The following is a 108,288-nucleotide window of genomic DNA, read 5'->3' as shown; positions in this document are numbered from 1 at the left end:
GAGCCTGTAGTACAGCAACCATGTGGCACATGGCTGAGTGTGCACACAGTTACCACGTGCCGTGGTGTCTACATGTAGAAGCATGTGCTGTGCAATGCAGGAGCAGCCAGCCTGGATAAGTGTGTGGCCCTGAGCACCACGCTGTCCCAGCAGGTCTGTGGTGTCATAGACTCAGAATCGTAGAATGGTTTCAGTTGGAAAGGACCTTAAAGATCATTTAGTTCCAGCTTCCCTGCCATGGGCAGGGACACCTTCTACTAGACCAGGTTGCCCCAAGCCCCATCCAACCCGGCCTTTAACACTTCCAGGCATGGGGCGTCCACGGCTTCTCTGGACAGCCTGCTCCAGTGCCTCACCACCCTCACAGTAAAGAATTTCTTCCCAATATCTGATCTAGATCTACTTTCTTTCAGTTTTAAGCCATTCCCCCTTGTCCTATCACTACATGCCCTTGTAAAAAGCCCCAGTCGAGCTTTCGTGTAGCTCCTTCTAGGTACTGGAAGGTGATATAAGGTCTCCCTGGAGCCTTCTCTTCTCCAGGCTGAACAGCCCCAACTCTCACCCTGTCTCCTAGGAGAGGTGCTCCAGCCCTCTGATCATTTTCATGTCCCTAGTTCTGTGGCAGGGCTGGGGTATTGCCCTCACTGTGCAGATGAAGGGCAGAGGCCCAGAGGTGCCAAGACCCTGGCTCTACAAGCAGTGGAAGCCAAACACTGAACAGCCTGTGTGTCACCATCCCTTTGCCCTGTGCCCACGCTGCCCACAGGCATGATCACTTTGCTGTGCATGGTGAAAGCAGCCAGGATGCTGGGTGTCAAGTGTCTCTGCCATGCTGAGGGACAGCCCTCAGGCACCTGGTTGGTGGGATGGAGTCCTGGGGCAGCAAGAGAGAGGCAAGATCTTCTCTGGACCTCTTGGCCTCTCTGGGGCAGTGCGATGTGCCAGGGGTCACTGTTTCACGACTCCTGGCATGACAGTACGTATCTTGGGTTCTCTGGTCTGTGGAAAAGCATGTTCCCCAGGTCCCATTGCCTTGCCAGATGCAGTGCTTGCTCCAACAGCACAGACCGAGCCATGCAGAAAGTATGGGGTGGACAGAGGGTCTGAGCCTGCCCGGCTGGTCTGAGCCAAACCGAGGGGAGATGCTTCCACCACTGGGGCCAGGGAGCGATCCCTTAAGGAGATCTGAGATGTGGCCTGTTCCCACCCTTGCCCCTTATTCCCCACAGCAGTACCAAAATGCCACCATCTCCTGAAAGCTCCCCTGGCATCCCCTTCCTGACAACAGAGTGGCTCTGGGGACCTGCTCAGCCAAGCATCGGTGCAGGAGGATGTACCCAGTCAGCAGTGTCTGCTGGGCGCTAAGTGCAGGGGCGGCAGGTACTTGCCAACCTGCTTCTGCAGCTCATGGTCTCTGTTCCCCCACATGCTCATCCAAATGTAAATTTTATGGACACCTTTATAAATCTTGTGGCTTTCCCCTTTCCATGGGCTACAGAGATTTCATCTTGTTGAGAGGTGGCACTTCTGGCCTTTGGTACCAGGCTATCAATTTAATACTCTGAGAATAATAAAAAACATGGGACCGTATTAACTCGCAATTATTCTGCCGCTCTATCCTGTAACTCTTTCTGTGCCATCTGAAATCCTAGGATGCTGAATAAGTGCCTCAGCTGCTGGCAGAGCCACAGGCTTGGGATAGCAACAGCCAGAGCCAGCCTCCCAGCTGGAACAACTATGTCGTTTCCAGATTGTGAGCTGCTCTTCTCCTGCTTGCCAAGACGATGGAGATTTGTGCCCACCTCTCTGTTAGACCTGGCAATCTGGAGAAATGCTGGTATCCCACCTCTGAGACCCTTCCATGTGTTCTGAGCGTGGGACACCTGCAAATCTGCCAGCCACACAGCGTATTGATTTGCCAGGCTGAAAGGAAAGGCATTTCTCTGCTCACTGTGAGACAGCCTTTCTGCCAACAAGCCTGGAAGAACATGTTTAGGTCATTCCATCAATGTAAAGGTTAAATGTTTAGCTGCAGCTATTGAAAACAAAGCAACAGCAGGAGCAGCAACAACAACAGTAGAAGAATTGGATGCCTTATCAATGTCTGGATTTAAAATCTGCATCTAAGCACCTACCAGGTATTGTGCGCTGAGGTCCTCACTGGACGGAGCCCAGTGTTGAGAGCCCTGTCTCTCGGCACTTTTTCACTTGTGGGCAGCTGTGCAACAGCTCAGCCCCACTTCACCCCAGTTGACGGCTTTGCAAAATAGATTTTTTAACTCAAATTTTTGCCTGGGGAATTTGGAGAAGCACCTGATGTTTCAAAACATGTCCATAAAATTTCTGCTTTCTCTGCTGATTAAGAGGGCCTCTTTAGGTTGTAGCCTTACTTTCAGCCACTCAACCTCTGTGAGAATGCCAGTGACCTACTCTTAAGAGTTATTTGAATATAGATCTTTTGTTGTGTAAATATGGATCTGGAAGGGACATTTTTTTCTACCCTGCACATGTTCTGTTTCAGTAAATCAGAGGATTTCTCATACACTTGTTTTGCAAAAACCACTTTGTAAGTTTATATTTTACCATCATGAAGCAAGTTGTGTTTTGGACCGCATGGCCCGCAGCTTGCATGACTTCATAACAACTTGCAATATGCATATTATTAAAAGAAATAACTAAAACCTCATCATGATGCAATACGTTTAACAGTCCCATCATGCCTGAATTCCCTGTTCCTGTCACGTTGGTGGGCATGTCAGCAGCTATCCTGCTGCCAGGCCACTGCCTCTGGAGCCCAGGCTCACCCTTTGCAGACCTGTGCCTAGAAGACCTGCAGAGTCCAAGGCAAGCAGCAGGAGACACTTCTTCCAAGACATGGGCAGAGGTCCTGCTGCATGTCTGTTCCTCCCTGCGCTCTGTGTCTCTGTGTGCCTTTTCTTGTCACCCTGTCTCCCCAGGGCTGGAGCTCTTCCAGGTGCTGGCTGGCACGGTAGGGCTCTCTGTGCTTCAGCTGTGCTCCAGTCACATGCTGCCAGATGAGCAGGCTGCAGGGGCCTTTGCCTGCTCAGGAGGGGTTGTTCAGTTTATAGTCCTGTCTGCAGCATCCAGAGAAAACCCAGGTGCTCGGAGCCCCCTCCTCCATGCCCAGCGCCAACTCTTTGCTCCATGCAGGATGCAATGGCTTCTGGCAGCACCTGTGCAAGTGCTGGCAAGGGGCTGTGCTGAACAGGTCTAGGGTGCTATGGCTGCCCTGCAGTGGCAGATGGCACCTCCTTGGGGACAGTGACAGGTGCTGTCACTGCGGTGCAGGGTGTTGGCATTAGGTGCTGGTCTGTGCAAACTGCTTTCTGTACCCTGTCACCTTTTTTCTGTTGGTCTCTGGTAGTTGCTGTTCCTGTAAGATGAGCGTATGATCCACTACAATCCACAGCCAGCTGGCCCCAGAGAAGCACAGCAGACTGATCCATTGGGGAGACTTCATCGAAAGGCTCAGTGGGGAGCGTGACTGCTGGCTCATAAACTGAGCTCCAGCATGGTGCCTTGCCCCCCCCACGCTGCGGTGCATCAGCCCAGCCACAGGGTGCAGCTGAATGAGGTGGCTCTGGGGTGCAGGCACCCAGTGAGCACCCAGGTCCCAGCTGAGCTGTCACTGCAGTAGCAGCAGCAGATAAATGTGGAATGCCTTTAAATTGAGCACATGATCAATACTAAACTGATCTTCTGGAGTATCTTACAAGATTACCCCAGCCTCATGCATCCAATTGTAAAAAAATCACTCAGCACACTAGGGAGATGTGAGAAACGCTGCAAATCCCATTTAGGATGCACAGAGCCAGAGTAAGTGACTTCACAGTTGTTTCTTGCAGTAAATAATTCATCCACTTTGCATTTAGTTTTATTGCTACCTCCATGCCCCTGCCTCAGTTCCTTTCTACCAGTTTCCCTCTCTTCTCCTGAAATTCCTGTGCTGGGTGGCTTCTGTCATCACGATTCCCTACCATACACACGTGTGTACTTGTATACACACGCAGACACAAGTCTGTCCCAGTGCAATTTTTACTGATTGTCGTAGCAGGGAGAGCAGTGCTGGGGTAGAGACAGTGCTGTTTTACTGGTCAGCGTTGGCAGAACTGAGCTGGGCTCAGTCTGGGCCCTGGCCTCACTTTGCCACCTTGGTCTCTGCCCCGGTGCTGCTTTCACATGGTGCCAACATGCAGGACTATTTGGAAAGCATTAACAATGCTAATAGTATTTCTATAGTAATTAGTAATGCCATTTGAACAAACTCTCTTTTTATGACAGAAATTACCAGTCAGTCAGGTGTGGAACAGAGGCTGCAGCTGGCACACAGAGTGGTAATGAAGGGGTGGAAAGCTCCTCTGGCACGGGACCAGGCTGGGGCAGGCCCCTGGGCTCAGGTGTCTGGTGGGCTTTGCCCTGACCACGCACACTTAGCAGTGTGGACTGTGGTGGGCTTGCTGACCCAGGCAGCTGGTGTGTCAGTGCAGGTTGCTACAGCTGCTGAAACAGCTTGATGGGAATCCCTGCCGTGGGATGAAGCTTTTCTGGCCCTGTCAGCTGAGGCAAGGCTGTTGTGTGCATCTCAGAAGCCCTTGGCAGCATGTGAGCTCCTAGGGCATCCTGCTTCTGGATGGTTTTGTGGACAAGGCTGAGTAAAAATTGGCATGCGTCTGAGAGGAAAATGGTTGGAGACTGGGAAAGTGTCAGGAAGAGCATCACGCCTGCTTGCCCTGTCCCTGTTCTGCTCCAGACAGTTGTTCCTAGCCACTTTGGAGATACAAGATGGGCTGGAAGGACTCTTGGGCCAGACTTCTGCTGCTCCCTGTAGAAACCATTTTGACTGTGTCTGGAGCCCTGCAGACACCTTCCTGGGAGCGCTCTTTTTTGCACAGGTGGGTGCTGTGAGGCTGTGAACCACCTCTGGTTCTGTCCATCTCTGATCACTGTGAAGTGCAGGAGAGTTGAGATCATGGTGGCTGTGGTTTGACCTGAACTGCATCTTCAGGAATAAATCCTCCTCTTCAGGTGTTGCCCAGCCATCTCCGCTGGGCTCTTTTAACAATCCTTCCAACAAAGCAGCAGGTGACCTTTTGGAGATAAACAGTCTCAGCATCAGCGTGGTATTTTGTGTGCTGTCCCTTTGGGATCTGTAATCAGAGTTATTCTGATCCTCTTCTTTGAGAGGTGCCAGCAAGATTCCACCATCTGGGAGGCAGTGGCTGCTCTGGGTGTTTTGGCTCCAGGCCAGAAACCTTGAAATGCCTCATGGGCATTTCTTGAAGTGCCCCTCAGGGGTACCTATTGTGCCCTGGCTGTTGAGGGCTACAGTGACTCAGGCACCAGCTGCTTTGCCAGTTTCTGACAGCTGCTGCTCCTTGCACAGTATCTGTCCACTACTGGGTTGCCCCTCCATGAGGTGTGAGTCCAAGGCCCCCAGTGCTTTGGGCCTGCAGAGCTTTATGCCTCCAGCAGCTCTGGGGAGGCACCTGCACATCATAGGCAGTGTCCCCAGGATTGACCTGAGCTGGGCGAAGGGAGTCTGCCTGACCTTGGACTGAGGTGGCCTGTTCTGTCACATCAGCAAAGCCTGGTCCCTAAACCTTGGATGCTAACGAGGCTGGGGAGGTTGAGGAGGTGCATGCACAGCTCTCCGGCCGCCCAGCTCTGCTGGCTGCCAGCCAGTGAAGGGGATGGAGGAGCACGGGGCAGGCACCTGGCAACTCTGCTGTCCCTGGGGCCAGTCTCTGGAGCCGAGCACTCTGGCTGCCCCTGCAGATGACAGCTGGTGGCACTCAGCACATCTGGAGCCATCCTCAAGGCTCTGAGTTTGCTTTCCCTTCAAGGCATGTGCCTTGGCTCGACCCCACACACGCCCCATGGGTTTAGGTGCACAGTGCCCATGGGACTGGCTGCTGATGGTCCCCTTGTGCCACCAGGCAGCCTGTGGGGCTGGGGCTGCACATGGCCACATAGCCTGTGGGGCTGGGGCTGCACATGGCCACATCAGGCTGAGCTGACAGGCCTGGTGTGAAATAAGATGAATGGGCTGAAGTTGGTGAAAACGATTCTAATTTATAATCTGCTGCTTTGTGGAGCTCCCCAATTAATTCTCTCTAGATACATAAGTAGGCCACATGTTTGCTTTGCTTCAAATGTAATAAACATTACACTCTGTCCCCGGCTTTTGGTGCTGGTTCCTGTCAGAGCGTTAGTCCCTATGGCTAATTCCTCACACCTGTCTCCCAGGCTCCTGGGACCTAGGCTGAGCATGGGGCGGAAACGCCAGGCTCCAGGAAACTTGTGGCATGAAGAGATAAATTGCTGATCAAAAGGCTAGTGCACAGTGCCTCTGAATATTTAGTCGCAGGCAAGGCAGCCCAGCCCACTCAGGAAAGGGCTTTGTTCTGACAAGCTCTCTGCCAGGCTCCACTCTGTGGCAGTGAGCAGCTGGGGTGGGGAGGCAGCCGGGATCTGCGCACCCTCAGGCCACAGAACTGGCAAAGCATGGGGTCAGTGCCGTGTAACGCCCGTGGGAAGGCTGTTCTTTGTAGCTCTGCTGGGGTCTGGATGCCAGCGTGGGGCTGCTGCAGAACAGTCACTGGCCTGGTGCAGGAAGAAAAGTCTCTCTGTGGTGCATAAGTGGCACCCACAGCCATCTTCAGGGTAAGGGTGCTACCTGCCTCAGCGTCGTGCACTCTTGCTGCTGCTCCTGCCCTCCCCTGGTGCTGCAGGGCAGGAGTTGAGCATAATTTCTGTTATGGAGCCGGGCCAGGAGCTGCAGCCCTGTTGCCCAGATCTCCTGGAAAAGCCAGGAAGATGTGGGGAGGGTCACAGCAGGTAGTGGGGAGCCTGTTGGGACGTTCATGGCCCTAAAGTGTCAAGACACCCAAAGAAAGGCTTGTGAAGGACAGTACCTGCCAATGGTGGGCACTGCTGGCCCAGGAGGTGCTAGTACCTTTGTCCAGTGGAAGTAGAGGTGTTGGGCAGTCCCTTGTTGTTTCAAAGGCCTCCTGTGCATGTAAAAATAGAACAAATTTTGCAATGCCTTACTGATGCTGCTCACCTCCTTCCTCGCCTGCAGGGGATGGAGGTTGATTCCAGATTTGCTGATAACAAGTATGTGGAGAGGTTTGCATAAGAAAAAGTGCTGGACCTACAGCTTCAGTTTTTGTTTTGATTGTTTTGTGACTGATCACAATCTTTACTCCTTCTGTCTCATTTTCTACCTCCTTCCCTGGTACAATCATTGTAGTCTCTTCACCTGCCTAACAAGTCAAGCCCATCTCACAGGCACTGGGTGTGAAAATCAGTTGAAAAGCCCAAGTTTTGTCTTTGCCATCACATCTATCCTCCGTCTAAATTCCAAGATTGCTAGGACTGAGGCAGCAAGTTCTGATGCAGAAGCATGCATAAACTTTCACTGAACTGGTGACCCTCCTGCTTGTCCTGTTGCATATGGCTTCCATGCTCCCTAGGCATCAGGAGACCTTTCCTGGGCCTTCCTCTCCTTTCCACACCCAGGAAACATCCTCCATCCTTGCTTATTTGCCCCAGCCTGCTCAGCACCCTGGCCTTGCTCTGGTGCTGTGTTGGTTCAGCAGGTGAAGAAGCATAGGGCTGCTTTCCTTGTTGAGATGCCTTTGATGGAGGGTGAATGAATCGGAATCGGTGTGTGCCAGGTGAAGGTCCTCACTTCCATCTGGTTTGATGCAACGATGGGTTGTTGAGTGCTGTGCAGAAAAGTGGGGGCAGCTTACTTGGCAGTGTGTTTTCAGCATCTCCAGAGGAAAGAGAACTTTAAAAGTTAGTTTCAACTGTAGCTTAATAGTGAATTTCAGCACTCCTGCCACTAACAGCCAGGTCTTGCTCTTCTTTCTCACTGGGCTTTACCCCTTGCATCCACAGCTTTTCTGCTGGCATCTTAGTGCAAGCAAAGCACTTGCCTGGCTGGCCCTGGGTGGTCCAGAGCCAGCCACTCCATGCCCTTTAGTCTGTCTTAGGGCAGGGACAAATTCCTTGAGCCCTGGTGGGAAAGAGGTGCTGGCTTCTCCCTCTGTGCTACAGCACCCAGTTGTGCGCTTGCCCTAGGCACAGGGAGCGTGGCTCAGCGTATGCAAAGTGTCTGGCCGCACCAAGGGTACGCATTTCCCACCTGCCCTCACACTGTGGGGGTGAGCATTCACTCTGCACTCCCTGGGGAGCTTCTGGCAGAAGGAGCTGTGTTGGGGGCTTTCAAGGACAGAGATGCCAGTCTGGCCTCAGGGCACATCCCCCCCCCCCCCCCCCCCCCCCCCCCCCCCCCGCTTTTCCTGGAGCCCAAACGCTGGCACTTGCGTGCCCCAGGCAGGCCTGCCAGGGAGAGAAGCCAAGCAGCAGCTTTATCAGGCTCACACAGACCTTCCCATCTGGCTGCTCTTCTGAGGAGTGATCCATGCTCCCTGCAGGTGCTGGTCAGCCATCATGGGGAGGTGCAGCCAAGGTGGGAGGTGCAGCTGCTCTCTCTGCAGTCTTGGTGAGTAACAGTCTCAGCCGGCCCCCTCCAAGCCAGGCTGGTGCAACCCCAGCAGTGCCTGCAGCCCCCTTTCTCATCTCAGATACACAGATGGGATCTGATATGGAGCCCCAGGATTTGGGTCGGCTCAGGCAGCTTGAGCCATATTGATTGCAAGGGGCTAGAAATGCAAAGCTCAGCCTGGGTCTGAACATTGGGGATGGAGAGCTGGTGGGCTGCAACAAGAGGGTACACAAGGCCCCTGAGACTCTAAAACCACCACTTCTCTCAACTGCTGTGAGGCTCAGTCCTCTCTGAGTCTGCCCTGTGGAGGTCTGCCAGGGCACTGCACACCTGGATCAGGGATCTGCTGGCAGACACGGTCAGTGCACCGCTGTTCTGTGTCCTGCCCACAGCCGTTTGCAGTGTGCCACTGGCAGCCAGTGAAGGTGGAGAGCTGCCCACCTGCCTGGATGGAGCTCAGGCTGAAGTCTTTCCCTCTGGTGCTGTCAAGCTCTTTGACTGCAGAGCCACTGAGACTGAGCCAGGACATCTCTCCTGTGTCTCCTGAGGCTATCCCCAGAGCTTCTGAGAAAGGCTGAGTTAGTGGGTGTCCACCACACTGTTGTCAGACCCTCTTGCTTTTGTGCAGCTGGCCTGAGGCAGAGGTGTGGGACTTGGGCTTGCTGTGCTGTGGCTGCAGCTGCGCTACTGGCTGCAGGAGCTTATGCATGGCGCGGAGCAAAGCAGCAGTACCCTCAGGTGCCTACTGCTTGCCCTGTCCCTTGCAGATGAGGAGGGGTGCTGGCTCCTGGGAGCTGTGCCGCAACGTGTTTCCAGGCCTGAGATGGGAGTGTTTCTCCCTGATGGACACAGTTTGTTTCAGAGGTGATGGAGCACTCACTGCAGGAACAGACCAAAGCTGGTGGACACAGAGGCAGCCAGGCTGGTGAAGCAAGACATTTTAAGTGCTTTTCATTGCAGCTTTCTGTGGCCCATGCCTTGCCAGGAGCTGCTCTCTGTTTTCAGTTAGCTTTTTGACTACGTTAGGTCTCAGTAAACAAGAGCTTTCCAAGTACGTTGCAGGAGCCAAGGCAGCTCTAGACATCTTGGTTGTGTCCCTGGGGATAGGGCTGCTGGGTGCTGCTGGTACCATGACCGACCCAGCTGCTCTGCACCTTGGCTTTGGGGATCCCCAACACCTTCTCTGAGGAGACTGAGCCAGGGGTCTGGCTGTGGAAGGGGAGAGGGCAGTCCCTCCCCTGGCTGCCGCCTGGGAGAGGAGGACTCTGCTCACAGCCTGGTTGGACACAGCACAGCTCTGCTCCCTCTGCCATGTCTCCTGCTCTTTTCTCTCTCCACCTAGGTCAGAGGACAAAGGACCACGAGAAGTTAGATGAGGTAACAGAGCTGAGCACCCACCAATCCCCACCAGCCTTCTCAACCTTAGATTCCCTCATCTTTTGTGGTATCCCCTCATGCTCAGAGTCAGACCCTGCTTGCACCCAGTTTCCTTATCGTGGCCTGGCTCCTGGCCTGAATATATTTTTTGCATGTTATGACTTTCAGAGGTATTTAAAAGTAATGGGTTCTTTTTTTTTTTTTTTTTCTTCCTTATTGGGCCAGATCCTCTTGAGCTACTTTCAGCTCCAGGGATTACAGGTGAATAATTTAGGTCTGATGGTGCATTGGAAGTTTAAGAGAAGGAAGTGGCATGTGTGGGCTGCTCCTCATCCCTGCCCCAGGGCCTGGTGCAGGCTGCTGCTGTTTCTCCAAAGGCGGTTTCGAGGAGTCCCTAAGGAACCAGGCTCTGAACTTTGCATGGCCCTACTTGGTCATGGCCTTCCAGGCTCTGGCAGCCCGGAGGCCAGGGTGCCCAGGGCAGTGCAGGGGCCCTGGGCTTATTTCCACCCGGCTGCTCTTGCAGGCTGCTCTGCAGCGAGGCAGCCCACCAGCAGAGCCACCGGAGCATTGCTGCACGTCCATGGACCAACCCGCAGCACCGGGCCTGTGCGAGGCACTCAGGGCCTTGCTTGCCAGCCCAGGGCCAGGAGGAGTTAAATGCCAAACCACCATGTGTGTCTAGGCAGCTCTGAAGCACCACAAAGGTGGCAATGGGCAAACGTGACCTACTTGACCTACAGGAGAGCTGACCTGGGCTAGCTGCTGCTGGGTGAAAGGAGGTGCCTCTGGGGTCACCAGCCTGTCATCTCCAGATACTGTGGGGAGGAAGGAAGGACTTGCAGTGTGCCAAACAATGGCAATGCAGAGCTTTTGGCTGGCTTGCTCATCTTTGCTGAGTGCAGAGCACGCTGCTGCTTGGCTTTCCCAGGGTCCAGAAGCAGATGAGATGTCCCCCACAATGTTCCAGGGCGGTGGGGGTGCTGCCATCAGTGGTCTTTGTGGTCTGTGCCTGCACAATGTTGAGTGTTGCCAGTTCTCAGGACAGAGGGCACAGGAAGATACTCTGGGGAATTATTTTTAACCCCCTCTGACTCACTTTTCAGAAAGCTATGTCAGTTGTGTCACAGCTGGTTCAGTAGCAGCCCCAACAGAAGCAATCTTTTCCTCATACATACACTTCTCTTTGCAAGGTGGCTCTGACAAAATTTAAGTATGAACTTTGGTGGTTTTCAGGAGCTTTTGGAAGAGCTAACAAGCATATCACAGGGTCCAGTGTTAAATCCTTCCCTGCTGGGATGCAGTAGAGAACGGAAACTGTCAGGCAATTTGAGATCCACTTAACAGCAATTAGTGCAAATGAAAGAAGCCCTAAGGCAAAAGCCCCAGTCTCTGTGCTTTGAGTGGGAGGAGGAAAGGAATGTGTAAGAGAAAATGTAAACATGACAAAATGTGGCTGTGTATCACACAAAGCAATGAATCATTTTAACATTTCCAATCCTTTTCATGCAAGCAGAAACAGCCGATCAATATGTGACAGAATTAAAGATCCGCAGTAAAACCTTGGAGCTGAGGATCTGTGAGAACTGTGAACACAGACTAATCTGTAGGATTCTGCATACAGCACAAAAGGAAAGGCAAGTGTATGTACAAGAGCCAGAAGCTGCAACAGCAGAAATCTGCTGGGCAGGAGGACTCCTGCGCTCACCCAGAGGAGCACCCACTGGAGAGGAGAAACCACCACTGGCAACGGATATGGAGCACCTACAGAAAGTAGTATTTCACAGAAAACTCGCAAGTTACACCAAATGTGGCCCTAAACCATATCCTTGTAAAAACCTGCAAAAGGTGATTGAGAATGTGTGTTCATAAAAGCTGCAGCCACAGCCGTGGCTCTGGAGGACTTTCAGCCAATAAAAGCATCTCATAGACTTTACCTTGTGAAGTGGTGAGAACAGTCAAGAGATGCCACTCTGATTCTGTGCCACAGCAAACTTGAAGACAAAGACATCTGCAAGGTAGGTTAGTAGGACAGTGTGCCTGGAAAAAGGGAAAGCAGGCATACAGCAGCTAAACTGGTGAATACTTAGTTACATGCATAAAGGGCATGATGAACTATGTTTGAATCTGTTCTAAAAATACTGGGCCATTTGAAAAGTAGTAGGGAAGACAGGGTTGCACAGTTTGGAAATGCTAACGTTTTTAGAAAGGTAGGATCATTCTCTGGATCCTGGTAGCTGAGTGAGAAGAGGAGCTCAACACAAGGCACTTACAACGTGTCTTTTGGGAAACTAAGATTCCTGCAGTTGCACTTTGGAAAAGCTGTAGAAGCTGATTGTGTACACAGAGAAGCCTACTACTGGCAACAGCAGAACAATAAATGGCACAAGGAAATCATAACTTTAAAGAGAACTAAGTACAATGGTGGCTGCCAGTGGGGTAAAGGAAGCCAGGGGGACTGACTGGTTATGCACATATATTGTCCGTTAAGAGCAGTGGATTTAATAGTTGTGGTGGCTAAGCAGGATTTGGGTCAGAGGGGACATGGAAATGATGAAAGATAAGCAGAGCTGGGTCTGATGCTGCACCTGCCAGATGTGGGCACTGGATAGGGCTTCCTTCCCTTCAGTGTAGGAGGGTTTTGCTGGTCCCTCACAACCACATTATGGTGGTCTTCCCAATCCAGAATGTGTATCCTTCAGCGTACTGGCCTCAGCACTAGTGTACTCCAGAAATGGTCAGAGCACTGTGCCTTTCTGGAATATGAGTCCAAAGACCATCCTAGTACCAGAAATTAGCAATTATTTTCCAGCTTATATCCTCTCCACAGCTTTTTGCAGCCAGACTGTATCTTTCACTACACCACAGTTCTCCTACCATTGTTATGGGAAGATGGCGATTGCTTTGAGCTGTTTTTCTCTCTGCTCTTGGCTGGTGTAAGGGCCACAGAAGAGTGTGTATGAGTGCATGAGCGTGCATGCATGTGTGTTTACTAGGGAGAGAATGACAAAAGGAGGCTGTATCATGCTCCTGCTGCCAGTCAGCTGTGTCCTAAACTTCCCATCTAGCTGGGACTCTTGGATGCAGCCCAGACCCGGTACTCCAAACCTCTCCTCCATGTTCTTTGCTCTGATTTGTTATATTGCATATCTGGGGCATAGCTTCAGTTAGCCTCTCTCTTGCAACACCTAGGTGGTGAGCCATGCATCTAACTCTAGGCCTGGGGAGCAAACAACTTGAAACAACTTGGAATAATTGCTTGTGCCACTGATGGAAGGGCATTGTGCAAACACATCCCACAGCAGGTGGTCGTTCTCCCTGGCTCACCTCAGTCACACTGCCTGCCTGCCTGCCCACTACCAGAACCAGGCTCTTGCCATTGGGCTTTTTTCAGGCCATAGTCTGGGGCTGGAGCAGCAAGGCAGATGCTGAATGACTGCTACAGATAACTGCCCCCACCATTATTTTTTATGGGCTGAGTGGCAGCGTTTCACGCTGGGCACAGCTAGCAGTGGAGATGAAAGCTCCAAGCCAAATAGACATCACAGAGCCAGTAGAAATGGCATTTATTAAAGAAATGCCTGGACTGCAGAGGAAGCAGAAAGGTGCATCTTGAAAGGAACCTTTAGCACCTGTGAATGAAAAGCAACAAGGTCTAGGAAGCAAGGAGAGCTGCCAGAGGCAACAGCTTGGTCCCGGAGTGAGCTGGCAGCAGGGAGCATGTGGCTGGGAGTCAAAGGGTAAGTTGCACGGCTCCATCTGGAGCCATAAAAGCAAGAGCTGAGCGAAAGGGCTGCCCAAGCTGAGCTGAGAGGCAAGAAGGTGCTTCTGGGGAATGGGTATCCCCAGGCTCCCACAGGGAACTGCTGTTCTTTACTAAGTTCTGTGTGGATAAACTAGTGACCATGCACTCCCATCAACAGGGTACGTTGCACTTCTGCACCCTTCAGCACTAGAGCAGGGACTCCAGCTCCCACTCTGTCGTCCAGACCCAGTGCCTCAGCTGCTGAGCTCAGCTGAGCAGACTCCCCATCCACCCCTTCCCACAGGCACAGCCACTCCAGATTAGGCTTCAAGCTATTCTTCCCCCATCACTGCAAACAGGCCTGCCCCATGCAAGGACAAGTTTCCACGTTCCAACAGCTAACCAGGCCCTTTCTTCCACATGTACGTACCCGGGCTAGGCTTAGCATACTTACAGGGGTGAGCACCACACAGGCCATCCTTCTCCCACAGGTTGCCTTCTTCCACAACACCTCCCTGTCCTCAGCCTTGCATTTTCCCTTGCTAGCCCCACAAGTGCACAGCAACCTGTCCTGTCATGCCAGCCTCTCAGCTGGGGGCACTGCACGCGCATGCCTGTCCCCAGCCCCAGAATCAGTCTGAGCAGCAGAATCTGCTGCATTAGGTCGATTTCAAGAGCCCCTCCAGGTCAGTTAGCAATTACCTGCACCAGATATATGCTCGGAAAAGAGCTTCTGATCTCTTCAATGCACTCGTTTTCGTCTTTCAATTTCAAGTTTGCCTCACTGGAAATAGGCACTTCAGCCTCTTTTACAGACCATGGTAAATTAGGATTTCATCCAGTTCTGTTGGTTTTGCTGATATAGATGTTTTTCCCTACAGAGGCAATGCCATGGCCAGTCTGAGGTGTGTCCAGACTCCCTCCATTCAGACTCTTCCAGCTGAGCCTGCAGGTGATGTCATGGTACATGGGGTATTTCTGCACAGACCACTGGGCCTAATGTGTGCCAAGACCCTCTCCCAGGATGGGCACCCTGGTGCCAAAGCTCTTTGTTACGGCTTCAGACTGGTGCCCTGTGCTGTTGAGACGTGGCCAGCGAGCAAAGGCACCCCTCCCTTAAAGAGTCAGCTGCAGTGCAAGTTTCCCACCTGCATAATCCAGTCCTGTCCTGGAAGGAAAAGGACTGGGAAGAAGGAAAGCCAATGTCTACATCTGTCCTTATGCTTGTGCTGAAACCTGACTGCCCACAACTTATCACAAAGGTATTTTCTACAGTGACATACTTCACGCTGGGCTCTTCCAGCATAGCGCTGGTCACGCTGTGGGAATGCTCCAGCTGGTTTGTTCTGCTCAGCTGAGGAAGAAACGTCTCCTGCTAGTGCCTGAGGACACGCTCCCAAGGGAAGGGAGCTGCAGTGTAATCCTGCAGCTGGTGCATCTGCGGCAGTGCCGACCCCCAGCACGCCTCTCCACTGGCTCTGCTGGGAGCAGCGGGGGGGCAGCTGCCTGCACACAGGCCACCGGCTGCTGGGCAGGGGTCTGGCAGTTTGCTCTTCATGGGTCTCCTGGGGCCCAGTGTGGTCACACAATGCCCTATCCCAAACCAGTGTTCAGTGCTCAGAGGCAGAAGCAATTTTACATGAAGTTCAATTAAATATTTGCTTTATAATTGCATGACAAATTATTCATAAAGGCATTGAAACCTAATCACAAGGCTGACACCGTGGAGTCTGCAAATGACACAGTACTTGGGGAGAATAAAAATGGGGGGGAGCTGCCAGGCTCTGGTGAGAGGCTGTGCTTGAATGTGTGGGACAGTGGGAATGTCCCAGGAAAGGACTGGAAGCAGCACCAGAGAGCCTCGGCAAGGCAGGGCCGCTTGCCTGGCAGGAGTACGTGGGGTGGCATGTGATTAATGGCTCCAGGTGACAGACTGGGGGTTTTGGCCCACCGGTGCCCAGCACACTTAGGGCAGTGCTGGGCTGTGCCCCTCCCAACCATGTTGTGACAGCTCTGGCTTCATGTGGGCATGCTCTGTGGTGTGTTACGGGGCACCTCCAACTCTGCGGGACCTGTGTAAGCACAGGATTGCTGCCTTCAGCTCTTGCCCCTGTCTCCAGCAGGAATCACAGTGCCTGGCCTTTTAGGGGGTGCGGAGGCCTCTCCCTAGCTGTGGGGTATGAAGAAAGCCATGTGGTGCCACCAGCCTGTGGGGTCTGTCTAGACCTGTGCCAGAGCAGCATCCAGGAAAAGGCAGTAGGCAATTTGGGCACATAACATGGCAGAGCGAGGCAAGGACATGCAGCTTGCAGGAGGTGGCTGCTAGGCACAGCAGGAGCAGATGTGACCACGCAGGGACCCCCTGCAGGGAGTTTGGCAGGGGGACTTGCTTCCACGCAGCCTTCATGGCATCCTGAGCCGCAGCTCTGGGAGCAAAGCCCTCTCTGGCAGTCCTAACACCCAGCGTTCAGCTCCTTTCAGGGTGAGCTTGTAGAGCAGCAGACTGAATCCTGCACCCCGTGGAGAACGAGAGTGATGGGACTGAGCTACGTGAATCTCTGCCCTGCTGAGCTGAGGCAGGGTGAGGTCAGGGGATGAAAACGGATCTGCTGGGCAGATGCCGAGCCCGGCTGCCACTGCAGCCAGGTCTTGCTTTGCCTAGCAAGTGCCCATCCATCCCAGATTCTGTCCGCTGCCGCCATCCTGGGCAGTGGGCTGCAGACTGCTCCTGTCCCAGCAGGGAGAAGTCCTGCAGGGTACCCAGCATTAGGTAGGCACTGACTGACAGGGGAGCTGGATCCTGGACAGAGAGCTGGACTGCAGATGGATTGCCTGCCAGCCATATGTAGACATTAGACAGGGAGTTAGATTAATGGGAGCTGGCTCTGCCAACAGAGAGGTGAGTCACAGAGCTTGTCCTGTGCTGAATCTGTTTCTCCAATAGGGAAGACGTAGGAGGATTTAGCGAGATTAATCTCTCATAGAGTTGTTAGAATAGCCAGGATTCGTGTGCTTCTCAGCAACATATTTCCAGGTAAGCAGACAGCACTTTGACTTGCTCCATGTGGCACAGCACAGATTTGTACTGGTAACTCTGGAATTCCCAGCCACTGGTCACAGGTAAGATCGACCATACTCACACATGAGCCCTGCAAAGCACAGGCTGCACAGAAGCAGTATAAGAAAGCAGTGGCCTGAAAGCACTTCTTTCCTTAAATTTTCATGAAGTTGTCATCTGCAACTACTTTGCCTCAAACAGTGCAGGACCCTCCACAGAACGCGTGAGAAAGCGATAAGAACTTTTGGCAGCTGAGAGGGGTTGGTGACACATCAGCTGGGAGAGTTTGCCAGGGCTCTGTCATCTTTGCATGAAGGAGGAGCAGGTCGCAGGACTGATCAAGAGGCAGGTGGGATCAACTCTTCCCTCTGGCTTGCAGTTTGTGGTACGGCATGAATGACAAACCTGGCAGAAGCCGCTGGCAAGAGGGGAGGGAGAGCAGGTTGGTCACGGATACTTTTTGTCAGGAGGTGATAGGGAGCTCTCGGGCAGCCCTGTGCCAATCCCCCCCCGCCCCCGCCCGGATTTCACCGGGGAGGAGGAGGAGGCCAGGAAGAGGACATCTTGGTAAGCGTGTTTTATGTTGTGTTTACAGGAACTGTGGAGAGAGAACCTCAGTGCTAGTGAACCAGGGAGATTTTTTCTTGGAAAAGGCAAATTTCCATCCCATGTTGAGAGTCCTATTTCTTTCTGATATTTCTTTTAGTTGTTCATGTCAAGGCTCTTCAGTCTGAGCAGTTTTACAAATGTGTTGTAGAGATGAAAGCACCAGGGAAAGCTGCTCAGGATCAAGTTGGAAAAGCTTTTAACTTTCAACTCCTTACAGACAACGGCACACAGAGGAAGGGGGGGCAGGGGAGTGCAAAGACTGGGAAAAGGAAGAGGAAGGAGCAAAAAGCGATAAGGGGAATAGATGAGTGAAAGGGACAGAACAGAGAAGACAAATCACAAGAAGAAAAGGAACAAGGCACCAGCAGAAAGAATGGGAGAGATAGGGAGAGAACAAAGCAAAGAGGCCTGGAGCTCAATGAGATGGGGAGAGTATATCAGAATAAGGGAAGAGTGCTGTGAGTAGAGGAGATCTAAGAAATACAAAAGAGCTATTTGAATTCAAGGATAAAGCAAGGATGGGAATAAGAGGAAAGAAGAAGCCAGATGAGGACTAAATTCCCATGGAGATAAAGGGGATGGCAGCAAAGTCAAAGGATAACCCATCCATCCTTCTGTCACTGAGAATACAAGACATGACATGAAAGTGACACGTTGACTTCTGCAAGAGGCTGCAGAACAGAGCTGTGGAAGTTGTGTTCAGTGTTTGTGCATGTGGGGAGCCACGCTCACAAAGGGAGTGACCATGTCACAGGTGGTCCTTGTTCTGCTTTGCATCCTCCCTCATCCCTTCCCCACAGTGCGTGGGGCAGCTCCCGGCCTGTGCTGTTGTGTGACCTGGGCATACTCTGAAGCATTGCTGATCTCATGGAAGGACTGTCATCATGCCTTGTTGCAGTGCTCTCTGAGCTCGTTTGGGAGCTGGGCTTAGGGCAGGCCTGGCTGGCCTTACCAGCACCCTGCAGGGCAGCAGCAAGAGGGCACAGAATCATAGGACAGTGTGGAGGAAGAGACCTTTAAAGGTCAGATAGCCCAACCCACCCTGCAATGAGCAGGGGCATCTTCAACAGGTTAAGGCATGGAGCAGCTGTGGCACAGAGGAGGAGGTGATGGCAGGAGCGACAAACCTTCCTCCCTGGCTCCAGGGTAAGGGGGTCTTAGCAAAAACCAAAAAAAAAAAGATTGGACAAGGGTACCACAGCTACAGGCAAGTGCTGGAGCCATCTCTACCCAGTATCACTTACTTACTCCAAAGCTTACTGGATGCTTTGTGCCAGGTGGGCTCAGCGCCATCTGCACTGCCACCACACTGATGAGAGGCACCCTCTTGGCTGTCCCGGGGAGAAGATCTGGGTGTTCCCAGTGCCGGTGTCAATGTGGGCACAAGAGCCTAGCAGCTGTCCTAGGGCTAGACTGGCACTGAGCAAGGTCTCCATTTGCAGACAGTGTTAGCGGTGGAGCAGCTGTGCTCCAGGCTTTAGTTCTTTTCCTACAAGAGCATCAGGCACAAGTGGGATCTACCCTGGCAGCAGTGCTTGCATCTGGGAGGTTTCTCACTCTCACACTGGTATTGAGGACATTTCTAGATGTGTCTGTGTCTGAAGGGGCTGGTATGGAGCATTTCTTCTTCAGGCCCCACTGGCCTCTGAGGGTGGGAGTCATGCAGTAGTAGTAGTGTGAGGGTGGGAAGTCTTGCACCAGGCAGTGCAGAGGTAGGGAGGATAGTTGCCTGAGCTTGCTGCTGGATCTGTGCCCTTCTCGTCTCTTGGTCCTGGGAAGGAGGAGTCACTCCTCCTGGTTTCACACTGTGGTTATAAGACCACTCACTTTTGCATTCTGTCCGTCTCTCTGTGACCTGCAGGCCACCTGCCCGTGCAGGAAACACCAGACCTAGGTGGTTTGTGGATAACCTGCTGCTGGGTTACTGCTGTTTCTTGGCCCATACTGGCCAAGCAGATTTGTTTGCCTTGTGCAAGGCATTGCACACATGGAGCAACAGGGCATTCCCTTCTCTGGTGTTCCCTCATGTTCCTTCAAGGGCCAAACTCCAAGGCTCAATACCGGAGATTGCTGTGGAAGCAAGAGAGCGTCTTCTCCAGGTAAGATGTGAGAATGTGGACAGTGGAGACTGGAAAATGTCTCGCTGCGGGCTGTTTGCCTGAGTTGTGGCTAAACCCTGACTTGCATGATCACACTTATCTGTCCCAGAATGATACTGCAGCCTCACCAAGCCTTGAGCTTCTTCCCTGTTTCCACCTTCCACCTGTCCTGATCATGCCCAAGGTGGCCTATAAACTTGGCACCCTGCTGCGGGTCCTGCTGCTGTGTGACTCCCCACTGCGGGCAGCAAGCTGTGCAGCCGCCCCTGCCCCTGCGACCCCAGGGTGCTGCTGAGCCCACATGGTACCTGCCATGCTGCGAGCAGGGCTCTGGAGGAGGCACCGGAGACCTGAGGTGGGTGCCGAGGATGCCAGCTGCTACGGCTGCCCCGACGCACCGGTGGTCTGCCAGCCCCAGCCCCAGCAGCACCCAGAGCCCCTGCCCAGCCCTCCTGCCCAGCTGGCACTGAGCCTCGGGGATCTGGCCCCATTCAGGGGCTGAGGAAGGGTGGGCTGGGGTCGTCCCGGCCCAGAGCTGCGCTGCCATGCACGGAGCGTGTGCGTTCTCAGCCCGGCGTCGGCGCTTGGAGGGGCCAGGCCTGAGGCCGGGGGGGCTCGCTGTGCCGCCGGCACGGGGGCTCGCTCCCTGCCTCCGGGGTGGCCCCGGCCGTTCCCATCGGTCCCGGGGCGGGCACGGCAGCGGGGCCAGCGGTGGCGCGGGGCGGGGGCGCCGTAGGGCTGGCTGGCACGGCCGGGCGGGGGAGAGGGCCCGCGCTGGGGGTCCCGGGGGTGGGGGGGCAGGCCCCGGAGCCGGGGCCCGAGGCAGGGAGCGGGCTGGTTCCCGCGCCGGGATCCCCGCGGCCGGTTTCTCGGGGAGGCCCCCAGGGCGGGCTGCCCGGGGCCGGTCCCGGGCGGGGACCCGGCGCTGCATTCTCAGAGTCTCCAGCAGAGGCTGGGCTGGGCTGGGCTGGGCTGGCGGGGAAGGAGGGAAGGAAGGGAGCGAGGGGGAGGAAGGCGGCTCTCGCCGCACATGCATCCCCAGCCACACACCCGCCGCCCGCGCCCCGCCTCGCGCCGTGCCCGCCCGGTGCCAGCAGCCGGCTCCGCTCGCCGCCGCCGGTCGGGGCTGCCGGGGCTGCGGGCCGGGCTGGCGGGGCGCTCCGCCGCGCCGCGCAGGATGCCGCGGGAGGCCAAGCGCCCGGCGCGGGGGAGCCGCCGCGGCCGCCGCCCCAGGTAAGAACCGGCGCGGGCGGCGGGCACGGCTGGGCTCGGCACGGCACGGCTCGGCACGGCAGGGCTGGGCTCGGCTCGGCACGGCTCGCCGGGCGCAGCTCGTTTCGGCGGGCGGCGGGCGGGCACCGCGGGGGAGCCCAACTTCGCCGTCTCTCGCCGCTCCACAAACTTTGCGGCCGCTCGGCGGGGCTGCGGCGGGCGCTCCCCGCAGGTGAGTGCGGGCTCGGCTCTGCCCCCGCCGCCCCGGCACCGCGGGCTCCGGCCGCGGCCGCACCACGCCGGCACCCCGGGGCGCCCCGGGATCGGGGTGGCGGCGCTGGGCCGCCCCAGCGTGGGAGGGCGGGCGGGACCGGGGAGCTGGCGGCCCTCTGGGGGGGCTGCCGGGGCGCTCCGCCCGCGGACCCCGGGCTCCAGCGCCGGCTCTGTCAGCAGCGGGGTTCGGCATACCCTTCAACGAAAGCGCTTGGGTGCTTGAGGAGCTGCAGTTCTTTTTTAAACCGATGGTATCTTAAAACGTCCTCTTTGGGCTCCTTCCTACCCAGGAGCTACCTTCCCCCGTTTTTCTAACTGAGACCGTAGCCCTGCGTGCCGGTTCCCACAGGGGCTTTGCCTGGGGATGTGTATGGACGTGCAGCCGAGATGCCTGAGGAGTGCTCTCCGGGTCCTCTCAGCAGGCAGGGGGACATTTCTCTTTACAGAGCCATATTTTTCTAACAACAAACTAAAAATAACTGGGCTAAAACTAGCACTTTCCTCATTTAAAATGTGGTTCCCAAACGGCTGCGCACAGGCCTTCTGGGAGCAAGTGCTGCAGCCACCTCTGCTCCTCCTGCGTGCCCGGCTCCAGCCGCTCGCCCAGGCCCCGGGCTGCCGCGCCAGGTGTGCCCGGCTGAGCCTCTTGGGAGCGCATCCTGTGGCAGCCGGGCTCCGGCGGTCGCTCGCAGTGCCAGCAGAGGAAGGAGGGATGCAGTAGACGCCTGTGGTCTCTTTTTTTTGTTCGGTTTCTGACAGTTGTGCCATCCCTTACAATCTGGGGAGATCTGTTGCGTTTTCCTCTTGTTTTGTGCCTGAACAAGACCGGTTACAGGGATGAAGGTGTAGATAGCAGCAAGGGGAGGCAGGCTCAAGAGTTCAGACGTTACTACCTAAGGCAGTGCAGTGCATCTCGGGGAAGCCTCTGGACCAAAGACGGCTTAGAAGGATGGCTCCACCAGAGCTTTGGTTCTTCAGAGCTTGCTTGCATGGCCTGAGGAAATAAATGGGGAGATGTCCCTCTCTGTCCTTGCTACTAGGCAGGTACTGTGCCCTTATAATACCACACGTTGCAACAACAGCCAATACCATTGTCTTGCATGCCTCCATGGAAAGCTCAGATGATGGCTGTTTCTTTGGGACCTGTTTCTACCTCTTCAGGGTACCTAACGTCCAGAGAATGGCTGAAGTCTGCAGTCTCTGTACTTTGAGGTCTTGTGCCTGGCTTGGAGCGTGGGGTCTGCCAGGTTTTCCCTTTTGAGACTGGTGGATGCTCTCCACCTCTTTCAGGAGCACTGGGTAAGGAGTATTTGCAGCAAACAGTTATCGGGGTTGGAGATTATGATTCGGATACATCAGTTTTCAAATGCTGAAAATAGCTAGCTTCTGTGGCTTTGGGTATCACATAGCAGGGGGAAATAGAAACAAGAATCTGAAACTGTTTTCCTGTAGTGATTGTGTGTTTGTGTTCAAGGCCAAAGGCTGGTTTTGCTGCTCCTTGATGAAATCTCTGAAAATGTTGGCAGTACTCTGAGTGTAGCACAGGGTAGAGCCCACTGAAATCTGAATAAGCCAGCCCAGATTCTGTACTGACTTTTGTATCATGTACATCTCTCTGCTCCAGTGAGGTAGGGGTCAGAGCAAGTGAGGTTTGGTCTCTGTATGAAATGCTGGTTGCTGAATAATACAATGTTGAAATTGATGGGCTTATGAAAGAAAAGGTATGTGCTGTTTCATAGGTAAAAGAGCCAGCTTTGTTCCTGCCAAAAAAAAAAAAAAAAAAGAAGAAAAAAAAGAAAGAAAATGCCCTTTGCTTTTTTGGTGCATTGACACTTCATAATACGATATGGTGATTTCATACCTAGGACAGAGAAGTGGCTACTGAAACAAGGTCAATTTTAAAACTCCTCAAAAGAAGCTGGCAGGTCTCAAAAAAAAAAAAAAAAGACTGTTGGTAGGTTAAAAATAACAGTCAAAATCCTGTTTTTCCTAGCTCTGTATCAAATAATATTTTCATGATTGAAAATGCAATACCATATTTGAAAAATCCATAGTTCCTTGCTTGTGTGTAAGGAGTCTCAGAATAGGGTCATAATTTACTGTTTGTTGTGTATTTTTTGCACTTTGAAAATGTTATTGAGCTAGCAGGCTTTTTTCCTAGCAAATTTTACTTTTGTGCTCCTAATCTCTAGCCCACCCACGATAGTAAAATTTGGTTGCAAATATTGTGAGGAATGTTTGTTTGTTTGTTTGTTTGTTTGTTTGAAACCCCTTTTGCTACCCATGGACTTTATTTCTTTTGAAGGATTAGATTGCTCACAGAAGCTTTGAAACAAAACTGGACTTTACGTGGGATTTGAAAGTACAAGTACATATTTTTCAAATAATTATTTTTTTATATTTTGAAAGCCTGTATTTGAAAAGTAAAGAAAAACAGATTGAAGAAGAAATAGTGTGGTCATACTTGTGTTCTTTTGACGTCATGTCGCTAAATAGCATTTGTGTGTAAGAATACAACCATGCATGAATTTGTGTTGGTATCTGTTAACCATGTGGTTATGCAACTGTGTTTGGGTTTCCAAGCAATGACACTGCTCTGCAGATAAATCCATATATATCCTGAGGCACAGGCCATTTTGAGGGATCTGCTTTTTTGAAAAATTACATGTAAAGATTAGGTGGGTATGAGTCCCAACAACATTCCTTGCCTGAGCTGGTAGGTGGTCACGGTGTACAATGCCTTCCTGTTCACTTTTGTCTCTACCACCAGTCTATTCCATGGCATTTCTTTGCAGGGAAAGGTGGCTGAAGGGGAGGGATGTGCCTCAGACCATTTGTAGCCCTGTGAGCATCCTGCCCTGCACCCTTGGCACCTTTGCTGTCCACAGCTGGCAGGGCTGCCCCCATTTTACCTTGTCTTTGGGTGATGCGTGTGTGTGGTTGTGCCCTGGGCTGCGAGTGAGGGTGCAGAGCTCTGCCGCTTGGATTTGGTTGCTCTAGCATGTGCAGGGCTCATGCCTGAGTGTTCCTGTGAGCCATGCTGCTTGTGAAGCACAGTCCCTGCTCCACCCCTGCAGAAAAGCTGGGTCTTCGTGGCTGGGTTTGGGCAGCAACTTTCTGCCTGTCCACCTTCCCGGCCCCCATGCAGCCCTGGTATATGGGGAGCTCATTTCAGCGGTTTAGACTGGGACTCACCCATTCACCTAGCATGGGTCGAGTGCCCACTAACTGCTCAGCATCATCTGTATATGCAGTTGCATCCAGTTTGTGGGTTAGTTTCTGCTTCAGAAAGCTGAGGAGGGGTCAGTGGAGGGGGGTCTCTATTCCTGCCAGTAGCTGCCGCAGAGACCCATCCTCCCAGTTCACAATTTCTTTTTCATTTAATGATCACTTTTTATTATTTTCAAAGTCCATAAAAGGAATACAGCACATTACAGTAATTTTCAGTCTTACCCTTTGCAACAACCCTGTTTTCAGAGACTAGCCCAGACTTTACTTTAGTCTGGCTCTGTGCCTCCTTCATTTTTCTTTCTTGTCATTGTCTTTGTGCCACAGCTGAGTGGAGCTAGATCTGTGTTATCCTGTTGGGGAAGGGTTGTTGGATGGTACTTTAGTGCTGATTCTACAGTGCAATGTCTGGGCTGTGAAAGTGGACATCTTCTTCAGCAGTCTCTGCTTTACACAATCCCACAAGGCTGGCCGGGGTGCCTGCAGAGGGTGTAGGTTCTTTCTTTTCCTACAGAAGCTGTGGGTCATCTTCTTGGTGGTGCTGTTCCTCTGATCCTCTTGCAGCATGGTGTGAGTTCTCCCTACAAATGGATGTCTCCAGCTCTTTGACACCGTTACGGTACCTTCTCTTTTTCCCTTTGAGGGCCTGTGGGACACTGTGGGCACTGGCATGTGGTAGCTGGCAGCGGGGTGTGGAGCCTGCTGCACCTGCAGAGCTCCCTTTGCTCTTAACATTACCTGGTGCAGGTAAAGCAAACAGGGATACAGGACACTACTAGGAGGTGGGAGCATGAGGAGGGGCCGTTGACAGTACATGGGTTGGTCTGGGGCTGCCTCTGCCTTGGCGGGCTGGGCATGGCTGTTACCTTCAAACTTTGGGTTTCAGGGTGCCTGCTCTGCCACCTCCTCACTGAGCTGCCCTAGCCACGCCGCCGCTGCCCCAGTGCAGGAAGCGTGGGCACTGGTACCCGCTGGGGATAGAGGCAGCCCTGGTGCCACCAGGCACTTCTCCCCAGAGGTTCTGTAAGACCTCTTTGAGCAAAAGGTGGAGGACAGACCCTGCTAAACTGAGACCCCTGCCTTGCTCTTCTGGAGAGCAGGGATAAGTGCGCCCTTGGGCATAGGCAAGGCAGCGAGCAAGAGCCGGGTTTGTGCTGGATCATCCACTGCTGCTAAATGTACAAGCAGCACTGAAAATCAAGGTGCTTTTCAGAAAGTGTCTCCTTTCTGCTGAGTGCCCCATCTCACTAAACACAGGACAGATCACTAAACGCAAGTCAAGGTTATAATACTTATTTAAACATAATGACAATTTTTCACCAAATGGTAGCACTTCTCTGGATTTTCAGTCCTGCCCTTCTCTTGCCTGTGGGAGATCTGCACTACCTCCTCTCTGCGTGCTGTGCCCCAGGCTGCTGCCCCTGCTTTTACTCACTTCCTTGCCCCTTACTCTGGCTCTGGCAGTGCCATCAACGAGCCTGGAAGAATAAGCCCAGCAGAGTTCATTCACTTTTGACTCGGAGCTACGCTTCGTAATTTCGGATCTGTCGTGAGAGAGCTGTGCCTTAGCTCCTGCATTGCAGGACTGAGACTCTGGGCAAAGTGCCTGTTAACACTACTATCAAACTGTTGTGCGCAGGGCCTGCTCCACAAACAGAGCAACCATGCCCGTCTCACGTGTCCTGTCACTGCTGTCACCTGTGCTGAATTTGGCCCTGACTAGCTGATGACGGGAGCTGTGGGTGCAATGGAGGTGATGCTGGGCCTGGTGTTTGACAGCAGCAGCCGCAGATCCATGGCTGCCCTGTAGAAGTGTTTAGCCAGGCACTTACCAAGCAGAGCTGAGAGCATCCTGCCCCCTGGCTTGGAAAGCAGTGTGTCAGGGCGAGCCACTGCACAGGGTGAAGTGGTCCTGTGCTCTGGCTACAACAGATGTGTGAGCCTTGCTGGCTGGGAAGCCCTTCCAGGGTACCACGAAAGCAGAACTGTTTGTCCAGCACCCTTTTGCATATACTCCCTACCCCTCTTTGTTGCTCCTCCCTGCTACAGTACTCCTGAGAACACCAAAGGAAAGGAAACAGGGAATCACTCCTCTTGCTGACATTGCCTCACTCACCGCGGCCGCTTCACGTGGGGTTTTGTTAATCTCTTCTTAACTGCAGCTGGTGGCATTAACAACTGCAGGTGACTTGAAGCTTGAGGACCTCAACTCACCTGAAGCTGTGGATGGCCAGAAGCTTTTTGCAGCCCACGACAGGATGTGAAGGGAGTCGCCATAGAAACATCTTGGGCAATAAATGGGGCCTCAAGAGCTTGGAACTCCTTCTAGCTCTGCCTTCTAGCCTATGTATGAGTGTGGGTACAGGCAGGCAGGGGCGTGCACGTGGATGGGGAAAGGTGTCCGCACCTAGCAGAGCAAGGACGTGAGACATTTGGAAACAGTAGCTCCCACAGGATTTAAACACTGCTTTAGTAAGCTAACATTTCCCTGAGGTTTTGACTGCAAAACGGAGTCAGAGCAGGAGTGCGTGATACAGTCCTGACACTGATCTGGCAGGAGAGAACTCATTCTTACAGATGAGCTGTATCCAGTACCTTACGGCACACAGTCCTTCCCATGCATTGCAGCCACATGCTTGTGGGGCCAGCGAGGGAAGCCTTTCCCCTCTGCTGTGCACAGCAACACCTGGGGACTCAGCACAGCTTCTGCATGTGGCACCTGTCTGTCACTGATCCTCCTTGACCACTGCTGCCCTTACCTGTGGTTTGGCACTTGGGAGCTTATGGAGGGTGTGAGGCCCCATGCCCACCCGAGAGGCATGGGAGTTGGATACCCTGAGGCACATACCCTCTGCCCCCAGACCTGGGTCTGCTCCCCTCAGTGCCCTGTTGCTGCCTGCTCTGGCAGACCCTGGCTTCCCCTTGCTGGCTGCTTGCCCACAGGTGGCTTGGGAGAACCTGGGCTTCCTGATGGCGGGCTGCAGTGCAGAGCATTCCTCTGGGTCTGAGTCCCCACACGGGCCAGAGCCAGGAATGACAGATGAGGATTGGCTACTCCAGAGGCTTAGAAGCCCTCATGTTCTGGCCATCCCAGAACAGAAGGGTGCTGGGGGGGCCTGGGCCAGGCCCTTGTTCTGTTAGCCTCTTTCTGCTGTGGGATGGCTGTTCCCCTGTACAGGATGCCTTGTGCAAAGACGGTAGCTTTTGTGTGTGCCTGGGGGTGCTGTGCTCCCTTCTCCAGTCCAGCTTCCTCACATCTCTGTCTGTCACACTGGGATTATCTCCCTCTGCTCCTTACTGCAGCTGCTTCCTGGAATCCCAAATCCCCAAAATGCTGTTTCTCCAGTAATCCTTGTCATTAAAAGTGGCTCTAAGCTCAGAGCACCTCCTCCTTTCCACAGCCAGCACCCTGTGACTCTAGAGAGGAGCAGTTTGAGATGAGTACACAATAAAAGTGAGCAAATGAGCTTGTTAACCTGCAATGGGGTACTGCCCCCCCCCCCCCCCCCCCAGTCACCTTTGGCCTTGGATCTTTTGGATTTTCACTATTCCATTTTTTAACAATGTGAAAAATGCTTTTTCTCCCCTGTTATGGCTCTGAAAAGGCACATGGCTGTTGGTGACAGTATTGTACATGTGTGGGAGGGGGATCTGTTTCCCCTATCACTGTAGTCTAGAAGGTCGAGGACGTAGAGGTGAGGGATTCCTTCAGCGGCTGGACTTTACCAGCTTTCCGAGCTTGGCTGCCTTCCCACGTACAAAATACAGTTGAACCTTTTGATAGCAGGCAGGTTGGAATAAGCTGAGTGTCAGCAGAGTCCTTAAGAAATTACATTCCTGTTTAAACTTTTAAAAGTCGGCTGAACACCCGCTTGCTGCAGCCCCCCCCCGGGCCGTTCCCCAAGGCCACGGTACTTTCTTGCCATAAAGCCCGCTCCGGTGATGCGGTCCGAAGGCAGCTTCGTTGGGCACGCTCACCCGCGCTGCAGCGGGAGCCGGCGCCCCTTCCCCCGGCGGCCCCGGGCCGGCTCCGGCTTCCCCCGGCTGCGGGGGCGGGCGGGGGGCTCCGCTGGGGCCGCGTGCCGGCAGAGGGAGCCACGCAGCCTCCTTCGTATGCACAGCCTGGCACGCCAATTAGCGGATTAATTTGAAAGGTGTTGTGAGAGATGAGATGAGAACCAGGATCCTCCACCGGGCAATGGTTCAGCTGGTCTCACTGAGGCTGAGAAGTGACCGTGTCCTTCCCAAACCCCTCCTCTCTGCATTGCCACCCGAGTTCATCTCTCGAGCAGACCCTGGGGGGTGTGTGTGTGTGTGTGTGATCTGGCCCAGCTTCTTCTGGTGGCCGCGCGACATGTTAACAGCCTCTGTAGTGGGTTGATGCCCATGCCTTGGCCAGCTGGGTGTGTGGGCAGTGGGCAAGCTACAGGCACACAATGGACCGGGGCTGCGACTGTGAGCCTCCACGGACTGTGGGATGGGAGACCAGGGACTGTGGCTCACCCTGCAGATGTAGACGTGGCCTTGCTTTGCCTTGCCTAGGACTTGGTAATGGATTAGCTAAGGCAGACAAGAGCTTGTGAGCAGGAGCTGTGGTTGTGAAGTCTGACATCGTTAGTCCTGCCCAGAGGACTGACTGTTGTGCTGGCAGACGGTGCTGCTCCTTTCCTTGGTACCACAAAGCAATTGAGGCATGAAGTGAAATGCAAGTACTGAACCTTCCCCCCAGCTGGAGTAGCAACCACAGGTGAGCGTTTATGGATTTTTGTCTGAAAAAGCTGTTTACATTTTTGTGCAAAGGGGAGACTCATGTTTGGCTGGGAAGGATGCTGGAACCATCAGTTCAGGCTTGAATTGGTTTTGCACCTAGGGTGCAGAAGTGCTTTGGTAGTTGTGGGGGGCGGGGAGGCATGGTTCACTGGGAGGTGATGGCAGCCGGGTGAGCTGGTGGTGCTGGGCTGCTCCAGGACAGGAGCTGTGAGCTCACATCACAGGACTGAGAGGCTTGAAGCGTTGGGTTGCGCAAGGAGAGCAGCAGCTTCTCACTGTGCCATGGCTGGTGCTTCTTGGGGAATGCATGGGGACAGGGTCAGTCTGCCTTCCCCTGCGCAGCAGGAGTGCGGCTGGCAGCAGCGCTGCCCTGCGTTTGGGGACTGCCGTGGGTTAACCCTGGTAAGCAGCTGAGTACCACACAGCTGCTTGCTTACTCCCTCTCTCCCAAGTGGGGCGGGGAAGAGGAAAGGAAGAGTAAAAGCAAGAAAACTTGGGGTCAAGATAAAAATGTTTTCATATGTGAAGAAGTGGAAGAAGACAGAAAGAAAACAAAAGGGGTACAATGGCAAACACACAGTGCATTCCTTGGGTAGATTGATGCCCAGCCAGTTCTGAGCAAAAGGTGGCTAACCTACCTGAGCTCCCTCCTGTCCCTTTTTATTGCTGAGCATGATGTTAGACGGCATGGGATATCTCTCCGGTTAATTTGGGTCTTCTGCCTCGTTGTGTCCCCTCCCAACCTCTTGTGCACCCCCAATTTAGTTACTGGGGCATCGCATAGTGGAAAAAAGAAAGCCTTGATACTGTGCAAACACTGTTTGGCAACAGCTAAAACATTAGTGTTATCAGCATTGTTTTGGTCACAAATCTAAAACACGGCACTGTCTAAGCTGCCATGAAGCAAATTAACTCCGTCCCAGCCAGACTCAGTACAGGGACTGTTAAACACCTTTTATTGCATGCCCCTTTGGGGTGCCTGGTGCCCTTTGCAAAAGGACCCTTGTTAGACCTGGGCAGTGCAGTGAGAGATGTGGCCTCTGTCCTGTTGATCTGATGGCAAAGGCACACTTAAAGGCATGCCACTGCCTGTGATGCTGCCAGGCATGTGTTTTTTCTGTTGTGAGAAGCTGGAGAGATAACTGAGTGCTGGAAAGCAAGCCTCATGGAGCAGGGCTGCATGTGTGCAGCGAGTTGGTAGCTCATCTGGTGTAAATTAGCCTCAGTCCACCACAGTGGTGGAGCTGGCAGGACAGGATCTGACCTGTGACTGCTCTGTGGCTGCTGCTGAGTATCTCCCTTCAGCTCCTGGGTACAGACACCAGGCAGGTTTGGTGCTTCTAGGGAGGCCTTTTCCAAACCTTAGGCTGTCCCAGAACATCCTGCAGCTGAGTCTGTTGCATACACCAAGCGCCGTCCTGGTTGTGAAAAGCTGCTGTGAAGTAGAAATGAGAGGGAGGGACCATGAAGCACCAGGCTGGAAGGCCTTTTCTTTAAACCACAGCTGAGCTGGGCTTGGGCAGAGGTAGGACACAATGTCTGGCCCTGGCTTCCACAAGGCAGCACGTGCGTTTCCCTTGTGAGCAATCAAAGGCTGGTACTGAGACTCATCTCTATCTTTTTTATATCTAGTCCATCACTGTGCTATCTGGTGCCTCCCAAGTATATTTAGAAATAGCAATGACAATTTTTCTTTCTCCTTTTCTAGCTGGTGCGTCAAGCATTTGATAAGTTTATATGTTTTATATGGTATTGTGTGTAAGATCTGTCTGTGCCTCTGCACTAAGATGAGGAGAAGCTGTCTCATGAGCTAATGCTTTCGGTGCACCCCACCGTGGGCTGAGGAGTGCACAGATGCAGTGCTTGTGTCTGGCTCAGTCCTGAACCTCTCAAAAGTTTGCTATCAGCCCTGCTCGGGGCAGCTGTGTGTTGTTATTCTGATTTTGAATCATGACACAGTGCACAGTGACTGCATGTTCAGGTGTGAGTTTTGGTGTCGGTTCACTGTGGGGTCTGATGGGAGTGGTGAGTGGCAAGAGATGTGTACAGCTCCGAGCCCAGCATGGGCGAGAATGGCTTTTTGGCTGGAGACTGCTTGGCTTTGGAGGCCCAGACTCTGCCTGAGGCTGCTGCCAGCCCAGCAGCCTGAGAAAGGTGGTTATTTGGAGGACAGGACACAAAAGAGTGTGTGTGTTTGCATTGCAGCAGTGCTCCCAGTTGACAGCCAGTTCAATATTTACCTCCTGTGGTGTTAGAAGTGGTGGGAGCCTGGAGACTGGTCTGGCAACACCCAGGGGAATAGCACAGCATGGCTGGAGTAAGGGTGCATGTGCAATTCAGGATTTCAGCACTTCTGCATCTGGCTGCTTGGTTAGGGGTGGTGGGCTCTGGATGGACCTGCTTGGGCACACACAAGGGACTTTGGGGCCATGTATGTGAATTCTAATGTGATTGTCATCAAATGAGCAAGAGGGGAGCATCAAGAGGGAAGAGGAAGCAGAACAGCCCAGGGAATAAGGGGAGAGACAGCAAGGGTCTGCAGCGTAGTGGCAGAGAGAGCAGGATGCAAATGAACGAGGTGTGAGGATGACAAAGCAAGCCATGTTTGCATGTGGGAACATGGGAGTGTGTGTGTGTGTGCTGCCAGTTCTTCTCCTCTCAAGCACTGGGGAAGGGGTGGCCACTCCTGATGAGAGTACTCAGAGCCAGCTTCTTGCCATTTGTTTTGGTTGTGAAGATCTTTCACTGTCACCAGCGCCGAGTGGCTGTTGGGCTGTGTGCTGGATGGAGAGAATTAGGTCACAGGAGTTCTGCATGTGCGCTGGGGCTTTCTAGGGGGAGCCCCTTGCTGAAGCAGAGCAAGGCTGCAAACATGCAGTGGGTCTGAAGGACTTGGAGCTGCAAATTACTGCACCTGCCCATGTGGGTTTCCATGCCCCCTCCTGTATGCATGCATACTCACGTGTTCCAGCACGTTCCTGCTTGCTCACGTGTATGCATATCTCTCCTTGGCTCTATTCTTTCACATGCACTTTGTCCATTTGCTTTTCTGTCCTCCCTGTTGCTACTGTAAGCTTGCTCTCTTTCTCCCTTTGTTCCCTGGGCTGCTTTGCTGCCTCTTACTTCGCCATATCCCTCTTTATTTCTTTTGATAATAACAGTAGAACCTACATACAAGGCCCCAAGGTCCCTACTTTGTGCAGTTACGTCAGGAAAGACCCTTCAAAGCTTGTGTGCCGGAGAGAGAAGATTCTCAGTTTCACTATTGCCAGGAGTGGCAGAAGCAAAGGGGTTGTCTGTGAAATGTGACCTGTACAAAACCCCACAGTGTGCCTTGTGTCCATCCTGGAATGTCAGCGTGAACATGCCCATCTTGTTTGATGAAGTTGTACACCAAAGCCCTGAACCTTTACACCTGATTGAGGATTTGGCCAATTAGTCTCCCTTTATCACTTGTGCTGAGCAGAGTGGTTGTTCCCAGAGCTCCTAGTCTGTTCCTTCCTCATTGTGCCACTGGTTTGGTAGTGATATTAAAGCGAAGCTACTTGTGGATTCTGTTCTAGTCTGCTGTGCTCACGTGCTTCAAGCTTTCTGAAATGTTCTCCTTTTCAACTGCAATTTGCACATTTGGCCTCTGCTGAGAGCTGATGCTTCAATGGGATGCTGAAGTCTGGTGGTTGGAAAGCAGTGTTTCTAGTGACACACTGAGGCTGTCTTGTTTTGCATTTGTGGTGCCCACTGTATCTCCCTTGCTTGGAGGTCCTATGTGGCTGCTGGGTGCCTGTCCACATACTGCAAATACAATGCAGGAGGGGGCAGAGGAGGCATCAAGATATTTTATTTTACCTGACAAAGTGGTCGGAGTTTCTTGCAGAGGGAAGGCAGTACCATATCTGGCTTGCAGAATCATATGCAGAAACCTAGGGTGTTCTTGTTGATTTGCCATAAGGACATGGCTCTGCAGTGCTAGTCTATCAGGATATCAGTGATTCAGACTCTAGCTAAGGAAGGGCTCTGAAATCAGGAGACAGATTTAAGACTTTAATTTTTTCCTCTTAAAGTCCTCCAAGAAATGTGTATCCTGTCTGTAGTGGTCTCTCTCAGCTTTGTTTAGCCATACAGTTTTCTGATGGTTGCTTCCAATTTGGCGCTCTCATAGGAGAACCTTTTGTTTTGCCTGTGTTGATGCTTGTATCCTGAATCTTCTTGCTGAGAACTGGATTTGGGAAAGAGCGAGCAGCAGGCAGTAAAACCGGAAGCCATCACCTGTTCCTGGAGTTTGCTGCTGTCTGCAGCCCTTTGGATTTATACACAGCAAAGACCATTTCGACATACTTGCTTACCCTGTGTGTTCTCTTTGAGCAGCATGACCCATATGTGGTGTCGTTGCTCAAGAACAGTAAAATGAAACTGGGGGTTGGGTGTAGCTGCAGGACCCTCAGTTCTTGTGTCTTTGCAGTAAAGGGCAGGAGCAGGGAGGCTGGAAAGCCCACCCTGGGCACTGCTGGCCACTGGGGAGCCTTTTTGCTTGTATTAATGTTAGTAGCTGTATTGGGACTGGCTGCCAGCTGGACCAGCTCCTCCTCTCTTTGGGCAAGGTGTCTCAGAGAGCCTGAACACCCTTTACAAGAAGCTTTGTGTCTCCTGAGCCACAGATCTGGGGGTTGATGTCATTTGCTGACACAGCAGCAGCATTGGCAACTCTCTTTGGGTCCTAGGCATGAAGATTTTGGGAATACAGACTGGGAGTGCCTGCCTGTCCGTGCTGGCAGCAGACAGCAAAGCAGGGGGCTCCCAGAGCTGGTGGCCAGGATCCCTCTCAATGAAGTGTCTAGCCCCATCCCAGGCTCATCACCCTGCATAAGGGGAATGGGTGGTTTGCCAGTGTTAGCTGTTGCTGCCCTTAGATCTGCCCATGGCATTTAGAGCTCTCATCTGCTCAGGGCTGCTACACACATGCCTGCAGCTCTCAGGAGAGACCCTGATAGCCAAGGTGGAGGAGGAGAGCGATTCCTCCCTGGACAAGGCACGCTAGCGAAAAATAAACCAGATCTGGTCAGGTGAAGTCTTTGAACAGCACCTGTAAGTACTAACAGGGCTGGTCTGTGGTGGCTGCCTCTCCAAGGGTCCGTGTCCCTGGGACGGGAGCTGTTTGCAATGCAGAGAGTGGCAGGCGTGCTTGCGGGGGTGGGGTGGGGGGTAAGCAGTTTGATGGAGCTGGCAGGGCAGGGAAGGCCTGTGTCTAGCCGGTACACGGCACACTCCCTGGGCAGACAGAACAGAAATGCGTCAGGGCCCTGTTGTAGCCTTTACCGGTGTGTGCTGGAAGAGCCAGGATCTGCCCTTCCTTAAGGGGAGGTGAGACGACCAGCACTCCTCACCTCTGTGCACAGGGCAAGGGCTGGCCTGCCTCTCCTCGAACTGCCCCATTGCTCCTGGTCTACAAACTCTTCTCCTCTTGCTAGTGAATATTAGTATTCAGTTTGTGGAACGGGCTATGCAATTAACACAAAGGTACAGTCATTCATTCTGACTGGAGGACTCATGGGATCAGATGTACTGGGGATAGGAAGCGGAGGCTTTCTGCTGGGAAAGAATGTCACAGCACAGCGGACACAGAAATGAAAAGCTATTAATAATGATCCCGGAACTTCACTTCCATCAGCTGTTTATTTAAAGGTGCTCAGTATTCAAAGCCTCCTGATTTATGTGGGCAATAACACTCACAGTCCTGGGATCACTTTTTTAAGCAAGGCTAATGGGGTGAAACCATCATACTGCGACAGTAGAGATCAAGCTGGGAAAATGATACTGGAGAGAAAAATAAACTATTGCTTAGATTATCCAGGAGCTACACAGGGCTGGGAGTTGGTGTGGGCTCCCTGCTCTTCCAGCATTTATTAAGGCTTTTACTTCCTTTTTTCTTGTTCTTTGTGAACAGGATTTACTGGGCATGGAAGGATATAAAAATTTGATTCTACCAGACAGGATGCTAAAAGCTTCTGGTTTTGCATTCAAGTGAAGTTTTTTCCGTAGTGCAGCCATGTGTAGCTGTGCTGCCAGCAAAGCCCTGGGGGAGACAGCTTCCCCATCCTTCTCTCCAGGGGTTCCCGTCCTCACTGGGGTGGTTCCTGAGGGACTGGTCCCTTCAGGCAAAGGGAATGCTGGCCTCTTCTGTCTGTTGCTTGGGGCTTGCTTGCATGGCTGTGTTATCAGGGCAGCTCTGCCCTTGGTGTGTGTGGGGAGGAGCAGTGGTGAAATGTTCAGGGCTGTGGCAAGGAGAGGGAGAAGGGGCCGCTCTGCTCTGGGGGGAGGCCAGTTCCATGCAGATTCTCTTATCCGGGCTGTTTGCCCTGGTAGTGTCAGTGGGCATGGCTTGGTGGGGCCATGGGTGCTGGGCCAGCACTGATGGATTTGGCCCAAACTCGTGACGTTTACCTCCTGCAGCGGGGAGGCTGGGGTGTGAGCACTAGAAGGGCTTGGGGCAGGAGGAACAAGAGAGCGCTGAGCCACTTCCCTCTGAGTCAGCCAAGCAAGCCCTTGGGGGACGATAGTTGGATTCACCAGCACCCTCTGGATACCTGGCAATGCACGGGAGGAATGCGGAATGTTGGCCATCCAGAATACACATGACCTCATGGTATCTGCAAGACAGTGAGCAGCTTTCGGCAAGAGCTGCCTGTTTGTACTGGGGCAGTCACTGTGCTGTGGTGCCGACCGTTGTGGTTTGTGTTGCTCTGGACAGGGTCTGACTCCTGGGACATGATTCAAAGTGCTGTGCATCATCAGAAGCTATCAATGGTGATATAATTAGTAGAATGAAGTAAATAATTCCAAATAAATAATGCATCTGTCATTAACGATCAAATACAAAATTTAGCCTATTGCAGTTGTCTGCAGGTTGCCTACAAGGGGGTTTAATCTTTTAACCTGTTACAGGCTGGAGAAAGCCTTTATCTACAGGTTGCTGGTGAACGGTGTGCTGTGAGGATTGCTCGCTCAGAGACCTGACCCATCTGTTCCAGCACGTAGGGCCCTGGCCCAGCAAGAGGGTCAAATTCCTCCTCATTGTGCTTTATGAGGGGCAGGTGGGCTTTGCTTCAAATGAATCTTTACCTGGTGACCATCCAGAGACCCTTTTGGGTCTGTGAAGCTCTGGTGCCTTTTCTCAAGAATACCTGCTCCTTACTGGCCTGTTTCTGCTCAAAGTGCAGCCTGAGGGACCTAGCAGGGCTCTGATTGTCTGGGGCAGCCCTGAGGGGTGTGCAGTGGTTCACTTTTTGCTGTGCAAGAAGATGCAGACTTTCAAATAGACTTGGCCAAAATGTGCTACCAAAATGTGTAGGTGACTCAGCTACCCGGGATTTCTGCCAACTGTGGTGGATTTTATTTTCTCTGAGCAATGCTGCATCTTAGCAAAGCATATTTGCTTCCTGCTTGAGGATTGAGGCTGTGCAGCATTCAGCTTCAGGTTCCCAAATTTTTGTGCTATTCCTTCCTTTCTCCACAGTGTGTTTGCTTAGGAATTTCTGGAGAGCAGGAAGGTTTGAGGCTGGAGCCTCTTCTCCCACATGCCAGAAAACCCTGTGTTTAGGCAGGACAGTATTGCTGGGGTGGTGGTGGCTGGTGGTGATAACAGGGCATTTGGCAGTGAGGTGCTGGCATGGTGCTTTACCTGCTGTGTGGATGCTGCAGGGTCAAATCTGGTTAGTCTGGGTGGCTGAGGAGTACAGGTGCAGAGCAGTGGATTTTGGCAGGATATAGCTGCAGAAATAATTTTCTTATCTGTTATACTATCTTGTTTCTAATTCTTATTTAATGAGCTCCTCTGAAAATAAGAAAATCATTGTAACAGTTTTCTTAAGTGTGAAAGATCAGGCTGAAACTGGCATTTATTAATAACTAATTAATCTCATTCTTCTGCCTTTCTGACAGCTGTTTATTGCTGCAGACCTTGTCCTGAGGTGCTGAGGAAGCCACTTGCCTCTTCAGGCTGCTGTCGGCATAAGGTTCCTGCCACAGAAAGTTGGAGCCTGCTTCTAATCGGAGCTGTGCACAACTCGGTCGTCCTGTTACACCGGAAAAAAGCACTGCTGAAGCTGCAGGTATGAGACCTGTGGTGCAGCTCTCCCGGGTCTTGTCCTGCTTTTCTCTGCTCTTGTCCTCCCTCATGACCTCCCCACTTCAGTGTGGGTGATCCTATGCTGACTTGGTCCTAGTCTCAAAATGATGGTGTGCTGCCACAGGGAGAGACTTCCTTGGGCTCATGCATTCTGTAAAGAGGGGTCACATGTCTCCTATCGTGAGGACTGATTTTTCCAGGGAGAAAATAGCCAAGAGAATTAAAATGCATAGGGAAGAAGAATGAGTAGCAGCAAGACCTTTCTGAAAGCAACATGTCCCTGCTACAGTACTTATTTCACCAGAGGACTGAGTCTAAGCCTGAGCCTGAGCAGCAAACCGAAGGAAGTTTCTTTGAACCCTTCTGGCTCAGTATAATACCCACTTGTTATTCTCTGTAGGAATTTGGGCAGACTTTCATGAGAGGTAGAAAGTTGCAAACAAAGCTGTGAACGTCTTCAATTTTTCATTTAATCACACAATATTGAATAATAAATAATTCATGCATCTGCCAAACATTTGCTTAAAAGAACCCCACTCCCTCCATGTTTGTCAAAGTGTATGAATTCCACTTTGTGGTTGTGTGTTGTTTTTTTTTTATTTCAGTCTGTCCTTTAACTCCTATCCAGGTGCCCACTTGTCCAGGCTATCAGCTTTGGTTCCACTTGCCCTGTTTTGGGCAGTCTGGTGCTCGTGCCATGCCTCTCTTGTCACTTCTGCTGGCCTCCAGGGCCCAAAGAAGTGGCAGCAGGAGGCAAGGAGCGGAACGGTGCTGGTTCCTGTGTCCTTGGGCTGTGCCATGGCAATCAGCTCTGGTGGTGGAGGCTTGTGCAGGTTCTCTACCCTGCTGTATGGGAGCTTTTCTGCCTCCTCATGAGGTAACGGGGCATAAAAGATGTGAGGCTGTTGGAAATGCAACTTCTGACTTTGTACAGGGCATTTGTAAAGGGCATGACTTTGAGATGCAGCTGTCCATTCAGATCCTAAAATTAATTACCTGTCTGAGCTCTGGAGCAGGAGGAACTCTGTCCACCCCAGCAGCTGTGGCAGAGATGCTGCAATGGGTGTAGGCATCTTCCCCATAACCAGCACCACTCACCCTTGGCCTGTGGGAGCAAAGGAACTCTGATGTTTTCTCTGCTGGTGGTGCCAAGCCTAGGGAAAGGTTATGCAGGAAGTGTGGTGGCTGGGTCAGTGTCATTGCTGCAGGCAGGCACTGGAGGAGCAGCAATGTCACCTTGTCTTCCTCCCCAGCTAGAGATAGGCTCTCCTTCACATGCTCTCTTTCAGCTTCATCTGGGTGTTAATGCCAGTTTGGCACTGACTTTCAGTTCCTGTTTGGCCAGTCCCCTGGCTCAATCCAGTTCTTCAACTCAGTCCAAGTTTCTTGCAATAGCCTTGACTAAGTTAATCTCCTGTCTCATGGATTTTGCTTCATACATGGGTTCCCTTGTCATTTTCTGCCAGGCCATGACTGAACTCATTGCTTGTTTTTTCCCTTTCAGCTTTTATACCAGATTTGGGCTTGTGGCAATGGGGCTTCTCTTTTTTGTTTGGGGTTTTTTTGGGGTCTACCCCTAGCTGTTGAGAACTCTGATTCTTCTGCCTCTAATAATGATTCTGTTCACAAGCCTTTGAGAGGTTAGACAGATACGTTGCTTTTTGTCTCTGCTGAAGCAGTTGGTGGGTCCTAGGATGTGCAGTGCTTAGCAGTGTACAACTTTCAGTTTACAACATGGCAAAGGAAAGACTAGCCATGCCTTAGCAGATCCATGTGCTCAAGTGCTTTGTTTTGCTTTTTTGCTAGCACATCAGGCAGTTTGTCAGGTTCACAGGAAAGAGTGACTTGCCTGTGATCCCTTGAATCATCCATCCCGTGGTATCAGCCTTCTCTCTCCATTGGGTCAGGTGCCAGCACTCCTGATGCGTGGGGCTTGGTGGGGTGGCAGCAGGAGTTTGCGCTGCAGATGTTCACTCTGTGCTAATATCTGTGTGTCTGGTTGTGCTGGTGATGATGGGTGTGCCCTGAGCTGCTGGGTACCCAGGCTGTAGCACTGCACTGAATCGGCAGAGAGGGATGGAGAGGCCGGTGCCTGCTGGTGCTGTGTTGTTGCTCAGGTGTCAGAGGCTTCTGCTTCTAGAGCTGACTAGGGATTTGTGATTTGTGATTCCCTCCAGGAAGCAGGAGGGAAACACCCGCTACTGCTCCTCGGAAGCTGTGCTGAGTGGTGCATGAGTAACTGCAGCAAGCAGGGTCCTGAGGGGAGCAAAAGGAGCATCCAAATAGCAGGAGGGACTGGCATGGGGCTAGCAGGGCTGATGTGTAACAGATGGGCTATGCAGGCACTTGTGGTCCCAGTGCTGAATGGCAGGAAGGGACCTGCTGCGCTCAAGGGCTTGGAGGGTGCAATTCAGAACGGGGAAACCACAAACGACCTAGCAGAGCGGTGGCTGCTGTCTCTGGGGTCAAGCAGCTCCTGGGCTCTGGAGACGGACAGCCATCCTCTCTGGGGCTGCAGTTTCTTCCATTTACCTGACTTGCCTCTTTGGCACTCGGAGACAGAGCTTTTGCGTGCTCATCTGGGACAGCAGTTTGTCCCGGAGGCTGGTTGCTCTGCCTGGTTAGTCAGAGCCTCCTGAAAGCTGTGGTCAGCTGGCTCCTTGTGTAGGGACTGGTGTGGATGTGCTGGTGCAGCTTGCCCTGCCCGACGCAGCCAGCTGTGCACCAGCCTGCAGGTGTGGGGTGCCAAGCAGCTCCGTGCTTCTCTTCCCTCTCTGCTTGGAGGTGGTTTCTCCCAGGCCTGGGCAGAGGGAATCACGTATGTACTTGGGGCCACAGGAGGATGCCCTTGCTTCCACCTCCTCTCAGAGATTATTTTTTAAAGCGAATTAAAAGTATTGTATTCACGTAGACTAGGCATGAAAATTCCATATTTGGGAAAGAATTGCTGCAGAGCGAGACCGTTATGGCTGTAAAAACCTCTTCCCCAAGGCAGACTCTGAGATTTTCTTTGCAATTAAAATTTCTTTGAAACTTGGACCAAAGAAGACTTGGAGGAAAAAAATATGAACTTAGAAAATACTTTTTTTCCAAACAATGCTTTTGTGAGAGCTTTAACAAACACTGTTCCTCCCAGTGTGTCTGATAGCAGAAAGTGACTGAACATGAGAAGTCAAAAGGTGGTGAGTAGCTCCAGTTGCTGCACTCTTCTATCAGAATTTCTCAAGGCAGCATCAAAGAGGACAATAATTAAACTTAAAGCAACTTAAAAAGAAGGTAGAAAATGGATGTTTAGTCATACAGTTCTGAGCATTGTGCAGGTAGAAATTTCTCTGGAAGAGCAACTTTACCTGGACTGTGCACAAATTTATCTGAGAAGAAAAGCAGAGGAAGAAGTCCCCTGCTGGGAGAGTAATTTCAAGGAAACAGAAAGAGGAAACCCAGAGTTTTACTTCAAGAACAAGCATGACTAAACTTTTACTAATTATGATGGACTTTCTGCCCATTTTTCAAAGCTGAGACTAGGGTGATATTACTGAGAAAACTTGTTTTTATCATTACTTGCCTGTCTTCTGTGCTCTGTATTGGGGCAGAAGACTTGCTGAAAGCCAGATTGCTATCAAGCATTGCTTTGCACAGTCTGGACCTGCACTTGGGTATGTTCATCCAGTAACTGGTTACACAAGCCTTTCACTACAGAAGTAAAAGTAATTTAAATAGCCTTTTTCAAAAGCCCCTACAGTTTTGAATCCCTTGGCCACTTACCTCCAGCATTTGTACACGCTGTGATGCCATGTGCTATCCAGATAGCTATCTCTAGCCATCTCTCGCTTGACTGGCAAAATGCATTGAGATTCTGTAAAGGATGCTGAATTAGAGTTATGCCTTCTGCAGAATGTATTTCAGCAGAGGGATGCTATGGGGCTTCCAGAGCTTGCAGTGGCAACAGCCTGTCTAGCTGGCACCACGGTATTCTGACACATTGTCCAGCTTTGGTTTATCCAAACTTTGGGCCTTAAATGCCATATCACTAGTGGGATCTGCTATGGAATGGGGATTTGCAGTGCAGCAGCTGTGATCGTGATCAGCCTTGACATGAGTGGGCATCCCACACCTTTGCTCTCACACGTGCTGATGTCCCTCACAGAATTAGCAGTGTGTGTTAATGTATTCTAGCCAAAGATGCTTGTGGCTGTGGTACTGCAGTGGTGCAGAGGGAACTGAAGCAGCAGCAGTCAGGTTGTGGTGCTCATCCCTAGTGTTTTAAATCTGCAGAGCCCTCCCTGTAGGACTGAGGGCTGTGGATGCCCTGACTATTCCATTGTCCAGCCCAAAGGGGTAAGCGTAAAATGCTGCTTGGATGCTCGGAAGGAGCTGTGGGAAGTCAAGGGGAATATAGGTGGGTGCTTGGCCATGGTGCAGTGGTTGGGGTTGGTGTGGTACTGATGAGGTACGTTGTCAGAGGCAGCATATGGGATGCGGAATGCTTGCATGTGATATGCCTGCTGTGTGTCCTTGTCTGGAGTTGATAGTATCTTGTGTCTGGCAGGATTGCCTTCTCCCTCATCTCTAAATTTTGAGAAGTTCGTAAAAGAAAAGAAGTATCTCTGCCTCATCTTGTCTTACAATATCCAGTAGAGAAAGTGAGCTCCAGAGAGCCTGAGTTCGTTCATGTTTTAGCCCTAGGCCTGGAGATTATGAACCAACTTAGAACTTTGTAGCAGCCTTGCCATGCTTGTATCACCTCCATAGAACAGATACTGGAAGGATGCTCTAGCCAGCCTGCTCCTTTCCCAGGAAGGGGAGCATTAAGCACATTTGAATTCTGTTTAACAGGAGGAGAGATGTGGTTACACACTGTGTGCTGCACTGTAGGCAGTACTAGAGAAGAATTGCTGTTGAAGTAATTGCAGGCTTTTTGCTGTCCCGTCTCCCAGCAAGATCTGTCCGAGGCTGGGCTGTTGTGCCACCCACACTTTCAAGTGTGAGGCAGGGCGGGCTCCCTGTGGATGCAGACTCTGAGCTGGTGCTAGCGTGGTCCCCAGAGCTGCTGCTGTGCTTGCACGTGGCCTCAGCTGTTCCCTCGCACCTGACACAGCTAGCGTGTGTGAATAGTGCTGGAGCCAGGGCTCACCCTCTGAGCTCTCGGGTAAAGGCACACTGGGGTCAGGAGGTGCTGGGCAGAGAATGGAGGGGACTGGTTGGTGCTGAAGATCTGCCCTGCTATTTGGAGAGAGTCTCCAGACAGACTTGCATGTTTGGGGAAGGAGCTGGTATGAAGCTGTGCTCTTCTTGCAGCTCCAACAGCAAGGCACATATGGCTGCTGCAGGAGCTTTTGTCCATCCAGCCCCTGTCCTGGGTCATCTCCAAAGATGCTGTAGTACTGCCTGTTGGAAGCAGTGCTGCAAACTGCTGACAAAGCTGTGTCTGTGCTCTACATATATCTCAGACCTGCCTCTTGCATCTTTCAGTGCTATTCTCTCTGTCCTTCCTGTGTAGTAGATATGCTTAGTGCCAAAGCTGACAGAACAGTGCTGGACCAATGCGGCTTCCTCATGTCTGTGGTGAATGATACCAGTTCTAGACCAACAAGGCAGACCTTGGGATGCAGGCATGCCACAGCTCCTCCCCAGCTCCCCCTGTCATTGCATGCCCTGCCCTTGGGAACCCAGTGGAGAGCACAGTGTGAGGAGCAACTGTCCAGCAGCATGGGAGTCCACAAGCTCCCAGTTTTCAGCTGTCAGGTTGGGCTTCTGCGTGCAAGTGCTGGAAGCAACTGCTAGCCCCCACGCCACCCTGGAGATCATCCCTGCTGCGCTGCTGTCCGCTCCTTCCTTGTCTTTGTTGGGTAAGGGGGCTGGAGCCGGGTGACTGATACTCCCAGTCTGAACTCATTCTACAGATAGCAGTGAGGGCCATGCCCAGGGCCATAGGGGTCAGGACTCAGCTATTGTCTCTGACCAGCAACCTTCCTGCTGCAGCCTTCATTTCCTTGTGTCCTTTGGGGCCTGGGCATGCCATGGAAAAGCAGGGAAAAGCTCAAGTTTTAGGGAGCTCCTGTCTTGTGCTTGTTATTTGTTCTGTGGCTCTGCATTCCCACGGGTAGCACAAGCTGTGCTTTACTCAGCAGCTTTTATAGCATTCTTGTGGCTACTCCAAACAGATGGAGTGGTTTGATGCTTGTGCAGGCAGTTCATGCAACTCTGCCAGGAGATGCCAAGGAGCCAAAGCAACGCATCCAAGCCTATGTTAGCTCAGGGAGCAAGCTGGGGTCGAGGAGGGAGGGCTTTCCTTCTGCTCTGTTGCATCTGTTGTAGGTGATGGGGGAGCTCTGCGTTTTCTTGCTGGTTTTAAAGGCTTGTCTCAGAAGAATAGTACCAGTGTGGCAGTCTTTCCAACGGAGCTGTGGGCACAGGGAGCACTGCAGGAGCTGCCAGGATGCTTACCTGGCCTTTGGTTGGGATCACCCCTCCCTGGGCTCCTGGGGCACTACTGCCCTGACTCTGGGACTGCAGTTGTGTTGGGCAACAGTGTGGTTTGTAGGTGTAGGACTGTAATGTATTGGGCAGTGCTATCTTTGTGTGCTGTGGCCTGCCTGTGTTTTCCCCTTCCCTTGCCTGCTTTCCCCTGCATCAGCATGCATTTGTAAAATGAAATAAATATTGACATGGACGGGATGCTATTCAATTTGTCCTGATCACTGGGCTGCGGTGAGTTTTGACAGAGCACAGTGTAAAACATAAGCTCAGGATGTAATTTCTACTGTCAACATGATGTACAGTATGGCTGTGCCAAATACATACCGATAAACTGCATACGCTCTTGTGGGGAGGGGAGGGGGAGAGTTGTGCTGATGACTGGGAAGCGGGCACGATGGAGCAGGAGGAGAGGGGGCATGACCCTGGGACCAAGGCAGTGTGAGTCTGGTGCTTCATTGCATGCATGAAAACCTGCCTGGCACAGCCGTGCCTGGGCTCACTGCCATGTGCGTGCATGTGTGCTGCACACCTGCAGCCGCATGCTGCTGCCTGCTTGGGATGCTGTGCTGCAGGCTGGTTCTGGCTGCAAGAGCAGCAGCTCCCACTGGTTATTTATGGCTCCGCTGCTCATGTGTGGCAGAGAGAAGTGGCACTTCCAGCTGTTGGTGAAAGGTCTTCAATAATATGGGGAAATAAAACTGCTAGTCTTGGTTCCTGTGCACAGAACCTTCTGTAGTGCTTTGCAGCCCTGGGGTACTTTAAATCCTGCTGCTGCATGTGCAGGCCACTGCAAGGGCACAGGCAGCATTTGGGGCCCTTGGATCTGCTGCCTCTGGAGGAGGTCTGTGATGTGACAGACAGAAAGGTGTGCATGCTGAGGAGCAATGTGACACTGACCCTAGCTGTGGCCTGAAGCTGTGACAGAAGACAAACAGGCTGAGAATTTACGGGTGGAGAAGAATCCAGTTGTGTATCTCTGGGTCAGTGTTCCTAGTGGCTCTGAGTCCTCAGGGCTGGAGCTGGCAATAGGTTGCATATAGATGGGCTCTGTAGCCTGGGACCCGAGTGTCTTGGAGGTACATCAAGGCAAATTGGGTTGCACCGCCTCTGCCGCTGCCCATAGGAAGAGCACACCAACAGCTCAGCTGAGCGTAGCTGAACTTCGGACAGGAGACAGCCACTAGCAAACCAGGTTAGTTCAGACGTAGCAGTAAGATGAGAAATCTCTTAAATGTAAAAAGCAGCATAATGGCTGAGATCTTAAAAACAAGGTTGTGGTTCCCACAGCAACGGCAGCCCAGCCCATGCGTGCTCAGCGGGACTCTCCTCTCCATGGCAGTAGCTGCTCTGTGGAGTGCTCAGATGCAACAGGGCTGAGCAAGTTGCCTTGGGAACTGTGTGCCAGCTTGTCCGCCAGCCAGAGAGCAGCTCTGCTGGAGCTGTGCTTGCCCGCTGCGGCATCTTCTGCCCCTTGCTTTGTCTGCTCTGCCTTGCTTTAGTGTGTGCATTTAAATTGTTGCTTTTACCGGTTTATTGATACCGTTTAGGACTTAGCCACTTCCATTTATGCGCTGTAACTCTGGCAAGGCTGAAAGAAAAGGCACGGTGCCTGTTCCCGAGAGAGCAGCAGTGCCATCCCTGCATGCACACGGGGCTGCCTCCAGCATGTGGCTGGGGTAGTCAGGTCATGGAGGAAATCGGCTGCTTGCAGCTGCCACTCAGGTGTGAAATGGTGCAATGAGGGGAACAAGGATGGCTCCTGCTGCCCGCACAGAGCCAGTGTGGATGGTGTCTGCCAGATGTGCGCCCTGAGCTCTGCATGCTGGAGACAGCTGGGGCAACGTGCTGCCTTCATGCCAGCTTGGTCAAGATGCTGCTGCTGCTGGTGTTGCCTGGATTTGCACCATTGGGCTGGCTTTCTTTCAGCCTCCCTACGTGTTCAGGAGGTCTTCAGTGATTGCAGACCTGCTCTCTGGCAGTGGCATTGCTGCCTTGTCAGGCTTCTGGCAGGGCTTTATGAACCAGTGTTGGAGAAGCCTGGATGGCAGGGAGAGGGTGTCAGGGTAGGCAGGGTAGGGAGAGATTTCAGCAGCTGGTGACTGCCTCTCCCCAAGACTCTGCTTATGTAGTAGTCCTTGGGAGTGTGTGAATGGACTATTCATTAAGTTCTCTTTCTGGCAGTGGCATTTACCAAGTACAACCCATTTGTACTTGAACTTTGGACACATCTGGAAGCTTTGCCTGCAAAAGTGCTGCAGAGTGGCAAGGCAGAGATGTTGGATAGGGTATTCCTCCCACACTTACTGTTTGCCCTGGGTGCTGGCCTGGAGCTCTTGCTGTGGTACAGCTTGTGCTGTTCAGTTTATTGACATCTCCTGGTGTCTGGGGATCTAACTCCAAAATAGCCACGAGTTTTCCAGATGTGAGAAATTGGAGAGATACTGTTTGTGGCAGTGATGTGCTGTATCTTGTTGTGTGTATCTTCTGTACATCCACATAAGTGTGATAAAACAGGTTTGTACATGTCCTATTACTGTCATTGTGTCTTGCTCTGAAATCTGCTGCAGGTGGGGCAGCCTCAGCTGCATTGCTCCCAAGCAGGAACCTTTATACCTGTGTTTGATCGATAAAGGCTGCAGTTACTTTGCTCTGTGAGACTTTGAACAGTGGGAAGGAGCGACTCAGTCTGTCACCCATCTACAAGTCATCTTGTTCACCTAGGCATAGCCTCCGATGTTACATATTTTGATGTTTGATGACAGGGGTTCTCACCAGATTGGCAAGAGTAGCTGGCCCTTCAGGAGCAGTGGCATGAGTGGCTTCTGCGTGGGGAGGCCTGACGGCAAGAGGGACTCGTGCTATTTCCAACAACCTGACATGGCTGGTGTGGACAAGTCTTAATAACAAATGGTCTGGCAGGGAAGAGGGGTGGGGAGGACTCTTAGTGCTTCTGTACCGTGATTGATAACATAATAATACACAGAAGACCCTGCGCTCCTTCAAGCATGAAGTACACAGGTCTTGCACATGTGACAGCTAACACACGCATGCACATGAAATATAGCATGTGTACATGGCAGGGAAAATATATGTGTACACCCAAATGAGTCACAAATGTGGACAAAGGAGTGCCAGTGTGTGTGAGTGCTCTTAGCTGTGCATGAGATGGATAGAATATGAGTGTGAGCCCTTGTGTGTGAACAGATTTGTGCACATTGCATGAAACACCACTTGTGAACCATGAACAGGCAGTGTGGAGTGGTGCCTGGGACTAGTATGTCCCGTGCTTCTCACAAAGTGTGTATCCAGACAGGCAAATGCAGAAATGACAGTGCAGCTCACTGGATGCTTTGGGAAACTGCCCCGCTGGTGCAGCCGCACTAGAGGAATGACAAGTGTGAGGAAGAGCCAGGGAAATATTTGTGAGTTGCCCCTGGTCTGAACTGCTGGGGCTGTTTAGAATCATGCAGAGGGCTGTGCAGAGCTCAGTCCAGTTCACCCTCTGTGGGGAGTAGGTGGAGATCTAGTCCAGGATCGCCCTCTTTCCATTCATCCTCTTTCACCCTTCTGTTTAGAGTAACCGATGACAGCAGATTAATTCTGTGAACCAGTAAATATGCGCATGTTTCATGAGTAGTTCTGGCTGTGGCTGGTGTCGCAGAGCTCTGGTGGAAGTTTGGGGTGTTGGTGCAGGGAGAGGTGGATGCTGCATACCCCTCCCCATCTCCTGATCAGGCCTCTCCTCCCCAGGTGCTCACCAAATGCAATCTACCCTTGGCTACAGGTCTCATCTCTTTGTCCATAACGCCTTGCCGGATGGCTTGAAGCTTACTCCAGAGGCCTTCTTTAAGCTGTTAGCTTTAAAGTCAGCCAGGTGATGAGTCCTTGAACAGATGCTTTTCTCCTAGCCCATGGCTGCAGAAGTGAGATGACGGGAAAACTTCTGCTAGGAAGACTAGCAGCAGTGGCCGAACAGCCAGCAGCTCCTGCTGTCAATTGCTGGCATCCTCCAGCATGAGCATTGTCTGTGCAGGACTGGTGTGGTCTGGCCCTGTGCAGGCAGCAGCAGCTGTGCAGTGCTGGGGGTGCTGCCTACACGTCTGCCACCAGTGTGGGCAGCGGTAGCACCCTGCCAGAAGAAGACCTCACTCCCCTCGGCAACCAGGGCAGTGTGGGGAAGAGGTGCCCTCAACAGTGGGGCTTCTTGGTCTGGGAGTCCCTGTTGGAGCAGCTGTCTGTAGTCATGGCAGACCTGCAGCTCTCTGCCCTCCCTTCCAGGGTACCTGCTCTAGCAGGACCTGTGGGACTGGGCTCTGCTGAGGGGCACCTGGGGCAGGGCAGGGTGGGAGATACTGACCAGGGCTGCAGGGGCAGCTGGGGGGGCATGGAGCCCCGTGCTCACACCAGCACTGACACCTTGGCCTTTTCCAGGCTCCTGGGGATGCTGCCGGCTGCCCTGCACCTCCCTGCATGAGCCAGCAGAGGATGGAAGTGACCGGCATCAGCTGGGCAAAGGACCCTTCGCCAGGTGCTGGGATGTCACCCCCCTGAAGATGGGAGTTACAAATGGGCTTGTGAACTGCATGTGTGGCCCAGGCACCTGCGCTGCCAGACCCATCGCACAGTAGTCCAGGGCCACCGCAGGACAGGCAGTCGCTGGCTGCAGCAGCTCATCCTGTTAACTCCTCTGTGAAACCGTACGTGAAGAAGTTTCCCTTTGCTTCGTGTGAACGACTGTGGCGGCTGCCTGTGCCCCGTGTGCTGCTGCAGAGCCCCCCGCCCACTGCTGGGCTGGGCAGCGGGCTGTACGTGACCCCACTCCCCAGCAAGACCGGCAGCAGCCGAGCACGGAGCTGTGCAGCTCTGTCCTCGGGGACAAATGCCAGCTGCCAGACTCTTCTCTGGAGACCCAGGAGCAACTTGCAAGGCACCAGCACTGATTGCTCCTGCGATAGCAGCGGCCGGTCCAGGACGCCTGTTGTCACAGATGTGACTCCAGCCTGCTGGGACAGGAGTGCTCCAGCTACAAACACAGCATGTGGGAGGGATGGGGATGCTCTGCATTAACTGGTGAGCCCCATGCTGCTAGTGTGGACTTTCCTCCTCCTCTTCCCTAAAGGATGCTAGTTGTCTGCCCAAAAGCTACTGCTCATGCAGCCTCATAGAGCGCAATGGCAAGGGGTCTGCAGGGCTTCTTGTGGACCATGCTGCTGCTGTTCTGCGCCATCCAGGAGCTGGGGGCCTGGGCCATGCACACTGCGGTGGAGGGCCCGGCCCTTGGGCAGCCGGGGGACCCTGCACTGCTGGCCAGCGGGCGCGTGAAGCGTGGCTGGGTCTGGAATCAATTCTTTGTGGTGGAGGAGTACACAGGCACGGAGCCGCTGTATGTGGGGAAGGTAAGGTAACCCTATGTCTCCATGGGGCTGACCAAGCCAGTGGTAGAGCAGGGCATGCTGGCAGCAGCGTTGAGCCTAGCAGGGGAGAGAGGGCCTGCATGAGGGTTGCTCATGGGGGCCTGGCTAGGGAAGTACTGCATGGACTGGGATAGCAGGAGCCCAGTCCCTGCTGAGGGTGGTGAGGTTAATGTGCTCCCACAGACTCTGGGGCAGAAGCACATTGAAATTCAGATTGATGTTCTTCTAGTTGTGTGCTGGGTTCCCATGGTGTTCAGGTTGGGTGCAAGAGGGGGTGCAGCTCTGGGTGTTGTACTGGGGAAGGCTCAGCCCCATCTCTGGGAGGACCTGCTGGGCAGCAGCAGGTGTGCAGGCTGGGCTGGCAGGGCAGGCATCTGTTCGTGCTGGTCCCTGCCACATCTGAGGAGCCAAAGTGCTGCCATAGCACCAAGGTGCAACCCTGAATTCCTGAAGATGGTCCATCCCTGGCCCTATGGCCCTCTCAACATGGGGATAATATGCTGGGTTTTGGTTTGGGGCCCCTCCCTGTGGCTCCCTCCTGGTCCTGGAAGGACTGTGCTCTGTCCTGCAGGTTGCAGTGGCTCTTTCCTAGCTAGTTACCTCTGCAGGCTGGGGCTGGCAGAGGAGAATGTCCCACTCTAGCTGTGGTACAGAAACCCTGCTCATTTGTGGCCAGAGCAAGATTGTTGCAGGATTTATGTATCTCAGGCGGGCCTGCACAGCATGGTGTAGAAGGTGCTTGGGGTGAGCAGGCAAGGCTTGGAGGGACCCTGAGGGCCAGCACTGGTGATAGAGCTTTCCTGAGCCTTGCCAGGAGCTATGCCCATCAGGCCTGTATTGTGGGCACTCCTGAGTGCCCGCTGGGAGCTGCACTGTGTTGCTGTGCTGCTCCCAGGGATGGATCCATGCTGGGCTTTGCACAGGCAGTGGCATCAATGAGCTTCTAGGGAGAGGCGCTGGGAGGTTTTGGGCTTGCTGTGACCACTGTGTCCTTCTGTGCTGTGAGAAGATGCAATAGTGCGCACGGGAGCGCTGGTCCACCGGTGCTGGAAAAGCCCTGATCTCCCTCGGGCAGTCTCCCTTCTCTGCAAGGGGGTGGCTGCTTGTGCTGTCCTAGCTCTTGCCATTGCTCGTGTCCCCTTCGGAGAGGAGCGCTGGCAAACCTGGAGCTGCTGCAGAGAACAGTGCCTTGCTGGGCAGGGCTGCGCCTGTCCTCGGGAACCTGCTGGTGTGTGACACCCACCCACCCCCGGCGAGAGGAGGGGGCACAGGGGCCTCTGCTCCCTCCACTCCCGGTGTCCTGCGGCCGAAGGAGCATTTGGCCTTGGGGCTGCTGGGCTTTGTCTTTTTCTGGGAGCTGTGGAGAAGCTGCCCTGTGGCTCCCACGTGTTGGAAGGATGTTCCCGGTACACCGATGAAGGGAGTGCGGGCTGTTAGGACCAGTCAGCGGAGCATTGCTGCAAGCCCGCTGGAGCTGCCCCTGTGGGGGCACGGGCTCTCCCCAAAGGAAAATGCCCAAGAGCTCATGCAGCAGGGCTGTCTGATGGCCTCGGCTGTCTGGTCATGAGTCTGGAGGAGACTTGAAAATGGGCTTCTTGGCTAGGGGCCAGCTGGGATTTCAGTGGTGATTTGTGTCCATTTCAGCAGACACTCAAAAGCTGCACTCCTCTGCCACGGCACTCGATGCAGTTACAGCTAATTCACAGCTCCCCTGGGAAGCGACTCGAAGCATCAGGCCCTGTCAGACTCCCGAGGTAGCCTAGCAACTGCCTCATCTCCAAAACGAACCCGGGAACCTACAACTAACCCGTTTTACAGCCCCTTTCCACATCATTCACTGCATCACCCACCCCGCTCAAAATAAGCAGCCAGCCTGCACTGAAATCCCTTCCCGGTGAATATTGCTCCCCGGGGCTGGGAGAAGGTGGGGTGCCTGCCTGGAGTGGCCAGGGCTGGGGTGGCCCGTGGCCCACCAGGAGCGTGTGCCAGCCCTCCCAGCACGGCTGTGGGTCCAGGAGCCTTACTGTGCCGGGGCCGCGGCTCCCTGCAGCGTAGCCAGGGCCTGCCCCTCGCCTCTTGCACACCTACGTCTGCTTTTCAAAGGGCTGATACCATTTCCATAAAGTCTGGGTTCTCTAGCTAATCCTTCTTCTGAACTGTAATTTCCCCTGAGGCTGCTGTCAGTTTGATGTGGATTTCTTTGGGTTTTTTAAATAGAATTATGGGGTCAGCACTAGTTACAAACTTCTGCATGTGGACAGATCTATTTTAGATAGAGGAGAGGATTAAAGGGAAAAAAGCAGATTTAATTAAGTTGCTAATATTTAAAGAAAATTGATGAACTCAGGCTTGGAGCAAACAGTGCGCCTTTATTATGGGCTAGTTTTTATTTGATTTTCTTTATTTCCCAGCCTCAGAGTCATTTTTTATTTGTGTATCTGTGCTTTCTGTTTAATTGCTTTTAATAAGGAATGTGCACCTCTGTTCACATTTAATTTTGATTTAATTATTAGTAAGTAATTAATGGCTTTGTAAAATTCCTGGTTGTAGACTTTTAGGACAAGGAAACTATTTTCCTGTTTAGCAAATCAAACAGATCAGCCTTTCGTCCACATTCCAGGCGGCCCTGGCTCCTGCGGACACCCTTGTCCCTGGCTGGCAGGGCTGAGTGGCGGGCGCGGGTCCCCTCTGCTCCTGGGGCACAGGGCTGCGGGCAGCCCCTGTTCTGGAGGGAGCTTGGGGGGAGGCACAGTGGGTCCCAGGGCCAGCACGGGACTGACCATGCTGGGGCTGCCCAGCTTCACTGGCCTGCCGTGCCTGGCGGTGATGCAGGTCCCTGGCTGCGTGGGAGCGTGGTGCTCCCTGAGCCTGCCGCTGCAGTGGTGAGACTGGGCAGGAGGGAGCATCCCTGGGATGTGCTCTGGGCCTGTGGCATCTCCCCTCAGATGTCTGTAGCCTGTTAACTGGCCCTCCCCCATTAGTTGTTGTTTAGCCAAGCAGCACAGATTTAGTTCTTTTAATCTTCCCTTGTAAATCAATCTGTACAGCCCCTTGAGCCCAGGCTCCATTTTTCTTCCTAGCATTCCAGTTTGCAAGGATGCTGGTGGCTGCTCTGAGCAGGCAGCGATGAGCAAATATGTAAAGAGGATGTGCTGAGAGCTCAGCGTGGTTCTGGGAAGAGGTGCTGGGTGGTTTATCTCTGGCCTAATTATGAATCATGAACCTGGTGTTCAGCAGAAAACCACAGATTTCTGTTACCTGCGCTGTACAGATGAGGTGCACCTTTTCCATTTTGAAAAGCTTGATCTGTAGGGGAGCAGTAGTGAACATCAGGGAGAGGACTATGAAGTGGAGGGGGCAGCAAGCTCCCCAGCAGGCAGCAGGGAGAGCTGGGGCGGGATGGTCCTGCAGACCATCCCTGCAGGGCTCTCCGAGAGGTGCTGCCCCAGCAGGTCTGTGGCCAAGCCACTGTGGCGGTCCCACAGCACTGCTGGGCTCGCAGTCCTGTTTGCTAGCTGATTGAAGGTCTCCTTCCCAGGCAAGCCTTGGGAGATGTTTCAACATGGGCAGTAATATGTGAATGTCATGTAAAATGCATTGAATTGTCTAATGCATGGGCCCCTCACTCATGAAATAAATACATAAACTGTATCTAACAAGACAAATATAATGAAGGCATCATAAAAAAGAGGCAGCTCTGGTATAAATTCTTGCTGGTAGAGCTGTGTGTCTGAAAGGTGGATTATAGAACTGTAGTTTGGAAGATTGAATGGCCCATAAACATTTTCATATTTCATTAGGCAATTAATGGATGGCACTTTTCTTTTTCTTGGGGAGCGGGGGGGGATGATGACATGATTTTGCTGATTCTAAGCAGAAATTGTAGGAAGCAAATGAAAGCAGCTGATGAAACCTTTCCGGGGGCCTGTCCTGTTATGGATTGCCCCAATTAATGCCCATGCTGCTCTCTGTCAAGATGCATTCTGCCTGTCCAGTTACTGTTAATAGATTTCTCATAAGTGGCTGGATTGTAAAAACCTCATAACTCAGTTTAATGCCACCAATAAAATTATCTCTGGACATCTGGCCTGGATTCCAGTCAGCTTCTTGTCCGTGGGGAGCTGCTGTTTACCCTTTCTTTTCCTAACTTCAAACATTGTCTTAATTAGAAAATGGAGCAGAGATTGCCTACAAAAGCATCTTCCACAGGCTCTGTTTTTCATCCTCAACATAGGCATGACTTGCCACATTCTCCTGCAGGCTTTGCTCAGGTGAGGGCTCTGGGTGTGATGTTGTGATGGGTTGACCACCCACCACCACCACCCACCCCCATCACCTTGTCATGTAAACACAATACAGATGTGCAGCAAGTGTTTTGAACTCTCGGGCAGGGAGACTTGCTAGCACCAACTGCCCAGAGAACAGAGGGTGGCTGTGGCTGGGCAGAGCAGGCAGATGAGGATGGGCTTTGGGCAGCCGGCTGGGTGGATGAGGACAGATGCTGCCTTTACACCCTGATCTGCTGTGCAGCTTGGGAGATGTGATCCCAGACTGCCAGGGTCCTGGATCCTTGCCCACAGGGAAGCCTCTTCTGGAGTGGTGTTGAGTTGTTCTTCCCTTTTCCATCATCTCCTAACTGCACAGTGGTGGGGTTTGTGCCCTGTGGTGTGGGTGGGTACTGGCAGGATTTGCGATCGGCTGAGCATATGGTGGCATAGGCAGGACCAAAGTTCCAGTTTACTGGGACTTCCTCCACACACAGGCATCATTTGGTGCTCTGTGCCGCTCTCCTATCCAGCAGTAGCAGAAGGAGTAGATGGGGCATCACACAGGGACCATGGGCACCTTGTGCAGGGGTTTTACACCCATGCGGTCTCATCGAGGGGGCACAAGCAGGGCCCCAGCCTGCTCCCACCCTCTCCCTCTTTCCCTGGCAGATCCACTCGGACTCGGATGAGGGGGACGGCTCCATCAAGTACACTATCTCCGGGGAGGGCGCAGGGACTATCTTCCTCATCGATGAGATCACAGGTGACATCCATGCCACCGAGCGCCTGGACCGAGAGCAGAAAACCTTCTATACCCTGAGGGCTCAGGCCCGTGACCGGCAGACGGACCAGCTGCTGGAGCCTGAGTCAGAGTTCATCATCAAGGTGCAGGACATCAACGACAGTGAGCCACGCTTCCTGGAGGGGCCCTACATCGGCAGTGTGGCTGAGCTGTCCCCCATCGGTAGGTCTTCTGGGTGGGAGGAGGTGGGTTGGGAAACCTGCACCTCTCTCCTGTCAAACCTTGAGCCTGCTGTACCCTGCAAAACCGCCTGCAAATCCCAGGGATTCCAGCTGAGACCAGAGCTAGGGAGCCAGAAGAGAAAAATAAGGTGGCTTAAGGAAAACAAGTGAATAAATCCTCTGAGCTGATTGCCAGCCTGTGGCAGTCTCAGCTCTAAGCTGTGCCCTGGAGACAGGTCATGGTGGTGCCAGATGCCTGCTGTGCACTTACCCTGGTTTCACACAGCTCCCTGGCTCCCAAACACAGGGGGCAGGGGTGGGGGGCACAGCCCCTGGCATGCCAAGGGGCTCGCGGCTGCCTGTGGGTCAGATTAGCCTGAGTGATGTTTCTCCCTCCCTGGCTGCCTGTGCCCCAGCCCCTCCTCAGGCCATCCTCTGTGTGCTGCTCTCCAGAGCCCCTTGGCTGCCCAGCCGTCCCCTTTGCATCCCCATGCAGCCATGTCCGCAGTGCTGCCAAGCCCCTCTCACCCAGCTCCCAACCTTCCTCTGAGGGGCCAGGCATTTTTGGTGGAGATAAGGAAATTCATGTCCCCTGTGACAGCAGCGTGGCTTCCCCATGTTACTGTTAGCCTGCCCATCCTCTTGCCACCAGGCATCCCTTAAGTCCATTGGTGATGAGCCTCACTGAAGTGCTGAGGGCCAGGCTGGGATGTGTGCTGCCGAGCTGCATGAGTCCATCCCCGCAGGGGTGGCAGAGCAGGGCAGTGAGCTTCACACTCACCTGAGTGTCAGGAGGGGTACAGGGAGGTGATGCATGAGCTGCAGTATTGCTGCCCTTCCTGCGCTGGCCCGATGATGGGTTCCCATGGTGCTGAGCACAGCTTTGAGTCCAGAGAGAGCGACTGCCTTGCTTGCACTGCCCAGAATGCCACACTGTTCCCATCCACGTCAGGCTATCTGTTATCCCCCATTGACTAGCCAGAGCGCAGAGCAGGCTGCGCATGTTGGCAAGCACTGCAGACGGGGCACTATAAATCACTGTTCTCCAAAGGCTGCATCAAGATAGAAGACAGCCTGCGAAAGACTGACTGACATCAAAGATAAGGCAGGTACCCAACACTGTCAGCAAGGGATGAGTCAGCAAGGGGGAGAGCGACAGTGCCAGAAAGGCAGAGAGTGTCGGGAGGGAGGGCGCCGGCGGGGGGGGGCAGGGCTGGGGGAGCGCACGAGGGGCTCAGCAGGTCGGGAGAACTGCCGTGTCCTGCTGTGCTCATGCAGGAAGGTCTGCCTGAAGAGGCATCCCGGAAACAGAGCACAGGGGATGGTGCTTGGGTCTGTGCTGCCTCAGGACAGAGCTCTGGCTCTCCACGGTAACGCGCAGCTATCACGAGGCTGGTGCATGGCCTGCAGCAGGTACAGATGTGCAGGAAGCACCCACACCAGAGGAGCTGCTGCTGCCTGGATTTCTGTTGGGTGGAGAACCAAGCTCTCCTGAGGCATCCCAGGCTCTCCTTCCTCTTCCATTTACCTGCACAAATACTTCCCTGAGTCAGAGAGTGACCCCTTGAACTACAGCCATGTGCTCCTGGAGAAATAAAAGACAGCATGTAGGCAGCAAAGCAGGAGGCATCCTGTTCCCAAAGGGAAGAAAGAAATTAAATTAATCTATCTTGCTTGAACAAGATTTAAAAAGGAAGGAATTCTCGACTCTAAGTATTAGACAAGTATCCCAGTTCTTTGAAAATCACTAACAATTATGGAGCTGCCTGATCAGACTGATGTGAACAAGACATATCAAAGGAGACAGTTTCTATGCGAAATTGGAGATCAGAGGGAGAAAGAAACACGGTTTCACAACATGAAAGGAGGCGATTCCTGCAAATTAAAATACTCAAAAGTTAAAAGCACAGAGAAGTGCTGTGAACGGTGTGGGCTGTGCTTCCAAGCTGCATGCTCCAAGATGTTCTGCTTACCAGGTTGAGGTCTGTCTGCCTGCGACAACCTTGGAGCTTTCTGTAGCCTGGCCAACCCAGGGAGCACAAGGGCTCCTCAGTAGCAGCCCAGCCCTGGAGATGGCCCAGCTAACAGGGCAAGGAGAGCTTCACACTGTGTCTTCAAGTGGTGCTGCCACATGGTCCCCTGCAGTATGAATGCAGCGCTGCAAGGCCCCAGCTCCCCCCGCCGAGTTCTTCCTCATTGTACCAGTGCTTTGCCCAGGAACAGGCAGCATGAAGGAGACGATGGACACATCCTGTGAAAGCATGAACAAGCCAGCCTGAGAAGCAGCTTTTCTGCTCAACCCTCTGGGGTTCAGCAGCTGCCCTGCTCCTCCACTGTGGCCCTGGTGTGGACACAGAGGGAGATGGGGGCTGGTTCATGGACCTGGTGTGTGTGAAGTTATGCTCCAGCAGCTGTAGGAAGGGCTGAGGATGAAGGACACAGGATGCTGCCTGGGCCAGGCAGGTAATGTTCAGGAGTTTCTTATGGGAAATGCCCTGCCAGGACCTGTTTGTGTGGGAGTGCTCCTTTTGTGCTCAGGTACAGCTGTGATTGTGGCTTTTTCACGGTTGGTATCAGTAGCGATGTTTGCTGTCTCTGAGCCGGACAGACAATCTCCCCTAGACCTGATGAGTATTTTCATAAGAGTGAATGGGGAGCATGCCTTGCTGCCTTCCTGAATGTGAATGGAGGTGATCCTCTTACTGGCCAAGCAGAGGCAGGAAGGCTGGGCAGCTTGGGGAGAGCTCAGATTGCCTACTAATACATCAAGTTCAAGGTCAAACCCTGGGACCTGCTGGAGAATATGCCTACTCTTGGCTCCGTTTGGGTGCAGACATTTTCCCTATCACCAGTGGTTTTGGTTCGGCTGTGCTCTCTGCTGGGGAAGGGGCTGGGATGGGGCCACCCCAGGGACAGGGCTATTCCTTGGCCTGGAGCTTGTTTACAGGGAGTTGCTCATTCCCTGTGTCTGCTGCTCTGACAGCCTTTGCTCTGTGGCCCAGCCTGAAAAGTCAAGGGTGACCCCCTTCTTCCTTTTCTCACACTCCTGCCTTCCCAGACCTCGCTGAGGTTTGTGCTTGGGGCTGCCCAAGTGTGTGGTTTTTCTTCTCACTCACAGCAGCTCTCGGCCACAGCTCTCTCTGCTCCCTGCCAAAAGCATAGTCCCAGCTCCCAAAGGTGGGTACCTTCCTGGGGCATAAAGAGGAATAAAACAAATACGGTCAGATCCGCTCCATGACAGCAGGAGCAGATCAAAGGACATTATTTGCATAATGAAGGAGTACTAATTGGGAGGGAAAGTAATTTGATTTCCTAGCGTCTGAGAGGGAATAACAAATGAGAACAGCACAAACTCTCACAGAGTAGTTGGGAGTGCTTTGCAGTGCACTGGCCCCTTGCTCTGTGCTGGGGCCAGGGCAGCACGTTTTGGCAGTGACAGCATATGTGCTGCTTGAGACTAAGAATAAGTCAGGGAGGACTAAAGGTGTCTCTGTTCCAGGATCTTGTCTTGAACAGTGGGCAAAGTGGATGCTTACAGAGGAACGGCGCACACACAGTATGTGTGATGCTCTTCTTAATACTTTCCCAGCCAGCGACCAGTTTCAGCTGGGGAATTTCTTCAGCTGTGTATGGTTTCTGTGGGTTTAGTCAACTTCAGTGTCTGTCTTCCATGAACTCATCCGGACTCAATGTAAACCTCTGCAAAGGGAAAGTGAGTTGCTATTGCTATCTGGTGGATCAAAAATGGCAGATGCAAGATGGTCAGGAAAGTGAGGCCAGAGTCTGGGATTTGTAAGGGGCAGAGGTGGTGCTTTGAGCTAACCCCAGCCCATGGAGCTAGGCTGAGCATGTGTTATGCCCATGGAGAGGTCAGCGGTTTCCACCTAAGGCTGGCACTGAGCTCCTGCACTTGGAAGAAGCACATTCAAAATGGAAACTGACCCAACAGTTTTGCCTGGCCCCCCTTGGCGTGGCAGGACTAGCTGCAAGAGCGGGCTTCAAATGATTTATCTTTAGAAACCTCATCTGGCCTGAGGCTGCTGGGGCATCAGGAGAAACGGGGCAGCTGCTAAGGGCTGTTTTGGAGGCGGCAGGGCACAGAGCCATTGAATGCCGCTGTCGGGGTGTGGAGGAGCCAGGTTTGACCTGGTGCTGTGTGAGTCTGGCAGGGGGGCAGCAGTGGGGCCGAGGGCTCTTCCTGCTGAGCCTCCCCAGAAGGAGCAGGGCCTCACCCTGCCTCAGGGCTGGCAGCAGCTGCTGGAGACAAGGCACTGGGTCCACCTGGGCTGAGGAAGGCAGGGGCTAGTGGTGCTGCCTGGCAGCGTTGTCACTAACACCCCCTCTGCCTACTGCCAGGTCAGGACAGCCAGCTGCCACGCACGCACATGGGCCAGCCAAGGAGCAATCTGTCTGTAGGATGGGGTCCGAGCAGCAAACCCTCGTGCAGCCCTACTGCTGTCTTGTCACCTCAAGAAGAAACTGTGGGCTCAGAGCTCGCAGGGTGCTCTGTGCTGTCGCCTGATGCTTGGCCTCTGTGTGGGCACCCCAGTGCAGATCACTCCAAAATGCCCAAGCTGAGTACCTAGTACCAAAGGAAGAGACCTGCAGCTGCAGAAGGAGGTAGGATGGGACCCAGCCAACAGCCTGGGAACTGCAGGAGCTTCACCTTGTAACAGGAGATGCTAAAATTAGCTGTATTTTAGGCTCCCTTCCTGAGTATCCTGGGGTGTGCTTAACAGCTGTCTGTCACACACAAGCACGAGCCCAAATCCAGCACACCATGAGTGCCTCCTGCAAGACAACTCTGGTGGTTGCACAGAGTGGGTGCTGCAGCCTAGTGCGTGCTTCTGGGCAGTTTGGGGTGCATGCAGAGCCTGGAGTGAGGGACATGCTAGGAAATGTGCACCCTTTCATCAGAGCATCACTCCTCCCTTGGTGCATTTTACTGTCCTTATTTCTGCGAGGCACCAAATCCAGATTTGAGACGATTTGGCTATACAGACAGAAACTTGGGGTCAAGCCCTAACTCTAGCACAAAGCTGGCTGAAGGCAGAAGTGATTATTGTAAAGAGAAATTGCTTAATCTCCATGCTGGAAGCAGAGAAAAATACTTTGTTTAACATACAGCTAGAACATTTGTAGGCAGGGTTTGTTGTTTTGGTTTTTTTTCTTTCCCTTGATAGAAAGTGCTCAAAACACTTGTGTGCATCTGGAAGCTGCTGGGGCAGCAAGTAGCTGGGGTGTGCCTTGTCTGTTTGCCCTCAGAGACACTACTCCTTCCCCTTCCAGTGCTGCACTCCTGGTCATGGTGCAAGCTCTGAGCCCTCTGCCCTGCGCATCGAGCACCTGCTACACCCTCTCATCCCGTCTGCATGTGCTAAGCCCCTCAGGGAACCTGTGCCCCCTAAATTTAATGCTTTGGCTTGCTCCCCAAGACAGCACATTTGCCTGCTTGGCATCTGGGCTGGGGTGCCTTGTGCAATGGGTTTTTCTGGCCAGACACCCCAAAGGATGTTTCCCTAATTGTATATTTGAGCAATTGCACCACAGCCAGGTTGGCTCCCTCGGGCTTTTCTTGCGGGGCGTTAGGGCTCTGCAGTGAATCTCCTCTGGGTTGGATTTGGCTTTCTACCAAGTCGGGATGTTCCTGAGATTGCAAGAAACTCACTTCTGCTCCAGTAATTTTTAAGCTCCTCCTGGTTTATTTTCTTCCCTGCTGTCCTGTCTGCTTGTTTCTGGGGTGCTTTGGCCCCTGCATGTGCTGGGGCAAGACAAAAGCTGCAAACGGCGCTGTTTATAAAATCCCACCCCCACAGCAACCAGGTCCCCGAGACAGGAGTGCTGCACGCTGGCATCAGTCCAGGGCATGTGGCTTTGCATGACAAAGCTCTCCTCTCGGGGTCCTTTCCAGTCTGCAGAGCTGGAAGAGCCGCGGTCCCCGCACCGAGGGCGCCCCGCCGGGCAGGGAGCTGGCCGCCGCCGGGGGGAGCGGCTGGGGGCTTCAGCCGGGGCCGGGGCTGGGGGGGGGCTGCCGGGGGGGGGCCGCGCAGATGTAGCGGCGCTGGCTTTGCCTGCCCGTGTGCAGGCCTGTCGCCTGGCTGTGCTGCCGTCGCCGGCGAAGGGACGGGTCCTGGCGGCTCGCTTGGGGATCCAGCGCCGTCCCGCATCACTCGGCGGTGCGTCCGCCGTTTTGCCGGCCGACACGTCTTTTAGCCGAACGTGTTCGCAGCAACTCGCCCAGCCGGTGGTCTGGGGCCACAAGCCTTCCGTGTGCGAGTGCGTGGCACCCCCAGGGCGGCCGAGACGGGCCCCGGAGGCTCAGGGTCCCGCGGGGAAGGCGGCGCCGAGCGCCAGGACGGCTCCGCGGCCTCTCGGCGGGGCTCCGCGGGGCGCGGAACTGCCCGGGGCTGCGGGATGGGCCCGGCTGGGGGCTGGCAGCCCCTCTCCGCTGCTGGCTCCGGCGCTCCGCTGCGTGAAGCAGGGAAGGGATGAAGCTGCCGGGCCCCGGAGGCAGGGGCTGGCCGCCCTCCCTGGCAGCTCTGCGGGACTGCCCGGGGGAAGCGCAGCCTGTCCCATCTGCTGTGCCAGGTTGCACGTTTGCAGCAGGAGAGTAAGAGATGGACTCCGACTCGTTAATTTTTATATAAAATTGTTGGTTTCCGTTGGTTCTGTGGGGTGACTGCCCAGGGGAGAAACTGAGGTCTTTATCTGGTTTTACATGTCCAATTATCTCTCTGGATACGAGTTCAGGCTTCCTGGTTATGGGAGGTGGGTTATACAGTACATGATGGATATTTAGGTTTTATTTATCCTGTCTTTTATGGCTGAGGCACTGCCAGAAAACTAAATAAAACTCGTACATGCGGTACTTGCTGTGGGCAGTGCTGTGCTCGGAGAGCGGGGACTGCTGTCAGCGCAGGGGCGGGAGCGGCGCTCCTGGGCTTGGCTCTGCGGGGAGGAGGGGATCGGGTGTAACGGGAATTCAAGACCTTTGTTCTTTACAGTGAGAGGGAGGGGTGGGAAAGGGAGAAGTAGGGGTTAAGAGAGGATGCCGGACAGTTGGACTGCTAGATTCCTGATATCCTATAGGTGACCTTGAGCAGGCTGCATTGCATCTTTGCAGACTAGAAGTCAAAGCACAAAGTGGTGTTTACGTTCCCTACCTGCTTGTTTTGCTCATCTGTTAATGAGATGCCATGAGAGCAGGTGGGGAAGGGAAGAGCCTTCACCACCTTCAGGGCTGCTACCATCAGCCTAAGGGCAGCGTGCTGTGACCCTGCTGCCTCCAAGCTGAGGGTGTCCTGCTGCAGTGCTCCTCATGCTGCTTGGTTTTCCCTCACACTGGAATGGAAAACACTGCTCCCAAACATGAGTCTCACGCCTGGGACCTGGCAGCCTGCATCTGCAGCCCTGTGGGCCAGGAGCTTTCTGTGCTGGCATGGGAAAACCAAGAGCAGCAACCCGCCTGGCTTGTCCAGGGCATAGCTTAAAATGGAAAAACAAACCCCCACCTCTGGATGGGTGTAGGTCCTGCCTTCCCGTTGGACTGTGGCACTGATGCAGCTTTGCAATGTTCAGGTAAATACTGGAACACCAGGAGTGTAGCTCTCAGATAGGGGTGAATTAGTAGGTGTATAGTGCAAGTGGGTGAATGCATCTGTGGAGAAGCAGCATGAGGGTGGAGAGCCTGATGCAGACTTTTGGTGTTGAGCCTCCTCCCCCCCCCCCCTTTTAGTGATCACTGACCGGCCCCTGTGGGGTGACAGCACTGAGATGGCTGGGATAGAGGGTTGTGGCATAGTCCTTGGGGCACTTGCTCTGCCTGCATGTATGTGGTTCTGATGCAAGCTATACTGTATACAGGGCGAGTGCAGGCAAATAACTCTTGATGGGCTCATGTGCGTGTGGGTGAGTTCTGGATCCCCCAACACTTTGCCTCTGAGGTGCCTAGGCAAGAGCAATGGTTCTTGGAGTGTGGGGTGTTTATGCAAGATCAGCAGGTTCTGCCTGTGGTGGTGGTGGGTGCAGGTGCGGGGGCAGGTGCTGCTGTGAGTACTGGGCACGGACTCTCAGCTGGTTGCTGCTGGGCTGGGCACAGAAGGAGCCCTACCTGCTGCTAGGGCAGGTGGTGCTTTTTGTGATTCTCAGACTTTGGCAGCTACAGCATCCCTAGCCGGGCTTCTCTGCTGCACCTGGGAGAGGGGTACTTGGAGACCCTGGTGCCACATACTTTGCCTTCCCTGATCCCTTCCTCTGCTTTCTGATCAGAAACCTCCCAATGGAACATGTCAGGGTTCCCAAAGGGATATGCAGTGGGGATCATCTGCCTTAGCTTAGAACTGGTGAAAGAGTTGCATGATGGCAGGCAGCGGGAGGAGGTGGGACAGACCTTTTCAAGGAAATGCAGCAACAGTATTTCTTAAACAGTTGTTTGCAAGGCAGGGAGCTAGTGTTGCTGTAGTGTAATTTGGATGTGCCTGGCAGGGATGCACCATAACTTCGCTGGAGACAGCAAAGCATAAATAAGTTGACTTGAACTAGCTTGTTGCTGAAGACTGATGAGGGGGATTCTTGTGCTATCAGCAGAGCTGCAGCTCTGAGAAGACAGCCAGAGAGAATGAAAAGCAACCATGGTAACTGCTTATTTTCTTCAGTGAACACGCTTTCCAGAAGATCAGAAGCAAACTGTACTGGGGGAGCATGTGCATTGCAGCAGCATTGCTATCTCTGCTGTCTCGTCTCCTGCCCGAGTCCAGGCTGGGCTGGTGCAGAAATGCCCTGGCTGCCTGGCTTGCCTGCAGGCTGTGGCTTGTGGTCTCCTGACAGGGGAGGAGGAAAGCACCAGGAACTGGAGCTCCTCATCCTCCATTCTGGATGGTTCCAGCTCTATTTCTGCCCACTGTGATGTGGGAACAGGCTGCTTCTGACTGTATTGCACCTTTGGTGTTTCAGAATGTAATGGATCTGGACTCAGATGCTGACAGCTAGTAGTAAGCCTGGCTCTGGGTTAGTTGTGACGCAGGTGTAGCCAAGACCTGCCTGTGAGATTGTCTTTGCAGCTTATGGATGAATGAACTGCAGAACAGAAGGGTTTCTGGACCAGTGTGGCACCTCTGCTCCTCAGCCTGTGGCACAGCAGCCCTGAGAGATGCATGAGGCAGATCAGCACTGCTGGATGCAGCAGTGTGAGCTGTGAAATGCTCTTGTGGCCCCTTCAGTTTGGGCTGGTCTTGTGCCCTGGAATGATCTCTGAAGCAAAACGTACCTTTTAACTGCAATCATTGCTGGGGAATCTTGTCCGTTATAAATTACTGGCTTCACTGCCAGCGTTGTCAGTTCTTGGCCCTGGCAGTACTTTGCAGCAGGGAGTTTCCCAGTTGATTTGATCTCTCCTATGGGCAGCTCAGGGCTCTTCTCCCCATCCTGCACCTCATCCCACCAGAAGAGTGACTGGTGCCAGCAGTTTGCCTCTGGGGCAGAGATGCCCTAAGTCTGGTGCTAGGGGTAGAACTGGGTAGCCTGTCCTTATGGGTGTTTCGCCACACCATCTCCTTTCTCAGAGGTGTCTGTAAGTAGGATTAGGCTTCCCTTCCTTCTCTCTTTTGTTGTCTCTGTAGATCTCAGCCCCTTTGCTCCTGGTCCTGTTCTCATGTGCTGGATCCTGCTTTTGTCAAATTGAACATGATGTCAAATTAAAGCCATCACAGGGACAGTTGGAGTGAAGCACCCAGTTTAATGAGGCAGCGCTGAAAATCAATAACTTAATTGCAGACATTTGATGGACTTTTATCCAATTTATAGTCCTCCTGCCCTCCTACGTGTAGAGCATGAGGACGTGGGATTGTGTCTGGCTCTGGGCAAGCAAAAGCCTTTCTTCTCCCATGGCTGTTGTCCCTTTGCAGGTTTGTCTGCTGCAGAGATCTGGTGCTGCAGAGTGGATCAGGCTCTGGCTGGGAAGTCCCTCTACATGCGGGAGAATTGCTTGGTGTTGCTCAGTGCTGACAGGAAAGGGGCAGCTGTGGTGATAACATCTCATCCCTAGCTCTTTTCCAGATGGTCCAGCAGAAGTCTCTGGGAGAAAAGCTCCAAGCTGTTCAGACCAGTGATGTCCTGGAGAGCAGTCCTGCCTAGACAGCAGCCCCAAGGTGGCCCAAGGTCCAGTCCCTCCTGCCACTCTGCAGGACAAAAGGGCATTTGCAGCAGTATTTGGAGTCCTGGCTCTCAGGCTTTTGGGGGGAGGCAGTGCCTCAGCTGTTCTTGTTTCCCTCAGCGTGTGCAAATGATCAGTGTTGACCCCTGCTTTCCTGTTCTGCCAGCCGCTGGCCCTGAGGTTCGCGTTGGTCTTCTCTCCTCCTCCCTGACTTTCTGTTTTCCTCCTTGTCCCTGCTGCAGGCACCTCTGTGATGCAGGTGATGGCATCTGATGCTGATGACCCCACATATGGGAGCAGCGCCCGGGTAGTCTACAGTGTGCTTGAGGGCGAGCAGCACTTTACTGTGGACAGTAAAACAGGTGAGCAGCAGCTAGCTGGGCTGGGGCAGTCCGTGTGGGATGTCTGGAGAACAGACCGTGGCCACGTGTTCGGTGCACGGCTGTGTGCCAGCAGGCCTGTGCCCCCATGCTGGCTGTTGGTGCTGGGGTACCCATGCGGCGGCGTTACTGGGTGTGGAGAGGAAGCTCAGCAGCCCTGCAGGCTGCTGCCTGGCTCCAAGCAGTGCCTGCAGCAGGCAGCACCGCAGAGGAGGACCTGCAGCTGCCAACCCAGAGCGCCCTGCCTGTGCCTGCACCAGCCAGAGCTCCTCTGTGTGCTCTGTGCCCAGAGCAAGAGTGCACCTGCAGGTGTATAAAATCTCAGTGTGAAAGGTTTAAGTAATACCAGAGGGGCCTTACCAAAGGCTGCATTGTTATCACCAGGGCTTTGATTAAAGGTAACACTTTAAATTAAGGATCGGTTTATAAATGTTCTATTAATATTTAATGAAAGAACAGTAGAAGCTGCTCCATTCCTTAATAACTTATAATAGAGCCTGTTGTAAAATGCCTCTGTAATAAATCCCGAGCAGATGATGCTCTGACTTACTGGTTAGAGTAGACCATAACCAGGAGGTGCTGGGGTATATATTCTCCTTGCCTCCCAGGAGTGTGACTCACATTACCCTTAATGGCAGCCTTGCAGCTTTCTAAGGAGGGAAGACACTCAAATGCTAATAAGAGGTATTTAAGGCACAAAGCATGCAGTAAAGTACCCACAGTTTAATGAAAAATTGTCAAAGGACAAGCACGATGGGTAGCTGCAGCTCTTGCTGGAAAGCTGGGTGTCCTGTCCCGCCGCCGCCCCCCCCCCCCATTGCTGAACCACAAACCACAGTGACACAGGTTGGGAGCGACCCTTGAAGTGCCAAGTCTTTGTCAGGGTGACCTGTGTTTGTTCTAATAGATGTTTTCTAAGGCTGTTTTTATGTAAGAGTGAAATTTGTTCGGAGGCTTTGGTATGGGGAGAGTGTAAGGAAGGTATGTGTGCCTGAGCCTCTGCATCTGTGTCAAACTACATGCCTCCTGAAAACTGGTCTGGTGCACATGGGCAAGCCAGTCCCAGCCCTGGCTGTGACACTGGCCCTGGCTGCCGTCACAGGAGAGCTCCAGTTTGGTAGCTCCTAAGCACACCTGACAGCAGAGCTGGGGTAAGTGGTGGAAAATGCCATTGTCTGGGCAGAGCCTGGTGCATTGGGGAAAGTGCATAAGCAGCGGCTTGGGGCTGTACCCGCTCCTGGTCCAGAAGCTGCTGCACCTGGGTTTTCTTCTCTCCCAGATTTGCTTTGTTTTATTCAGGGCTGGGGCCGGGAGGTGGGGGGACACACAACCGGGGAGGGGGTGGTGAGGAATGGATGAACAGTGGGCTAAACATTGAAAATTCTGGTGTGTGTGAGATCCTGTTAATCTGAGACAGCTTTTTGTGAGTAGAAGCCTGGCTGCTAGAATGAAGAGGGACCACTGGGAGCAAAATGCACAAGCCAAGACGTGCAGAGGCTCAGCTTTCTGCAAAAACATTAATGCTCTGTATTAAGGCATAAACTAAAATGTGCCCTGTGGGACTGTGGTGAGAATTAATGTCACTCTGGGAATCCAAGCTTCTTGATTCCTTGACTTTTTGTGTCTGAATTCTCAAGCTGGCTGTTTCCTACGCAGGGGGGTGTTGTTGTTGTTGATTTACTGTTCTACTTGCTTGTGATTCATAAAAGCAAAACTGCTGACAGTGTGCAGAAGAGTCCTCGGCCCCTTTTGAGCACATCTGTTTCCAGAATATCTGACCGCTAAAACAGGTATGGGGGCTGACTCTTCAGTGGCATCTGGGTTGCAGTTAGCCTTTTGCAGCTGCCTTACCTGGGCACCAGGAATGCAGTGGGCAGCTCTGCCCGTCAGCCACTTAAGATGCAGCTGCAGCCTGTCCTGTACCACCTGTGGCCTCGTGCCTGGCATGAGCTGTGTGCCCTGCTGTCAGTGCCAGCCTGGGTGGGTGCGGAGCTGGGGGCAGCAAGTACAGGACTCGTGGTGCCGAGGGGGGACATTGTTTTGTTGAGTCTCTGGTAGTGGCAAGGAGCCAGCACGTCCACCCAAGCAAATCCCATCCCGCTCCTACTCTGCACTTGGACCAGTTCTTGGTGCTCCACATGGGAGTCCTGGTCTGACTGCCCTGGGGGGCCTGGCTTGTGCCCTGAGCATGAGTTTTAATTACCTGTAGCAGCATAACTCTCAAGAGCCACCATTGTTATTAATGGCCATAAAAAGAACCGTAAAAACCTGGCATGTTACATTTCTTATAATACATAGTAATGAAGAACAATTTGTTTTCCCTTTTTGGTTTTGACTTTCTTCTCCACCTTTTCTTGTAGGTCCATACATGCAGTGCTCCCTTGCACACCGCCTAAGCCCGTGACACCTTCCAGCGTGTGTGCTTTCTTCCTTCCTTGCCTTTACAACCAGCTCTTTTCGCACTGTCCTTCATAGCATCAGTTTTGCACGTACAAGTGTGGTTTGCACAGTTGCCTATAGGATATGAACAGCGTGTATGTTGTTAAGCTTGTCTCCTGTTCTTGGATGTTACTAGCTGTAGTATTCAGCTGGAATTTTGGATTTGATGGACCTGTCAAAGGCAGACCCAAACCATCTTGATGCCATGCTATGCTGAATCCTAACACTCAATAAGCCTTGAATTCATGTACTGTCACAAACATCTTTTTAGAGGGAGACTAACAACTAAATGGCCCCACTGGAACAGTGGGAGCTGCAGCACGGCACTTGCTGGTGTCCGCAAAGCTGTGGAGAATGATTTCAGTTTCCACAGTGTTGAATGATGGTGAAGAAAAAGCACAGCTGATCCATATGGGCTTTTCTTTCGTATACACCGGCTACTACCTCTTGTACTTTGAGAACTGAGTTTCAGGAACTGAAACTGTGTGTGCATTTGTGTTGTGTACCCCAAGCCAGGTCCCAGAACTTACCCTGCATATGCTGAGGGTCTAGGCTGGCTTTTTCGGTGTATGAATCGGGAGCTTTGTATGCACAAACTCTGGAGGCATGACTTTCTTGCTAGCTGTGATAATATCCCCTAGGTTTCTTGCAAGAGCCCGCAGGCGTTAGTCACATTGAGGCTTTGTGCTGACCATTCATCCTCAGTTTGCAGGTGGGGTGCAGCTGATCTTTGACTGCTCTTTCTAGCAAGGGAGCTACATTGTGCCGTTTCGTGGCTGCTGAAGGAGGGAGGCTGTGCTCCTACAGTAGTCAGCCCCTGTGTGTGCTTTGCTGCTTCTGTTGGAAAACAGCCGCATGTGTTGGTGGTGGGTGTTGCTTCTGCGTGAGAGCACTTCAGCCTGGCTGTAGAGCCTCTCTCCTGCCCTGGGGCTGCTGGCTGGCTGCGGGGCCGTGTCCGTCCGTCCGTCCCCCCCACTTTGCGCAGCAGGACGTGGAGCAGGAGGCTTAGTGCTAGTTCCTGTTCTAGCTCCAGGAAGCCCCTCCTCACCAGGATCCTTCTAACTTAGACTTTTCAATTGCTGAGATAGGCATAGAGTGTATGTGACTCCCAGTGCGTTTACATGAGAGGAGAAATCAGTGTGCATTTAAATTTACAGGCCATACTTTCATGTTGCTTTGTGTCATCCTGCACTCTGTACCTCTGCAGATCATTCACCTTTGTAGGGGCAGATTGCTTCTTTCACAGGCAGCTTGCCTGCCTGCTCATGTGTGTTCCTGTGTTCTTTGCAATGCCCGTCCTCATCTGTGGCCAGCACGGCAGAGACTTGCTGTTGCCAGCAACAGCTTGCTACCCACAACCTCGGGAGGAAACCTGAAAATAATGGACACCCAGAAGGAGGGCACAACCTGGTGCCCTTGGCTCCAGCAGCCTAGTTCATCCCTTTGCAGGGACATTGACTGCTACAGAGCAATCACAACAGGTAATACTGCAGGCCTTGTGATACTTGGTGCTTTCCTTAAAAGCCCAGTTGTTGGTTCAGGAGTGTACGTGGGAATCTTGCCTTTTACTGAAAGGAAGAGTTTCTTAAAATCTGACGTTCTGCTGTGCGCAGGGAAAAGGCAGAAGGACTGAGAAGGCTAATTGAAATGCAGTCTGACATTTATGATTACTTAAAAAGTTCCTGAGTTCTAGAGCCTGTCTCCTGATTTGGAGACTTAGCTGGTGAGGGCTTAGAGGTACTTGTGCCAGGGAGAGCAGGAAAAGAAATACTGGCCAGTTGAGGTGAAGCTGATGGTTGGTTGTGTGCAGCCATTAATTGTTTCACCCTTACTTACAGACCCTTACAGAGCCAGCCTTGCCCTGTTTGGAGACTGATTACAGCCCTAGTCCTGGGGTGGTGAGGGTGGACTGGGAGAGGAGTTGTGGCTGAGATCATGCCACATGCTGAACTGGGCTGATGAACTGTTGGGTTTGTGTGATGCAGTGGTGGGAGGCAGAACATGTTTCTCTGCTGCTCTCGCCAGTTTGTTAAAAATGCTCCTTGGTGCCTGGAAACACAAATCGGTATGCGTGTGCGCGCGCGCTCTCTTGGGTTTACACAGATCTGTGCCCCATCCCAGAAGCTTATTTACCAGAGCTGTGCACAGGGACAGGGGGTCTGAGCATGGGTGATGAGGGTCTGCAGAGAATGCATGCTTATTTAAGGTGATTGCTCTTATTAGCAAGATCGAATGTTAACAGTCCTCTTCAGAGACTGGTGCAAGAACTTCAGCTGGTTTGGGATCAAACTGTGTGTTTAGTCATCTTGAGGAAATTATAACTACTAATGTGCAGTGGGAATTAATATGAAGTGACGAGGGATTTAGCTGCTAAAAGAAGGGACAAAGGGAGGGTAAGTGTGCTGGCCCATCTGCCAGAGCTGACTGCAGGTGCCTCCCTCCAGGGCACTGGTGCCTCAGTGCTGGCGTGGGGAAGGCTGATTCCAGCCTGTAGGTTCTCCTCTCTGAGCAGTGGCAGTTGCTCTGTCTCTGCGGGTGCTGCCCTAGGAGCTATGGGGCAGCTGGTTTGACAAAGACTTGGCCACCTGCTGTGAAAGATACTGTGTTAGAAATCCGCAGGCTGCAGCATCCCTCAGTCACAATAGTTGGGTGATTCTGCTCCCTTCCAATTAGCTTTGCTGGTTAGCTTGGTTATGCTGATGCAACCGTGCTGTTTCCATTTCTGGATCTCACTCTGTACCTTATTTGCTGAAGAGACATGAACCTCCTGAGCCTTGTGCCTAGTACCTTGCTTAGACCACCTGTAGTTTCTGCCTTCCAAATTGCCCTAAGGATGGGAAGGGTGGCTCTGCACGTAGTGGGGATGAAGTGCTGGTTCCTGGGGCTAAGACCCCATCTGCAGTTGGCTAACCTCCTCCTCGAGGCAGAGATCTATTTGCTTCGACTGGCCAAGCTGCTGGGGAGGAGTGAATCTGGTTTTGTCCAGCTAAATAGGAGAGAAGATAGAGAAGACTCTTCTCAGGCATACACAGTAAAAAGAGACAAATGGCAGGAAGAGAAAACTTGTCACCATGAAGGTGGCATTTCTGTCCTTGGAGATACTCAAAACCTGACTGGGCATGGCCCTGAGTAATCTCATCTGCCTTTGAAGACTGCCTGCTCTGAGCTGTAGTTGGACCAGGGACCTCCTGAGGATGCCTCCATGATACATTACTTTCTGGCTTTGTGGCAGGGAGCATGTTGTTCCTGACTGCCCTCAGCTGGAAGGTGACCTGTCCAGAGGGTCTCAGAGGATGTGGACATCTGAGCTAGAAGTATCCAAGAGCAGAGCAAAGCCCATAGTAATTGGGATTCCTGGAAGGCGGTTACCTGCTGAGTACTTTGTCCTGCTTTGTTTTTTATCACCCAAAGAGTGTCTGCTGGTTGAGCAGATTTGATGGTATATATGTGATGCTGTAAGTGTCCCCTTGCCTGGTAATTTTACTGATTAATCTGGATCATGCTGGAAGGCCACATGTGCCTTGTACCAGAGGGTATGCCACCATGCATCTGGATTATTCAGCTATAACAGATGCTGACAAGAACTAGGGAGATGAGTCTGAGCTGGAGGTGGTTCTTGCTTTATTAGCAGTGTCTGGGAAGGACAAAGTTTGGTAGTTTGGCTGGAAAGAATGTGAATCTTGGGAGATGACAGCAAGGACTTTTCAACATACAGCAGCAGAGGTCCCTGCCTCTTCTGTCTCTGTGCCCTGAGAGCAGGTCTGCCACCATCACTTGCTGCTGCTTTGCAGAGTTCCTGGGGGTCGGGGAGCAGAGGCTTTCCTGCCTCTTAGGAGATGGGACCATGCATGTTTGCTGCTGGTGGCTCTCTATGGCAGCACTCATAGAGCCATATTCAAGGAATTGGTGTGGAATATGTTTGGAGACCCTGGTTTGTCAAGGCCACTAGTAAATGGGAAGCGGTACCTCAGCCTAAGAGACAAAATCAGCCTGACAGTTGGGGTAGCAGCCTGGTGTGGCCTGAGCAAGTTTAGGGGGAACAGGTCTCTTGGTGAGAGTGCTGCTGGAGCTCTTGGAGGCCTGGGGCATGGGGCACTACATCTGCATCAGACCCCCACTCTCCTAGGATGAACTGGACAAACAACATCTTGGTAGGAGATGGTTTCTGCTCGGTGTGCACCCTCACCAAAGACAAGGATTTTGTCTGCCTCCTGCCACTAGAATAACCAGAGCGAGCTGGGGCTGTTTGGCCTGTTCTGCACATGCCAAATGGCCTGGGCTTGCTCCCTGTCGGGATGGATGACCTTGGAGGTGTTCTGGGAAGCGCCTGAGCACTTTCCTCCCATCTTGCGTCGCGTATTATGAGCTATATTATTACAGGCAGCTCAGTTAAGTCATTACAGCCTTGGTGAATGCATGAGCTTTTTCCCTCTCATCCCAATTCATCACTATTGTGCTGACATGAATCATTTTCATTATAAAATGCTTCAGACACCTTTAATTAACAGAATTGCTTAAATTTCAATGAGATGGTGCTTGCCCAGAAATAGTGGGTTTGTATTCGTAGTGGAGTGGCAGGAGAAGGCCTGTAAGCACGACCAGCTGAGGCCAGTCCCGTGCAGCCCTGGGTGCTTGTGCAGGGCCAGTGCCTGCTCTCAGAGGGGAGATTGCAGTTCTCCCTGGGGTGCGTGTGTGGGGGCGCGTGCATCACTCTCTCAACCCCATTTGGACGAGGTGGGGTGGGACCCCTGGTCAAGTGCCTTCCTCTGAACAGGTCCAGGGTCGAGGAGGGAGCCGGTGTGGACCCTAGGCCCCATCACAGGGTCAGCACCTGCTGCCTTCCCATGGAGAGGTTGGCATGCTCCCTAGCAGAAGTTTGGCAGCGCTCTGTGCCGCATCTCACCTGCGTGATGGCCGGGAGTGTGGAGCGATAGGAGGGCTGAGAGTTACAAGTGTGTAAACAGGCAGATGCTGGAAGTGCAGAAGAGATGGTTAGTGAGACAGAGCCCCCTCCACATTCCTGGGGCTGAAGGTGGTGGGAGTCCAGGTAATTACAGAACTGAAATGACAGTAGAACAAGGGAAGGTGGGTGATATTGTGCCTGTCCACAAGAGCTGGGGAACTGCAAGGAACTGAAACGCTGGTTATCTCTTTATAATAGATCCTAACTATGATAATCGTTGGAATAATTGCTAGTTCCAGAAAGCAAGGAGAGAGAGCTCTCCAGAACAGTGTTGCCAGCTCCTGCTGCACCTGTAATATCATGCAAAGGGGTGAATTTCATCCTCTCAGCTTAGGGACGTTTCTGACTGCCTTTGGGCCACAGCCCCAGTGGCTCCTGGGTGTGAGCCATCCACCCATAGCCTTTGTCAGGAGGTGCACAAGGTCACATCAGACACATGAACGGGGAAATGGTGGCAACCAGCTGGCTGTAGAGGGCTGATACCTGGGGTGCACCCGCTAAGCCATGTCTTGTCTCCTTGCAGCTCTCCACTGTGCTCAGGTTGTGCTGCCCAGAAGTATCTGCTTTGGGCCCGGTGGCATGGATGGCTGCGATGCTCTGTTATTGCTCACTTTGCATGTCAGCAAATTGTCTTGCAAGTTGCTGAAAGCAACTGGATGATTCTGCTGTCACTTGGCAAGGGGAGAGCCTCTTGTTCCCTCCAGGTCGGACCCCCTCACTGGAGACCACAGCCAAGCAACACCCCCACCCCCACTCCCCAGCATTTTCTCTAACTCCAGGCAGGATTACAGGTTAAAAAAAAGCAAAGATCTTGCAGTTCACAGTAGGAGGAGGTAAAACTAACAGTTAAACAGAAAAGCCTGGAAGAGGGAGCAATTACAGAAACAGAAAACAATGTCTTTATCTATGGGAATGTTAAGGAGCTGAGCTGGAGGGGGTTTTAAGCTGATTCGTGGCTGTTCTGTGGTGGTGTTGGTACAGTGGGACTGGGAATGTGCCGCTAATGACCTTGTATCCCTGTATGTACTCATGCGTGCTCCTGGTGCCACCTCAGGGCAGAATCACTGCTTGCTTCCATTCTTAGAGTATTTCTTCTCTGCTTTATTTCCATGTAAATTAAACACTCCTGGGTGACATAGGAAGTAGTAATTCTGCCTTTCACAGTGTTCTCTGGGTTTTACTACTCTTTGTTTCATGGTTTACATTCCTTTATATTTTAGCCCAGGTCATTTCCCCCAAGCCCAGGTGGCTACTGAATACCTGGAAACACTTCTTTTTAAGAGACTTCATTTCATAAAAAGTACTAATACACCATACATTTTGTTAGGTTTTACAGTCTTTAGTGCATTCTCAGCCCCTGACACAGAGCTTGTATATCATCTCTGGCCTCCTTAACTTAGAGGGGCACTTGAAAATGAGGGGGTTTGTGCAAACGGACTTTGGGAAATGTGCTGCCCCCCTCCCATTTTCCAAATCAAACAGGGGGGCCCTCCAGGCGTGCTTGAGCCATGAGGCACCTGTGAAATGGAGCCTGGGCTCAGAGTGCCCGTGTTCTGTTAGGAATGCTGCAGCAAGCCTGGCTCCTGCTTGAGCAGATAGAGATAAGTGGGCTGTTGCAGATTTGTGCCAAAGGGGGTTTGTGACTCAGCCGGGGCTCTCATGCTGCCTTTCTGTGCAAACCTGGAGGCTGGCCCCAGCACAGCCCCAGCATCTGAGCGAGTCCTCTGGCTCCTGTGCCTCTGGCCCCCAGCAGTCCTTCACCCGGCTCCTGGCCTTCCTGGAGAGGAGCAGAGAGCTCTGAGATGGGGTTCAAGCCTGTCAGAGCTACTGGCAGCCCACGGTAGCAGCAGCAGTCAGAAATGTTTCATGCAACATGCCTGTGAGTTGGCTGTGGAGACTTGCTGGGATCAGGCTGGGCCTGTGGCTATTCCTGGGCTCCGTGGCAGGGGTTCGGGATGTTTCTGCCTGGCTGACAACCCCCTGGGCTCAGCTTTGGCTTATATGATCTCTGTGCAGGGCTTGCTCCCCTCTGCAGCAGAGCCCAGCAGATGTTGCCAGCAGCGTGCTCCTGTGGCAAAGGTGGCCCACAGCACCCCAGGCTGCTGTCGCCTGTAGTCAAGGGAGGTAGCCCATCCCTTTTCAGCACTGGCAAGATGGTGCAAGTGCCGTATGTGGTTCTGAGCTGCCACATATGAGACAGAACTGGGCATGGGCTGAGAACAGGGAAGGGCCGTGAAGATGGGTGAAGTAGGAGCATCTACCGTATGTGGAGAGGCTGGGAGATCTAGCTGATCCTGTTTAGACTTGGGGCTTAGAAGAGGTAATCTCCAGCGGCCCCTTCCAGCCTCACCCTGTCTGTGACTGCGGATGCTCTGTGACCTGCCCGTGTTCACGCTGTCATGCTGGTTTCCAGGTGTGATCCGGACGGCCGTGGCTGACCTGGACCGTGAGACGCAGGACCGGTATGAGGTGGTGATCCGTGCAACGGACATGGCAGGACAGCTGGGTGGCCTGTCTGGATCCACCACAGTCACCATTGTAGTCACTGATGTCAATGACAACCCACCACGCTTTCCTCAGAGTAAGTCCTGACAGCAGTGAGGGGGGTGAGCACTGGCCCTTATCCTGGTCCTGGCCCCTTGTGGGCGGTGGGACAGAAGCTCAGCTTCCAGCACAGCCTGGCACGTGTCTGCAGGGTGAGCCAGCCCGTCTGCTCGTGCCACTTGCAGGGCAGCAGCACCAAGGTACCGTGGCACGCACAGCTCCTTGCCTGGGTCTGAGTGTGTCCCTGCCTGGCAGCGTGATGGAGGGGCAGCTGCCTTGGCTGAGACTGTCTGGGGCCCCGGACAAGAGCCCTGCTCCCGTTGCTAGTCCTGAGGGTGAGCAGGGCTGTGTGGTGGGGACAGCAGAGCTAGCCCTTTCCTGACCCCTCTCTGAGCGGTGCTGGGGGAGAGGACAGCCCGGCCCGTGCTGCTGTTTCCTGGGAGCTCGGGCGGGCACTCAGCTGCTGGCCTGGCCGCTCCTGGCTGCTGCGTCAGAGCTTGGTAGGCTCTGCCCCATCGTGAGGCATGGTGACACTGCCCAGCTCAGACGGTAGCCTTGTCACAAGACAGCTCTGTTTTCCACATTGCTGCTAGTGGCCTGTGGCTCATGCTTGTGTCTAACCCGGGAGCCTTCCCAGATGAGGAGGGTGGGTGATCCTGCTGCACAGAGTGGGCTGTTCAGTGCACGCCAGCTGCAGGCACCAGCAGCTTGTGGCTGGCAGGCCAGAAAAGGTGCTGCAGCCAGAGGAGTCTCAGCTCTTCACCTGCATCTCCTAGAAATTAGAAATAGTAAAGTTTGCAAAGAATCGGAGAATGCTGATTGCAGAGCAATGTCCATGCAGAGAAATCAGCCCTTACTTCACCCAGCACCTTGAAACATCAGTGCTCCCCAGTTATCTTCCCTCAGCCCTTATTTTTGGCTGGGGTATGTATTTCCCCTGGTTGGGCTTTCTGGGCTATAGACACCGGTAGAGGTTGGGCAGCCCTCGTAGTCCAAGGGCACCCACAGGGAGGTACACAAAGGGCTGCATCGACCTGGAGGGAGTTCAAAGGCAGAAGCAGTGACCCTGGTACCTTTTCCTCCTCCAGAGATGTATCAGTTCAGCATTGTTGAAACTGCCCCTGTGGGCACTGCCATTGGGAGGGTGAAGGCAGAGGACTCTGACGTTGGGGAGAACACGGATATGACATATCAGGTGAAGGATGAGGAGGGTGTTGAGATGTTCAAAGTCACCACGGACAGCAATACCCAAGAGGCTGTCATCATGGTACAGAAGGTGAGAGATGATGAAGGCTGGTTGGGTAGGGAGGGCACAGCTCTCTAGGAGAGCCCTTTCCTTTGGGGATCCCTGCTGCTGCATTTGAGTTGAACTAAATGCTTCTCCGAGTGTTACGCTAGCAGTAGCGTTTTTGTGCCTGCAGGTGCAGGGAGAGACCTACCTCCATTCTGGCTGGACGGCAAAACACAGACCTGTGTCTGTGAGGAAAGGCTGAAAAGGAGCAGCAGCACAGTGCCTGCTGGAGCCTGTGCAGGGCAGCTCCCAGTGTGGCAGAGAAGCGAGCCATGCATAGGGCCATGGAAGCGAGTGCTTATAACTGTTATTGATAGCACCTGTTAGGGTAGAAATATGCCCACATAACTCCTGTACCTGACCAGCAGCACTTTTTACTGTATCTGCTTTTGGTGGCAAAAACAATCAAGCAAACGCTTGATGCAGGCAAGAAAGAATGATTGTTCACCAAGGCCACTGTATTCAGCTTGCCTCCCCTGTAGAAATAATAGCAGGGTGATTAATGATCAGAACCTGCTCATTTGCAACACACAGTGTGCTATCTTCCCAGGGAATCCTTGCAGCCTGGTCGCCCTGTCGGGGGTCCTGGGGTAGCGGGCCAGAGGCTGCCAGTTCCTCCAGCCCCCCTCAGTGTGGGGGGTGCTGGTGGGAGGGCAGAGCATGAGCTCCCAGCCTCCCATGCCTGGAGGGCAGGTGGCTTTAGTGCTGTCCCCTGTGTCTCCAGTGAAGGGAGGGGCAGCCAGGGGGCTTCTGGGGCTGGGTACAGCTAACCCTCTCCTGTTGTCCCAGCCTCTTGACTACGAGTCGAAGAAAGTGCACACTGTCGTGGTAGAGGCCCTCAACAAGTTTGTAGACCCACGGTTCGTTGACCTGGGCACCTTCCGGGACCAGACCATCGTGCGGGTCTCGGTGCTGGATGTCGACGAGCCCCCCGAGTTCCGGCCCCCCTCCAACCTGATGGAGGTCCAGGAGGATGCGCATGTTGGCTCTGTTGTGGGGGTGGTCACCGCCCTGGACCCGGACACAGCGAACCATCCTGTCCGGTAAAGTAGCCGCCTAAACCTTGCATCATCTTCCTTCCAGCGGTGGGCATGGGTTCACCTGCAAGGGATGCACGTGGCTGAGGGGGGCTTGTGGCCATGGCTGGGGCAGAGGGGAGGTTGTGGCAGAGAAGGAGGGGCAGTGCAGGTGACAAGTCCTGCACACGTGGCCAAGCACGTGAGTGTGTCCTATGGGACAGGCAGCCGGGGGGTGAGTGGCAGCCTGTGCACAAGCAACAGGCAAACAAGAGCAGCTGTCTCACAGGTGACAGATTCGTTGCTGGCAAGTGATTGCGTTTGAGAGTGCCAGCAGAGTCTTGGGGAAGGTGGCTGGGTGACACTTGCGTGTCCTTGCTGCTGACAGGGAGGTGCCTGCAGTGGTGCCTGACACAGGCCAGACAAGTGACCAGGAATGACAGGAGAGCAGTGATGAAGGATGGCAGATGAGGTGAGGCTTGGGAGGCGCAGAGCCACAGCTTGGCCGTGTGTGCGTGCATGTGTGCACAGGGATCAAAGATCAGAGGAGTTTGTATTTGGGCAGGAGGCATAATCCAGGCAGCAGCTTATCTACACAGGACATTTCCCATTTCCATTTAATTTGTGGCTAAAGAGATTGTTACCTTGTTAAATTGTTATTACCTAAGGCACAAAGCAGCCTTCTGGCTCTGCCAACTGGCCTGAGTCACAAGCACTTGGGTTGGAAAGCAGGTGTTCAGAAAACATCCCCAATGTGTGGAAAATTTCCTTGAAATGTGTGTTCTCGTGGTGACGGCAGGGCTGCGGGCACCTTGTGCACAGCCGCTTCAAATGCTCAGCAGTGGCTTTGCATTTGAGAGCTCTGTAGGGAGCCCATCCCAGGCAGCGATAAACTGGGACACAGCAGGGACAGGGGCACAGGATGGAGGAGGACGTGGCCAGGGAGATGATGTCCCCGCATGGCTGCTTGGGGTGCTGAGCTCCAGCGCTGTGCAGCCATGGGGAGCACAGTGGTTCAGGGTGGGGTGAGGGGCATCTCCTGATCTTCCTGGAAATGAAAATTGAGATGTTAAGAAAGGTCAGGAAAGAATTTACACATGAAAAGCTGCCATCTATGGATGTCTGGCAGCTAGCAGAGAGTATTGTGTCACAAAGCTGGATGCTGAAATTTGTCTTGGGGGTGAATGTGAATGAAATCAGCCTTGGCTTGCCAGGAACTATGTATGTGCACCACTTGCCGTAGTCGGTGCTGTCTGTTGGACGTGTTCTCAAAGTACCTCTCTCTGCTCACCTTGTCGTGTGACTACCCTCTCCATTCAGGCTACACATCTGATTTCTTTCTTTGTAGCCCAACCTGAGCATGTGGCTGTTAGTCCACACACACATCTGTGCGTGCTTTTTCACTTGACTGTTTCTAGCAGTGCTACAGAACACCATTTTTATTTTCTGATCTGTAATTGTAGGAAAGGGGCCTTGGGGACAGAACTATTCTTATTCTCATTTTTTCTTGTTCTTTGTGCTGCTTCCCTGTGGAGCTTGTTGCATTGTTTGCAAACAGAACAAAAGAAAGCAGAGGGAGGCTTGCTACCACTGTGCAGAAGGTGATGGGGACTTGGAGCAGAGAGGAGCAGATTTAGGTACTTGCAGGAGCAAGAGGGTTAGAGCCCAAACTTTGCTATGCGAGTGTCTGTCTTACAGTGAGCTTAGTGCCAGACAAGGCAATGCCTCGTGCTCAGGCACTGAGGGTCCAGCCAACAGAACTCTCAGGCATCTGCTGCAGCTTGGGAGTTGCAGTGTGTTTTTCCTTTGTCAGGCTTGATGCATTCAAATACGTGTCCTCCCTCCAGCTATCCCCAGGCAGGTAGCTTATCCTGCATCCCCCCTGCTCCCCTGTGGCATTTGGTCTCCATCCATCCATCTCTTCACTCCCCTCTGTTCTTGCACTGCCTGCTGTCATGAGCAGTGGCAGCTCTGTGCACTCGGGATGCTCCCTTGGTGCTTGCCTGGGGAGTACGGGTGGGTGAGCCCTCCCTGCCACGTTAACATGCACCAAGTGGAGACGAACGTTTATACTGATCACACCAGTGTGGCACCAATGCAGGTGGAAGGTGCTGTTGGATCTCTTGTGCTTTCCCATACTCTGGCTAAGCCAGGTAATTTAATAAAAGACTTTGCTGCGTGGGCAGCTGTTCACAGCTTCAAAGTGGTGCACAAACATTAATGCAAGCATCCCGCAGTACCCTGCAAGGATGTGACACTAACCTGTCAGCAGGAGACAGCAGTAAGTCACCTTGCATTTCAAGTGTGCTACTCCCAAAGTACAGTCACAAGAAGCCAGCACTTGTGCTTCACCTCTGATGCATTAGAGAGCAACTGGTCCTGACAGCATGACCGGTATTTGATCCTTGACTCCTTGAAGTTGGTATGAACTCTTTCAAGTTGCTGCAGTTCAGTGGATCCCTTTAACTTCCTGATTCTTGTCTGCTAGAGGTAGGAGCGAAGGCATGGCTGTGTTTCTGCAGTGCCTGCTGCCTTCTGGACCTTGGGTCTGTGTGTTGGCTCTGCCCTGTAAATAGGGGAGAGCCACAACCTTCTGTCATGATGAGATGCTCTCTTCTCCTGAGGCAGGAAAAGAACAAGGGATGCCAGAGACAGCAGAGCAAAAATCAGCTCTGTCAGTGTTTCCAGGTCCTGCTGACACCAGGCTGCCAATAACGAGGTTTGGGAAGTATTTTTAGCCAAAAGGGAACGGAGGTGCCTTTGGCTCCTTGTTTTCATCCCTAGGCCAGCACAAACGGCTGTGTGGCTTCTGCACCATCCAGCCTGAAGCAGCTGCTGGAGGCATGTTTCACCCTGGCGCTCCCCTGCCCTCCTGGGTGGATGTAAGGACACAAGGACATAGCCATTTGCTGTGAGAACAAATCCCTCCCAGACAAGCCAGGCTGGGTTGCAAAGTGAGCTGTTATGAAGACACGAGGGTTGGAGGGGTGTCCAGCTCCCCTGCTCTTAGGAGGCATCCCTGAGGCACGGCTTGCTGCCCCTCTCCCGGCTGCCTGTGGATGTACAGCCCTTGGCAGCCACTTGCCCGGGTGGGAGGAAAGCTGGGGCTTGGGGTGCCCAAAGAGCACCCATCTCTGGGTGAGCAGCCCCAGCTTGTGCTGCTCAGGAGGGGCACCCTCCCTCCGGTGGGATGCAGTGAGGCAGGGAGTCATGCTCAAGTTCAGCATGCCCTCAGGGGGCAATGCTAAGCCCCACCGCGGCACAGGCAGGAAATGCCTTTCTAAAGAACTGGTGCTTTTTGTTTTATTCCATCCTTGTTTGTTGCCTAACAAAAGCTGGAAGCACTCTTTTTCAGAAAGAATTTAGCTTTCAGTTGGCTTTTTGGCTTTAGCTGTACGTTTCCTGGGCGTAGTGCAATTTTTCTCAGCTGAGCCATTGTATGAGGTAATACAGTGATAGACTGACTGTGTATGTGAGGCTGTTTGTATGGGAGCCTTTTGTTTTTCTCTCTGCAGTGGGAGCCTGTGCTCTGGTTGTGTGTGTTCCAGGCTTTATCAGCGCTGGGAAGATGTTGCTTGGGATTTAAGGTTCTCAGAGATATTCTTGTTTGGTATTCACCAAATCTGGAGACACGTGTTGGACATGGGCATTTTATAGACTGCAACAGCACAGCAAGAACTACAACCTGCTTCAGCACAAAAGGGAGAGCAGGAAAAAACAAACACAACAAAAAGCTTTTCACAGTGTTTGAAAAGCTCCCTATTAACAAAACACGTGGCATAAAATGTGCTCCTTGTTACATTCAGGGGGAGAAGTGAAACAAACTGCTTGAGAAATGCATTCAGGAGAAAGATGAGCACCAAGAAAGCTGTCTAAATTAAACAGTCACTTGTAACATGCAAACCAACAGGCAGTGCCAGCAGAAAGAGAGGAAAACGGATTACAAGGTCCGCATCCCAATCAGAGCTGGGGACTGCAGTTCCAGATACAGAGCGCCAGCCAGCTTTAGGAGGAATGAGCATATGTCCTGTCTCTGAGTACCTGGAGGACCCAGGGATTAATTGCTGCCTCTTCCCAGGTCAGAAGCACTGTTTGGCTTCAGTGGCCCAGATGAATATGAAGCTGCACTACTGGAGGTGGAGGGGCTTGTGCTGGTCAGCACAGACATTGGTCGGTGAAGGTTGTACTGCACAAAGTGGCGTAAACTGAGCGTCATGGATAGCTTCTCATCCTCGCTGCTCTAGCATGGGGGTAGCCGTAACCTCCTGGAGGGGAGCTCTGTCGTGTAGAGCAGTGTGGAGTGGTCTGATCCGCAGCTCTGAGCCGGTTATGGCTGTAGCTTTGCGGGGGGCGGATGGCCATCCCTGTGCCCCCCTCTGCCCCCAGCCCCAATGCTAGCCTAGAACTCCAGAGCCTCCACAGCGCTTTGCACAGTTGGAGAGCTACAGAACCACCTGGACCGGCCACCTCCAAACCCATAGTGCGTAGAAGCAGGCTCAGCCCTGCTTTCATGGCAAGCGCAGGCAAGGCTCAGAGCTCTCTCCTTCCCCTGACACAGTGTTGAGAAGGTGGCAGCTCTGTGAGTAGCACAGGTGACAAAGGGATCAGATCTCTGGTCTGGTTTGTGCCCTGCTACAGGGTATAGGCAGGCAGTCCTCCATACAATTCAGAAGTGACAGATGACAACCTTAACAGCAAAACAATTGGAAGCATAAGAAAAGGTTACCAGTGGCGTGACACAGGGTGCTCCCCTATCAGCCTCCTGCCCTCCGGCCATGCAAGCCGCTGGTGTCAGATGTTTCCAGGCTCAGTGATGCCTCCCATCAGTAAGTGGGTTTTTCTGTGTAGCTATTTTTTGCAGGTATCTCTGTTTATGCAGCAATGACATGAGTGTGAACAAAACAGGCATGTGCTTACCTGAGAAACAGGGAAGGCATATGGAGAGTTAAGTACCATTTTGAACTGTAACAGTATTAAAAAGTGGATATGTTTGAGGTCAGGTGATGTGGTAGAACAATGGAAGCAGTTGTGCAAATGCATGAATTATGCCATTGGAAAGATGCTAGGTGTTGTCATCCCAGCTTCTGTTCCTCCTTCTAGCAGTACATTGGACTGATGGGTACAAGTCAGAGCGGCCAGACCTTTCCTTTCCCTTTGCAGTGAGCAAGCACAGGGTGGATGAGAGGCTGCAGAATGTGCCAGCACAGTGTCACTGTTCCTCCTGGAGCTGGCTGTGTGCCTGTAGAGGCTGTTTCCAGCTAGGAGTTAGGGCAGAAAATGCAGGATGGCTAGAAAGTCCCTGGCAGTTGCTTCAGAGATGCCTGGGCTTGTACCTGGCTTTGTGTGGCAGATCCCCATTGCCTCTAAGTGCAAGGATGGGGGTGGAAGCCAGCCACATAGGTGCAGAACATGCTAGACCGTGCATGTGCACAGATGCTATTTAAATGATTTTTTTTACATTTTTTCTTAACTGCAGGCAAGTGCTGTTGTATTTTCTCTCTCATCCCCCTGTCTGTCTGAAAGGGAGAAAGCTAGGGAATGTAATCTGGTACTGTAAAACACCTTAAACAGTGTAGAAATGCCTTTGTATGTGCCTCCATCAGAGGCGGAGCTGTCTGATTGTGTGGATAGGTGCCCCACAAGAGGCACTCATCTGCAGCTGGTTCCCCCACCCAGGGCATGGGACAGAAAGGCATGGACACCATTGATGCCTCTGTGTACAGTGGTCATCCTTGCATGCAGAAAGTGAACTGGTGTTCCTCCGCTGTGAGCCACATGGATGAGGCACCCACAGAGCACAGCTGGGCTGTGCCAGGCAAGACACAAGCACCTGGGAAAGCCACCCTGCAGCGTAGGATGCCTCCGCCATCCTGAGCATGCTTCTAGCCTAGAGTCTGTCCTGCTCAGCTCATCGTCTGACACAGCCTCTCAGTACTGTCCTGTCTCATCAGCTTTCCAGCTTGCTTTGTCTCTACATTTATCTTCCTTCTGTTGTTGGACATGTGACTGAAGGCTTTAATTTCTTCACAGCCCTCCTTTTGGTAATTCATCCAATTTATCCTTTGTACTCTTTGCTGTCTTGTATTATTTAATTCTGTAGAGCACTCTGGGATGCAGTGTGTATGAAGGATGCTGTACACAATAACATTGTGCTGTATTGTTTGTGATTTGTAGGCCTTCTGGATTTCTAATTCCGATTGCAGTGGTGGTGTTTTTTATTTGTGTTATGGCTGTGCTTGAGGTCCTCAGCTGGATTGGGCTTCCCTTCCAATCTCTTCCCCGAGGAGCACACATCTACTTGTGCCCTGGTTTAATGTTAGCTTGCTTTATTCCGTGTGTAATGTCTCTGCTGGTTGGAGATCCAGGCAGTCCCAGTGGTGTGTCCTGCGGTTGTGGTGTCATGGCTAAGGTGCAGGGCTAAACCCCCGGTGTGTGATCCTTCTCGTGATCTGTGAGGTTGCTCTTTGGGAAGAGGTGACACAGGGAGTGGGTGGACTGTTGGTGTGGTGCTCCTTGTGCTGTTTGGGGCAGCGCTGGAGCAGCTGAAGGAGAAGAATGATAGCTGTGTGTGAAGGGTCTCTGCTGAGCAGCTGGAGCCAGTCAGAGCTGGAGGAGCTCTGCAGCCTGTTCCTGTGAAACTGGGAAGCCCAAACTGTGGCAAATCTCAGGGGTGCTGGGGATGATGTGCTGTGTTGGCTGTGAGGATGCTGGCTGTTGCCCACTGCTCTGTGCCAGGGTTCTTGCTCCAGTTGCACAGGTTCGGTCTGGATTTGGAGGAGACCTTGCCATTTGTAACTGCTGTAGCTGCAGGTCTGGCTCACAGCCCGCCCACGTGTTGCTCTGTGGTCCTTCAGGTCTCTCACTTGGGTGGGTGCTGTGGCAGGATCAGGAGAGGGGGTTGGGGGGGGTGATGGGCTTCTCAAGCAGGGGTGCCTTCCTCCACTTTCGGTTGGTGTTTTTCCTGAACTTAAAGCTCAGAAGCTTTTCAGGGTCATGAGTGGAGTTACAGCCCGTGATTTCTGTATCGCTCTGTCTGTCCTGAGCATAAGGTTCCCATCAGAGCAGGTTTTTCCCCTTGTCCACAGCCTGTGCTTAGTTCCGCTTTATGCACCAAAAGCCACACTTGAGTTTTACTTGAGGGCCCTGCACTTGCGGCCTGGTAGAAGCGTGGCCTTCGTGTGCAGCAGAGGAAAAGTGAGAGTGGTGATACAGGGCCGGTTGCGTTACATTCCTATATTTTTGGGGCTGGTGGCAAGGTTGGGTTTGGCACATCCAGCTGTTGACTGTTTCCCCTTTTGCCTGATCTCAGGTATGCCATCGACCGCAGCACAGATGCTGAGAGGATCTTTGATATCGATGCCAACACAGGTGCCATTGTGACAGGAAAGGTCCTAGACCGGGAGACAGCAGGGTGGCACAACATCACTGTCCTGGCAATGGAAGCAGGTGAGATGGAAGAATGCTGTGTGGAGCGAACAGTCTGTGCTGGGGCAGAGGGGGAAATATGGGTGCATTCACTGCAGAGGTGACCAAGAGGCAAGTGTTAACACTGAATTAAAAAAAAATAACGCAGCAGCACTAAGTCTGACATCTCCCTAGACAACCTAAAAATACTCTTCCAGACTTGAGCATTAATAAGGGAGCATGGTTGAATAGTATATTTGATGAACACTAATCAAATTTGTTATCTATGCACCAGCTCTGCCTGTCATCCCTGTGCAGCTCACTCCCTACATTCACACCTGCTGAGCGGTTCTGGGGGTTCCCAGGGGTCTGCGTTCACATCACCTGCATCCCCCCTGTTCAGCCATGTGCTGTGGGTGGATGCCCATCAACTGTGGCACAGATAACTGCCAGCACTTGCTTCTGCTGCAGACTCATGGTGGTTGGGACTTGCCGGCTGTACCTGCACACAGGGTTTGTGGCTCTGGATGCCTCCCATGCCCTTGCTCCTTGGTCTCCCTGCCCCTGGTGTGGCTGCAGGCTTGGCAAGGCACGGCAAGGAGAGGCCGGGAGGTCCCTGCACTGCAGCAGTGGGAAGGGGCTGTGGGGGCAGAGTGTCCCCAAGCCCCTGTGCTGGGCACGGGGAGCAGCACTGCTGCCAGGGTTGGTGCTGCTGGGCTGCTCCAGCTCTGGCCGCAGCACTTGGCCTCGCCCTGCAGCCCACCAGGAAAAGCCTCAGGCAGAGGATGAGGGGAAGCTCTTTTGTCCTCTTCCAAAATTGAGCTCCTTTCTGACCCTCCCACGAGAGCCGTGGTGATGGTCTTTTCCTTCCCCTATGGCTGTGCTATCCTTTAGCCTGTATTTACAGTAACTGCCAAAACTTCTCACACCCAACTGGGATTGCCCAGGGAGGGAACAGCTTAGTGGCTTTGCATGTTTTGTTGGTTTATCTTCTCTCCATGTGGTGGGGGCAACGGAGCCTGGCGTAGGTGCTTCCAGCACAGTTCTGTTTGTCTCTTCTTCTCCATTTAAGAAAGAATAGAGCAAACCTGGGTCCTGCTGCTCAGAGGAGCTGTGAATAAACTCCTCTTGATGAATGAAAAGAAAATAATAGCAGCAAAGGGTAAGCTTCACTTCCCTGTGGGTGTTCTGCTGCAGGTAGGAAGCTGCCCTTGGGGCATCCTGCTGCCCTCCATCATGTTTGCACAGTGCCTTGGCTCATGGGCTCTGCATATTCCCATGTGTGGTGGTGGATCGGGCCCTCTGGGCCCCAGGGAGTGCTCTGCGTTCCTCTGTGAAGATGGAGCAGGGGCTTTAATTCCAGGCACCATGCTGGGAAGCAGGAACACTTTGCCGTATTCTTCAAAGTCTTCCACATTTCGGATGCACAAGCCGCCAGGGCAGCCTCGGACATGCTGTGCTCTGCCACCCCATGGCAGCTGGTGCCAGGCTGCTGCCGTGGTGCAAAGCACCTTCTGACATCTGCCTGTCTGCCTGCGGGCAGGAGCCTTCCCCCGGCTTCACTCTGAGACACCCCTCAGGAGTTCTGGTTCTCTTTGCTTGGTCCTGAGCAGGAAGATGCTCTTCTCACTCAAGGAGCCAGGTCAGGGGCTGACTTGGAGCCTAGAGATCGGTTCCTGCTGCAGGGTCACCCTGCCACAGCAGCAGCCATCTGCTCTGGCCAGGCAAGGGGCCAGCAGCCCTGGCCAGACCCCCGCTGCCCCGGGGGGATGTCCCTGGCTCTGCTGCATGTCCCAAGACCCTCAGTGCTGATGTTTTGTGCATGCCAGCTGGGTGACCTGGTGTCAGGCAGGGACGGGCACGCGTGCCCACACTGCCCAGCCGCACCAGAGTGGGGGTCACCCACTGCAGAGCTGTGGCACGTCCTGGGGGCTCTGCGGGGGGCTCTGCCAGCAGTGGCCAGGGGGAGGGCATCACAGCATTGCAGCACAACTCGGCATCCAGAGGAAATGTGAGGTGACAAGAATCAGAAGGACAATATTTACACGCAGCAGCTAGGGTTTCAGAACAAGTCAGTAAATGCTGCGGCTCCCCTCCGGCAGGGAAGCCTGTCAGGCTAGATCGCTTCAAAAGCCAGGGAGACTCTTCAGTGCTCTGACTCATCCGTTTTAACTGCCCAGACATTCCTCCCAGTGACATTATCCTTAACATTTTGTAATCATGAAATATTAATGACTGATATTGAATTTAAAGTACAATTTATGTCTGAATCCTCTAGTGGAAAGGGCAGTTGTAAAGGTACAGCCTTCCAACTGATAGAGGGGTTTCAGCGCAGGGCCGTGCAGCAGCTGTCAGGCTGTGCCTGGCGCAGTGGGATCAGCTGCAGCAGCATGGGCGCAGAGCACGGGGTGGCTGGGAGCCTCCGTCCTGGCATCGGTGTGGCAGTTCCTGGCATTGGTGTGGCAGTTCCTGGCACGCAGGTGCCTGGGGCTGGGGGAGCTGTCAGGGCCCCGTGGTGTTTGCTGTGGCGTACAGGTTGCAGCTGGCTGCTGCGGGGTCTGCTGCGTGGCTGGGCAGGATGCTGTCAACTCCAGTGGAGGCAAGTGGTAAAATATTCTTCCTTTCTCAATGAAATGTAAACCTTGCAGGAGTAATGGAGTAAGTTGACCAGGCATCCTGCTGCCTGGGCTCAGGCCTGGCCCCCCAGCTAGTCGAGGCTGCTGGGAAGCTAATGCCTGCACGATTCCCATGGTGCATGGGCATGTGGCCTGGAGCGCACCAAGGTCTTGCCTCTCTATAGCCTTCTCCAGCTGCCCTCCCTGTCTGCTGGCAGGACTGTCCTGGCAAGGGCTTAACAGAGGGCAGCTGATGGAAGGCTTGCCTGCTGACAGCACCTGTGCCAGCAGGCAGCCTGTCAGGTTTGAGCAGCTTGATGCAAGAGCTGTCCCCCACCACCTTTGAGAGCCTCATCTGGGACCCTGCACTGCTGCAGCAGAGATCATGTCCAGGTGTGCATGCCCTACCAGATAACCAAGGACAGTGTATTTGCATCGAAGGAGCAGTAAGAAAAGCCACAGAAGACAGCTGCTGGGCTGCCCGCTGCTGGCAGGAGGGGCAGGTCCCCCCGGTGGGACAGGCACTCCCCAGCGTGAGCTGCCTCAGCTGGTGGGTGACCAGCAGAATATTTGGCCTCACCACGTGGCAGCCAGCAGGAAGCATGGGGACTGTTCAGCAAGGCTGGCCTGGGACCAGGCCAAGTATTTCCAGAGATAAATCTTCATCTCACTCACAAGCTGTTTACCTTCCTTGGGCTAATATTAGTGATTCTCTTCTTGTTTTGCTCTTTGCTCATGTAAAATGATGAGGCCTTGACTGCTGTGTCCACTGCTGGTAATTGAGATGATAAATCTTCCTCCTGGAGACTGGTTTTAATCAGAGCATTGTGTTTGGATGCGATTTAATGACTCTCATGCTGCTGAGTTTGGGCAGGACTCAGGAGAGGTGAGAGCCATTTATATGTTACTTGGCTTAACTGCTGCTTCCGCTTTGCTTCCCCCCAGCTGGGAGCCACGTTTCCAGTTTCAGCCTCTGGTGTAGCTGCCTGTGTCCAATGAGCCATACCCCTGGCGTGCCCCTGCTTCGTCCTTGCCATCAGTGCTCTGCTTTGCAGTCAGGCAGCTGCTCTGACATCTACAAAAGCACCCTGTGCTTCACAGCCGTGGCCTGAGTGCTGGAAAGCAGCGTGGCCCATCCCCATCATCTATTCTGCATTTTTTTCTCCCAGTTTGCTGAGACAGTGAGGAATAAATTCCACCCTGCCTCTTCTGGCTTCCCTACTGATATAAAAATTTGGAACGCATTATTGTACCAATTGGGTCTTGAGGCAGAAGAGGGTGGGTCGTACACTGCCCGACAGCGTCCCTGAGCTGTGCTTCCCCGGGTGCTGAGCCACAAGCAGCAGCCCACAGTCCTCTGGGCTTCCCTCAAAATATGTTTCAGACCCCAGGAAAGCTGCAGAATGTGTGACGGTGTGATATCACTGCATGGCTACGTATGCAGGCAGGAGTGCAGATGGTATGTGTGCTTCAGCAGCGGTTGGACTGAGAGCCTCACAGTAGAGGTTTGGGTGTAAAAATGCAAAGTGCTTTATTGTGAGTATGTGTAAGGGTCTGAAGGGGTAAGGACTGGATCTCAGTGCAGCAGTAACCATGGATCTCCTCTTCCCTGCCACAGCAGGGTGGCTGGGCATCTCAGCAATGCTTTCCCATTACTGTAAGCTGCTGCTGCAAAGCTGCCAGCGCTTGAGAGCAGTTGCCCAATTGTGCTCTGCGTCAGTCCTGCAGGCAGTCGGTTGTCCAGAACCCAGCAAGATGGCAAGCTGCTGTCTTAAACAATCAGATGCAAAACGCCAAGGATATTGTCCTGTTCAGATTACTTTCGTGATTAATTAAGAAAAGAATACTTTGGGATGTGGCTGAAGATCCAGCTGGAGCATCTGAGTCTCAGTCTCCAGTGTCTCCGTGCAGCAGGACTGGCTTTCCCCTGCTCCATAGCTGCTGCCCGTCCCACCGAGCAGCACCTCGGCACAGAGGGGTCTGGCCTGTGCTTGTTGCTTGTCCTGAGCTGCACTGTTTGTAGCAGTGAGGAAAGTGCAGACGCTGCAGCATGGAGGTGATGGGCAGAGCTCTGTCCTCCGGCCCTAGCAGCTCCAAAATAAAGGAGCCCATGTTGGCAAAGGCAGCTGCCAGTCATCAGCCTGGAGCTCCCATACTGCAGCTGCTGTGTTTCCAGCATGTCCCCCTTGTTCTGTGTGTTTTCCATGTCTTACCTCAGTCTTTTCAGATTAATAGCATTCCAACTCCTGAAGGAAATGCAGAAAAACGGCATGTTTAATTTTAATTTAGGAAAGCGTTTAGGTAGCAGCCTAGTTTCCTCGCTGCTGTCAATCAGGTTTTCTCAAGGCTGACATCAATTAGTTTAAAAATATTGAATGTAATTTTGCCTGACACAACATATTGCAGCCACTGCAAAATATAATTTATTTTAGAAGAAGAAATAATTAAACTAATTTGCATGTCAGTCAGCTGAGCTTTCCAGCTACCGAGGAGAGATGCTGCAATGGAAGATTACTTTTTTTTTCCCTCTCCAGTTGTGCTCAGCCTGGCACGTGCAGCCCTGCGCCCCATCCCCTGGCCAGGTGCCGCTTGGCAGAGCCCTGCGGGGGCACACTGCTGTGCCTTCGACAGCCCTCATCCACCCAGCCTGCTGCTCTGCCTGGCAGGAGTACATGACTGCTGAGCATGTGTAGGGGCGTCTGTGTGTATTTCTGTGCCATGCAGAGGAACACAGGTCAGAGCTTTTAGCTTTGTGGATGTGAAGTCTGCATTAGTTAGGGGCATCACGCCTGTCAGCACAGATGTACTCCAACAATCTTAATCAGGCTTCTGACCGTCATAAATTCAGTTTATGCCACACAGTTACAGAAAACATACTTCAGAGGTGTTTTGGAGATAACTTGTTTCAAATACATCCAACCATTTTTCATATTCTCCACCCTTAAATCTAGGTACTGGCTCAAAGGAAGAGGGAGGTTGATAAAGAAAGCAATTGAGGAACCTTCAAATAGATCATGGTACGGCCAAAAGAAGTCGATGTGTGCCTCACTGGAAGAGCTGACAACGATGCAGTGGTTGCATTTCTAACCTTTATGTTCTTGGAGACATCAAATTTTAACCCTGTCACTGAGCCAGGAGTAAGCCTGAGCCTCAGGCTTCAGCAATTTTGGAAGAGGAAAAAGGAGGGCTTCTTTACGACAGGGTGCATTCAGAAAGGACAACTGTGCTTTGAGCTGCGCTCAGGGGACTGGGACATTAGTTATGGCTCTGGCAGAGGGGTCAGTGCGGGTCCTTGGCACTGTGCAGTGGCGCATGGATGACCCCACTCACGTGCACAGCATAAAACACTCCTGGCAGCTGGTCACTGATGCTGTGGAAGAGAATGGGCCTATGGTTACATCCATCTCTAAATACGCTGAGCACATCCCTCCTGATGCAGCTGAGAGAGGTGATCTTGAAGGGAAACTACTGTGCTCTGGGTTGCCCAGGTGTCCCAGCCTGGCCCTGCAGAGCCTCCACAGCACATGCCAAGCCCAGAGGTCCTGGGTAGAGTTCAGCAGCACTGGCACCAGCTCCTGCTAGCAGCCGGCTTGGGCACTGTGGGGTATTGGGAGAGGAACCACTCCTCCCGATCGCAGTTAGGAAAGAGAAGGAATGGGGTCCCAGGCTCTTCTTTCTCCTTTCTCTTTCTGCTTTTCCTCATCTTTCTCTCGGCAGTGCCTCCAGGGCAATGCCGGCTTGCTCCAGAGCTGAGCAGCAGGGATAGTTATCCATCTTCCTGTGCGCCGAAGAGAGGGTGATGAGATGCTGTCATCCTTCTTCTTTCAGAAATTGAACCCTTTCTCCTCCTGCTCATTTGTGGCCATGGTGGGCATCAGGCACATCCCTTCCTGCCCCGCTGTCTCCCCCTTCCTCTCCCCTGAAAGCAGTTGCAGTTTATTTCACTGCACCAACACGGCTTTTAAAATAACGCATAGTTCCAGGCTTTTAGTCACGACTTCTGCCTCCCTCCCCTGAAAACAAGCATCTAATCACCAGAGCAGCTGGTCTGGGTGAGAGGGAGTGATAACAGGAGAACAGGGTGAAGGCAGCTCTGGGGAGAGGGCTTAGGTTCCTGGCTAATTATGGAGCAGCACTAAATCTCTCCCCTGGGTCCTCCCCCACCTGATCTGCGGGGGCCAGCATTAATTTTATAGACAAACAGGCAGCAGAGCTGCAAGGAGAGAGGCATTGGGTCTGTCACAGTTGCAACCTCTGGGTAAAACAAAGGAGATGGAGTGTGAGGGAGTTCTTATGTTTGGAAGCGCATGAGGTGCTCCAGAAAACATTAGGCCCTCCAGAGTGATTTATAATTTTATAGCGAGGGCTCAATGTACCTTTGCGGTGCGTGTGTGGGGTAGAGCAGCACTGCAGTGAAGGGAGCTGTAAATGTGATCCCTGTCCCATGTGTCATGTGAGCCTGGAACAGCACAGGCGAGTGCAGCTGGTGGCTCCGTGTGCCCCATGGGAGGGGGGTGGGCTGCGAGCCCCCCTGGACTGCTGCCCGCATGAGGCACGGGCTGCCAAGGGCAGGGCTATAGGGGTTGCCCTAGGTCTTGCCATGTGACCCCCTGTGCTGGCTGGCAGATGGTGCTAGTTCAGGTTCAAGCTGCTGCTGGCAATGCAAAAGCCGGTGTCAGTGTGCGAGGCCCGGGTCCCAGGGCAGGAGCCTCACACCTTGACAGAGAGGGTTCAACCCCAGATTGTCTGGGCGTGGTGGAGGTGCATGTGGCAGATTTCATCACTGCCCGCTGCTCTTAGTTGATCCCCCGTTTCACATCCTGGCTCTGCTCGCTCGTCTCTTAGCCTTGCTGCTAGCTCCTGGGGTGTGAGGGTCAGGATCCAAGCCAGGCTGTGATGTTCTCGCATCTGAGTTTGCTTGTCCCCTCTCAGTGCTGTCTGGCTGCAGCACAGATGCTCATCAGCGGCGTGGCCTTTATGTGGGGACTTGCTTGGGGGCTTTCCAGGGGTGGATCAGGCCAACAGCAGCATTTTGGGAGTCCTTGGAACACAGCCCAGCAGTTGGGTTTCTTCACTGGAAAACAGGTGGGGCAGGGCTGAGCGATGCTCTGTGGGCACCGCCGGCCTGCAGCGCCAGTCTGTGCCATGGGCAGGCAGAGGTGCGGTGCTGCGTGACCCTCTGCGCTGGCAGCAGCTGTGCTGGGCTCTGGGCGGCAGGGACGTGGAGGGTTTGCTCCCTGCTAGCAGCACATGGCACTTCCTGCTGAAGCTCTGCTTCCTTTTTCGTTTCAGATAATCACTCACAGGTGTCAAGAGCCTCTCTCCGTATCCGTATCCTGGACGTCAATGACAATCCACCTGAGCTCGCCACCCCCTATGAAGCTGCAGTGTGCGAGGATGCCAAGCCAGGCCAGGTAGCAGGTGTCCCCCAGCCCTTCTCCCGGGTTTTGGTCAGTGCCTGCAGCAGTCTTGTGCCTTGAGCAGTGCTCTGGACCAGTACCAGCCAGCCATCCTTCCCCTTCTGCCTGAATATCTTCCTGTGCAGTTGCTGTCACACTGGGAACAACTTCGTTGGTGTCCTACAGCTAAGCCCATCTACAGGGGCAAAGGCTCATCCCTTTCTGTGGCAGAACCCAGTGATGCTTTGCTGGACCGGACCCTGTGAGCAGGGCTGGTGGGGGAGGCTGAGGAGGCAGCACTGATCTCACCTTGGCTTTCTCCCCACAGCTGATCCAGACAATAAGCGTCGTGGACCGCGATGAGCCTCAGAGTGGCCATCATTTCTACTTCACTCTGGCACCTGAAGCCAACAACCACCATTTTTCTCTGCTGGATATTAAGGGTAAGCCCTGCCGCACCCTTCCCAGTGCTGCAGCCTCCTGGCTGAGTGGCACAGCTGGCTGCGGGGCTGTGGGCTTATGGTCCATCTGTGCCAGGTGGAGCTCGGGGTGCTTTGGGCACTCTGCAAGGCTCCTTGCCAACCTGAAATGGGGGGGCTGGTCAGATAGCGGTTTGGATTTCCTCAGGGAGGCTCTGTCACTTTCTTCTCTGCTACAGACAAGTCCAGAGCTCTTCTTGTGCTGTCTGGTTAGCCTTCAGTGTTTCCAGGGTTTTCAGTCCCTGTCTTGATGCGAAATCTCTAACTTGCCTGCAGGCAAGGAGATGATGTGGATTTACAGATGAACACGTTCCTCTGTTGAGCATTATGATTTATCCTTGTTCAAGGTAAATCCTGGAGCAGGGGTCATCCTGGGGCTACTGTGCGGGTGGGCAGCCCCTGGCACATGGGAGCAGCTCAGAAGGCAGTGGGGCCGTGCAACAGCCAGCCCTCAGCTGTGGTGGATCCTCTGGGACCTGGCCAGCGGAGCCAGATGGTGGCTTAGGAGCACGCGTCCTCTGCATTTCCTAAGGTTTATCCAGTCCTTTGGGAAATGCAGCCAGGCAGGGCCCTTCTGTTCCTCTGGGAAGCTCTTGGGTTCTTTGTGCCTCTGGGCTGAGCCGGTCCCGATGCCTCAACCGTCACCTGCTGCTGTAACCAGTGAGGTGCAACACAGGTTTTGATGGCTGAGCCCTGGCTACTGTTTGGCTTTGCAGACTGCAAGGTCAGGCTGCGTTTGTGTGGACATTAACAATCCAGAAAGGTACTTACCAGGCCGCTTTGTATTTTTTATTGGTGTTTTGGTTGAATTTAGGTGCTGACTGCAGTGGTAAGTACAGCAGGGACCCATGTAGAAACTGGGACCTTCTCCAGCCAGATGTGCACTTACTTGTCAAAGGGGCCGGCCCAGATAGAAGCCAGCCCAGATGGAAGCCAGCAGACCACACTGAAATGCTTCCTTTGTTTTGGGGGTTCTTTTACATTTTTTTTTCTTCTCTGTTTTTGCAGCCTTGTCTGTCAAAAGTCTGATTTAGTTTGTTCTGAGCTTATCAGAGGAGCCTTCTGCTGACGTAAGATCCTGCTTGCTCAGTTTGGCTCAGCATTATTAGGGATAGACAAAATGGAACTTTCAACAAAAAGCTTCAGTTATAATTGTAGAAGGACTGATGTTGCTTTGTGTCCTAAAGAGTGCAGCTGTCTCTGACCTGAGTCCCTCCCCCTGCACTCATGGGGCAGCTGCTCACAAGACCTTTGCTTCTTATCATGTAAGCAAGCTTTAATCCTCTGCAAGATTTTGCCCCACATCCAGTGATTAACTTCCTTCACTTTCTCTGAAGGGATTTATCAAAATGTCCTTGAGCGTGCTGAGTTGCACCCTGGCGTCCATCCCTACCTAGACCCCTCCAGAAGCTCCGAGGGGCCTGGGGTTGCACTCCCACTCCCTGCCCTGAGCTGGGATGTCTGCCACGGCTGGGTTGTGATCCCAGAGCCATCACTGCTGCTCAGCTGGTCTGGAGTTTATCAGGTGCTGCTTCACTGTCAGGTGCTGTGTGTGGATCAATCAAGCATCCCCTGTTCGGGCAGCCAGGGTTCACCAGCAATGACCCAAAAGCTGGCATTGCAGGAGGGTGCAGGGCACAGGCTCCTGTGCTCCCGCCTCCTCCAGAGCTGCTGCTCTCTTGAGTGGGTGAGGCTCTTGTTGCACGGGGTAATCCTTCATGCTAAACAATCCCACAAACTTTGCATGTGGTACAACACTGCATAAAATGAGTAAAAGCTGGCATTGCCTCCCACCTTCTGCTCTCGGGAAAACAAATGCTGTTGCTGCAGGGTTATTCCCAGTTTGTTTGGAGACCCTCCCAATTGCGAAGCAATGCAGTCTCCCACAGCAAGGGGAAGCAGCTGCCTGTGCAGATGGAGGCACCCCTCACTCCTAATGTGTGTGTGTTTTAGTGCCATCTTCTCTCCTTTGATTTCTCCTCCCATACCTGCTTCTTCAGTCCACTGAGCGCACTGGGTGTGCTCACCTTCGCTCCCTGCTCTCAAGGGTTCCCTTGCTGCATCCTCCTTTGTCCCCCCTTGCCTTCCTTTCGTGTGTTCACCCCTCTTGCACTTGTCTCTACTCCTCCATATAAATATCAGTGGTGACAAACTGCTACCACCAGCCCATCTGTTTCTTTGTACAAATTTGTAGCCAGTTTTGAAACGTGATTTATAAATACTGCTTTTGCAGCCAAGGAGTGACACTGATGGATGTCAGCACAGATGGATTCGCTAAGCTCTTGCTTAAATCCTTCTCTCTTCTGCTTTGCACCCACCTCCCTCGGCTCCTACAAGGCAGCAGAAAGCCACCTCAGAAGAGTGATTTGTCCTTAGCATGGCAGGGACCAGCGTCTGCTCAAGAACGTTCTCGCTCCAGTTGGTCAGGCAGGATGGCTACAGCCAGCAGTGACTTAGCCACAAGGTGTCCGAGGCTCCGAGCTGGCTGCAGCGCAGGGGGGCTGTTGCAGGGGGGCTGCTGGGGCAGGCACCTTGCAGGCAGAAGGGACCCTGCAGGAGGCTGGGGAAGCAGAAAGAGAGCCGATTAAATGGTAAAATGCAGAGCCCTGTCACACAGGTGGGAGCAGAGCCAGGCAGGGTAGCACAGGAGGGTAGAAGACGCTGAACACTGCCTGGGCTCTTCTAGGGCTCCTTGTGGGCAGCATGGAGGAAGCCTGCGAGGGTTTTGAGAAAAGCCCAAGGTGGTTAATGGGGCAGCCTGTCCATCAGATAAGCTTGTGGAGTACCTGCTAGTAAGTGGGCACATGGCAGGTCTGATGCTGCCACGATACAGTTACGATGGTGCTACTTGCCTGAACCCTGCTGGGTCAGGCCCCACTGCAGCCAAAGCTGTACCGAGTGGGGACAGACCTTGCACGTGCCTGCAGGTAACACCCGCAGCCCTGCTTGCCAGCTCCCAGTTGCATGTGGAGCTGCCTCGGCTCTGATGATTCAGGCCAGAGATACAAGAGCAAAAGGTGACCGTGCAGGAGACTGCGTTAGCCGAATTACAGCTGGTTCGCAGGAACCAGACTTTCAGACACAGTGCCGTTTCCTACTGGTATCTCTTCTTACTTGCTTTTGTGCTGTCTAAGGGAGTGCTCAAGCAATTCCTAATTCATCAAACAAGGAATAAATGTCATGTGTGGTAACAGTGGCTGCAATTCAGAAGGAAGATGCCCAGCATATGAAGTGCCTGAAGGAAGATAGAGAATTGGAAAAGCTGACCTCACCTGGGTCCAACTGGTGCCATTCCAAAGGCATTCACCATCCTCTGCCTCTGAACTCGCCTTTTGCTTAGTCTTTCTGGCCTGAGAAAATTGATCACAGAAGGATCAAAATCAAAGGCAATTAAAGCCTTAAATCGTGTTCTCCAAGAAATGCTAATTGTGTTGGAAGGGATGGTAGAAAGCATCCAAGCCCATCAACCTGGAAGGGGTGCTGGCTAATATGGAGTGACACATGGAGCTACTGACTCCGGTGCTCAAGGGCTAGGCAAGCAGATGTCTGAACTCTCTGCAGGTCTCATTAGGAGCATGTAATGGGTGATAGAAGATCTGAAAATCATAACAATCAAAAGCAAAATGTTAGGATTCAAGGATTGCCTTAGGACAGAGGAAGCGGTCTCCAGCCCCGCAGGGATGCTGTTCTCGGCACGAGCAGTGCAGATGCTGTTCTTTTTTTGAGGGAGGAGACGGGGGGCATGAAAAAGAGCGTCGAATCTCTGCAGGGGCTGAGCAAAAGGCAAATGAGCAGCAGTGGTGCTGCAGCCTGGCACCCGGAGAACTTGAGAGAAGGAAGAAGCAAAAGGGAAAAATACGTCTCCTACCAACTGCACCCACCTGGGGCTGGAGGAGGGATCTGCTGCTTTTGGGCAGCTCCAGCAGCAGCGTGGCCATGGGCCTGGCCAGGAGCTGCGTGCACCTCCTGGAGCTGGTGTGCCCGGGCACTGGTGCTACGGAACAGGTGCTGGGGAAGGGGAAGGGAGTGTGGGAGAGGGCAGGGATCCTGAAATCCAGACTGGACGTAGCTGGCTGCCTTCTGCCATTTGAGTTATGAGAAGTGTTTATTAGTCTGTCTTTGAAGCTGCCAAGAGCCTCTTTCGAGAGGGAGTCTGAGAGACTTAATTATTTTATTATTCCTAGTGATGTTACACTACCACCAGAGTATATTTAATTCCTAAACTTTCCTCCTATGGCAGTATTGATGGGTCCCTGCACACTCAACTCGTGTTGGCTTCTGCCTTGTCTGGTGACTTGCTCCTCAAGCCGGCAGAGATGCCATCTCCTGTCCATTGCACAAGGTAGTATGATGCGGCACAAGAGAGCATCACTGTGTGGTCAGGGAGAGGGTGGCATAGGAACCCTTCAGAGGATATGCCAGTTTGTGTAGCAAGATGGCAAGGATAGTAAATGGTTTGCCTCAGGGCTTCAAAGAGCACATGGCACCACCTTTAGAGTGGTGTGACTGAGCACAAAGTGCAGCCTGACGAGGACTGGGCAGGAAAACCCAAGCGTAGAGAACCAAACTCATGTATGCAGGAAAGCTGGGGATTATTGTCTGCTCAAATTTCAGTGCTACCTCCTGGGAAACACTGCTCCTCAACCTCGTGACCCCAAGAATGGACTTAGCAGAAAGCTGCTACAGAAGAAGAGACACAAGAGGCTGCAGGGTTGGGCCTGTCTAGCTTTTCTTTGCAAGGACTCAGACTGTGCCAATACAAACAAATCTACGCCAAGATATACATCCTGAAGTGACTGCTTTGGGCCAGCTGCATGTAAAGAAACAACTCTACCAAGACAAATTACATTGTTTTGTAGGAGGTTGCTTTGGATGCATTTTCTAAGATACTTTTTCCCAGATCTGGGCAAAATTTTCTTCACTTCTGTGGTCAAATAGACTACATTGCATGGCAGCAGCACTGTTTTTTCTGGAATATCTTTCTTGGAAGGGAATACAGAAGTTTGCAAATAACGGGTGTAAACACCCAACAGAGAAAACAGTTGTCCAGGGAGCCTGGGGATCCGTGGGCATGGTGCGTGGGAGGTGGGAGCTGTCTCAGTGCCTGGAGGGGGCCGCTCTGCCAGCCTGCGGTCTGGTGTCCAACCTTGGTGAGCAATGTCACAGGTGCAGGTGTGAGATTTCTGCAGATCTTTCTTCTGTAGGAAGCGCTTATGTCAGCCCATTTGAGACAGCAAATGTAATTTCATGATGTTTGAAATAGTGTTTTGTAGTTGTGATTTTTGTCCCTCTCCCTAGCACCGAGTTTTGGGTTGCAGAGCAAGACCTCAGCCCCTTCCTGAGCTGAGGTTTCTCAGAACAAAGCTGTTTGTCGTGCTGCTGATAAATATATTTAAGTACTGGCTGCTTTATTTTGGCTTTGTGGGTTCAGCAGTGAAAATATTTCTCCTTCCCGTACTTGGAGGTGAGGGGGCTCAGCAGTGCAACGCGCTGTCTGGGCAGTCTCAGCTGAGATGAAGTTAGTGGCTGCCTCTCTGCAACGTGCACATGTATTTCCCCTTGGTTTCTAGAGATTGTTTCTAAAAATACAGCATGCCTTGTGGCAGGTCCCTAACAGGAGCTGGAGCTGGCTGTAAACAGAAGGGGAGTCGGCAGCTTTCTGCTGCGTTTCGAGAGAGTTGAGGAGCTGGTGCTGCGCCTGCATTCACACAGCACTAATGGGGGGCTCCCCCGGGTGCTGGGAGCACTCCCAAGCACAGCATTCATCAAGCCTGTGCCAGAGGTGGGCCAGGCAGCACGGGGAGGAGCAAGGCTGTATGCATGGGCATCCTCCGAGCCAGGATCCAGCCACAAGCTCAGGATGGGTACTTGACTGGTGTGCAAAGTGAAGGCGATCTTCCTGGGCTGAGCGCCAGAGCCTTGCTCACTCACAGCAAGTTGGTCTGTCCCATTTGTCCTGCGGCTTCACGTCCACTAGATCCAGTTGCCCGAGGCTTATGTTTCGCTGGGCTAGCTGGGAGTTAGTTCTGGCCTCTTGCTCAGATGGTGCTGTTAATGTATTTCTATCTCCGTGCTATGCTGCAGCAAGCTGAGGGTGCAGCACCAAAGGAGATCTTGTTACCTTTGTGTAAATTATTAGCATAACAATTATTTTTCCTAGCTCATCCCTGGTAGGCAATAGGCAGCTTCTCGGCAGACTCCGCTGCTGGCAGGCTGTCACGCTTGCTCCAGCCTCTCTGCTGCCCGGGGACTGGTGCTCCCCTGCTCCTGACAGCTGTGCCAAGTTGCCTCTGTGCTGGTGCCATGTGCTGCTCCAGGAGTCTCAGCCGTGGTGGTAGGTGTCCTGCAGGACCAGGCGGCTGCTCAGGCAGAGGGTCGATGGTACCTGCCTCGTGTACAGAGAAGCTAGGCAATGTGTGTGGTGCAGAAAGATGGTGCTGTCTGCTGTGGGCAATCCCTTCCATGGGTTGGTGACACAGCAGCACTGGGATCACATCTGACTCGAAGCGTGGGTCAGTGCTGGGTGCTGAAGCCTTGCAGGCAGAGCGCTGCTATTGCATGCAGTATCTGCAGACTGTCCCCAGATCAACTTGTACAAGCATGTGCCTTGTTGCTGTCTTCTGCTCTGTGTTCCTGAGGATGTTGCCTGCCTGAAGTCTGCTGCTGCAAGCTGGGATGAGTGAGGTTACCTGGAAAATTCTCTTAATGGATAAAAGATGCTACATCCAAAGGAAGAGATTTTTTTCTAGTGACCTGCAGCACAGTTCTGTGTACATGAATAAGATCTGGTTTTGAATATCACCATTGTGGCATTCAGTGCAGCCTCCAAATGTTGGCTGGTGTGGTCTCTCTGGTGTCCTTGCCTTTCCCACTTTGAGCTCTCCAAGGCAGACCTGCGCTCTCCGGTGAACTGGAAGAGATTACTTTTTCCCTGTGTTGTTTATGCTGGAATCCCAGTGCTCCCCAGTCCCAAAGGCTCTGCTCTCCCCAGCAACATGGCCATATTCTGGCAATGCAAGAAAACTCTGGTAGGCTGAGTCCAGAAACCTGATGGTAAGAAGCAACAATCCGGTATTTAGCACCATGAGAGCTGAGTGCTGTTCTGGGCACAAGCTCGTGCACTGTTGCCTCCCTGCTGGGCACAGACAGCCCATCTTCCTCACTCTTGCTGCACCGAGTGTGCTCGGCTCCAGCACATATTGGGTGGGCTTCTGACACTCAGCATGGGGGGCACAGGCTCTTCCAGGCTGCCCTGAATGCCCTCGCTTGGTCTTTGCTGAAGTTGGCTGCTGCAGTCCTGCGGCCAGGTCACCTGTGCCTCTACCAGTTTGTACTGGCAGAGCTGGGTGAGGGCTCAGCACTGGGGTCCTGCCAGACTCTGCCCGAACTGTGTTGCCTGCAGCCCTGAGCAGCTGTGGGGGTAGGCTGGCTCTGTGCTCTGCCCTGGCTGCTGCACAGTGCCTCTGGGATCTGCCCCACTTCCATCTAGCCGCTGGATTGCCCCAGTCCTGCAGCTAGCTCAGCCTGGAACTGCCCCTCTGCTCTGTTCCTGGCTCACCTCTTGTCCTCACCATGCCCCGTGCACTCCCATGCAGCACCTGATCCAACACGGCAATTTCCGTGGTGGCAGGCAGCCCAAGAGCCAGAATTAGAATAGATGTCTTTTCCGATCGAATAGCTGATTGATACGGAAAGGGACCAGTCCAACATAAATCAGGTGCAATGAGGAGAGAATCTGTAGACAGCAGCACCTTGCTGTGAGCCGGCCAATCTACGTTTTATTAGATAAAGACTGCAGACAGTCAGCAGCAACTTCTGACATCTGGCCACAGTTGTTCAGCTACGATTCAGTCCTGTCCTGCCCACTCTGCTGCTGGCTGGCAGCGAGTAGTGCACATGAGCAGTGAGCTGAGCAGATTTTCAGTCCCTGTTCCTACCTTCCCTGCTCCAGGTCTTCTGGGCGCAGCTGCTGCTTGGGTTCATCTCTGACACCGGGACCCTGGAGGGTCCCATGAAGTGGCTGTGTTAATGGGATTGTGATGGGTTATGGTCTGCCGGCTGAGTCCCTGAAACACCAGGGTTTGAGCAGATGGGGAGGAGTACAGCTGGCTCAGCTGGGAGACTTGGAAGGAGCTCTGCCTGCTCCTTCAGATGTTAAAAGGGTCCTAGGGATGTTTGGCCCTCCAGCTGAGGCAGGACCCTGGTGCTTGGGTTTGGAAACAGTAACTGCTCTTGCAGGTTCAGTGCCACCTGAAGACCCCCGTCCATGCTGGTGTCCGTGTCAGCAACTAATTTTTATCCTGATTCCTGCTCTGTGCCACTCTCAGAGGGTCTTCTGGGAGGTTTTCTCCCCCCTCTCTCTTCTCTGACTGGTTTGTTTGTCAGCACAGCTCAGACACTCATGTGCTCCTGCTCCTGTGTTGGGTTTGCTGTGCCCTGGGCATGCTGGTGGGTGAGATGCTGGGCAGGCCCCGAGATACCCAGTGAAGGTGCATGTGCTGGAGTGGAGCTGGCCGCCTCCGGTGCTCCCTGCTCCCCTGTGACAGACAGGAGGGAAATCCTGTCCCCTCTTCGGGTGGTTGCTAGGGTTGGTGCATGAACAACTGCTGTTCATCTTGAGCGTGGAGGAGCTCATGGCGAGTCCTGCTGGCTCTGCTGTGAAAGTGACTTTGCTGTGGGTTTACTTGTTCTCTGCAGACAACACAGCTGCCGTGCACACACAGAGAATGGGCTTCAATCGCCAGGAGCAGGACGTGTACCTGCTCCCCATTTTGGTGGTGGACAGCGGCCCTCCGGCCCTCAGCAGCACAGGGACCCTGACCATCCGCATCTGTGGCTGTGACAGCAATGGGGCCATCCAGTCCTGCAACAGCACAGCCTACGTTGTGTCAGCTACACTGAGCCCTGGCGCCCTCATTGCGCTGCTGGTGTGCATCCTCATTCTGGTTGGTGAGTGCCTGCCTGTCCCCTGGCCTCCTGTCCTGTCCCATCTCCTCCATCCAGCATCACACAGACGAGCGCAGGCAGTTGCTGTGGGCACAGTGTTGGCCTCTCTACTGCCTGTGCCCTTGCTGGTAGCTGCAGCGTGGCGGGCAGGAAGCCTGGTGCCCTGCCAGTGGGGGATCATCAGGGAAGCTCCCATGTTTGGGGAAGCTTCCGTGTTTGTTTGGGGAAGTTCCCGTGTTTGCCCCAGTTCTTGGGCGCTGGGTGCAGCAGGGCAGCCAGAGCGGGGCTCCCTGTGTGCAGGCAGGTGTGCTGCTGCCCAGTGGAGGTGGAGAGCTGCTGGCTTGCTCCCTACCTTGATGGGCAGGAGCCAAGAGCTGCTCACTGGCTGCTGTGCTGTGCCCACTGCAGGAGTCTTGCAGCAGATGGGGCACATGTGTGTCCCGGCGTGGTGGCCAAGGGCAGCAGGTGTGGGGTGCGCAGTTGTGCTTTTACCTTGGAAGGCTAGTGGGGGTCAGCATTAGAGTGTGCATGAACATGTGGATAGGATGCAGAGCCGGGGGGGCGGGCAAAGCAGAGTGTTGCCCAGGCCAGGACCTGCACCCTGGGAAAGCTGCGGGCTGCCACTGACATGCTGGCACAAGCTTGTGCTGGGCTACCACAGCACAGTGTCAAGGTGCAGAGGAAACGTGGGCTTGTGCACATGTGGGAAGGGGCTCAGAGAGAGGGGCATTGCAGTGCCCTCAGGTTTAGCATAGGGCAGCTAATGGATGCTGCTGCTGAAAGCCCTTGGGCACCCGTGCTGGCTCACAGCGAGCTCCTGAGGGCTGTCTGGATATCTGTGGAAGCCATCATGTTGTTCAGTGAAGTCTCCTGTCCTTGGTACATCTCTGCTCCCCATCTCCTGTTGTGTCTCCGTTTAGAAAACCCTTTCCCACAGGGTGCACTTTACACTGGTTTCGTTTTCCAACGCAGTGCAAACAAATTTCTGCTTAATTGCCCAAACGAATGAAGTGCACATCGGTGCTTTAAAGGTGATGGGATGAATGGATGATGATCCAGGACACAGCTGCGGCTCATTGCTCAGGCTCTGTGCCATCTGCTCCACATTCACCCTCCCAACATTTGGCTGCTGCTGATTCATGCACCCCTTTTCCTACTCATCTTCTGCAGAATCCATCCATTTGTCTGTCCAGCCAAGCGTTCATCCTTCTGTCCCTCCTGTCTCAACGGTCACGCTGCATGGGAAGGGGAGCTCCTAGTCTGCACTGGAGCCTGGGCAAACCTCTCTCCAAGCCAGTGACACAGCACAGCTGCTACTTGATGAGCCTGGCTAATAGGAACCAGCTGGCATGCCGGCAGTCTTGGCTGTGGGGATCCCTGTGCCAGAGGGCACTGTGCCTTTGCACCCTGCTGCCACGCACGGGCTGTCCTCACCCCCACAGAAGCACAGTTGCACGAGCCCCTGCGCCCGTCTGACCGTCTCTTCCTTTCCCAGTGCTGGTCCTTCTGATCCTCACGCTGAAGCGGCACCACAAAAGCCACCTGACATCCGAGGATGACGAGGACATGAGGGACAATGTCATCAAATACAACGATGAAGGGGGTGGCGAGCAGGACACAGAGGCATATGACATGTCAGCCCTGCGCAGTCTCTACGACTTCAGTGAGATCAAAGGTGGCGATGGGGGTGGGGGGCCAGGAGAGGGGGGCCTAAGTGGAAACTCGGCCTCTGAGCTCCATGCCCTCCCACAGTGGGTGCAGAGCCCAGACCTGGACTTCTCCATGTTCAGAGACTATATCTGCAGGAAGGTGGAACAGGCAGATGAGGACCTCTCTGTGCCACCCTATGACTCGTTCCAGACCTATGCCTTCGAGGGCTCGGACTCCCCCGTGCCTTCCCTGAGCTCCATCAACACCTGGTCCAGCAGCTCAGAGCAGGACTTCTCCTACCTGGGGGCCTGGGGGCCACGTTTCCGGCAGCTGGCAGCACTGTATGCAGGGCGCAGGGGTGAGGAAGACAGTGAGGAGTCCTAGCCGTCCCACCCAGCCCCCACGAGGCTCCTGGCACCTCCTGGACCTGGGCTCTGTGGCACGTGGGGACAGTGTGTGCCCCCATCCAGGCTCCACAGCTGCTGCAGGGAGGCTGTTGGGGGGGCTGAGGGGCATCAGGCAGCGTGCTCCTCCGCAGCTGTCTCCTGCCCCGGGCACCTCGGCATCCATGCAGTGAGGCTGGAGCACCCATAGGAGCCACTGCGGCCATCATCATCTCCTTAATACCAGTCTCCATTAAAGCACTGTGCATTAATTTAAGAAAGAGAAAATCTAATTCAAGAGAGTTTGGAGGGGGCTTCTTCCCCACAGATTATCATTTAAATTGATGTGTTCAGTGAGCCCTGATCAGGACAGAAAGAGCAAACCGGGAGCCTTTTGTTGTCTAAATTGTTTTTGTCACTTGAGTCAGAGCATCTGAAGTGCTTTGATTTCTTTAAGAGCTTTCCTTGGAAAGGGAAGCAGGCTTTTAACTTCTGTTCAGCTTTTTCCCCCTTAAGTTCTGTCACTCTTTGGAGCCCTCTGCTCTGTGTGCGGGCTCCTCGGCAGTGCCCAGCTGCTGGCATGGCTGGATATGGGCTCCAAGGTCACGTCCTGCACAGAGCAACTGCTGCACTAGAGTTCCCTTCAAAACTCACTTTGTCTCTAAGCTGCAATTGCTTCGCCTCTCCGTTCTTAGACCTTTCTTGTACTCATCAAAGATGCTTGTGATCTGAAGGGGCTTTCTCCTTCCCTGCAGAGCAGATATTGTCTACAAGGTCCCGGTGTGCCCCACGGGCCCCAGTGACAGATGGGGGTGTTCCGCCTGCCACTGAGGCACGGTGCTCTGGCCAGAGCCACAGAGCGGCTGTGGTGCTGTGAAGCACCATTGGAGGGGCATGGAGGGGCACTCCCCAGGTTGGCTCCGCCAGCCCCTCGGCTGGGCTGGGGTCTGCAGGGTGCTCAGCGCAGCACTGGCTTCCTACCAAACGGCATGAACTGTGCAGGGCAGAGGGCAGGACTTTGGTGCTCCCCGGCCTTCAGTGGTAGGAGAGAGCTGCGTCCCATCTAAAGGACCATGCTGCAGGGTGCGAGAGAACCCCAGCCTCCTGATTTGGAGGGATAATTCCTGCATACACCCAGCTGACAGCAAAGCATCACCATTGGTGATAGAAAGGCCATTCCCAGGACATGCACGTAAAGCCAGATCCTGCTGGTGCTGGTGTGTGGCCAAGCTGGTTGCCACAGGCTGGGCAGTGGGTCTGTGACACCTCGAGGTGCCTGGGATGTCCCAACCCTGGCGCATTGCCCTGCCAGAAACCAGCATGAGCTCCCACAGTGGGGCTGCCTTAGCACAAAATCTCTGGTTTCGGGAGGCAGGTCAGGAGGCGGCTGGTGGGATGCAGGCTGCAGATGATGCTGGAGGGAAGTGCTCAGTGCCCTGCGCCTTTCCAGCCTCCTGACTTTCCCCACGATAAATTCAGCAACTCCATTGAGCAACACCCTTGGGCAGCTTCTCAGGCCATGCTGGCTAGTGCAGCTCCTTATCTGTTGAAGTTAGAAAAAAAGATGTCATTTATATTATTAATAGGAAACTGATAAGGTCTTCCAAGGCCTGACATATCCTGGGCTTGTCATTGGGTTTGTCCTTTTAGTTTAGCCACAGACAGTGTTTTCTCTCCTTGGAGGTTTAACTGTAAATGTACATGCGTGTTCATTTTTTTACTGTGTTTTGCTTCCCGGCTGCTCGTGTTGGTCCTTTGGCTGCAGCACGCGACCTGACAGTGGAGAGGGGCAGGACAGGTCTTTGCCACTGCTCCTGCCCTTGGCTGCTCCTGCCCACTGCCACCACGTCTGCCCACAAGGGAGCTGCAACTTGGCTTTCACGCTGGGACCAGGAGCTTCTCGCTTCTCAGGGTCTCTCCATTTCCCCCCAGTGAGGCAGCAGGCACCCACTGCTGGCACCTGCGCCCCAGCGTGCTGCTGGTTCACTGTGATGATGCTGGGGGGGCAGCGGGGCCAACAGGCTGCTTCACACTGGCCCTTGGGTGCCGGCACTGGCCATGCCACCTCGGGCAGGTTATACCCTGCACCCCGGAGCAGGAGGATGAAGAAAGCCCTCTCTTTCCTCAGGAACGTGTTCGTGTTTTCCCTCTGGGCTGAAGAGCTGTGCCCGAGCCCCTCCAAAGCTGGCCCTTCCTCTAGCAAAAGTGTTGTGCAATAGCAGGGCTCTGTCCTTAGGAGATGGGGTCTGACAGGGTACATGTTTAGCAACCCTCCCACCGGGTTATTCCCCGTCCCCAACCAGCCAGTCCTCTCCAGGGCGCATGCACGCATGTTTGCGTTTTAATTTGTCCCACGTGTAAATACGGGAGGAGCGCAGTGCTAAGCGAGCCAGCTGCTCCACACAGTGCTGCCTCACACTCCCTGCCCACCCGCACCCGGCAGGAGGAGCTGGCAGCTGCCACAATGTCTGATGGAGTCACTTTGGTTTTCTTTCTCTACCCAAATGAAATTAGAAGGTTGGTTTCTTCACCCTTGTTATTTTTTCAAGGTCTTTCTGGGACCTGGAAATAAATTATTTCTTTGTCGTCTAGCTTGAGTCTTATTTGCTTATTCTGTCTTGTTTTGTTTCCTCACATTGCACTGTTACCGTGGTCCCATCAGCACCTTCCCCGAGGGACCAGGCTGGCTGCCCTGCCACAGGACAGGCCATGGCACAGCCCGTTCCCTGCCATGAGCCAGCAGCTGATCCACCTGCCTCCTGCCGCACATTCCTGCTGGCAGGACACTGTTTCCTTGGCTTCTTCCCATTTCTCATTGAAACACTCATCAGAAAAAGCTTCTTCAAGACAAGGGTCAGGTTTTCTGTCTGAATTTGAAGGACATTAAGAAAAATAATGCCCTTGGCTTTCTTCTCAGGAGGAAAAAGTCGAGTTGTGCTTTGAGTGGCGGGAGGTGCTGGCTGCACGCCCCAGGCTGGCTGTGGTGCCTGCCTGCCGTGGCTGCTCCCACCCCAGCGCTGGGATCCAGGGTCTGAGCTGCCACAGCCGGGCACAGGCTCCTCAGTGTGGTCCCAGAAATGCTGCCCCTGTGGGGGAGCAACAGCAGCTCATCCTGCAAGGGGGTCATTGTTCCTTCATCCCGCAGAAAAACGGCAGAAAAAACACGAGGCAAACTGCACACCAAGTGATGAAAGCCTGATGACGCATCCTCATGATCTTCCTTTCTCAGCCAACAGAGTTCCTTAATGTTCTTTAGAAAGCGCATCTTTAGTGTTCTCTTGAAGTCACAAACAGCCTTGTAGCTGACCAGTTGATCACTCACAAGCATGGATCCTGCTCCTGTACTTTTTCCCAGCTTCAATACAGCTGGGCATTGTCAACGGGTTTTGTTACTGTGACCCATTCTCATGCTGGTCATGGTGTGTATTATGGAAGGGTTCAGTTACTGACTGCAGCAAAAAAATCTTCATACTCAGTTTTAATACTGAAATGATGCAGATAAATGACGCTCTATCCTGACCGCAGATAAATCAATTGCTGGTGGTTTTCTTGATGGCAAGACACTAATGGGAAACAAACGCGAACCTCCCGGGGCCCAGGGAGCCTCGCCGAGGCACTGCGAATGCTCCAGCACCCACCGGCGGTGCCAGCACGCTGCAGAGGGCTGGGTGCAGCACGCAGCAGCTGGCTGGCACAGGAAGAGGGGGTTGTACAGAACTCTATGGTGGTATCAGTGTAGGTCACCACAGGCAGAATTTAAACCTCTCCATAAAGCAACAGTCATTTAAATAGCATCTTGCAGTCCTCGCTTTGAAACAGGCTTATTGATCCCTGAGGTCTTTAACTGTTTCTGTATCCTTCACCATCCCTGTGTCTCTGCTCCCATCCTGCTCCCTTGATTACTCACTGAATGTTATGGAAGAAGCATCTGGTGACCTTTGACGACAGCAGTCAGTGGGATGCTGTAACAGAAGGGAGGAGCCTTGAGGCTGGAGAGTTTTTCAGATGTGCAAGGTGTGCTGCCAGATCTCAATGTATGCACTGTTTTTCTTCCCACAGTTGCAGCGCGTGCGTCTCTAGCTGCCAGCCTTGAGGAGGCCTTTTTACGAGCACCACTGTTAATTGCTCACACACAGCAAGTGTGTCAGCAATGCATGCCCAGCTGTGTGCTCCGGCACTTCAGGACACATCGAACAGTTGCTGTTTGCAGAGAGCTGCTGATGGTTGCTGTGTATTTGCACTCCAAGTTAGCAGCAAGAACTCTCATGGTCCAGCTGCAGCCAGCACAGAGATGTGCTTTCTTTGAATCCTGCTGTCCAACTTCAGGCACTCGAACAAGCAGCCTCGTTATCTTGGGACTCTAGGGATCAGGTGGGCTGGATTGTCCTAGGAACTCCACATTGACAGAGGAAGCACCTGCGGTTAGTGTGCTCCTTACAAAGGAGGTAACAAGTGCCTAGTGTTGAGTGTGATGA

General features: G+C 53.1%; 1 protein-coding gene across 3 annotated transcripts; it reads left to right on the top strand.

Annotated features, from left to right (window-relative positions):
- The first annotated feature begins 20,409 nt into the window (after nt 1–20,409).
- On the top strand, nt 20,410–106,404 carry CDH22 (cadherin 22). Of its 3 annotated transcripts, none has more exons than XM_056354950.1 (13): nt 20,410–20,657; nt 36,843–37,012; nt 47,941–48,905; nt 53,861–54,155; nt 64,547–64,666; nt 74,500–74,667; nt 75,719–75,906; nt 76,711–76,964; nt 84,247–84,383; nt 92,249–92,370; nt 92,684–92,798; nt 101,532–101,783; nt 103,276–106,404. In XM_056354950.1, exons 3-13 carry the CDS (start codon nt 48,681–48,683, stop codon nt 103,812–103,814), a joined length of 2,415 nt encoding a protein of 804 aa, XP_056210925.1. In that variant the 5' UTR covers nt 20,410–20,657; nt 36,843–37,012; nt 47,941–48,680; the 3' UTR covers nt 103,815–106,404. The 3 variants fall into 3 exon arrangements, with proteins under 3 accessions (XP_056210925.1, XP_056210927.1, XP_056210926.1); XM_056354952.1 differs by having other exon boundaries at nt 102,951–103,347; XM_056354951.1 differs by lacking the exon at nt 36,843–37,012.
- Nucleotides 106,405–108,288: the final 1,884 nt, after the last annotated feature.

Source organism: Falco biarmicus, chromosome 10 (assembly GCF_023638135.1).
Source record: "Falco biarmicus isolate bFalBia1 chromosome 10, bFalBia1.pri, whole genome shotgun sequence".
In the NCBI taxonomy this organism is placed as follows: domain Eukaryota; kingdom Metazoa; phylum Chordata; class Aves; order Falconiformes; family Falconidae; genus Falco; species Falco biarmicus.
Note: the sequence above shows the minus strand (reverse complement) of the source record. Positions and strands in the feature narration are given on the sequence as shown.

What these genes read in the sequence shown, in the direction of transcription:
- CDH22 (XM_056354951.1), top strand. Translation starts at nt 48,681, where the DNA reads ATGGCAAGGGGTCTGCAGGGCTTCTTGTGGACCATGCTGCTGCTGTTC. An exon ending in GGCTGAGCTGTCCCCCATCG is followed by an intron (nt 54,156 to 64,546) that starts GTAGGTCTTCTG and finishes TCCCTGCTGCAG; the next exon opens with GCACCTCTGTGATGCAGGTG. An exon ending in CCCACCACGCTTTCCTCAGA is followed by an intron (nt 74,668 to 75,718) that starts GTAAGTCCTGAC and finishes TTCCTCCTCCAG; the next exon opens with AGATGTATCAGTTCAGCATT.